The sequence below is a fragment of the Mustela erminea genome, chromosome 7, assembly GCF_009829155.1.
Source record: "Mustela erminea isolate mMusErm1 chromosome 7, mMusErm1.Pri, whole genome shotgun sequence".
NCBI classification, from domain to species: domain Eukaryota; kingdom Metazoa; phylum Chordata; class Mammalia; order Carnivora; family Mustelidae; genus Mustela; species Mustela erminea.
Genome location: NC_045620.1, coordinates 56,517,000 through 56,661,178, shown reverse-complemented (window position 1 = coordinate 56,661,178; position 144,179 = coordinate 56,517,000). Strand labels below are relative to the sequence as shown.

General features: G+C 40.6%; 1 protein-coding gene and 1 non-coding gene across 2 annotated transcripts; both read left to right on the top strand.

Moving 5' to 3' along the window:
- Positions 1 to 78,739: 78,739 nt before the first annotated feature.
- MRPS9 (mitochondrial ribosomal protein S9) lies at positions 78,740 to 143,727 on the top strand. The gene is made up of 11 exons (XM_032351697.1): positions 78,740 to 78,939; positions 90,115 to 90,294; positions 110,426 to 110,488; positions 110,574 to 110,604; positions 123,742 to 123,821; positions 132,230 to 132,315; positions 133,365 to 133,440; positions 135,904 to 136,069; positions 136,992 to 137,100; positions 140,669 to 140,838; positions 142,759 to 143,727. Exons 1-11 carry the CDS (start codon positions 78,805 to 78,807, stop codon positions 142,848 to 142,850), a joined length of 1,188 nt encoding a protein of 395 aa, XP_032207588.1. The 5' UTR covers positions 78,740 to 78,804; the 3' UTR covers positions 142,851 to 143,727.
- Positions 110,637 to 110,777, top strand: LOC116596620. Its single transcript, XR_004288208.1, has one exon. It is a non-coding gene; the product is annotated as a U4 spliceosomal RNA (small nuclear RNA).
- Positions 143,728 to 144,179: the final 452 nt, after the last annotated feature.

Below are 144,179 nucleotides of genomic sequence, written 5' to 3'. Positions count from 1 at the left end.
AAGACACCAAACACTGTGATGAGAGGACAGTAAGAGAGAGAAAGAGACAGGGAGCGAATTCTTCTAAAAAATACCGTGTTTGATTGTTTGTTTCTAAATCGAGATATAATATTTACTATAATTTAGGAACTGCGTCGTAAATATATTTTTTCCTTTTCAATTTTTATTTAGATTCTAGTTAATTAACACACTGTGCAATATTGGTTTTAGGAGCAGAATTCAGTGATTCATCATTTACATACAACACCCAGTGCTCATCAAAACAAGTGTCCTCTTTAATACCTATCGCCCACCTAGCCCATGCCCCACTCACCTCCCTCCATCAACCCTTAGTTTGTTCTCTCTTTGAGAGCCTCTTACAGTTTGTTTCCTTCTCTCTTTTTTCCCCATTTCCATATGTTCATGTCTTGTTTCTTAAATTCCATGTATGAGTGAAATCATATGGTATTTGTCTTTCTCTGACTGAATTATTTCCTTTAGCATAATAATATTCTCTAGCTCCATCCATGTCCCTACACATGGCAAGATTTCACTCTTTTGACCACTGAGTAATATTCCACTGTATATACATATACCACATCTTCTTTATCCATTCATCAGTTGATGAACATTTGAGTTCTTTCCATAGTTTGGCTTTGGTTGATAATGCCACTATAAACATCAGGGTGCATGCATCCCTTTGAATCTGTACTTTTGTTTTTGTGGGGTTTTTGGTGGGGTTTTTTTTGTTTTTTTTTTGTTTGTTTGTTTGTTTTTAGGTCTCATTTATTTATGACAGAGGAACAATGAAAGAGGGAACACAAGCACGGGGGAGATAGAGAAGAAGAAGCAGGCTCCCCATTGAGCAGGGAGCCAAATGTGGGACTCCATCCCAGGACACTGGGATCATGACCTAAGCCAAAGGCAGACACTTAACAACCAGGCATCCCTGTACTTTCGTATCTTTTGGGGGAATACTAGCAGTACAGTTGGTGTATCCTGAGGTTATTCCATTTTTAATTTTTTGAGGAAACTCCATATTGTTCTCCAGAGTGGCTGCACCAGTTTGCATTCCGACCAATAGTGTAAGAATGTTCCCCTGTCTCCACATCTTTGCCAACATCTGTTGTTTCCTGTGTTGTTAATTTTAGCCATTCTGACAGGTGTGAGGTGATATCTCATTGTAGATGTGATTTGCACCTCCCTGATGATGAGTGATTTTGAGCATTTTTTTCATGTGTCTGTTAGCCATCTGGATGTCTTCTTTGGAAAAATGACTAATCATGTCTTCTGTCCATTTATTAACTGGATTATTTGGTTTTGGGGTGTTGAGCTTGATAAGTTCTTTATAGAGCTTGGATACTAACTCTTTATCAGATATGTCATTTATCAGATTTGTCAAGATAGCGCAAAGATTTATTTATTTATTTATTTATTGCCAGATTTATCAGATTTGTCAAGATATTGCAAATATCAGGGCGCCCAGGTGGCTTAGTGGGTTAAATCTCTGCCTTCAGCTCAGGTCATGATCTCAGAGTCCTGGGATCGAGCCCCACATCAGGCTCTCTGCTCAGCAGGGAGCCTGCTTCCCCCTCTCTCTCTGTCTGCCTCTCTGCCTACTTGTAATCTCTGTGTGTCAAATAAATAAATAAATAAAATCTTTAAAAAAAGAAAAAAATATTGCAAATATCTTCTCCCTTTCAGTAGGCTGGTTACCTTTAGTTTTGTTGATTGTTTCCTTTGCTGTGTGGAAGCTTTTTATCTTGATGAAGTCCCAATAGTTCATTGAAAATACCATGTTTGGGGGGAAAATAAAGTTCCACAGGTCAAGTAGACAAGGAATCAAGGAAGGGAAAGAAAAAGCTAAGATTTACCAACTTTTGACATACCTGTGTTAAATGCCCAACTCCTGGCTTCAGCTTAGGTCACCACCCCAGGGTTATGAGATCTAGCCTCTTTTGGGCTCCATGCTTGGCATGGAGTCTGCTTGAGATTCTCATTCCCTCTGCCCCTCCCCCTGCTCTCTCTTTCTCTCTCTAAAAATAAAGTAAATCAGATCTTTAAAAAAAAAAAAAAAGATTTACCAACTTTCCCCACCCTACCCTATGGCAGAGCTTATTAATATTCACAACACACGTGGAAGTAGAAAAATGGAGAATTTGACATTATGATCCTCCTTTTAAAACCTATCCAGTGAGGGAAGTGCTGCCCAGAGAGATGAAGTAAGTTTCCCAGGGGCACCCCAGCTCACCAGTGTCCAGACTGATGTTCAACATCAGGTCTGACTGAGGCCAACTCATATGGACTATAATCCCCATATCAGAGTGTGTTGAGGTCAGTAATAGGGTGTGCGGTCCCCATGTATCCCCACTATGCCTTGAGGTGGGCCACAGTGTCTTTCATTTAAACCATTCTTGCCTCCCAGAATCCTGTGCAGCATCAGTTAATGTGAAAAGTGCATTTCCACTTTGGTGTCCATGTCTCTTACAGTGAAGTAAAATATATACTGCACACAGTAAAAATTCAAATGCTACAGAAACCTGTACAAGACAAAGAAGAGTATCAACAGTATTGTCTGTGCCCTTCCAGAAAAATGTCTTCAGCATATAACCAGGTCGATATTCAGTAAGAACTTTCTGCCATGATATCCTAACCCAAAGAAGTAAGGAATACGATGAGAATCGGAGGTAAAATTAACGTGAAGTAATCATTCATTTTTGTGTTTTTACTAATTTTTACATACAACTAATTAATGAACAGCTAAGGGCAACTCAAAATTCTTTTGGATCTGGCACGGAAAGCCTCCTTTTTGTAAATCTCCTCATCTTCACAATAGCATTATGACGTAGATATTAATATAGTTTTTTCCAATGGGACCCATGGAGACCTGGAAGAAGATAAGTCTCTGAAAGTCTTAGAGCACTGAGGGCTGAAGCCAGGAATTGCCCCCCTGGACAGTGCCATCTCCCATCTTGCATGGTCAAGCACGACAGATCACCTTTCATTCCAGAAAAGTCAGAAGCACCTTGGGTAACAGAAAATAAACAAAACACCTCTCAGAGGTCACCCGCCTGAATAAAATCCATTTTCTCATTTATTTTGGTATTTCTTCCAGTGACTTTTCTCCCTGCCCGCTGAATCTAGACATAGAAACCCCCTTCCCTGATTTGTGCGGACAATTCTACAACAGGAAAGGGATCTAGCCGCCGTTGCTTATCCTCTGAATGATGAACATGTCTGAAAGAACTGCCTTAGAAAATCCAGAAGTGGTTCTGTAACTAGGATAGAGGGGGGAATGGGTGAGGTCACTGCACCTGGAAGGTGGTTGCAGCCTTGGAGGCAGCTGGACACCAGTGCGAGAGCCTCTCCCGCAGCCCTGACAGCTGGCTGAACCTGCATCTTACCAAAAGGCAAGGGATGGGGGGTGCCTGGTGACACAGACATGAACCACTACTGGTGCTGGAGTGACACAGAAGTTCAGGACTGTCGTGAGGCTAGATTAAATACAATTGTATTGGGGGACCTTACAAGGAAAAGAGTGTTTGTCACATTGGAGCATTCCTGTATTTACCATGAGTCGCCCTTCAGGTAGTGAGGACAAAGCCAGAAAAATTGATTTACAAACTGCCATGCTAGGTCTAGATTTTGGGGTTTTAAAATTTTGTTTTTGTTTTAAATATTTCATTCATTTATTTGAGGGAGAGAGAGAGCACAGAGAGGGAGTACGAGAGGGAGAAGCAGACCCCCCACTGAGCAGGGAGCCCAGTGCAGGGCTCGATTCCAGAACCCAAGATCATGACCTGAGCCAAAGGCAGATGCTTAACTAACTGAGCCACCTAGGCGCCTAAAGATTTGTTTTTATTAACAATGAAGAAAGCAGGAATCCTTTTTTCCTTAAGACTTAATTTATTTGACCAAGAGATATACAGTGAGAGAGGAACACAAGCAGGGGGAGCTGGAGAGGGAGAAGCAGGCTTCCTTCTGAGCAGGGAGCCCAACTGGGGCTCAATCCCAGGATTCTGAGATCATGACCCAAGCTGAAGGCAGACGCTTAGGGACTGAGCCACCCAGGTGCTCCAGAAAGCAGGAATCTTAATGGCCTTCTTACATAAGAGTCTTAAGGATGTTATTATTTTATAAAGTCTTAAGGATGTTATTATTATTATAAAGGTGTTTAAAGAGGACTGGCAAAAAAAGCATGAGTTGCGAATCGCATTCTAAGAACACACTAAGCAATCCATATTCATATCACTATCACTCCTGAATGGGCTCAGATATAAATAGCAGCACAGATATTTAAGAGCTATCCTCCCTGGGGAAAAAAAAAGTAATTAATTGGTGTTATACACAAAGGGCTTCTCTGGGCTTTTTTTTGCTTTTTGTTGTTGTTGTTGTTGTTGTTGGTTTTTTGGGGTTTTGTTGGGTTGGTTTTTTTTTGTGTTTTTTTTTTTTTTGTAACCAGCACAGCTTTAATTACATGTAATTGTTCTCAAAATCAGGCTGCTCATAAGTTCTGCATTCTAGACAGTGATTATGCATCAATACACTAATCTATCACTTTCATTATTTTAGTCATTTGGGTGTGTAAATTTGTATTTAATTCAGACAACAAACTATGCAGTTCCCACTGTTCCTCTCTGTCAAAGTATGCCTTTTTAAGGCACAATTTGGCTGATTTAGATTTTCATTCATTCGCTTTTACTTAGGAAAATAATCGTACATTGTTTTTTTTTTCTTTTGCTGACTACTAGATAAATACAATGGTATCAGATGTACAAGGAGCTGGGTTTGTTACTAGTTCGTTGAGAATTTTACTAAGTATCCCTGCAGAACCGCATTTGCTACGACATTATAGTGAGTTGAAGCTTGCAGAAATTCCCCTGCAGAAATCTCTTAGTGGATTAATGGCAACCCATTCCTTACATCATTCAGACTTTGTAAGTTGCTTTCCTCCCAAGGCAGGCACTGAACTGTCTCCTGGATAACTAAATCTCAGCACTCTCTGAACTCTCCACTGGGCCTTTGTATATCTGAATGAATTTCAAAAATCAAACTCAAAAGTCATCCCAGGACATCTGATGGGAACACATTAGCTCTACCTCAACCTTGTGGATGACTCCACATTTTTTCCCCCTGATCTCTTATGCCCATAGGCAGAAATTCTTTATTTCCTGAATAAATGAATGAATAAATGAAATAAGTAAATTGAATGTCAGAAAAATGGTGATACCCTTTGTTTCTTTTCTGACTTCATTTTTCCTTTTTTTTTTTTTTTTTTTTTTTTTTTGGTGTGATAGTCCAATTCCTAGACAAGAAGACAAGAGAGTTTTAGTGGAAAAAAAATGGATTAAAAATCCTATCACTACTTATAAAAGAAAAGAATCAAGAGGTATCTTTGGTAAACACTGGTTGAATAACCTTCATAGGACAGCTCTGCTGAAGACGAACTATGTTCTACCCACCTCAAAACCTACTTAAAATTAGAAACACTAAAAGAAATCTGCATTTTAAAGCCCTCATTTTTGGGATGCCTGGGTGGCTCAGTTGGTTAAGCATCTTCCTTTGGCTATGGTCATGATCCCAGGTTCTCAGACTGAGTCCCACTTCAGGCTCCTTGCTCAACCAGGAGGCTGCTTCTCCCTCTGCCTGCCACTTCCCCTTCTTGTGCTGCCTCTCTGTCTCTCCAACAAATAAACAATTTTTTTATTTTTTAAAGGATTTTATATATTATTTATTTAAGAGAGAGAGAGAGCATGAGCAGGCAGAGGGAGAGGGAGAAGCAGACTCCCCACTAAGCAGGGAGCCCAATGTAGGGCTCGATTCCAGGATCCTGGGATCATGACCTGAGCAAAAGGCAAATGCTTAACCAACCGAGTCATCCAGGCACCCCAATAAATAAATCTTTTTTAAAAAATAAAATTACTCATTTTTTCATTACTTCTTCTTTATTAGGGTTTCTTATTAAATATGCACTTTGTAGAATTGAACTAGTCCAGAACTAATCCAGAACTAGAGCACAGTGTTTTTGCTCTACTCTATCTTTCTTCCCCAGGTGAAGTTTTTATTGAAGTCACAAGAATTCTCCCTTAAAAATTACCAGTAATTTGGCAATGTTTATCAAATGACTTCTGGGATTATTGACACTAGGTGAGAATGGGACTCATAATAAAAATTTTAAAAGGAAGATGATAATTCCTGTCCTCCTGAAGGATCTCGTAGTCCCAAAATAACTTGTGCACACGGGCACGTACGCATACACACGCACCTGTTCCAGATAAGTAGAAGAATACAGTAAGAACTGAAGAACTGATAACCGAAGAAGCAGGAGGATCTCCGAAAGCGGAAGGACCGGATTTACACCGGAGTTCATCTGGAGAGCTTCTTGAAAGACAGGGAAATAAGCGAGGACTTGTCATCGGGTGACGTCATCCCAAGTTCAATTAAACGGCTTTTATTTGACCAACGCTTCCCAGTACTCTACTAGAGTTTTTACTTGCATGAAAGCTTTAAAGAGTTAGTTTTGGAAGAGGTAAAAAGTGACTGGTTGGGGAGACTCCAGGATGACTGGCAGACACAAGAGAAAGTTTCCAGGCCAGAATGAGCAAGTCCAAGAGCAGAAGGATACCGAGGTTGGTGAAAACACCAAATTGCTTGTGTGGGACAATGGACCAACAAGGCAGGTAATTCCATAAAGATCACTGAGGGAGGAAGGGGGGCTTTTAAAGTCAGGTAAAATGGCTCCAACGGGCTGTGGGGACTTAAGGTCCTCACTGACACTTCCACGTTCTCGTCACACTCCCTTTATGGACCTTCTCACTGACATCTTGAAGCTGGCCGCCCAAGCCACAGAGTAGTAAAAATGACACATGCCATCATGATGGGTGTCCAACAACTGTCTCCAGGATCTTAGAGCATGTCTATTTCGTGGAAAATAAGCCTTTACCTGATATATATATAGACTAAAAACCCATGCACAGACTTAGATTTTGAATTCCGTTAGTGAGTTCTGTGTACTAAAACCGCAGTAATCTGGGGATGACCTTGCCTTTATGCACCTGAAGAACCACTGAGGGAAACAGGGCCCTGGCTGTATAAACTGGAGCCACTGACTCTGTGTCCTGTTACAGACACAAGCAGGAAGAGCTGAACACAATAGCTTTGGCAACTAATGGGCATTACACGCAACTTTGCTGTCACTCGTATTTGTATATATGGGGGAGTCGACAGACGTTTTTTCAGCTAAAGAGATGAACTTGCTCTTTACCAGGTGATTTGTACTACACGCAAAAAGAACTTTCGTGGCACATCAATTAACAAAGACCGTTAACCGCTGAGAGACTCATCCTTCAAGCCTCTCCAGGAGCAAAGACAAAAAGTTCTCAGCGGCTTGAACAACCCAGTGATCAACCCTTAACATAATAAATGCACTGCTATATATATTGTTTGTTTCCATTCCCGGAAACAGGAAATTAGGTGTCTTTTGGTAAAAGGGAAAGAATTATAGGGGCACCTGGTTGGTTTAGTCTGCAGAACACATGACTCTTGATCTCAGAGTTGTGATTTCGACCCCCATGTTGGATATAGAGATTACTTAAAGATAAACTCTAAAATTAAAAAAAATCTCATGTAAAGATTGGGGTGCTTTGGGTGGCTCAGTCAGTTAAGCATCTGCCTTTGGCTCAGATCATGATCTCCGGGTCCCGGGATCGAGCCCCCTGCTCGGCAGGGAGCTTGCTTCTCCCCCAACCCTCGATCATGGTTTCTTTTTTTTTTTTTTTCCCCTCTCTCAAATAAATAGATAAAATCTTTAAAAATATAAAATTAAAGAATTCTAAGCAAAAAGACAAGTAGATATTGTTAGAATTTTGAGAACCTAATTTACAAGTATCCCTAAAAATGTTTCAACTACACAACTCAGATAGCTATACTGATTTATATTGTATTCATGTAACGTTTTGCTGAAAGAGGTTATTTCCAACATTAGAAAACAACTCTGTGGCTGGAGAATTTTTCTTGGGGTTTCAAGGTAGGTCAGATAGTGCTTTAGCCATGAAACAAACGTGTCCTTCTGTGTTTGTCATGCAGAACGAAGAAACATGGCAACTCAAATATTTTCAAGGAGATGGGAGTTCTGCTCCTTCTGCCCGGTGGTGGAAGGTCTTAGCCTAATGGAATAAAAGGGTGACAAGGGCCTGAAATCCAAACTCAGGAGTTGCAGTTCCTGCTCTCAAGGGATTTCTAGAAGAAGGTTCGAGGGGACAGACAGTGCTGTCAAGGGGAGATTTCTTTCCCAAAACCGCTTCTTGCTTCCACCTTTTTTAAAGATTTTTATTTATTTATTTGTCAGAGAGAGAGAGCACAAGTGGTGGGGCGGGGGGGAGCAGCAGACAGAGGGAGAAGCAGGCTCCCCGCTGAACAGGGAGCCTGATGTGGGGCTCATCCCTGGGCTTCAGGATCATGACCTGAGCCGAAGGCAGACGTTTAATCAACTGAGCAACCCAGGCACCCCTAATAGACCGATTTTTACTGAGCAGTTGGGACAGTAAGAGCCCAGAGCAGGAATGAGAAAACTTCCGTCCTCACGTTCAGGGAGCTTACTGTCTTCTAGGTGACACGCAGGCCTGTGAAGAGATAATAAAACCATTTGCTAGGAAGTAAATTATTTCTATACGAGCAGGACAGGAGCCCTCAAAAAAGGGAGAGCTTTCTTCAGACAAGAGTGGCCAAGACACTTTGTAATGGGGCAGGATCCATTCCTTCAAGGTGAATATTATGGGAATGGAAGAGCCCAGGAAAAAGGGAGGAGTAGGTCTGTGACCCACTTGCAAGGGGGTAGTTCCTGTCTTCCACATATTCTTGTGTGTGTGAGACACGGGCTGAGGCCAGGCCACCACTCAGCCTGGGGAGGCCCATGTGAACAAGGGAGACTCCTTTATCTTTTGCCCCTGCTGATTCTTCTCCAAAATTACAAATCCCCGCCCTCCCACCCCGGCCACTGGCCAGTCAAATGATGCTCATGGACAGAAGAGAGGGCCAGGCCAGAACCAAGTTTTTGTACCTAATCTTCACCTGCCTTTTGTATAAACTCATTTGCAAATAGGCCTAACTTCAAAGATCACATCAGGTCGGCCCAGGACTTTTCTAGGGGCAGGGAGCCATTCATAGTATTATTATTATTTTTACATTTTAATCTCATTTTTCTATCTCTCCAGTAACATCTGGACGATCTTTCAATTCTTGTCTGGTGATAATGAAATCATTAAAAAATGTACCAGAACCCTTTTTGCTTATCTCTGTGCCATTTGGAACATATGGGAATAAATTAAACACCACTTGCTCATTGGTTTCCTTTCTTTTCTCTCTCCCTTTGTTTTTTTTTTTTTTTTAAACAAAACAAAACAAAAAAAAACTCTGAATTCAGTCACCAAAAGGGCTAGGCATCTGAGTTTAAGTATGGGTCTGGGAGGTATGTCTCCACATCCCCCACATGGCCTTGATCTAGACAGCAAGCCACAATCTACCCCCCACATTCTTGTGGCTTGAGTGACCTAGTGTCTGGGGCATTTCTTTGTTAAAGATTTTCTTTAGGTTTCAGGTTGATTCTATAGCAACAGGAGACACCCCAGTTTGGGCATTTCACAAATAGTTCCGAGATGACCATGGGGAATCCAGCTAGGCTACTGGGATGATTTGCTAAAATATCTTAGAGCCCTTGACATACATCAAAGAACATCTTCCCCTTTCTTGGAAACCATGTTGCCAGCCTTTTCCAGCCACAGGGCCATGTTTAGCAAGAAAAGAGGAACTCTGGCTTGTCCCAGGAGAGGCCTCCCAGGAAGAGAGGGGAAAGACTTTTGCAGAAGGAACTTGCTCTGAAGCATAAAAGGTTCAGCCTCCAGCCTATCGTTCAAAAAAGTTTGTAAAGCCTTTTTAAGGAAACAATTTAAACCCAGCTGCACTTATCGATCAGTGATTTGATTTTGCTTTGTTAGGAGGGATTTGTAATCTGCTTTTAAATGTTTTTTGTTCCTGGCCTTCATTGATAGCAAGTTCTGCCTGAGGCTACTTCTCAAAACTCTTCACCAGAGCTTTCAAGTCTCTGTGAATAAGTAGAATAATTTTAATCTGGACCTCCCCACACCCCCCATCCCCGCACCTTCCCCCTCTTGTCCACAGAAGGAAACACCAAGGACTTGGGAGAATTTTTCATCAAATTCTGCCAAACCTAAAACCTGTAAGAAGGAGCCATTTGTCTTTAAGAGAAAACGGAGAGCGAGGGAGCAAACTCTGTTTACGAAGTCAGGGAGAGTCGAGATTTCATTTTCTCAAGTACATTTCGTTAGGCTCCAAAAAACAGACAATTCCTAAAACCCAACCCCTGTTGGGTGCTGGCCACAATTAAAAAAATAAATTCCGAAAGGTAGTTGGATCCCAGCAGAACGTACTATCTTGGCAGTGCGTAGATTTTACAGAAACTTTTTTATTTACAGCTTTCGAAGGTTGTCATTGCGCCTTTAATGGCATCGCGAACTGTTAATTTCATGTTCCCTACACCCCTGTACCATAGCGGCGGATCTATTACTACAGCATGAACTGAAGAACCGAAACTGTGATCCTAAATTAACTAATCGCCTCCGATATTTCCCAAGCTTACGCAAACCAAACACACTTACAAGACCCCTATTCTTTGATTTTGTCAAGACGATGCACACACGTGTTCCTCTGCACGATGTCTGCGTATGCTGACACATGTATGATCTTTCCTGGTTTATTTAGCAAGAAACCAAATATGCGAGCAAAAGAGACTTTTCTTTCAAGTGGCGCCTTAATTGTCTTTCATGCATGTTCTACAGATCATTACTGAATGTTTACAGGTCCTGCATGGAATGACTTTACACCAAAGGAGAGGGTAACATATCTTCATTGTTTATAAAAATGACAGTTCCTAATGGACCATATTAGCTTTAACACAAACTATTAAATCCCCTTCATTAAATTTTTCTGTGTTCTGTTTCAGCATCTCGTTAGCTCTGGGAAGTAGGTGCAAACTCCGAAGGAAACGCAAGCACACATTGAGACGATTATAGATCATGGTTATTAGATAAGCCTCGGGAGGATGTTTTTCTTGGGCTGCTCTCAAGCATTTTGAAAGAGTCGTGTTCCAGGTTTGAGGTCCCATGTTTCTTCCTCTTAAACTATGAGCAGCTGTAGCACATGACCTACTTCTGTAGGGCCCTGTAATGATTTCCTTCCTTCGGAGGCTTCAGGAGTCCTCCTTCTGCCCTGTGAAAAAAGGGACAAATATTTTAATCCAAGCAAAATGCTGAAGCAGGTTTTGTTGGTTTCAGGGAAGAAACTCAATACAGCTCCAGCACTGAGTGTAGGCCTCAAATTGGAACCAGCTGGGCAGCAGAAGGGCTCCGAGACCTCTGGGGGAAGGCAGGGACGGCCTTGCCTAGGGCTGTGGCCCATACACCTGCAGAGATGGACTGCAACGTGGCAGGCGGCTGGGCTCAGCCGAGAATCGAAGCTGTCGCGAGGCACGGAAGCCTGCCCTGCCCGGTGCTGGTCGTTCCAAAGAGCAAGTAGGGACAGTGACAACTGCCCAGACCGCCCCCTTTTAAAGTAAATCTTCCTCGCGACGACAGCAATGCCTCATTGTTCTTTCAGAACGGAGTTGACGCAAATCAGACAGAAACACGCATTTCCTAACTATTTCTTTTTTGGCGTTCAGGGGGAGATAGTCTGCAGGAAACTATAGGTCTTGATGATATTTTGAGAGTTATCTTGAAAGCTGGGGGAATGAAAGGTGTTGAAAAAGCAGCGCATGCGTATTTTATATTCCTCATATTCTTTCCTCTTTTTTTTTTGTTTTCGTTTACAGTGTTGTTATTGTGGTTGGCCAGTTTTCCTTTTCAACTAAGCGAACTCACTTTTCCAGCATGCTCCCATATCTGAACATGGAAGATTCAGGGCAGCCCCTAGGAGATTACTTTAAATAAAGTATTTTTGAAAGTTTTGTGCTGCAAACACTCCATGGGCGAGAGATGAGAGTAACAACTCATTTTCAAACCAAAAGGACTGAGATCTTTGTTTAGTCGAAGACCAGAAATCCGATCATTTCATTTGAAAACCAGTTCTTAATATATTTTCGGGGACAGTGGGGGAGAACGGGACATGAAGAACAGGTCGAAATTGTACAAACTCGTCTGTTTAGTAAATATATCTTCCAAATACTGCTCGATGCGGAATACATCATTTTTCATCTAAGTTTTTAAATTACTTCGTGGAGTCAGAAGCCTAACAATTACAGTGCAGCCACTGTAGAATCCTAAGTAACAGGACCCAACAGGAGAGTGGGAACGAAAAGCAGCATCGGCACTCTGGGGGGGAAGATGGGGGGGTCCCAGGATGAGACAGTGAGAAAAGGTCAGCCAGTGGGAAAGATGGCAATGCAGGGAAGTCTAGAGAAGGTTGTTGAAATTTCGAGTTCAGTTAAATTCTCAGGAGTGTGAATTTATCCGGGTTCTTCTCACCAGTCTTTTTAAATGAGCCAATAGACCACACTTTTTGCTTAGCATTATTCAATGTATTGGCTGATGGAAATTATACAGTCAAGATGTAGATAATATACATGAGGTAGGAATTTTATGTGTTTTTAAAAGTAAGAATTGTCAGCCCGTATAAATAAATGTATATATATATGTGTGCACACACATATATTTATCTGTAACAGGAAATAAGCATTTCAAGAGAGTATTGGCTAGCCAGGCTCCCAGATCATCCCTCCTTTTTGCCCGTTCTCACAGAGAAAGGATGTGCACGGTGAACGCTCCCCCCGCCCCCACACACCGTGAAGGGTGGGAAGGGTGTACCTTGCTCAGTCACGAACGTGCACACTCATCACAAGCCGCGGGAGGAGAGCAGGAGGGCTGTATGCGCTGGGCTTACTGTTTTTCTGCCCTGTTCCCAATGTATATGCATGAATCTAAATTTTTAACCAAATCTTTGTTCCCTTTCCTCTTGAGGATGCTTCATGCTCCTACCTACGCACCCAGCTGCACCCAGAGAGCTCTTCCCCCTCCCACTGCGGCAGCCCGCAAGGCTGCTCAGCCACAGGGGAGACTTAATGAAGCAGACTGAGCGCTCTTCCTATCCAGCTTCCTGTGGAAAGCCAGTCAGCTGAGACCGGGAAAGGACCGCCACCACACGCCAGCAGCCCTGTGAAAATCAAACGGGGGCGCCCGGCATGGGGTCAGCTGGCCCTTTCAGGCTGTTACTTTGATACCTTTGATAGGGGCTTGGGTTTCTCTACAAAACACTGGCACCGACTCCCCCGCAAAGCTGGGACAGAACACCCATGGCCAGTATCTGGGCCAAGTGGGCCCAGCAACTCCGAAGGGTTGTGGATTTCTTAAAACTATTCATGCCTGGATTCAGGAAATTAGGGAAATCGACTACATGTCCATCATTAGTAGTTCTCAATCCTGGTATCATCAACTTAGCCTCCAAATTAAAGCCATGACCATAACAATCACAAGGCAACAAGGTCAATGCTCTGATGATTCTAGCCGAAAAACCTCATCTTTCTCTACAAGCGGGAACTAATTGATAGAAATAGAAGACAACACGCACATACGTTTGAGAGAAAAGCCCACCCTGTTCTCAGGAAGGGTGCACAGTAGGGAGCGGTCAATTTCAGGTTGATTTATGAACTTGGGAAAGTACTTCTGATTTAAAAAACAATAATATATTTTTTTTCCAAAATGGTCAGGGGGTGATGAAGACTGACTTCCCAGCCCTCCGCTGCCAAATCTTAACGGCCTGAAAACTTACAGAGATGCTTGATTAAAACTAGAATAAAAATCTCCAGTTGCCTTCAGCAAACCACAGCACCAGGGTGGGGAAAACAGTGCCAGGTTGCAGTTTAAGTATAGTTACTTGGCGCCTGCTGAAAGTACCGCTCCCTTCCTGTTTAATAATTAATTCGACTTTAAAGCCCCAAGGATCTGGACTCAGCACCAGCTTCACAAAGCAGTACAGAAACAAAATGCTTCCAGAGCTGGAGGGGGGACAGAGGAAGAAAGAATCTAACATTTCAAGAAACATCACCACATGGGGCCAGTGAAGGGGGCGGCAGGAGTGGGGAGTTTGGAGGTGGAAAGAACCAGGGTGGAGAAATTCGAAATAAAATAAATACACACAAAAGCAAGGTTATTCACGGCCACTGGCACCAGGACTGGAAGCGGCACAGTGAGCCAGAAGTCATCCATTCGGGAAGCAGGCTGGGTGCCCGCAGGCTAGTGGGGACCAAGAGGGTAATGGGCTCAGTCTCTGGAAAAGGAGAGACCCGGCCTCGTTCTTCATTAGTGGCCTCTGTTCATTAGTCAGAGCACCGCGCTGGAAATCCTACCGGGGGATGGCCAAGGAATGTACTGATGAGGGGGCAGCCAGGGAGGGAAATGAGGACACACACACACACAGGAAGGAAGAAAGGAAGAGGGGCAAGGGCTTGCTGAATGGTAGATGCTCTGTGCATTAAAAACAACACGGAAAACCAAGCAAGTGACCAGACTTAAATATTCGCTTACAGAAGTTAACACACAGTAATGGCACAAACGAGCCAGATATCCAGTGGGGTCCCTCACAGTATTGTGCCTTGCGGTGTTTAGACATCATTTGCTTTCTCTAAGCTGGTGAGTTCAGCATGGGGAGTTGGACCCCGTGGACGGCTCAGAACGGGCAGAAGCCACTAACAACTCGGGAAGTCCCTGCTGACACACAGGGATGAGGAAGAAAGTTTCCAGACCGCACGCACACCCACGTGCAAGCTCACGGTCCAGAATCCAACCACACGGATCGTTCTTTTGTACACCAGGAACTCGCAGCATCCCAAAGCATGGCAGAGAGGTGGTACGCGTCGGCAGTGAACAGATTAATTAAACGAAATGAAGACCCGGGTGGCCAAAGAAAAGAGGAAAGCTATTTAAACACCAAATTGTATTTACTTTCTGCTTATTATTATTGTAAGGAAGACATGGCGTAGAACACTCACACATCTCCTCTGAGACTGTAGTAGGGTATTTTGAAGAAGACAGTCACGTAATTAGATGGTTGAGTTGAACAAATAAGAACCTGAATATTTTCCCTAATCCTTAAAAAGGAAGGCTTTGAATATTCCACAATTGTCAAAACTACAAGGAGGATCTTTATATTTTACTTTACACATCAATTAGTTATAAAATGTTTAAATTACACCTCCCTCGTATCTGTTTCCTCCTACCTCAGACTGAAATCATTGCCTTGAAAAATGTAGCAACTCGCTTTGGAAAATAAGTCTTGTATTCCTCTCAATGGACTCCTCAAAACTGGGCCAGACTCATGTTTGAAACTAGTTTCCAGTTATTAAACAATTTCAGAACCAGAAGCTCAATACGTGTTCTCTATTTTTGAGTCTGTGAATGTCCAGTGGCTTTTTTTGATTTTCTAATTTCCAGTTCAGATTCAAGCTAAAGTCCCTATTTTCTAGGGATGCTCATGGTGGTTTGGACCAGCGAGGAACCTGACCTTGAGCAAAGCACCTCATCTTTCACTGCCTCAGTCTCTTGACCTGTAGAATGGGGCTAAACATCGTTCTTACCCCCCAGGGTTGTGAAAAGGAAATCAGTGGCTAATGCGCATGAAACAGGGCACACAGTGCTTGCTGTTCACAAAGTTCCCCTCAGATTCAAGGGCATCAAAGTGTATCCCTTCCTCGCTGGCCTGTGACCCCTTCCCTTAGCGAACCCTCCCAGGGTATGACTATTGACTCCACCTGCTATGTTCAGAGTCCCTGTGTGCTCCCTTTCACTTTACAAAATAGGTGAGTCTTAAAGAGTCATAAAATGAATTTCTATAGAGCCAGTCATATTTCTGATATACGAGGGTACCTTCCTAGAGAGCCTGCATGGTGAATCCTTTCTTTGACTTGCAAATCCCTTGGTGGTGAGAACGATTATCTATTAGCTTGTCTTTTTAAAGAATTTTGTCTCTTTCTTTTTCTTTTTAAATAAATCAGTTATTTTTATGAGGCAGTGTGTTGTGGAAAGACGCTGGGCTGAGACAAGCTCGCCTCAGGGTTGGTCCAGGCATAAGGGCATAAACTAGGCAAGTTACTAACTCAAATACAACCCGTGGCAGTTTTGACGCAGCTGAAGGAATTCCAACACTTCGTGTTTGCTGTGCAGAGTGAGCCCCAAAGGCACCGTGGGGAACCTTGACTCTGGGGTTGGGGCGGGGGGACAGGACTCCCGTGCTCGATCTGTCCAGACTGCTGTAACAGAGCCCTGAGTGAAATTAGAAGGGGCCAGAGGGTTTATAAGGCCCAGCCAGCCCCACTGTTGTCTGATTTCATGTGAATGATGGGTTCACTGGTGGTGTGGGCTGCGTCTGCAGTCACTGAGCCCACGCACACTCTCAGCAGGCTCTCGGTGTCAGTCATTACTATGGAGACAGGAGCTGTGTTTAACCGAAGAGTGTGTGACTAGAACTCGTATTACCAAGGTGAGATATTTTAGCCCCTGTACTAGTGTTCTAGGGCTTCCATCACGAAGCACCCCAGGCCAGGTGCCTTAAACACGAGAATTTTATTTTCCTACAAACCCGGAAGCTGGAAGTTCAAGATCAAAGTGTGGGCAGCATTGGTTTCTTCTGAGGCCTCTCTCCTCGGCTTGTGGATGGCCACCTTCTCCCTATGTCTTCACATGGTCTTCCTTCCTTCTGTGTGGGTCTGCATCCTAATCTCCTTCTCTTATACTAATCATATTAGTAGATTAGGGCCTACCCATATGACCTCATTTGAACTTAAACCCCTCTTTAAAGACCCCGTCTCCAAATATGGTCCTATCCCAAGACACTGGGGGTTAGAAATTCAGCATTTGAGGGGGTTGGGGTTAGGGGGTCAATTCAGCACAGATCAGCTGCCATTCCAATAAAAGCATTGTCCACATGAAACTTTGAAATTAACAGAGTGCTCAGATTTGTATCCACAGACAGATAAATGAAAGAGTGCGAACCAGCCTCCGTGCAAACTCTTTCCTGTCACACTGTCCTGAAGATGAACCACTGTGGGCTGTCTGACGTCTTGCCTGAAAAGAATAGGCTTCCACGGTCAGTAGCAAAGGTGAGGACTCAAGATAATACCGGCGGAGGGGATAAAGGCAGGATACTTGTTGAGTCAGCTCATGAAGCTTTGATAACACAAACCAACAGGAGTCTTGTGGAAGATTTCACGGGTTCATCCATGGGTTCATCCATGGGTTCATGCAGGCCAAGAAGGAAGCTGACAAGCTGCCTTGCTCTTTGGCTGGCTTGACCTATGTTTTGTTTTTTGTTTTTTCTGGAGAGAACTTTGAAAAGTCACTCAGTTTTTTGGTCTTGTTTTGTTGTCGTTCTTTTTTATAGAGAATTCCGGCCTCTCGATTTACGAAGCCACGGAAGAAGTGTTTTACAAACAGAATCTGAAATTTTGCCTCCCTAATTTCTGGCCCTTGGCTTCCCCTCATGTTCTCTCCTGGGCACAGCCCCTTAAAGCTCTCACCCACGCACGACCTGCCCTTTCACACCACGGCTGAGTGCGCCCCGTCACAGAGCAAGAGAGGACAGGGGCTTGTGATCTAACTAATTCCTCTTTCCAAATTTCCCTCAATAGGTTTCAGATGTCTACTCAGGTCCCTTTTACCTGTTTAGACTCTCATTTTGGGATTGGCTAACTATGTCGCTACAAGGAAGGTATTTGAGCAGCATCTAATTCTGTTACGTATTGGTCGCCACATTGCTCGAGCATGAAGCTTTCAAAGAAAATTAAAGTGAGAAAAAATAAGATCTGGTATTGGTTATTAACTCTGCCTCAGGGTGACTTCTCTTCAGGGACAATTAAATAGCAGCTCTGGGCTGTTAAGTTTACTGGCTTTCCTTGTAGGTGGCTCCTCTTCTTCAAGGACAACTTCAGCTCAGATCTGCTTTCATTGTACGTGATAAAGCTAGGGCGGCCGCTGCAAAACCGGAGTTTATTTGAAATTGTAGGTGTGACCACATGCATGCGCTCTGACCTTCCTTCTTTAAGAAACCAGTTTTGCATTACCAGGTAAATGCCCTTTCCTGGGGATTTTCATGGAACACTGGTGACATCCTGTGGTCAGTTTGGTTTAAGGCAACGACTATCTCGGGGAATGAAGGAGTATATGGCCCACCTAAATCCTAATATTTTGCAAAATCAAAAGGAAAAGAGAAAAGACATTTGTATTCTTCATCTTTTCTTTTCTTTTTTTCTTTCTTTTTCTTTTTCTTTTTTCTTTTTTCTTTTTTCTTTTTTCAGAGCAACGCAAGTTTCGAGAGAATGTGGACCAAGTAGGTTCTGGGAATGAGGGTTTTTGGTAAGGAGAGATGTTTCCTGGAAACAGAATGCAGCTTCATCAGAACGGGGGATGAGCACCGCAATGTCAGCCCTTGTTCCACGATCCTACCTGGTTCCCACCATCTGCTGTGATCAGTTCTCCGTACCTTGGCTCCTCTTCTAGTCCTTGCGGGAGACAGCTTTCTGCAAAAGAGCACACAGCGTGGCTTAAAGGGAAAACAGTGGGTATTTTGGCATTTTTACACCAGTGACAATAAATTGAAGCCATTTAGTTGTAAATGTGATATTACACTTGACGGTTTCCCCTGGCAAAGCACAGAGCGGCCCATATTGGAGAGAGGCAGAGCGATGGGACTGGGGGAGCAAAGGCAGTCGCCAGAGTAGCCTACCAAAGGGGCTCATAAAAGCATTTGTCAGTCGTTTAGAATCATAACTCAGCTCAACACTCCTGGTACCGGGAGCGACCGGCTGGGTTTAAGCTGCGGAGCGCGGGCAACGGAGTTTATGTTGTTCTTCTGTTTATTAAAAACGGATGGGAGCACTTGACAGAAAAATCAAACTTCTGGCCATGGCTCATTAATCCCTGTTGTATCTGTCAGGGGTGTGTGTGTGCGTGTGTGCAGTTCCAACAAGCCGCCAGGAGTAAAACCGCTCCTGAGCTTGGGTACGCTCTCTAATTTTGAGCAGAAAAAGAGATGCCAATCACCTTGAACGGGAGAAAATAGGAGGTTATTTTTAACCCACCAACTTTGGTGGACATTAAATATAAGTGAGTTGGCTTAAGAGAAAAATGATTACGGTAGATAATTTTATTGCCAATATTTATTGCTGAGCTTTCTCCAGGAGAGGCAAGAATGGAAAGACGAATGCAGAATAAAATCTAACGTTGTGGCTCTTTTCTCAAAAGCGCAGGTTGTGGAGAAAGATCCTTCGGGGGGAAATTTGCAGGCTCCTTCTGCCTGTATATATGGTCACCCAAGTACATTCGTCTATGAACTTACTGATCTGCAGGCATCAGCCTCCCCACTGGAAGTGGAGAATAGACTCTGGTCAATTCTGACTGTTTACGTCAACCCAAAAGAAAGAACCAGCAGCATTCCAGTCCATCTGTCGAGAACAGCGATTATGTATAAGAAAATGTATGTCTTGTGGCTTTCACTCTTCCTGATGCACCGTGAGATTGAGAAAGACCACAGGACCAGGGGAAATGCTGCTTTGCTTGCTGATGTGGGGCTCAGGCTCTGAGTCTTGCTTAAGCCCCAGCTCCCTTGGGTGTAAAGGTTTATCATAAGGACGACAATCAAGCATCCGCCCCAGAGGCTTTCCAAAGGAAAAATTAATGAGATCATGAGCGTGGGTCCCTTAAACGCAACACCTGGCTCTTGGAAGCACTCAGTAGAAGCTGCTCCAGCAATGATCAACAGCGACCCCATCGTCATTAGCATGGACGCCATTGTTTGTGTTCTGTGGCACCTTCCCCATGCCACGTTCCCAAGCAACATGGCAGGAGCAGGTGACGTGAAATCAGGGTGAGGTCGGAGAAGGGTCCTGCTAGGTCAACTTACTCCACTGGTAGGGATGATTGTGAAGCAAATAATTTTGAACTACAGTCTGAGTTAAGGGCTGTGACCTATATAGAAAAGTTATAAATGTAGTTTCTGCATTCAATAAACTTAAATCAAACCCATGTTCGTGGGTACAGGAAGTTTTCTTGGGCAGGCGATCTTAAGTCAATAGCTTTAAAGTAAAGGAGATGAAGCCCCTGAAGGAGGCCCAGGGCTAAGCAGAGCAAGAATTCCGGAGGGAGCAGGGGGTCAAACCTAGCACCTGCTACTCATTTGGGCTCACCCCCCTAGGAGCCAAGGACAGGCTGGAATCATGTACTCAAGGGTTTCCACCAGCGCCCCAGCACCTCTTTGTGTGTTCCTGGTCCTTTTTCAATTTGACTTTTGTTTAGAAGTGTACCTGGTGGGTCCCTCTCTTTGGCTCGTATTCTCTGCCAATAGGGAGGGAAACCAAATCTTCTGGGCAAGGAGTAAGTCTGTGATAGAGATCAGAAGCTCTAATAACACCTTTCATCATGGTACCTCCTTTGTCTATCACCTAAACACTAAGTAAGTCCTTCTTAAAACAGTTACTGAACACCCACGATGGTGAGTGAAAACCTTGGTGCCAGATCTGGGGGGAGTCGCCCAGAGGGCATGGCTCTCCTATCAGGGGACCCGCACACCAGGCAGGATGGAGCCTCCCATCCAGAGAAGAGTACAATGTAAACCAGTAAATGTTTGTGACTTACCTAAGCCAGCAAAAAGGGACAGAGCAGAGAGGGAAGGGAGCCTGTCTCCTGAAAGCCACCTGGACAGCCTTCTGGATTGAAAGACTGTGTTGGAGCCGGACCTCGAAGGGACGATTAGCATCAGAGTGGGGGATACAAGTCTCTACAGAAGGTGTTCCAAGGAGAGGGACCATCGTGACAGAAGTCTGGGGCCAAGACAGGAGTCCTTTATACAGGAAGGACCAAAGGAAACATGCAAAATATCCTTTGGAACTCTCTGCTTGGTAAGAACAAACAAATATATTTCAAGCAACGCTTTGCATGGGAAGCTTTATCCCACTAATCTCGTTGGAACCAGAAAATTCCACCCCAAGAGATGACTCAAGATTCAGGGATCTAATTAACCCTATGGTTTTTATTTATGTGATAACTCAAACCTGGCTGTCCCTTCCTTTCCCTCCTGGCCAGAACCTGCACCTCTGAGGCCCGTGGGCAGCAGGGTCATAAAAGAGCAACACGGCTATGAACCGTATTTTCAATTGTTATTAGCATTTCTTATTTGCCCACAGCCTGATTTCTTTTAGGCTTGACATAATTTGCATGATTGAGTTAATCCAAGTGTGAAATGCAGTAGGGGCCCGATTCAGTGGGTGGCTGGGAAGGCAGCATTATGAGGACGGAAACTCCTGAGCCCGGCCAGGCCTCCGCAGCTCCAGGTGCAAATGGACTACAATAGGGTCACTCGAACTTATCTGCAGGATGGAGAATGCTCCAGAAGGATAAACTGCGTGCGCTCGGCATCAGAAATGCATTGTTCAAGGCGCTCCTTCTCAAAATATTTTCCATGTGGGGCGCTGTATTTGGGCAAACAGATGCTCTCCACGTGGCATCAAAATCTCTGGCCTTCTTGTCAAAGGGACTTTTTCAGCACTTTATTTAATTTTTAGCCTTATATGTTTCCTTGATTTTACATTGACAGGCAAGGACTACAGATAGCTCCATCGACCCTTCACCTCCCCCGCCCCCCCCCCCCCCCCCCCCCCCCCCCCCCCCCCCCCCGCCATGTTGACATATTACAGAGTAAAAAAACTGTAGACTCCGTTCGGACCTCCCGGTTTCGCCATGAATGTCACTTTATGCCTTTTGTTTTTTTTGTTGTTGTTGTTGTTTTGTTTTTTTAAAGATTTTATTTATTTATTTGACAGACAGAGATCACAAGTAGGCAGAGAGGCAGGCAGAGAGAGAGAGAGGGAAGCAGGCTCCCTGCTGAGCAGAGAGCCCGATGCGGGACTCGATCCTAGGACCCTGAGATCATGACCTGAGCCGAAGGCAGCGGCTTAACCCACTGAGCCACCCAGGCGCCCACTTTATGCCTTTTGAACGAGATGTGTCATCCCTCACGGATCTGGGTGATTTTTCGCCATCAGAGAAAGAGATTCTTGATTCCATTTTGCAAACGGATGGTCCTGCTTGAGCTTTGGGCCAACCAGGAGACAAAGCGCACTTCCCACAAAGCTGAGCTGATCATTGGAGTGTCCTACGTCCTTCCTGGAATCTGGGAGGAGGACAGGTTTCTGCTCAGCCATTCCTAGGGCTTTGAGGCTGCCGAAAGCCAGCTCCAAGGAGCAGCTGTTAATTCGATGGCAATCAATCGATTCTGGTTACGGAATATTGGTGCTTTACAGAGATCTTCAGACCCCAAGGGAAAAATCTCAAAGCATATGGCACAGGGACACTGAAAGAGTGGGGCATTTGGTGGGGTCTTACCAACCAGTGGTTCTTGCCTTTTCCCTTTTTCCTGCAAACCCCTTTAACAGTAGTATCTAATCCCTTACATCCTGGACTTATTTTTCCAAATAATCTCACTGTTTTGTGATTTTTCCATTACCAATGTTTTATATCAGTCTTCTCCTCAGGGTCGTATTTTATTATCTTTACTTCTTATTACCTATGAAAAAGATTAAATTTAAGTTTATCAAGATGCGGATAGCATAAGGATGTTTCACTTTGAAATACCAGTTTGAGAACTGATTGATGAATTAATTTGGTCGATGAATCAATTTTCAAATGATGTATTTTCCCAACCTTGGAGACTTGAATGTATATTAAAATGCAGGTTGAAATTTAACAACACATTATGGTGTCAGATGGACTAAAACTCTATCCCATGGCCCAATAGTTAGAAATCCTGCATATTGCTCTTCAAAAATTTACTGGCTCATGTTTATCACTTTCACTTTTTTCCCATCCATGGCAAGGTAAGAGAGAACATCTCACACTAATATTTGTCAAGCTTTGCAAACAACACATTGACTATATAAATACTTTCACATTTTTAATTCCCAGTAAATTAAAAGCCAAATGGGATATATTTTCTCTTTTTAACATTGAATTTTGAAGAGTTAGTGACATAGTTGTGTGCAATCTGAGATATTCTATAGGTCGTGTCAAGAGAATTTGCAGACTCATTGCCATTTTATGCTTATTAGTAACTATTTTGTAATGTCAATGTCTGTTACACTTCTCTTTCCACTCAAATGGCCCAATGTAAGTTTAAACAACATAATGTATGACTAAGAACAAAAATTAAATCTGTGCAGTGGTGAAAACCATCCCAGAGTAGGATGTGTCTAGGTGGATGATGTATCCATTGGGTCAATTGCATGTTCATGAGATCCCCAGTTTTCCCAGGCAGGCTCAAAGTGTCAAACCAGAAAAACCCTCCAGGAGTTATTTCTTCTATTTAATCCATAGAACAATCTGACATTCTGGGACAACTGTCCATCTATCTCATCCCTCAGTTGCAGAAAGATCCATGAATGGGGACCTGTGGACATCTGGGGACAGGGAAGGGAGGAATATGTGGAGCTCAATCTGGTAGCAAAGGCTTAAATACCTGTGTAACACTAGACAATAATGAAATTGTCCATTGTCATAAACAGAATGCTATAAGAAGTGGGGTTATAGAGTTTGGCACTTTGATATTATTTCCATTTTTATTTTATCAACAGAAAACCCCAGATACCAGTTCTGTTACTGTCTTTCTCCAAAATACAAGCCAGTATTTGAATCTCTAGGTTTTGCTACAATCAAACTATTAAAACTTCCTGCATAAAACTTCACAAAAGCATGTGATACAACTTTTAGCAAAATATACAATTTTTCTTTTTTTCTTTTTTTTTAAGATTTTATCTATTTATTTGACAGAGAGAAACACAGCAAGAGAGGGAACACAAGTGGGGGTAATGGGAGAGGATGAAGCAGGCTTCCCGCCAAGCAGGGAGCCCAATGCGTGGCTCAATCCCAGAATCCTGGATCATGACCTGAGCCGAAGGCAGACGCTTAATGACTGAGCCACCCAGGAGCCCCACAACTTCTCTTATGTTACAGGATTTAACCTGCAGTCTCTGGTAAGGAATTGTAAATGGGGAAACATTTGATTTGGGACAAATTATAAAAGACATTTTTATATTTTCTACTCTCTAATCCTCAATAGCTACGTGACTTTGGCAAACTCAGGCCTGATCGTCAATTGCCATCTGATATTTGAGTTGAGACCCGGCTACCGGTAGGAAGACAAATCACGGGCGTGTCTCAGGAGAGACCAGTGGAATTGGAACTTCCCAGAACTACCCTGGACCCTTCTATGCCCTCCTCACCCACTCATTGTTTGGGTTTGGGACCGTAGGTTTTAAGAGGGCTCAGCCCTTGCCTTTGCTCACTACTCTATGGCCAGTGATTAGTATTTAACTGGAACAGAGGACAGACTCGGTAAATATTTATTTCATAAATGAGTAAATCTACACATGAAAGGAAGGGTAAAAATGATGAAATCTACATGTCAAGCCAGTCGGTCACACCAAGAAGAAACTATTCGAAGGGCTTCACCCTTTCAAGGCGAGTCAATTCATAAATTCAGATCTGCAAATGCTATTAAGAAAAGCACAAACCTGCAGTACACCTGCCTTGTGGACAGTGGATAAGAGCAGATTTGTAGGAGAATGCTGTCTTCTCTTTTTATACATTTCACTTTTATTATGGAAATATTTAAACATACACAGAAGTAGAAAAAATAATGGGATGAGCCCCCAATCTACACATGACCCAGCCCCAATGCTTGTTTACATAAGACCATCTGTTCTCCACTCACTCACCAACCCCCGACCTGTACTGGATTATTTGAAAACAAATCCCAGACATTGTATAATTTCATCCATACATGGTTCAGAATCTGTACCCATTACTATTATTATATGCAACAGAATTAATAAAAATTCCGTTATACCATGAAATTCTCAACCATCATTAAGATTTTCCACATGGTCTCATAATTTTTATTAAAACTTGATGTATGTAATGTTATAAAATGTTTAGAATCGTTGAGTCACTATATTGTTGGGGCACCCAGGTGGCTCAGTTGGTTAAGCATCTGCCTTTGGCTCAGGTCATGATCAGGGGGTCCTGGGTTTGAGCCCCCCCATCGGGATCCCTGCTTGGCAGCGAGTCTGCTTCTCCCTCTCTCTCTGTCCATCCCCCCATTTCTCGTGCTCTCTCTCTTTCTCTCTCAAATAAATGAAAAGCTTTAAGAAAAAAAAAAACACTATGTTCATTGTGCTTGAATTTAAAAAGGAAAAAATAAAACATTAAGCTTAAAAAAAACTTTGTTTAAATTAGGATTGAACAAGATCCCATCAGCGTTTAGCTGATAAGTCTCCTAAATTTCTTTTAATCTATAAGTTCCCCCCTTCCTCTTTTTCCTTTTTCTTACCATTTATCTGTTGAAGACAGCAGGTTGTTTATTTGTAAAGTTTCCCACATGTGGGGTTTCATTGCATTCCCATAGTATCTTTAACGTATTCTTCTTCTGTCTCCTGTATTTCCCATAAACTGGTGGGTAGAATCAGACGCTTGACGAGACTCGGATTTACATTGTGTACCTCTTAATATATCACATCAGGAGGTGATGCTATCCAGCTGCCTCTCTTTTTCATGATATTAAGAATGATTAATAGGTTCAGGCATTATGAAACTGACCAGCCCATTGTTAGGTTTGTCACTAGCTGCTCACCTAGTGGCTTAGTCACCCCTAGTGATTATTAGCTAAATGCGTTCTTTTATTTGGGGTTTTTAAGTAGTGGTATTTTATTTTCTACCATTTCTTTAAAAAAAAAAACACGTTTTTAAAAGATTTTATCTATTTATTTTTTTATTTGAGAGAAAGAGCATGCGAGCAGAAGCAGGGGTGGAGGGGGAAGGAGAGGGACATGTGGATCCCCTGCTGAGCACAGAGCCCAATGCAGGACTCAAACTCAGAACACTGAGATCATGACCTGAGCTGAAATCAAGAGTCAGATGCTCAACTGACTGAGCCACCCAGGTCTCCCTGTGAAAACACATTTCTTAAAAGCAAGGTACTATTCTATGGACATCTATGTCTCATACATAACATGGGAACAATAAGATGCACTTTACCTACCTCACGGTGATGCCATTGGGTAGCCACATGAAGCATTTGGTAAACTGAAGCCACTCTACAAATGTGTGGTAGACATCATCGTTGATCCTTCAAGAGCCTTTGTGCTTTAGAGGAAGTGCAGACAAGTCGTGCTGGTCACGGACTTGGAATGGGCTTGTGCCTCCATCCTAATGGATGAGCCCTGAGGAGAAGCTTCCCAAGAAGCTCCTGGGGAGAGGTTTTTCTTCTCAGATGGAACCACAGGACACTGTTTCTCCAGGAATGTCACCCGGAGTGGCTGCTGGTACTTGCTACCAGCCTTGCTACCCCCACTGAGGAGAGATAGTGAGCACCTAGATCCTCGGTGACATCATTAATTTGCTGAATCAATTATATCAGCTCTGCAGCGCATCTGCAGAATGTCCTCATGAGACATATCGTATGGATGTTGACAGCTAATTTGAGTTGGGGTTTCCATTGCAATGACACTCACCCTAACTAGGAAAGGAGGTCAGGAGTGATCACGGTGATGATGATGAATCTCGCATTATAAAAAATCACCGAGCAGAAGGCAGTATTGGAGGTGTTGAATAGAATTTGACCATGTAAAATTCAATGTGAGCCGACACCTACTGTGTATATACTCCATACAAAGCCTTGGACAGAATGCTGATCTAATTTGACAGAGAGATTTCAAGAAATGATCTACACATAATTTCTTATGAGTGAGCAGAGACACGATCTGTTGCTCCTTTTACACTTCCTGTCTGAGCCCCTCTTCTCCCGCTTCCTGGGAAGGTGAGTTCTTTGCTGCCAGCAGCACGCCAGAGCTCAGCTCAGTGGAAAGGAACCACAGGCCAGAAAAGGACAACCTCTTCCTGCCTCTGCGTCTTCACATTCTCTTATCTGGACCTCTGCTGGAGGTTGGCACACCCTGACTCCCTCACCTTCAACCGGACTCCCCAGGGCCTCTGCGCTGACTTCCAGGAGACACTTTGGCGCTCTTAGATGAGATCAAAGACTCCGTGGTGAGCGTTCATCAAAAGATAATCCTCAATCTTTCTCTCACAAGCATCATCTGGGACATGGTTCTGCAGGCAACTGAGTTTTCTAAGGTCTGGTTCTAAGGGTCCGAGTCCCCTCTTCCTAACCTACATCAGGCAATCTCTTCAGGTGGCCCAGAGCCACCGGTGATTTCAGGGATTATTTTCATTTGTACTGTGGGTACCATTCTTCCGCTCGTTCCCTCACTCAGCAGATATTTATGGTTTGCTAGGTACTGGAACTGTACTTGTTTATAAGAATAAATAAAGCAACAGTATGTGCCCCAAAGAGCTCCAGCTCAGTTTGGGAAATGGAAAAGTCAACAACTGTCTGGAACACAGCGTTCTCAGGACCCAGAAAGCCTGGGAACAAAGAGCCATGGGAAGACAGGAAAGGGAGCGACTGATTCTGCTATGGTGGGGACCGGGATAGGGAGTCAGAAGAGGCTCTCAGAAGTGATGACATTTTATTTGAGTTTTGAAAGATGCATGGGATTTTACCAGGCGAAGAAAGGAGACAAGGACAAGGACCAAGAGAATGGTGTGAACCAAGGCATAAAGATTCGCCTCAGCCAACGCATCCCTAGTCCTTGTCTTACGTAATCTCTGAACATCGGAGCCCTTGGGCCGGAGTTTTCGTCTCTCCTGGATCGTATGTTCTCATCAGTAGGCTCATCTGATCTCATGCATTTCAACCTCTGTGCTGGTATCTCTGGAACTCCTCTGTGCTCCTGCTCATTAGTCAACCGTGGCCTTGACATTTCCCTCCAAATAACCGCAAGCTTTCAAAGGTCACCCCACCCAAAGAAATCAGAGAGGCTTCTCTCACTTCCGTCCCAGCCACCCTCGCCCAGCCAATCTACCAGTAGGTCCTGCTGGCTCAACTCTCAAAGTACACCTTAAATCCACTCCTTCCTCCCCATCTCCACTGTCACTCTAAGCCACCTTTGTGTCCTGTCTGGACCGTTGGAACAGTCTGACAACTGGCTTCTCCAATTCTATTCTATTCTCCACTTGGCCTTCAGGCTGAAGTTATTAAAATATAATTATTTTACTCCCCAGCTTAAAATCCTTTAATCATTTCTCATGGCACTTAAAATAAAACCCTGCCCTCTCCAGCCTGCCTTACGAGGGCTGCAGCATCTGGACCCTGCCCGTCTCCACCAGTGCCTAGAACCTCCAGGATTCTTTCAGCTTTGGGGTCTCCTTCTTCCTTAGCTGTACGTGGCTGATTCCCTCTTGCCCCTTGTGTGTTAACTGAAATGTTTCCTTTTCAGAAGGACTTTCCTTGACTACCTTGCCTAAAATAACACCCTCTCTGCTTCCTCTCCATACTATCCCCTTGTTGATTTCCTTCTTGGAACTCACCACAACACAAGCAGTGTGTGGATTTTTGTTGTTGTTGTTGTTAATTTTTTTAAAAAGGTTTTATTTATTTAATAAATAACGGAGAGAGAAAGAGAGGGCAGAGGGAGAGAAGCAAACCCCCCACGGAGCAGAAATCCCCCACATGGGGCTCGATCCCAGGACCCTGAGATCATGACCCGAGCTGAAGGCAGATGCTTAACCGACTGAGCGCCCTAAGGATTTTTAACTTAACACTTATCCTGTGTCTCCCTCACTGGAGGGCAAGCTCCCCAAGGGTGGAAACCGTGGCTGTCTCGTGCTCTATCTTCTTCCTAGGGCCTGGCCCAGTGCCTGGCACAGGACAGACTATACAGAGATGCTCCTTTGTGAGAGAATAAGTGAATGAATAATGGTTTTCTCTCTCCAGGCTGGCTCTATGCCTTCCAGGAGCATTCTCCTGGAAACTCGATCCTGTATCAGGTTCTATGCCGACTGATCAAGGAGGAACGGCATTCCTTCCAGTTTGCAGACAGGGGGCTGACATCACACATCACATTTGGAGCTCAAAACTTCTCCCTGAGTCCCCTTTATTGCCAAATGAGAGAAGACCCAGTGCTGGCAGGGTGCCGATGGGGTGCTGATGGCAGGGGGCGGCGGTGGACGTTCTCCTGGGTTTGGTTTGGTTTGTTGTTGTTTTGTTGTTGTTTTGTTTTGTTTTGTTTTTAATGTAAGTCAAACTTCTCCCCCAAACCTGCTTCTACTTCTCTCACCCTTGTCCACGATGGCTCACAGCCAGGACTGACCTACTTCCTCCCTCATACTTCGGATGCGTTAGATCGAAGAGAAGTGCTTTTGACGGGAGAGGTTGAAGGAGCTGGTGAACTGCCTGCCTACCGAGTCAAGTCACACCAGGTGGTTGGACCCTTCTGACTCCTGCCCTTTCCCTGACCCTGCTCAGTAGGAAAGGAAGGCAAAAATAAAGATGAAACATGAGCAGTTAGAGCAGGAGAGTGAATATTAATATAATTATTTGTTCCCCTAGCAAGACCGAAGAACAGCCTTCTGCAGTTTCCATTTACACTCCCCCATTTTTTTTTCAAATTTACTTTTAATTTTCGACATGATCCTAATGAGTTGAAAAGAGAGAGAGATCTGTTTGGGAAATATGTAATTAAATACAGGATTTAATCTAACCATTAGCTGATATTCTCCTTTCTCAATTTATGTTGATTACAATCCACTTACTGTATGTGTGTGCAGTGTAATTTATGACGGTTCAACCTTTCCTGGATATATATTATATGCTGGGTAATAAGCATATGAGCCACAAGGGATCCAAAGATGAATTAGACACCCTCTCTGTCTTGAAGGAAGTTCAGAGGGCAGGCAAACATGTAAACAACTAATTAAAACAGTGTGATGTTTGCAATGGCAGGGTGTAGGCAAAAGAGAGAAGGGGGCGTGTATGTTGCACACAAGAGAGAGAGAAACAACTTGCGGCCACAGGTCAGACCGTGGCTGTTTGTTAACGTGGCCAGGAATCCTGAAACTTCTTTTAGGGAGAGATGGTACCTGCATCCCCTGCCCTTGAACCTGGGCTCTGGAACTGTGGGACTGATACAGAAGGAACCCCCCAATGGAGACAACACGTGGTGTACCCTCAGACTTCATGAAGAGAGAGGAAAATAAAGAGAGATGCTGGCCAGCCCCCCACCTCTCTGTCCCTACCTCCTGGGGTCCCAACCACGGTCTGACTCGGTTCCACCAGGAAGTTGTCCTGCTGGTCTAGCTGGAGTTTCTTTGCCACCGCAGTCAGTAAGTGGCTGGGGCTGTGGTCATCTGAAAACTTGACATGAACACCAGGGTGGCTGGCCTTTCCCCCTCTCTCGATAGTCTCTCCGCCTTTCCCTTTGCCTTCTTCATGCGGTGGTGGTATCCAGTGGTAGTTGGACTTTTGACGTGGGCAGTTATCTTCCCCCAGAATGGGTGTTCCAAAAGAATGAGGGAGAAGCTGCAAGGCAACTGTGACCTAGCCTTCCAAGGCTTGCTCTCAGCCCAGACTTGGCACCAAAGGGACTGCAAAAGGGTGATATGGCTGACTGTCGGCAACATCTCTGAAGATCAGATGGGAGCCTAGATATTACTTTACAGAGAACTGGGAGTCATTGCAGGTTTGAAGCAGAAGAAGGATCTGATTTGAGTTTTGTTTAAAACACTGATTCTGGGGGCACCTGGGTGGCTCAGTGGGTTAAAGCCTCTGCCTTCAGCTCAGGTCGTGATCCCAGGGTCCTGGGATCGAGCCCCGCATTGGGCTCTCTGCTCAGCGGGGAGCCTGCTTCCTTTTCTCTCTCTGCCTGCCTCTCTGCCTACTTGTGATCTCTCTCTGTCAAATAAATAAATAAAATCTTAAAAAAAAAAAAAAACACTGATTCTGGGCCTCTGGGGGCAGATGAAATGTGTGGGTGGCACAGTCCATTGAGTGTCAGACTCTTGGTTTCAGCTTGGGTCCTGATCTCAGGGTTGTGAGATTAAGCCCCGAGTTGGGCTCTGCTCTTAGGACAGAGCTGGCTTCAGATGCTCTCTTCTTCTCCCTCTGCCCCTCCCCCCACTTGCACACATCCTGCCTGCCCCCCCTTCAAATAAATAAATAAATCTTCAAAACAAACAAACAAACAAAGCACTGATTTGGGGACCCATGGACTAGATCAGGAGGAAATGGCTTGTTTCTCTTCTGGGTGAGACGCCATGGCTGGGGGACCTCTGAAATGCCTCGAGAAAGTACAGACCTGGCTGGAGATCCTGTGGTCCCCACAGCAGAAAGCCTCGGCCCAGATAAATTGGGCTGTCAGAGCCACCAGACAGAGAAGCTTCAGGATGATTGAATTCTCTCTGCCACGTTGCAATGTAACTTCCTCAAGTCCCAGAGGAAGCCAAGAAATGAATGACGGATAGAAACAAAATGGGATGTGGAACCAGCGGCATAAAGTGTAAGAGGCATGTCTTGGTTTATCTTTGTGGCTAGCTAGTGTGAACACCATAATTATGGGGGCCTGGGCTGGGGGTGGGGGAGCTAAGCTAAACACTGAAAGCAAAGGGTAATTGTGGCTCTTATCAAATACGGCGAGAGTACTGCCATCCTCACACCAACCTGGTCGGTATTGCCTTGGAGGAGCAGATGCTTGGGAAGGAGAGAGGCTGCCAACAACGCCGTACCTGCACTGGATGCCAAGCTTTACAGATATTATCTTATTTAATTTTCAGACAGTCAGTCAAGGCAGAAATCATCATTGTGTTTTTGGAGATGAGGAAGCCGGAACATAACTCAGCAAAGATCACTAAGTCTTAAAAAGGCTGGAGACAAACATAGAAACCGTGGCTTTCTGACCCCACCTCCGTGCTATGGATTGTGTGTTTTTTTAATAAGCTTCTCTTTAGCATTTTGTTGCCAGAGTATCTAATGTCTATAAATGAAGAAGAAAAGTACTTTACTGTTAACCATAGTTCCCTGAGTTCCAGATGTAAATCTGGCCACACATATAGTAAGAGGGTAATCTGGGGCTTTGGGCTGCAGTCACTGAAACCCAGAGCCGAAAATTGTTTTATATTATCAGTGCCCTCTAGGAAAAGAAATCTCTGTATTCTACTATTCAAGAATTCTCAGCAGTGCCCAGCTGGAAGAATCGGCAGGTGTTTCTACGGCTTCCGGTTCTATCATTTCTATAATGTTCCTATGGAATGGACCTTTTCAGCCTGTTAGATGAAAACTGAAGCTTGGCAGGACGCAGAGGTTCTCAGCCAGCAGTGACCGCACCAAGCTGCACAGTCTCCATCATCACAGATCCGTGCAGGTCACGTCTCGGTGACACCAAGTCTTGATCCATGTAGTCTCAGGATTCAGAAGAAGGTCGACCTGTCAAAGCCCCACAGAAAGCAGTCAGTGCGTCATGAGAACTTATGTGTCCTTCAACGTCCAGCCAGGAGAGAAAACTACATCTGAGACCATGTGACGTTAGCAGAGATCATTTAACAGAAAGAAGCGTTAGCTGGATATCGAGAGTGGCAAAGGCAAAAAGGAAACACTAAGATAGGACAGCGGTAGCCACTGCAGGTTGTAGTCCCCTCCCCCCAGGGCTAGGGGTTGAGATGATTTAAACCTAGAGGCTCCAAGAAGAGGCTGTGCAGAGCTGGAACCTGGTGGTCTGAGAAGGTGCTGGCACTGTCCATGGACGGGGAGGTGAAGCTGGTCCTGGGGGCATGAGCCCCGCCAGAGGTGATTGAGCTGTTGCTATGTGAACGAACATTAGTGTGAGCAGAGAGGTGAGCCTCGGCGAGGCGCCACGGTTGGTGGATCTGGAGGCAAAGGCCAAAGAACCAAGAACCCTCTATATCTCCAAAGCTCCCCCTCTTCGAGCGCCCCCTGTTGGCAAAGTCTATCCGGGAAGCTGCGGGCGGAGCAATAGAGTGCGAGTTCCAGCCCCAGTTCCTAAAATATTACGCAAGTGGGTTTGCAGAAGTGGGCCAAGACACAATAGCTTAACACTTGGTACATTTAGTGAGACTTTGAAAATACAGTTGACCCCAGGACCCTAACCCCCCACCCCCCGAAATCACAGCCCTAAAAGACACGCATTTGGGAAACTGTTTTGAATTTAACCACTTGATTTTTACATTAAGCGATTGCCTTGGTACTGGAAGGGGGAAAAAAAGTGTTACATTATTATTGGAAACCCTGCATTGAAGTAATGCAAATCTGTCTTCAAGTTCATTTAACAAAGTGACATTTAAATTACTAAGAAGAATGGAATAAACTCTATGTTATTTGCACTCTCCCAATACACTGGGATGAAATTGTCCTGGGATCAGCAACTGATTAAGCTGATTATATACCTCATACATGTAGGATGTGGTTTTCAACCGGCCACAATCAAAATATAATTTACTTCTGTTAGTATAATAATGTAGATGCTATAAAAGGCATCTTTTGGTAAGTGGTTTTCATTTACATTTCTCCTACTATTAGCAGGGTATTTTCACAGCCTTGCTCTCACGTTTCCCTGCTTCAATTCCAGATTCTTACTGGGGAATCTTTTGGCCCTCCCTGGGTCAATACGGTAAGGGATCCCGATGGGTACGGGGTGGGGCCATGACCTGAGAAACACACACACACACACACACACACACACACACAGGCCAGCCTGGCAAGCCGTGATCAAAGGTGGGTAGCTTCCGAAAAGGTGTTGATGGCAAAGGTGTAGACCAGCAGAGCAGCTCAAACAGCTCCCAGCTGAAATGGATCCACCACCCACAGCCATTCCCTGGGAGCATGTGTTCTAAAGGGAACATGGGCACAAGGGCAGGGTTGCCTATGCACAGTGGCTCGTCAAGAAAGAAGTCAACCGTACTGACTCACTCACCAGCCAGATGCCTGGACCCGAGCTTGCTGACTCTCCTCCACTCAACATGTCCACGATGGGTGTCTACCCACCTCCTCAGATCGCGGGAGAGCTGCAGGACGTGCTAAAAGTGTGGACAGCTCATCTCATGTGTTTCTGGTCGGTCATGCGGGAACACACGCGAGCCATCTGTCTGTGTCCACTGCCACGACCCAGTCCGTGTGTCTTGGGTCTTGCCTATTGCGTCATCATCCTGTCCTCGCCCCCTTCCAGTTATTCTCCATAACTCGGCCGGAGCGAGCTTTGGAAAGCTCTGGCTGGACCGTGCCCTTCTCTCATTTAAAAGCTTTCAGAAGTTTCCATGTCTTTGAGACTGAAATAAATTTTTTTTTAGTAGAACTTCCAAGGCCCTGCATGATCTCATCACTGCTAAACCTGATGACTTTATTTGGTGTAGTTCTCTTCCCAGCTCAGTCAGCTCTGGTTGTGTGTCGGTTGCTCCCCCCGGATTTCCTGCTTTCCAAAATGTTCTTTCTTCCATGTTTTGTGCATATGACTCTTACACTTTCTTCATCCCTGAGCTCAGAAGTCACTTCCTCAGAAAAGCTTCCCTCGTTCCACCTTTTACCCAATTTAGGGAAGATCTCCCATATTGTTCCTTTTCTTCCGGATTGTAATTATAACTCGTAATCCAAAGGCATTTATCTACTGACTAGCCTGTTTCCCATGAGATGGCAAGTCCCAGAAGGTCAAGACCTTGTCTTTTTCTTTCTTATTTTTTAGATTTTATTTCTGTATTTGAGTGAGAGAGAGGACAAGCATGGGGAGAAGCAGATGGAGAGGAAAAAGCAGGCTCCTCGCTCAGGGAGCCCGATGAGGGCCTCAATCCTAGGACCCTGGGATCATGACCTGAGTCGAAGGCAGCTGCTCCACTGACTGAACCACCCAGGTGCCCCTCTTTTTCTTTTCTTTTTTTTTTTTAAGATTTTATTTATTTATTTGACACAGAGAGAGATTACAAATAGGCAGAGAGGCAGGCAGAGAGAGAGGGGGAAACAGGCCCCCCACTGAGCAGAGAGCCCTACAGGACACTTGATCCCAGGACCCTGAGATCATGACCTGAGCTGAAGGTATAACCCTCTGAGCCACCCAGGCTCCCCACCTTTAAATTTTATTTAAATAAGATTATTTAAATAATTTTAAATTAATTATTGTATTCCTGGAGCCTAACCCAAGGGCCCGACATGCAACAGGTGCTCGATAAATACCTACTGAACAAATTATTGGTGTAATGACAATACAACTTGACTTAGCAGCCCTCAAAAGTTTTGCCATCCTCTGCTGTGGAGAAGGCCAAGTTTATCCTTTTGGCCCCATGCTGTTGGTATCTTTTCAAGCCACTTGCCCTCTGGGCCTTCCCTATGCCTTCCCTCCCCTCCCTGGCTGCCAGTTGCTAACATCCAAAGTCATACTAATTTATTCTCTGCCTCAGGTACACTTTGCACTTAAGCGGACCCCACACAAAGCATCCGATTTGCCTTTCCACATTAAAAAATTGCTAAAGGAGGGAAGCTTGTGTGGCTCAGTCGGTTGAGGTTGAGCGGTTGAGCATCTGCCTTCAGCTCAGGTCATGATCCCACTGGCCCCCTGGGTGAGCAGGCTCCTTGCTCAGCAGGGAGTCTGCTTCTCCTTTTGCCCCTGCCCACTGCTCCTACACTCCGGCGTGTGCTCTCTCTCCCCAAAATAAATAGGTAACATCTTTTAAAAAAAAAAAAAAATTGATGAAGGTTTTCTTCCAAGTTTACTCTTACTCTTTACTCTTACTCTTCTGGCCTCTCTCCATTACCATCTCTGGAAGAGCCCCCACACTGAGAATTTGTCCTCTAGACCAGGCTCCTCTAACACTGTTTCTATAAGTAAAGGGGTAATGGGGTATTGTTTGTACTTTTTTTTTTTTTTTAAGATCTTTCCCTTTTTTAATCCCCAGGGCAACCTCTTTAACTCATGCAAAAATTTTACTTCCCATTACACATATGTGTTAATGGATGGCGTCTAAACCCAGTCAGCTAGACGCTGGTCAGAGGAAAGGGATTTTTGTCTCTGAACTGAGAAAAGCTTAGCCACTTGAAGTTGGATCCTGGTTCACTCATTCAAGGTGCCAGGCACGATGCTGATAAACCCCACAGACCTGACCACTGCCTGATCCCATCTACCATGTTCCAGTGAATGATGGGATAAGGAGAGAAGCTTCCCTCTCCTGAGGACTTGGCAAAAATGAAAATTCTGATTTTTTTTAGCAAGGAATTGATCTCACAGTGAGAATTCCCTAAAACATACCAAAATATTTAAAAATTAAGGGCCCCAGGCTTTATGTCAGGAATATTTTACTTCTTATTTCCAAATATTCTAGTTAATATCGATGCTGTGGAGAATATTTGACCCTGGATAAGGAGATTTACAGTTCCATGAATACACATTTAAAAAAGTCCAAAAATACCCAAGAGAGACTCTAGTACTTTAACAATGACAGCAATGTCTCTGGTTCTGAAGGTGGGTGGCAGGATGACTTCACCTCCAGAAAGAAGAGGTTAAGGTCATGAGAGGAGGGTTTTATAAATTAGTAGACAAGGCAGAATTAACGCTTCAGTATCATCTGACACTAAACGAGTGATCATTGCTTCAGCGAGAATCAGACAGGCTCTCCTCTGCTGACCCCAAGCAGGTTGCAAATGGAATGCGATCCTGGCCTCGCAAGGACATGAGCAAGCAAGTCCCTCCGGGAGAGAGCTGCCGGCTGATGGCTCTGCCTCCCGATCCCAAGCACCAAGGAGATGGCACCGGCATCCGTCATACCTAAAAACAGAAGAAGGATACGCCATCACGAAGCCACTATAAAATAGAAACATTTGGTGCAGCGACTTAAAAAAAGCCAGGGAGTTTTCACTGCTACCGAATGTAAGCAGTTTGGCTTTCTTTTTTAAGCTGAAATACTTAAAAACAGAGAAATCCGAATGGGATAATCATAGTTGGAGCTTCCATAAGCGCCTTCCCCACCCCGGCCAAGGCTTTTTGCTTTCTTTTCTCTATTCTGAGCTCTGTGTCGGAAAGAGGAGCCAAGAGAAAACCAGTGATCTTTCCCTGGTCATTGGTTCTAGGCTGAACCCGGGGCTTGTCATCTTTAAGCAAACACACTACTACTGCACCTACAATCCCCAGTTCCGTGGCATTCCGGGAGGAGAAAGGGGGCCTTTCACATCTGAGCCCAGGAGAGGCCTGAGTGGTGCATGGAGGCTGGTTAATTCCACATTGTGCAATTTAAAAGCATTTTTTTAGAGATGTTTTATTAGGAGGATTCTTGATCTAAAGAGGTACTTCAGGAAGTAATCAGCTGGAATACTACCAGATTGAGATAATAGCTACTTCTCAGTCTATATAAACTTAAATAATATCCACATCTTGGCCTAAGCACAGGAGAATGAAGCATTTCAGAACAGACTGATGGGGAAGGGCTTTTTACAGCTAAAAATCCACAAGACTCACAGAGCGGGGGAGAACACATACCGATCAAGCAGATGAGATAAGAGGCAAATTTTATCGACATCAGTTTATTTCTTATTACTCAGTAAATGAGAGAGAGAAAAGGAGGGTAAGCAAAAGGAAATGAGAGAAAAAAACAAATGGGATATAAAAGAACCAGCCCCAGTCTCGAATATAAAGCCTGTCTTCATCATTCCAAAACTTCAAGTTAGTTTAGATAATTTACTCAGTTTTAAAAAGCTATTTTTTTTAAAGATTTTATTTATTCATTTGAAAGTGTGCGAACAAGGGGGAGAGGAGCAGAGGGGGAGCGAGACAGAAACCCAAATGGACTCCCCGCTGAGCACAGAGTCTGGGCTCCATCTCAGGACCCTGAGATCAGGACTGGAGCTGAAATCAAGAGTCAGATGCTTAACGGACTGAACTACCCAGGCACCCCTGAAGAGTCATTTAAAAATACTTTCGTTGGTGTGTTTCCTTTACTGACGATTTCATTTTCTACCCATTTCTAAAATAGGCCAAAATACGGAGACCTGGAAGTTGGGCTCTTAGGATGTTTCATCAATCATGTAAAGCTGGCCCTTTGGGGTCAGCCCAGACCACTTTCGTGAAGCCATAGAGGGGATCTGTGGATCAGTGTGGACAGGGTATCACCTTGCAAAGGCGTTTCCAGCAGAAGCCTTTGATCACTGTTTCCCAGAGTATGTGTTGAGTACACTTGACATTACATTGTAAATTTCTTTCTCAGATTTTAAAGTATTTTTACCTTTCTTAACATCGGTTTGTAAAACACGACAGCATTCTTACAAAAGAGCTGTAATTTTTCTTCTTCATATTTTGCAGCCTGAAAACTGAAGAGTGATGGGAGTTCCTTGGAATTCCAGAGCAAATTATGGACCAAGGCAGAAGGGGATCAACCCAAACCAAACACACACAAATTCCTTTCCCCCAGTGCACCTTACCTTCCACACTAAACGCATCATTGAAATTCCCTTCTGAACTGAAGCTAACATAAAATGAAGAATTCTACGCTTAGGGAGAGCTTTGAAAAATTAAGACACATTTCTTACTAGATTTAAAAACGTCCTAAAATTTTTGCACAGAATTGTGAGAAATGTTTTCGCTCGTTTTTCATTCACTGAGTAATAAAAGTAGAAGAAAGACAAATTGATCTAATCAAGCCATAAACTCAAAAATAAGACTTATCCTGCCTTTCAGGATCTATAGACATCCTGCCTGTGCCTCTTTAATTACCCTTCAGCACCTAGATGAGCAGGGTTTAGTGCAAGTAACTACCTCTCTTTCTGATGAAAATGATGTTTACTTTACATTTTGAGCTGTAGCGTAATATGTCAGTTGTATTTACGGCAACAATCCTTCTAAAGATTTTGACTTACATTTTCCTAGACTTGGAAACGTTTTCAAGAGCATAGTTAGGCATTTATCTCTCATTTGCATGAGGAGGGGCTATCAGTTCAGTCAAAGGAAACAGACTTTCATTCACTAATCCATTCATTCATGTATTAGAGCAATGTCTACTATGCTTGCTAGCGACTAAGGCTACGGCAGTAGGGAGAAAAAAATCAGTACACTCATCAGTGCCCTACATTCTAGATGGGGAGATGGGCAATGAATCAAGCAAATAAATATATAATAAGAAGATGATGGGGGTGCCTGGGTGGCTCAGTGGGTTAAATGTCCAACACTTGCTTTCAGCTCAGGTCATGATCTCAGGGTTGTGAGACAGAACCCGTTGTCAGGCTCAGCCCGGGGCATGGAACCTGCTTGATAGTCTCTCTCTCTCTCTCTCAAAAAAAAAGAAAAAAAAAAAAAGATGATGATGAGTGTTCTGAAGAAAAATGAAGAGGAAAAGGAGGATAGAGGCTCAGGGCTGCAATTTAAATAATGTGGGCAAGGACGAGTCATTGAGAAGGGGACATTTGAAATTACTCTTGGGAGTATCATAGAAGTAACTGTGGCAAGGCGTGAGTATCTGGGGCGTGAGGGACCCAGGATCGGGGAGGAGCTAGGGACAGGGCCCTCCATGGAAGCATGTTCGGCATATTTGTAAAACAGCAAAAAAAGAGTGGGCATAGTGGCTCAGTTGGTTAAGCGACTGCCTTTGGCTCAGGTCATGATCCTGGAGTCTGGGGATTGAGTCCCACATTGGGCTCCCTGTTCAGCAGGGAGCCTGCTTCTCCCACTGACCTCTCTCCTCTCATGCTCTCTCTCTCTCTCAAATTAAAAAAAAAAAAACCTTTAAAAAAGAGTGGGCATGGCTAGAGCAGGTGAGTAAGGGGACCCTAGTGGGGGAGGTGAATTAGAAAGCAAAGTGCAGGCTGGTGGGGGTAGGGAGTGGGGCAGGCAGATCCCACGGGACGGTTGTAGACATTGTAAAGACTTCCCTTTTACTCTGAATGGAATGGGAGCCATTGGAAAGTTTTGAGTGGGGAATGACAGGGTCCCATTGACATTTCAAGACAACAGAAATAGAAGTAAGAAGGTCATTCAGGAGGCTCATGCAACAATCTAGATGAATAGTTTCAGCCAATTTGTGGGCAGTGGAGGTAGGAGACATGAGTCAACGCTACCTTTTCAAGGTAGAGGCAACAGGATTTCTGACACTGAATATCAGCTGTGAGACAGGAAGTCAGGAGTGTCTGCAGGTGTCTGGGAAGAGTGACTGAGCAGCAGGGCTGGGGGAGGGGCTAAGGTCATCCCACTCTGAGGAATGGTAAATTAGAGATGTCTACCAGACCCCAAGTAAGGGGCCACGCAAGGCAGTGGGAATTGCCAGGGGTGTTCTGAACTGAATATTCAAGTTTGAAATTTGAAGCCATGAAACTGCACGAGATTATCAAGGGAGGTGAGTGAAGCTGGAAAGGCATGCAGGTCTCAGGGCTGTGCTCTGAGCACTCCAGAAGCAGAGAGATGAGGAAGAATGGGCAAGAGGAGGGGGGAAACCAGGAGCTTGCTGTAAGCTGGGAGCCAAATGAAGGATGGGCCAACCAGCTGTGCCAGGTGCCGTGACATGTCACCACTGAGAGTCAGTAATGCATTTAGCGAACTGGAAATCAGCATGGGCCTTGCCAGTAGAATGAGTTTAAGACGGGATGGAAGGAGAGCCTTCGGCAAATGATCCAGTGAAAGAGAGCAGAAAAATGGCACAGTGGCTCATAGGGAAGTGGGACCAAGGCAGGGGACGGTATGTGTCACACTGCCTACGTGAGGTCTCTGTGAGAGCTTCCCGTAGATTTCGGTATATTTCAACATGGGTGGAACCAAGGAGCTAATGTGCTAATAACATTTTTAAAATATAGACTTTATTTTTTTATTTTTTTAAAGATTTTATTTATTTATTTCACAGACAGAGATCACAAGTAGGCAGAGAGGCAGGCAGAGAGAGAGGGGGAAGCAGGCTCCCCGCTGAGCAGAGAGCCCCATGCGGGACTCGAACCCAGCTCCCTGAGATAATGACCAGAGCCGAAGGCAGAGGCTTTAACCCACTGAGCCACCCAGGCGCCCCTAGATTTTATTTTTTAGAGCAGTTTTTGGTTCACAAAGAGATCGAGCAGGAAGTACAGAGAGTTTCCACACCTCCCTGCCCCCACACGACTCAGAACGTCCCCACTATTAACATCCCACGCCCTGTGGTACATTTGTTACAATCAAGTCACCAAACTGACACATTATACCCCAAATCCCTAGTTGGGGGTTTGCTCTTTTGCCCTTTTGTGGGTTTTTCACAAATGTACCAACAGTCGAGGTAATTTAAAATAAATGCATGTGGCAATGACTTTTTTACTGTGGTAAGAAAACTTAACCCAAAATCTGTCCTCTTAAATTTACAAGTGCACAGTACAGTTTTGTTGTAGAATGTTGTAGAGTAGAGCTCTCAAACTTCTTCATCTTGCATCACTGAAACATGATACCCCTTATACAACAACCCCCCATTCCCTCTTCCCCTCAGCCACGACAATCACCTTTTTAATCTGTTGCTGGGAGTTCGGCTATTATCAAAAAACAAAAGATAACGAATGTTGACGAGGATATGGAGAAATTGGAATCCTCATACACTGTAGGTGGGAGTGTAAAAGAGTGCAGCCTCTGTGGAAAACGGTATGGAGGATTCCTTCCAAAAATAGAACTTCCATAGGCTCTGGTAATCCCACTTTTGGGTTTATAGTCTCCCTAATCAAAATCAGGATCTCTAAAAAGGAGCCCTCCTACGTCCATTGCAGCAAGCCAAGATGTGGAAAAAACCCAAATGTCCATCAATGGGTGAATGGATAGAGCCAATGTTGTATAAACAAGCAGTAGAATACTATTTAGCCTTTAAAAAGAAGGAAATCTTGCCATTTGCAACAATGCAGACAAACCTTGAGGGCACTATGCTAAGTAAAATAAGCCAGGTACAAAAAGACAAATACTGCATAATTCCACTGACAGGTTTCTAAAGTTATAATAGTCAGAGTATCATTTTTAAATAATTAAAAGCATTTTAAAATAATTCAGGATAATTTAATAATAATTATTATTATTTATTGTTAATAATAATATTAAACATTATTTAAAGATATTATTATCAATAATTATTATATTATTATAATAATATAATCTTATATTATTATAAGATTATTAAAAGATAATAATAATATTATTATTTAAAATCATAACGTTTTAGGGACGCCTGGGTGGCTTAGTCGGTTAAGCATCCAACTCTTGGTTTCGTCACGTGGTGACCTCAGGGTTGTGGGATCGAGCTCCAAGTGGGCTCTGAGCTCAGTGTGGAGTCTGCTTTTCCCTCTCCCTCTGCGCCTTCCCCCACTGGTTGTTTTTTTCTCTCTGAAATGAATAAATTATTTTTTTTAATTTTTAAAAATAAAAGATCAAATAGTAACATTTTAGAAAGTGGTCATTTTATCATACACTGTTCTGTGGGCTCATCAGGATAAATATCACCGACTAGAGTTTATAATTTCAAAAACGAAAGTACAAGTGTCCTGCCCTCAAACCCCTCAATTTCTGAACACCATATACTGAGCAGACAACGCAGTTCACCATGCTCTGTCCCCACAGAACCCACTTAGGTGTCGAACTGCTGTACAGTGCTTCTGGCTAAGTGGTTATCAGGAATACTAATGAGCCTAACAGAATATAAGCACTAGTTCAATGTATAAATAAAATGTTTTACATAGAAAAAGAAAATTCTAGAGTACACAACTTAAAGATGAACTATACACATACATACAGGCATATTCTGGGCGAAGTACAATTATAATTATATCCACTATTTATGACACACTGACATACTATGTGCTAAGAAATTTACATTCCTTAGTGCTAATTATCAGCAACCACTTGCATCATTGCGGCTATCGTCCCAGTGACACAGATGTGAGGCTGAAGTTCAAGGAGCTAGAAAGTGGCTGTGGTGCATTCTGGATCAAATTGTTAGTGTCTGACAGCAAAGCCCTTGTTTTTTCCCTCACACCCTGGTATCTCACCTAAAAAACAAACAAACAAACAAACAAACAAACAAAAACAGAAATAAGTAGCTTTCTATTTGTGACACAAAAATTCTCCTGGGAAAAATGAGAATTGCACATTTAAGAATAAAATATACTTAAAGGCAAATGGACAAGGGGAATTCAGCAGTCTGCAGTGCCGAATGCATTCTCTTCTTTCTGGAAAATACAAGACAACTCAAAGGAGGCCCTGGACACAGTGGTTCACAAGAGGAGATGTCCACATACTTTATGAACTCAGCCAGTACGATGGTAGGTATTTGAACAGTTTCATGCTAAGATTACTCTAAAGTGTGACGATGCCGGAGCCAAAGGAGCAAAGTATACCTTTGCTATATATATATTTTTTAATGCTTTGCATGATTCTGCCATTTACCCAGAGAAACAAACATCGATAATGTTCAGCAGTGTACCAAAAATCTAAACAGAATGGGTCAAGTTTCCACCGTCATATTACACCACATCATACTGCCACTTCAGCAATAATGTCAGTCATTACGTACCGGCTAAGGGCCTAAATCCTGGTTCACATCTATAATTTAAATACATATCATACTAAATAGTGTCATTGTGCAAAGCCACGAGGTATTCAGTGGTCGGTGGTTTTTCCCCTTCCTGAGACACAAAGAAGCTTATTCTGTCTCCAGAATGCAGGTGTAATGTTGGAAAGTGTCTTGAACATTCCACTCATGCATTTGCCTGGGAAAATAACTGATTTTTTTAAGTTGTAAAAATATACGGGCTTTTCCATCTGAGTTGGTGGATGGAAATGGGTAGAAATGTTTCATTTCCAGCTGATACGTTTATGTTATTGAAACCTTGAAAACAGTTCAAAATCAACAACCCTAAATAGTTAGGCTAATAGGCCAAAATGTTTGTCATACTTATTGTTTTGCCTTGAACCTTCACTCATACACAGGAAAATTAGATTAAGACCATTTCAGTACACTTGCAACTTGTCTTTTCAAAAACTTATTTGCCATGGATGCAAGGAAAAAGCAAATGTCTTCTTAAACCCAAGCACAATAAATTTGTGGCGACCAAAGAATTTCAAAAACACATGGATGGGAGATGGTAATTGTGCAGCAAATGCCTCCTCTCCCTGCACTCAGTGTCAGACAAATGGAAAATAGTATATAGCATCTGCATACGGTATCAGTGGTTGAACTTGAATTTCATTACAAAATGGCCTTGGTCACAGCTTGGGCTATTTACAGAAAGCCTATTTCAGTTCTCCTGGGCCCAAATTAAACAGTCCTAGAATGCGGTACTTATAAAAGGAATCAAAGGGTGTATTTATTTGATACTATGCACCAAAAAAAGAAGACATAAATTGCATTAATCTCTCACCTTCCTATTCTCACTTCCTTGGTCCAAAGCAGCACTGCCTTTGTGATCTGGGCACTCTTACTCAGGAGGATTCTAAGTGGGCAGAGAAGTAATTTAACAACCTGTCTTATAGTCTGGCTTGGCTCTTCCTGGTTCCCTATTTTCTGTCTCTTGGCTTAGTCTCTTGGGGAAGATGAGAAGAAGGCATTTAGGTTAAAGCTTTACTGAACGTAGTCATAATTTGCAACTGTGCTCTTTGAGACCTGAAGTGCGTCTCTCCAGCTCTTCAATTCTGACTGTTTGGGACCAGGTCTGAACAACAGAATGCAGGGAAGTGAGGTTGTGTGCGTTCCAAGCCCAGCCGTCAAGAGATCTTGCTGCTGATTCTGTTGCTGCAGGGAACGCCTTCTTTTTTCTTTCTTTCCTTCTTTTTTTTTTTTTTTTTTTTTAGATTTTATTTATTTATTTATTTGACCGAAAGAGACAGCCAGAAAGGGAACACAAGCAGGGGGAGTGGGAGAGGGAGAAGCAGGCTCCCCACTGAGCAGAAAGCCCAATGTGGGATTCAATCCCAGGACCACAGGATCATGACTCGAGCCAAAGGCAGACGCTCAGTGACTGAGCCACCCAGACGCCCTGCTGGGAACCCTTTGGCCACCATGTGCATAAGCCCAGCCTGGCCTGCTGGACAATGAAACAGCATCTGGAGCTGGCCTCACAGCTGTTCCAGACTTCCAGCTGAGGCTCCGAACACAGGAGTGTGTCTTGCCAAGAAAAGTCAAGCTGGGAACAGACCAGAGAGGCACCCAGTGAGCTCAGCCCAAACTGCCCAAGTTTGGGGTGGTTTGTTACACAGCAGTCGATAGCTGTTACAAGCCCTACAGGCTATCACAGCCCTCTCAACCGGGATTCCCTTTCCTTAATCCTTTCTACTGAAGGGAGGTTGTTTCTAACAGATCTTAATCTGCCAAGGGTGATTATATCAACAACTACTTTATCTGTCTTAAAAAGATAAGCTTCATTGTGAAAATCAAAAGGTTTCTCTAGATAAGGTATGCTGGTCAACAAAGAAATTAACTCTAGTCTATTATACAAATTAAGTTGCAAGAAAAGCATTCCCCTGGGTTGAAAGAACTATAGCTTAAAAGGCCCCAGTGACAAGAATCTCCAAAGAATTAACAGAAATGCCCCCAAAATTAAAACTAAACTTGATAACTTCCAGGATCAGAGGGCAGCATACTGTCCTAGGAAAGTCGCAGTCCGATGCTTCTACTCACTTACCACTCTTCTGCTTCCTCTTCCCTCTGCTTTGATGGGCAAATGGGGAGCAGAGCCAGGGAAGGGAGAGGGGGCCACACTCCGTTTCCTTGGGCCTCCTACAGAAGACACCAGTTGGGTAGGGGAGAAGTTTGCAGCTAAGTCAAATTTAAAGTCTCGATTATTGCAGATAGAGTGGTACGTCTGAGGATCTAATCCTTACCATGAAGCTAGAAGCTCCCCGTAGAAGGCCAGAATTTGCATAGGTGATAACCAAGAACTGCTGTGATACTACATTCAGAAGGGAATTGGTGTGCTAACCACTTTGACTCACCTTTCCTTTTGGTGTTGTAAAAAGACAGTTTGAAAAGAATCAGAAAATCACTTGGCCTAGAGATAGCAAATTAGTTCTAAGCTTAATAGTTTCTAAAATGTCCCTAGGAGTGGTGCACCTGGCCATCTTGGGTGAAGGAGCATGGGACTTTTTATCACGGGATCATGAGTTCCAGCCCCATGGTGGGTATAGAGGTTACTTAAAATGAATAAATAAAAACTTTTAAAAAGCATTCCTGGGAGACACATGTCTCCATATATCGCATCAGTCCTATATGTTGGAAATTAGGCAAGAAGAGGAAGGAGAAAGTAGTGTGGATGCCCCCTGCGTTCTACTAGTGGCAATAGTCATGGGCTAGTATTAGTAATGTAACTTACAAGATACACTAGTCTTCACTTAGCAGCAAATTCAGTTCTTTATTTAAAAAAAAAAAAAAAAAGATATGAATGGACCTGAATGTAAAATATAAAACTTTGGAAAAAAAAATAACACAGGGCAAAGTCTTCAAGTTCTTACACTGGACACCAAAGTTTGTGGTGTGACCTATAAAAGGAAAATGTAACAGATTAGAACTCAACAGAATTAAAAACATTTGCTCTGTGAAAGGTCCCATTAAGAGTATGAAAAGATGGGGGCACCTGGGTGTGCCAGTTAAAGCCTCCAAATCTTGGTTTCAGCTCAGGTCATGATCTCAGGGTCGTGGGATAAAGCCCCGTGTCGGGGCTCCCAGATCAGGCGAGTCTGCTTGTCCCTCTCTTACTCTGCCCATCCACCCCACTTGTGTTCTCTCTCTCTCTCTCAAGTAAATAAATCTTTTTTTTAAAGAATATGAAAAGACAAACTGCTAACAAGAGAAAATAATTTGAAAACCACAAATTCAACAAAAGACTTATATCTAAACTATGTAAGGAAGTCCCAGAGCTCATCATAAAAAAAAATTCTTGTTAGAAAGTAGGCAAACTACATGAACATTTTACTGAAGAGGATACACAGATGGCAAATAAGCACAGAGAAAACTGTTCAATTTCATTAGTCATCAGGAAAATGTAGTTTAAAATCACCACAAAATAGCATTACACACCATTAGTTGTTTAAAGCAACAATAAAAACATAATGTTGCTCTGCCTACTTGTGATCTCTCTCTCTCTCTCTGTCAAATAAATAAATAAAATCTTTAAAAAAAAAAAACATAATGTTGACACCAAATGCTGGTGAAGATGTAGAGAAGCTGGATCACTCAGGCCTCGTTGGTGGTAATGTAAAATGGTACCACAGCTCGAGAAAACAATTTGGTGATTTTTAGTAAAACTCACCCTGTAACTATCATACAACCAGTAATGACATTCTTGATATTTATCCCAGAGAGATAAAAACTGATGAACACACAAAAACCTGCACATAAATGTTCGTAGCTGTTTTGTTCACAATACCTTAAAACTGGAATCAAACCAGATGACGGTCAATAAGCAAACGGTAAACCACCTGTAGTATGTCCAGACCTTGGTATACTATTCAGCGATAACAAGGAGAAAACTTTTGACCCACACAACAACTTGCATAAATCTCCAGGGATTCATGCTCACACACACACACACACACACACACATCACTCAAAATCTTCTCACCATTCTCTTTATATAACATTCTTTAAAAAATGTAACTATAGAGACAAACTAGATTGACCATTGCCAGAGGTTAAGGGGTGGTAGTTGTGAGTAGAAAGCAGGAGAGAGCCTCTGCGGTTATGGAACACTTGTGTGTCTTGACTGTCGCAGTGAGAACCTGAATTTACACAGAACATACACTTGGACGTTACACACTCCCCTACCCCTCTGTCTCTCTCCCTCCAAGATCCCTGTCCCTCAAAATGCATGTAGAACTCGTAAAATTTGGGAAGATCTGTGGATTGTCGATTTCCTGGTGTGACATTATTCTATAGTTGTGTAAGATGTTACCATTGAGAGGAACTAGGGAAGGGTACCTGAAACCTGCAAGAAGGTTTTCTGCAACTGGAGCTATTTTGACTCTTCTAACATTTAATTATATCTTAAATTTTGGCCGCTCTATAGTGATTTCAAAATAAAATTCTAAAATTTTGTGGGGTTTTTTTGTCGTTATTGTTGTTGTTTTTAGAGAGGGAGGAAGCAGAGAGCGAGCGAGTGAGAGGCAGAGAGAGAATCCCAAGCAGATTCCAATCCCCAACATGGAGCCAAACTCAGGGCTCAATTTCACAACCCTGAAATCACGACCTGAGCCGAAATCAAGAGTCAGACACTTAACTGGTCAGAGCCACCCAGGCACCCCTCAAAATAAAAATTTCCAACAAAACTAACAAAGAAGATTGCAGGATGGGTAATGAGCACAGGCAGTAAGAGCCAAGATGAGGTCTCGTCAAGGCCAGGCACAGGTTTCCAAATCCTGGTCATTAAGTCAGGATGGGTCCCCCAGAGAAGACGCTGAGTGGGGGTGGCTCACAGAAGCCTTCACCTGGTTAGATGTGTGCCTCCCATTCTCCAATTCCCCAACAGGGGTTGTTCATCACTCAGTAAGCGATGTCAACAAGGCCCTGGTGCTAGTGCTGGTACGTAGACCCAGGCTCAATTCTATTTATCTTGGATCTCATACAGGTATCCTCTTGACGGATTCCTACATGTATTGGAAAGGGCGTTCAATCAACACCGCTGGCATCCCTAGGGGAAGCTAGCGGAAAGGCCACACAATTCACTGGTCCCCATCCTTCCACCATTGCAACGCCACGCAGTGACATTTACAGATAGCTGCCAAACACTCAGAACTGGGCCATGCAGCGAATTCAATCTGAACTCTGGAATATAAATGAGAATGAGATTCTAGCAAAATAAAAATGACCGATGCCTGGGGCTTAGGGAAATCTACACATCCTGTTAACTGCTAGGAACCAAGTCTTAGATGGACTCTTTCTCATTCTAGTCCAGTGTGTATGTGAGCACGTGTGCGTCCGTGTGTGTGTGTGTGTGTGTGTGTCTGTCTGTCTGTACATACTTTTTTTATTGCTCATTAGGGGATACAGAGCATAATTCTCAAAATACAGAAGGAAAACCTATTTCTGAAAACGACTGTAGAAAGCAGAAGATAGTTTAAGTAACAATTATGCATCTTATCAGGGTGAGAAAAGACAACTATGTTCTCAGTGATGAAAGAAAAAATAAATCAAAATAAAATGCTATCCACAAAGCTGGGAGAGATCAAGATTTGTTTAAGGAACTTAAAGAGCCAATAGCACATTTATGACTTCAAGTTCTTAAATGGTGAAGCAAAGGGGTGCCTGGGTGGCTCAGCCTGTTAAGCATCTGTCTTTGGGTCATGTCATGATCTCAGGGTCCTGGGATCGAGTACCGCATTGGATTCTCTGCTCCACGGAGAGCCTGCTTCTCACTCTCCCTGCTTGTTCTCTCTCTCTCTCTCTCTGCCAAATAAATAAATAATCTTTAAAAAAAAATAAGATAAATAGTGGGGAAAAGAGGATTACCCTTCCCCATCCTCAAAAATCATGCTGGAGCACGGGGGAAAAAAAAAAGTACCAATGAGAATATTCAAAGAACGAAAAACAGAAGAAAAATCCGTTTCCACTGAAATGAGGACACCTCTGTAACCCTGAACCATAGCAGTGAGGAAGGGCTGGCAAAGGTGGGGAAGGTGAAACAAAAGTGGGAGGTGTCCAGAGATCCCCAGTGACCCAGGCCTATCGTGAAGCCGCTCTCAGCTTCCCACTCATCCCGTGGGGCTGGCACATTTCTCCTGCTGGAGTCTGCCACTAGGGGCGCGCTAGAAAAGGAACAGAAAGAGGAAAGGGTCTGTCCAGGGCTGGGGTTCATCCCAGTAGTGGCCGTTGGGTCCACAAAGAGTTGATTTCAGTCTCCAGATTTTTCTGCGTTCTAGAACATCATCTTATCCCCTCTGAAATAGCAACCAACTGGCTGACCTCCGTCTGAGCGGTCTGTTTCCCCCGCCCACCAAGCTCCTACGCTGTGATGACCCCAGGCTCTCTCCTGACTTCCTCCTGTGCTGAGAGTGGTAGGTGCCTCCTGCAGTTCCTATTGCTTTGTTAAGTCGGTGTCCCTTTTCTCACTTTCCATCTTCCAGTATCTGTTTAATCAAGCTCAAATACTAAACTCACTCTGCTGAAATAACTGGTGGAATTCCGTTTTCCCCACTGAATCCTGATTGAAATAAAAGCGCCATCCTCAGAAGTAAGTAACACACTCAGAGGGGCAAATGTAATCATTCTTGAGAGCTAGTTGTTGCGATGTCCCTGGCCTTGGTTTGATTGGAAGCTTTGAGAAGCAGGAAGAGTGATGCTGGATAAACCATCACATAGATCACTGCTGTAGGAATTCTTGCCAGCCTGGAACATGACCCTGCCTGCTGTCTGACATGCACTTCCCATAGATAACTGGTCTGGGAAGAACTCATCTCATTTAAAGGTGAGCAACAACCCAAAATGAACTCGCCCTAAGTTATATGCAGACCCATACCATGTTCTGCATGAGAAAACAATAGCATAAGAATAAATAACCAAAATTCTAAGAAAGATATCAGCATATATAGTCAAGCAGTAAATTTTACAATGATATAAAATAACTAAATAAGATTTATTTTTTGGATTGATAAGATGCTTCAGCATTAAAAAATTTAAAATGTGGGGCCCCTGGGTGTCTCAGTTGGTTAAGCATCTGGACTCTTGATTTCTGTTCAGGTTATGATCTCAGGGTCATGAGATCGAGCCCCACATCTGTTCTATGCTGGGCGTGGAGACTGCTTAAGATTCTCTCTCTCCCTCTGCCCACCCCCCCAATTTTCACACTCTCTTTCTGTCTCTCTTTCTCTCTAAAAAAAGTAAAATGTTACATTAATAAAACAAAAATAAAAGCCAAATAACTGGTAGTGATTTTTATAGGTACAAAATATGAATAAAATCCTATATCCATTATAAAAAGATGTAACAAAAAAAATTTAAATACTATTTAAAGATATGATTGTCTACTTAGACCAAAACCACCTGAAGTGAATATAATGTTACATGTCAATTGTATCTCATAAAAAATAAGCATTTTCAAGTTAATATCATTTTTTCTAATTAGCCATAAGTAGTTAGAAATGAATTGAAAACAAAATCCCATTTGCAAAAATGACAACTAAAAAAAATTCAATAAGAAAAAAAATATATATATGAACCTGTAAAAAAAAAGAAAAACTACACAGCTTTATTGATAAACATGAAATAAGGCCCCCACCGAATGGGAAAACCCAGTACTTTTAGATAGGAAGACTCAAATAACATAAAGATGTCAATCTTCCCAATGCCATATATAAGCATCATGCTTTTTCTATCAAAATACCAAAGGAATTTTTGAAGGAACTTAATAAATTGATCTAAAATTTCATTTGGATCAGTAATTCCATAAGAATTGCAAAGAAATGTTTGAAAAACTGAATAATGAGTAGAGATGTGTCTTATCAAATATGAAAATGTCCTCAGAAACTATTACAATTAAAGTAGCATGTTACTATGTCAGTAATAGACAAATAGTTTATCATATCATAATGTAATTCAGAAATACATATCCATTCGATATATGAAATATGTGACATTTTAAATCAGTAGGTAAAGAAGGAATTATTCAATATGTGGGTATGAAACCACTGAATATCCATTTTAAGTAAATTAAACTTAGATTCCTGCATTGTGAGATACATATATCTCTATGTACATATGTGTATTTATCTGTGATGGTTTACAAAATTATTAGAGAAAATTTTAAAGAAAGGTTTTATTAAAAACCTTTATGGGAAAATGACCTTCTACATAAAATCCAGAAGCCAGAGAAAATTGAACATAATTTTTAGATTTTCTTTTTTTTTTTTTTTTAAAGATTTTATTTATTTATTTGACAGACAGAGATCACAAGTAGGCAGAGAGGCAGGCAGAGAGAGAGAGAGAGAGAGAGGGAAACAGGCTTCCTGCGGAGCAGGGAGCCCGATGCGGGGCTCGATCCCAGGACCCTGAGATCATGACCTGAGCCGAAGGCAGCAGCCCAAACCACTGAGCCACCCAGGCGCCCCTAATTTTTAGATTTTCCCGCTAAAATTTAAATTTGCTCTATGTCGAAAAAATACCATAGACAAAGTGAAAAGACAAAATGGATTAAGAGAGAGTGTTTACAACTCAGAGAACAGAGAAGCAGGGCGCTGCGTTCCACCTTCAGTCTGAGAGCTTTGGTGACTCGTGAGCCTAATCAGCAATTTTCAGCAGCTCAGCAGACAGGGGTGGAAGAAAAGGTCCAAAGTGGGGGCTAAATAGGAGCCTAACTCCTACCCCGCCAACCTGAAACATGAAAGGGTGACACCATCACAGCAGAGTTAAACTAGAAATAACACTTCCCCTATACATCGGACTGGAAAGACATGGCCAATCTCAAAAGTGGTTGTTGAGCAGCAAAACTATTACCCACCCTTAAGGCAATGAATGAAAAAGCCTGAATTTATCTTCACTAGGCCTTTCAAAAAACCTCAAGTCAAGAATTTAATCTAGAATGGTCTGCTAGTGTCCCCAGAAATCTAGCAAAAGCAAACACAAATCCTTTCTTCATAAATGCCCCTTTGTCCCAGGTCCCCAGAATTCCTCTCCCCCTTCCAAAAATAAATAAATAAATAAGCAAAAAGAAACAAACAAGGATAATGAGTAGCTTTCTGTCAAAACCAAACCAAGCCACGAAAGCACAAGCATCATGAGAGAGAGAACCAACCAGAGCTAGAAGAGCCTGACCTAGCTCAGCCTGACCTAAGCCTCACCTGACTTCAGATGAGTTCTTCTCAAAACACAGTCCCTAGACTAAGCAGCATCAACATCTCCTGGAAGCTCTTGGAAACAGAAATTCTTGGATTCTGCCCCAGACCTGCTAATCACAAACTCCAGGGGTGAGGCCCAGCCACGTGTGATTGAACAAGTTCTCAGTTCATCCTGATATACGTTCAAGTTTAGGAACCATTGCTTGAAATATCAAATTTAGGTGCGCTTGGGTGGCTCAATCGGTTGAGCATCTGCCTTGGGCTCAGGTCATGATCCTGGAGTCTCAGGATCAAGGCCCACATCGGGCTCCCTTGCTCAGAGGAGAGCCTGCTTCTCCCTCTGTTCCTCACTCTACTTGCAGGCTCTACCTCAAATAAATAAAAAAACAAATGTTAAATTTAAAGATCCAGTGTGTGGTGCAAGTGTGTTTGATGTGTTGCTCAAGAAAGAGTTGGAAATATGACAGAAGAGCAAACAATTCTGAATAAATTCAACCAGGGCTTTCAGAAGGGAAGAACACAGTAAGCAGTATTTAAATTTCAACTGATCCAGGGGCACCTGGGTGGCTCAGTGGGTTAAAGCCTCTGCTTTCGGCTCAGGTCATGATCTCAGGGTCTTGGTATCAAGCCCCACATCGGGCTCTCTGCTCAGCAGGGAGCCTGCTTCCTCCTCTCTCTCTGCCTACTTGTGATCTCTCTCTGTCAAATAAATAAATAAAATCTTAAAAAATAAATAAATAAAATAAAATTCAACTGATCCAGTTAGCAGCGGGCCAGCTCTCTTTCTCTCCTTCTCAAATAAATAAAATCCTTTAAAAATAAATAAATAAAAGATTTTACTTATTTATTTGAGAGAAAGAGACAGCATGTATGTGCAGGGAGAAGGACAGAGAGAGGAGAAGCAGACTCCCCACTGAGCAGGGAGCCCAATGTGGGGCTCCATCCCAGGGCTCCAAAATCATGACCCAAAATCATGAGCCAAAGGAAGACACTTAACTGACTAAGCCACCCAGCTGCCCTGAAATGTCAAATTTCAATCAGGCTTCAAGGAAAAAGGCAGACTAAGTAAGAGTCTCGGCACTATCCTACAAGAGAATTCAAGACATTTATTGTCTAATAAATTGCAGAGTGTGAATTAAAAGTTGCTCATGGCAAGCAATTGGTACCAACAGTAGGTACAAACAGCATTAGTCTATAACATGCAGGTTTTAGAAATTATATAGTTAAAACTAACATCTAACTGTAATGGGGATAAAAACTCTTGGAAAGCTAAAAACAAAATACTATCTCCTGGACATGATAAAAAATATCTAACATAAGGGGTGCTTGGCTGGCTCTGTCAGAAGAACGTGCGACTCTTGATCTTGGAGGGCATGAGTTTGAACCCCACATTGGGTGCAGAGATTACTAAAAAATAAGTAAATAAAACTTTTTATGAAAAAGACTACCGAACTTAATGGCCAATACCATACTTTCACATTATCATTATTAAAGAAAGAAGAAGAGAAAGATGGCTGCTATTTACAGATTACTCCCTTTGGAAAAGAAAACACACTAAACTTTCTTGTCTTTGAGATTCTCAATTTTACTGTACTCTACTCGGAGGTAGAATTGATTTTATTACCTAGCCTGTGAACTTTTCCAACCTGCAGTCTTTCATTATTCCTTTCCTCCTAGAAAATGGAATATTAAATTCTATTTAATAAGAGGCAGTTATTTTAAAAAAGAAACCAAGTGGAAATAATAATTGAAAACTGTAATTGCCGAAATCAAGAATTGAATGGGTAGAGTGAAAGTCAGCATGGATTCCACCGAAAGCAGATTTTTATGAGCGAAAGATCAGGTCGAGGAACCCTCCCAGCAGAAAGTATTAATTCTACCTCTGAAATGAATTTTAAAACAAAAGAAAGGAAGTAGTAAAGAGTCGATGTGCTGGTAACAGGAGTACCGAAAGGACCAGGGGAAACACAGAGGGGAAGAATTTGAAAAAGAAAATTATGACTAAAAATTCTCAGGTCTTTACAGAGAAAAAGCAAATCACATACAAAGGGCCAAAGTATATCAGATTTTCAATATCGCTGGCACCAAGAACATAGGGATAGCGTATTAAGGATGCTCAAAGAGGATAGCTAGCCAGGCCTGCATTTCTTCCTGACTCTTGAGAGGCAGGTGGAGAGGAAAAGGGGAAGGATGTGGACGAAGAAGACGGTGGGGGAGAGTGCGTTGGTCTAGGCTGGGAGGATGCAGTGAAAGCAGCCCAGAGAAATGTACCACTTGGTTAAACAGCCAAAGACTATTTAAGGACAACAGTTGTGAAGAACTCTGTGAGCCGCGGTTCAGAAATTTACAGTAAAATATTTTCTTCTGCGAGTGCTTTCTGTGAGTGAGCGAGTGTGTGTGTGTGTGTATACACGCATGTGCATGAAATGAACTCACGGAAGCAGTTGGATGTTCCATCTGGGTTGATGTGTAGCAGGTAAGACAGCCTCACTGAAATGAGGAGCTTGGAGACAAACGTGACCAAAGGGAAGTAAGCTCTCAGGAATTTCTAGAAATCTTGGAAAGCAGGGAGGGTAGGACATCCACAAAGCTTTGAGTCAGCCACGCTGGGAGAGCCAGGGTCTGGAAGACTTCCTTCCTGCTGACATCTGGGGGTCTGGCCCTTCTGCTTCCAGAACACAAAGGTGCTCTCCAGAGTCGTTCCTGCACCTTGGGTGCTCTCTGCCTGAGTCCCCGACAACAGTCTTCCAGACCTTTGGGTTCTCAAAACGTCCTGGGTTCAGTCCCCTGTACTCAGCCTGTCTGCTTTATTAACTCACCTTTCCTTCTTTCCGTTTGTCCAAACAGCATTTTCCAAAGTGCCCTGAGGGCGCCTCTTTACCTTCTCCAGCTCAGGGTTCCATGAGGTCACCCCTGCCCCACCCCCAGCCCCGGAAGGCAAGGCTCCCAGAGTTCCATTGTAGGTGTACGTGAGTCATCTTGAACTTGAGGGGCCTGAACAGCTGCAAGTTCATCACCCGTTGGGAAACACTTTGTTTAATATCCACTTCATTTCAAACTTTCCAAACTTTTCCTGTAAAGTTTAGGAACTATTTTAGATTTCACAGGCCATATGGCCTCCGTAGCAACCGTGCCATTCTGCCATTTTGCACGAAAGCAGCCCTAGACGATATGTAAACAAATAGTTATGGCTGGGTGCCAATGACATTTTATTTACAAAAACAGCCAGTGGGAAGGAGCTGGCCCACAGGCTGGGGTTTGATGTAAGCAAGCACTTGCCAAAATGAACACCAGGTCTGGATAAATGGCTGGATCCGGGTAATTTTGGCCCGATCTCCTTGTGGGTGTCCAGTCCCTCGCCCCAGGTTTTTATGGATTTCAAGATTTCTCAAGGTGAATTTTAGTTCTAGACTTTGGCTTTGCCTGGGTTTCCTCTGTTCTGTACTTGGTCTGCCCTGGTTTATGTACATAAGGCATTCATTGATTTGTGTATTTATTAAACTATTCTCACTATATTTTTGTGATCATTTTTGTATTTTGTATTTTGTGTATCATTTTGTATTTTGTATATATTTTGTATTTTGTATATCATTTTGCTAGGGCTATCCCAACAAAATACCTAACACTGGGTGGCTTAACAACAGAAATTTATTTTCTCAAAATTCTAGAGGCTGGAAGTCCAAGATCAAGGTGCCAGCAGGGTTCATTTCTTCTGAGGCCTCTCTCTTTGGCCTGTGGTTGGCCATCTTCTCCCTGTGTCTTCACATGGCCTTCCCTCTGTGTGTGTCTGTGTCCTGATCTCTTCTTTTTAGAAGGACACCGGCTATACTGGACTAGAGCCCACCCTAATGACCCCATTTTAATTTACCTTTTCAAAGATCCTGATTCAGATACAGTCACATTATGAGGAAATGGAGAGTTAGAACATCAAACCCCCTACAATAGAAATTTAGGGATAACACAATTCAGCCCACATTTATGAGAATATAAATTCTATAAAGCGTTGTGATTATAAAAGGGGGTCTTCATATGCATTACACAGCAAAGTTATTAAATTGTGTGTTAACCATTCCTATTGTTAAAACCTTGTCATAAGGTTTTTATTTATTTAAATTCAAGTTAGTCGGGGCACCTGAGTGGCTCAGTCCGTTAATGTCTGCCTTTGGCTCATGGCATGATCCCAGGGTCCTAGGATTGAGCCCTGCATAGGGCTGCCTGCTCCATGGGGAGCCTGCTTCTCCCTCTCCCACTTGCCCTGCTTGTGTTCGTTCTCTCGCTGTGTCACTCTCTGTCAAATGAATAAATAAAATCTTTTTAAAATAAATCAATAGATAAATAAATAAATAAATAAATAAATAAATAAGTAGATTCCAGTTAGTCAACATTCAGTGTAAGATTAGTTTCAGGTGTACGATGTAGTGATTCAACACTTCCATATAATACAAGTGCCCTCCTTAATCCTCATCACCTATTTAACCCATCCCCCACACACCTCCCCTCTGGTAACCACCAGTTTGTTCTCGTGTAATAAAGAGTCTGTTTTGTGGTTTGTCTCTCTCTTTTATTCCTTCACTTATTTTGTTTTGTAGCTTAAGTTCCACATAGGAGTGAAATCATATAGTATTTGTCTCTGTTTGACTTATTTCACTTAGCATAATACTCTCTAGCTCCATCCACGTCATTGCAAGAGGCAAGATTTCATTATTTTTCATGACTGAGTAATATATATCCGCATATGTATTTTTTTAGACACATCTATTCAGCTTCATGATCAGATTGTTGTATTTAGCAATCAATAGCATGGATGGAAAAAGAAAAAAATCTAACCTTAAAACCCATTGTTGGAATGCATTACGCTTCCCACAGAACAGAAACTAAAATAACTTGTACAATTAGTCACAAATCCAGTTCTCAAGTTTTTTGCCAGAGCAGGTGAGTATTGTCTGAAACCTGGCTTCTTTGTGGCAGCAACGCCCTGCCCCCACTTGCTTGACAGAGTTCACAAATCTGTCATAACCGATGACTTTCCCATCCCTTTTCTGGCTCTCTTGTCTTACTAAGCTTTGGTTCCTGGCAGTGATTAAAACTGCCTACCACTGCCATCACTATTGCTACTGCTGAGACCACCACAGCCATCTTGGTTTCGTGGTTTGGCAAAAAGTACTGGCCTCCACCACCATAAGGGTCAGAGCTTCTACCTCCCAAATTTCCTCCTTTCATAGGTCCAAAATTTGAGCATTGACTGTTGTAATTGCCAGAATCATTGAAGCTCCTGCCACCTCCATAGCTGACTCCATCACTATCAAATCCCCACTGCCACCATATCCACCACCACCTCGACTGCCACCAAAACCACCTTGCCCACTGAAGTCTTCTCCATGGCCAATGTTGTCATTCCCACCAAATCCACCTCCACAACCACCACCAGAGTTTCCGGAACCACTCTGACCTCTTTGGCTGGAGGAAGCCCTAGCCATCTCTTCCTAAGATACGGCTTTCCTTACGTCATAGTCGTGGCTATTCACAGTATGGGCTTTTTGAATGACAATCTTGTCTACAGAGTCATGGTCATCAAATTTTAAAAAAGCAAACCTCTCTTCTTGCCACTGTCTTGGTCAGTCATGATTTTAGTCACTTTGATTTTCACATACTACTCAAAATAATCTCTTAGATGATGTCCTCCAGTGTCTTCTTTAAGTTCACCAACAAAAATCTTTTTCAATGAAGTGGGCACCATGTCTTTGAGAATCTTCTCTTGAGACCACCCTCTTTGGTTCCACAAGTCTTCCATTCCCCTTTGTGTGACCTTGCATTCGTGGCTGCATCCACCTTCTCTATGGTGGCATACATGACAAACCCAAAGCCTCTGGAACATTTGGTGTTTGGATCTCTCATGACCATGACAGTCCATGAGCATCCCCCACTGCTCAGAATGACTCCTCAGACTTCCTTTGGTTGTTTCAAAACTAAACCTCCAATGAATAGCTTCCGCACCTGTTCAGGCTCTTTGAGAGACTGACTTCGACATGATGGTGGTGGAACTGGGGAGACTTTAACAATTCTTACCTGGTGGTGTCCACAGGCAGAAAGGACCACATCTTCTTTATCCATTCATCTGTCAATGGACACTGGGGCTGCTTCCATATTTGGCTGTTGTAAATAATGCTGCTATAAACATAGGGGCACATGTATCCATTTGAATTAATATTTTTGTATTTTTTTAAAGATTTCATTTATTTATTCGAGAGAGAGAGCGAACGAGCACAGGGAGAAGCAGAGGGAGGGGGACAAGCAGACGCCATGCTGAGTGCAGAGCCCAACTTGGGGCTCAATCTCAGGACCCTGAGATCATGACCTGAGCCAAAACCAAGAGTTGGACATTTAAGTGACTAAGCCACACAGGTACCCCGAATTAGTATGTTTGCCTTCTTTAGGTAAATATCTAGTAAGACTACATTGTAATGTTGTTCTATGTTTAACTTTTTGAGGAAACTCCATGCTCTTTTCCACAGTGGCTGTACCAGTTAGCATTCCCACCAACATTTTTTACTGTTGGTAAAAAATTCTACCTTTTTTTTTTTTACCCAAAAAAGGGTAAAAGCCTTTTTTTTTTTAAAGATTTTATTTATTTATTTGAGAGAGAATGAGTGAGAGAGAACAGGAGAGAGGAGAAGGTTAGAGAGAGAAGCAGACTCCCCAAGGAGCTGGGAGCCAGATGCGGGACTCGATCCTGGAAGTCCAGGATCATGACCTGAGCCACAGGCAGCTGCTCAACCAACTGAGCCACCCAGACACCCCCGGTAAAAGGCTTTTTTGAACCACTCTGAATTTTAATCAGTTTTTGTTCCCCAAGAGGTGTCCAGATTTTCACCATCCAACTAGCATTCCTTTTTTTTTTTTTTTTTTTTTTTGCCTCTCCTTCCCAAATCCTTACCTCCTTCTGAGGTCAACCACATGGCAATCTATCAATCATGCCTATGCAATGAAGACCCAAGAAAGACCCTGGTCACTGAAGCTCAAGTGGGTGTCCTAGAATTCATTGGACCTAGAATAACCAAAATGATATTGGAAAAGATGAGCAAAGATAAAGGACTTAAATTACCTGGGCTTTTAAAAATTAATTAATTAATTATGTTGAGAGAGAGAGAGAAAGAGTGTGCCAGCAAGGACAGGCAGAGGGAGAAGGAGAGAGAATCGCAAGCAGTCTCAGTGTAGAGCCTGTTGTGAGGCTCAAATCTCAGGACCTTAAGATCATGACTTGGGCCCAAATCAAGAGTCTGATGCCCAAACAAATGAGCCACCCAAGTGCCTCTTAAATTATCTGTTTTTAATCTTTATAATAAAGTCACAGTAAAAAATAGTGTGGTATTGGTGTTTAGACAAATAGATCAATGCAATAGAGGTTCTAGAAATAGAATTATACATATATGGTAAATTTATTTTCAACAAAAGTGCCAAGGCAATTCATCAACAAAAGGATAATCTTTTCACCAAATGGTGCTGGAATAATGGGATAACCATGGGCAGAAAATAGCCTCAATCTTTATGTCATACCATGTAAAGATATTAACTTGAAATCATATATCTACACATAAGAGCAAAAACTAAAATACAACCAGAATAAAAAAAAATAAGAGAAGACCTAGTGACCTTGGGTTCAACAAAGAGGTCTTAAATATGACACTAAACACATGAATTATAAAAGGAAAAATCAAATCAGTTGAACTTCATTGACATGAAAAGCTTTTGTTCTTCTAAAGGCAATATTAAGGGGCTCCTGGGTGGCTCAGTCGGTTAAGTGTCTGCCTTCTGCTCAGCTCATGATCTCAGGGTCCTGGGATCGAGCCCCGCATTGGGCTCTCTGATCAGCAGAGAGCCTGCTTCCTCCTCTTTCTGCCTGCCTCTCTGCCTACTTGTGATCTCTCTCTGTCAAATAAACAAATAAAAGCTTTAAAAAAATTTTTAAAAGGCAATATTAAGAAAATGAAAAGGCAAGCCACATACTGGAAGAAGTTATTTGCAAAAAATATATCTGACAAAAGATAAAGGATAAAGAACTCATAATTCAAGAATAAGGCAAGCAATTTTTTAAATGGGCAAAGATATGAACAGAAGAGGATATACAGGTGGCCAATAAGCACGTGAAAAGATGCTTTGTATTATTAGTTACTAGAGAACTTCAAATGAAAACCATGAGACATAACTTCATACCCACCACATTGCTAGCCATAAAAAGACTGACTACACCAAGTGTTGGAAAGGATCCAGAGCAACACTCACTTCCTTAAAAAGTTAAACATTTGGAAGCATATGTCTGCACAAGAACTTGCATTGTATTTATGACTGACATATATATGTGTATTTATAAATATATAAATATATATGTATGTTTATTTATATGTATGTATATTTATAGATATATAAATACACAAACATGTATTTGTAAACTGTATATATATATATATATATATATATATATATATATATATATATATGAACCCAAGTGCCCATTAACATTAAGCAAATGGATAAACCAGTTTTGATTAACCTCTACCAAGGAATATTGCTCAAAAATAAAAACAAATGAGCTATTGATACAGAAGTATGTGGATGAACGTTTAAAGAGCTGAGTTAAAGCAATCAGAGTTCTCTCTCTGAAAAATAAGTATATACTGCATAATTCCATTTACAAAAAATTCTAGAAAATTCTAACTCAACTCTAGTAACAGAAAGCAACTCAGTGGTCACCTGGGACTGGGGTTGAATGGAGGGATGACAAAGGGGCACAAAGAAACTTCTGGGCATGTAGATCTGTTCATTATTATGACTGTGAGGAGATTTCACAGAGGTACATATCTAATAATTTATCAAGTGGTACACTTTATAGAAGTGCAATCTGCATGTGTCAATTACACCTCAATGAAGCTGTAAAAAATTATTAGTCCTTCATATCTGGTAAAAAAATTAAAATAAATACAGGCATCATTGACAAAGATAAAAAAGATGATATCTCATCATGGTGAGTGAGTGATGAAGAAGCCAGTTCTGTCTCTAAAAACTCCTGGCCATGGTGAGAGAGCCATTCACGGTCTCTAAGAATGAACCCAGAACCAAATCAGTTGTATTAGAGAAGAGAGGAGATGGGGTTGAGGAGGGGAAGGCACACTAGTCCAGGAAAGAGGGACGAGCTCAGGGAAGAAGCCAACAATCCAAAGGAACCCTGAAGAAGTCATACTGAGTGAGGAGGAAGGAATGGATGCCAGAGAGACTGGACAGTCCAAACAAATGCACAGACTTGGGTGTGCTTTGGGGCCGGGCTCCCAAGTAGCATCACCTCTTCTGGTAGCATGTTTTCTATATGGATATTCAGATCTGTAGTCATACTACCAATCAGAGAAAATAGCGTCTTTCCTAACGTGAGCCCATTTGCGCATCCTCGTTCTCTGGAAGACTCCAGCCCTTTGATAAGCATTTCATTGTTTATGTAGCAAGCACTGTGATATCTACTTACATGTCCATAGGACCCCAGTGCCTGGGGAAGTTCTTTTTAAACGGAAGGTCCTTTCAAGACAGTTAAGAAAGACTAGTGCTCCTTTGGCTTCCGAAGGTACACTTGTAGCATCCTGGAAGTGCTCAAAGACTTTTCATATAAAGTTTATTTTCTCAGTCATGTAAGAATCACATGTTAAAATAAAATACCTACGATATACAGGAAGAAGGGGAAAACTCCCACGGTCATGTCACACTAACCATCTGTTGTTAACATTTTGACATTTCCTTTGAGGATTTTTTTTTTTAAGATTTTATGTATTTATTTGAGAGACAGTGAGAGCATGCACAGGAGTTGGGGGCAGGACAGAGGGAGAGGAAGAAGCAGGCTCCTCACAGAGCATGAAGCCGGACGTGGGGCTCACCCCAGGACCTGGAGATCATGACCTGAACCCAAGGCAGATGCTCAACCCACTGAGCCACTCAGGCACCCCTATTTGGAGGCTTTTAAGGCACTTTTTAACACAGAGGTGACAAAGATATACATGTTGTTGTTTCTTGCAAAGGGCATTTTTTTGGTCCATAAAGGTAATTAATTAGCTGGGTGTATTTCTACTTTATATCTGGGAATTACATCTGCTCAAGTACAAGAAATTTATCCATTATTTACATTATTAAGCAATGGCCTGCCACTCTTACACGATGCTTGTCGGTTTCATAAAGGACAAAATCAGTTACAGACGGCATTCACCAATAACACATTCAATACTATTCAATAGTAACTATATTAATGTGCTCCTTTTTAAATCAGCTAATGGAAAGTTAAGTGTTAGCAGGGCCTGTTCCCAGATTGAACAAGAGTCATCAGCTTCCTGGTAGTCAACTTTTGGGTTGGAGAGGGTTTTCAATGGAAATGTGTGCATCTGATGAATGCTAATTACATGCTTCCAAATCTTCTTTAGCCAATCCGTTTGCAGCTGTTATCCAAGTTATTTTATAAACGTCTGAAACAGCTGTCAACATTCTGAGGGGGAAGCTCTTCAATCAATGAATTGACAGAAATGCAATACTTAGATTTTTCTGAGCAGAAGGCACGAGAACATAATATACATCTATTTAGTGATGTAGCCAACAATGAAAGGCAACGATTGATACCGCCATTGTGTTTTAAAGTGTTGAAGAAAATTTTCATGCTCATGGGCATGGAAAGTACATCGTAAGAGTGCCCTAGTTGGGGGGAGACCCACAAAGTCAAATGGGATGTTTGAGTGTCCTAAGGATACAAACAATGCAATCTTATTTCCTATCAATAAGAACGCTTCTAGTGGTGTATAGCAACATTGTAAATCATATTTTAATTAAAATTTTAGTACTTGTTGATGTTATTTGTTTATTGTCTCAATAAAACATTTTTAACAGATGACATCTGGACATTTTGCTTAATTTCTCTTTTTTTCTTTCTCTATAAAATTCTTTAGTAAATCTAATTGTCGAGAAATGCATCAGACTGACAGCTCTGGAAAATGAAGCCTTTTACTCAGGCTCAGAATCTGTGTATTGAAAAAAGAACTACCTCCATGCTGCTGTTGGCCTCAATTCCTTACTGAGACTTGAAGGCTCAGGTCCCTTTTAACCTTCAGGTTGCATTCACTTCTTTGCTAAGGTTACAGTCTTCAGGGTGAAAATGAGCATCTCTTACAGAAATGCTTATGTGTCAGAAAGAAGATTGAAGCCCACTATGCCTTTTTACCTGCAACTGGTCCAAAATGATTCTTGAGCTCTTCTGACCTCTTTAAAAGTAACCCAATGTTTTCTTTGCATGAGTGGAAGAGAAATCCTGTCTGCCCTGACTTTTCATGGAGCTATGTCCCTGCATGGGCATGTCATGATTTTTCATGCCAGTAACTAAAGAACATAATTAGGATGTGTAAGTTTGCCAAAGTCAGCCCAGTTAAATCATGCTGGCACAATACAGATCCTCATCTCTGCAAATTTGATACTAATGATCACATATATGAAAATATTTCGCTATTGGTGCGGTTTCCTAATAGATGAAAATATCAGCAGTTGTGGCATGATAGCCTGGGGCAGTTTTTTGAAAACACACAAAATAATGTTTTAAACTTTCAAAAGTTTAAACATAGAAAGTCCTTTTCATTGACCCTAAAATTTCTTCAAGCTTTGCAGAATAAGTTGGTTCGTTTGTTTCCAATCTGTTTCTCTTACCTTCTCTTTCCTCTCTTAACTAACCTACTTCTAGGGTTAGTTACCAGGGAACCACGGGAAGCAGATATCGAGACAAAGATAAGCATGCAAATAGTTTATTTCTGGAAGTGCTCCCCGGAGAAACTAATGAGGTATGAGGGAAGCAAGACAGGGAAAGGGAAAAAGCAAGCGAGGGTATGATCTCATGCAAAGTTCACTGAAGAGAGGAACTAGCCTGACCTGTCAGGGAAACTGGGTTACAAGTTTTGCCTCAGTTTATCCCAACTGCAGGCAAGAAAGCCTGGGCTTTCATTGTCTGCACCAGTCAGCCATGGGCTAGGTGCTTCCCGGAGGAGGCAAGACCTCCCAGGCATTTCCTGCTTTCCGTACTTGTGCCTAAAGTGACTTCAGCCGACCGTGGGCAGACCTCCAAAGAAAGGTGCAGGTGTGGACAGTTAAAAGCAAAAGCATACAAAAGCCAAAGGAGGGGTGTAGAAGAATAAAAGAGATCCAACTGAATCTGGCTGAGCCCCAGCTATGTCCAATACACAGAGGAACATTAGACAATATCCCGGAATTGTAAAATGAGGGCAGTGCTCATTCAGAAATCATAAGTTTTGTCCTGGAAGAGTACAAAGATGCCTGAGGGGTCATATTTTGAGTGGCATGCTCATTGCCACAAGAGAAAGCATAGAGCAGAGATTCCCATGCTTGTTAGAATCACCCGGGAGCTTTTAGAACTCCCAAAGACCAGGACATACCCCGGACCATTCAATCACAATCTCTGGGCCTAGGGCCAGATGGCAGTGTTTTTTCAACATGCAGGCAATGTAAAGAACCTTTGGCATAGAATATGGTCTCAATATCGATGGTGCTTGCAAACGGATATCTATTGCCCTTCCTAATATGGCTTTTGTTCATAGTCTATAAAAAAACAAGCAAACAAACAAAAATCTACTCCTTAATATGATACCATTTTAATGGGAAAATGTCTTGCTTTGGGCAAAAATATCAGACTATCTCCCTATTAATATGTTATTTGGTATTTATTTAAACATTATTTAATTGGTGCAGAGACAAGCTAGTCAGAGTTTTGCAGAAATCTGCAAGGAAACATTTCATTGTCTTAAAAATACTAAACAAAGAGAACTATTTTAAGAAATAATAAGAAAGCCACCTTGTATCTTATAAAAATGAAGGGAGGATTCTGGGAAGATGGCAGAGCGGGGAGCACCAGGAATCTGTCTCCCCACCTAGACAGTAATTGCACTGGCAGATTCTGTCTGCTATAACTATTTTGGAACTCTGGAGTCTATTGAAGGCTTGCTACTTCCAGGGGAAGTAAATTTTCTGGATGGTAAATTGCACTTAATTTCAGTCAATTTCATTGTAGCAACTACCCATCTCCCATCCTCTGGCCCTACAATAGACAGCTGTGCACATGTTTCAAGAGCAGCTTGCATACAGCTTGAGGGAGCCAGGGTGGATAATAAGGACTCTGCCTCCAAATATCCGGGATCTGTGCTCTGATCACTGATTGCTGTTTCTGATCACAGAAGAACAGGCGCAGAGTGCAGACACAGAGAGGCATTGTTGCCTTCCTCCCTTCACTGTTACAAACCTCTTCTCTTCAGATTGAAATGACTGTCGGAGGATTTAAAGGGCCAAGGTCTTTTAAAATTTTCTTTTGTCCCCCCACCCCACACCTCATTTCCTCTTTTGGGAGCCAGATAGTTAAGCTCTAGGATATTTAAAAGCAACCACATATATAGTGGGGAATTTCGAAAGTCATGCGTGCTCAGGAAAAAGAGCAGGCTCAGAAAAAACTTGAGAAGACCTTTAGTTTATACCTCAGGCTGATCCCCAGGACAGAGCAGCCTACAACAATCAAAAAAGAAAGACAAAAACCCAAATCAGCAAACCTTGGGAAAAGGGAGAATCTGTTTTCCAGAGTTACCTCATTATTTTATTCAAACAGAGCAGCCTACAACAATCAAAAACTAAAGACAAAACCCAAATCAGCAAACCCTGGGAAAAGGGAGAATCTGCTTTCCAGAGTTACTTCATTATTTTATTCAAATGCCCAGTTTTCAATAAAACAAAACGACAAGGCATTCAATGAAATAGAAAAGTGTGGCTCGTTTCAAGGGGGTGGGGGGTGGGGAAACAACAGAAACTCTCCCCAAGAAAGACCATATGATGGACCTACTAGACAAAGACTCTAAAACATCTGTTTTAAAGATGCTTAAAGAGCTAAAGGCAGACATGGAGAAAATAAAGAAAATGATGTATAAACAAAACAAAAATAACAGAAAAGAGATTTGAAAACCTAAAAAAAGAAAGGAACAGAAATTCTGCAACTGAAAAGTAATAGAACTGACATGAAAAATTCACTAGAGGGATTCAGAGGCAGATTTGAGCAGGCAGAAGAAAGACTCAGTGAGCGTAGGTATGAAAAAATGGAAAATATCAAGTCTGAGAGAAGAAAAAAAAGATTGAAGAAAAGTGAACAGAGACTGAGGGACTGGTGGGACACCATAACCCAACCAGCATACACATAATGGGCATCTCAAAAGAGAGAAGAGAGACAAAGGGGAAGAGAGATTATTTAAAGAAATAATGGGCCCCAACTCCCCAAATGTAATGAAAGACATGGTTATAAATGAGAAACTCAATGAAATCCATGCAGAATAAATCTGAAGGAACCACACCAAGACACATTATAATCAAAGTGTTGAAAGTCAAAGATGAGGAAAGAATCTTGACAACAGCAAGACGAGTGGCTCTTAACAAACACGAATCCTCAATGGAATCATCAGCAGACTTGGTTCAGAAACTTTGGAACCGGAGGCAGTGGGCTGATATATTCAAGCTGCTAAGACGGCTGAGGACATCATGCTAAGTGAGATAAGCAGGTCACCAAAAGGCATATAGGTTCCTTAAGTCATCAAATTCACAAGGTAAGGACAGAAAAGAGAATAGTGGTTGTCAGGGTTTGGGAAGGGGGGAATGTTTTCTCTAGGTTTGCAAGATGAAAAGAGTTCTGGAGATGGATGGTGGTGATGGTCTAACAACAGCTCAGATGTGCTCAATGCCATTGAACCTACACTTTAAATAGTTAAGACGATAAATATTACATTATGTGTATGTTACCACAATGAGAAAAAAGAGGGATATTAATATCAAGTTATGAGAGAAAAGGTTTATGTGGAAAGGATTATAAGTCAAAGGAGGAAAATGGCCAGGAAAAGAGAAAGGTGGCGGGGGGGGGATACCTCAGCCAATTGATTTTCTAAATTCTTACTTACTCAGTCTAACTTAATATGAACTTGAAGAATAAGCTTGAACTCCTGGCCAAGGAAGTAGTCATGAAACCTGGATACCAATATTTAGGGCAAGTTAGTGTTTGCAGTCATGAAATTATATAAAAAATCATTGTAGTATTTTTTTCACATTGTTCAGGGTATTTTGATTGTGTGTGTGTGTGTGTGTGTGTGTGTGTGTGTGTGAAGAAATTGAGAACATCTAAGAAATTTAAGAAATTCCATTTTCACAACCAATCCACCTAGATAATGTTTTATTTTTCCTTTGAAGTATTTTATTTTCATAGGGTTAATAGGTTTTTTTTCTTTCTAAAGATCAAATAACACTTTCCCAATGTTAATATGTGCTTTTGACACTTAAAATATGCAAGCTAGGGTATCCAAACTTGACAGTTCTTGGTATGCTTAAACTCTAATTAGATTGCTGTGAGAATCAAATGAGGTAAAATACAAAAAAACCCCTTTGAAAAGTATAAGTTATTGAATAAAGTGTACATTTTGGTCTAGATATGGTTATAAATCTAGTTTTGGAGAAAGACAAATCTTAGTGGAAATTTGTAAAATAAAACATGGAGTTGTGTATAATGAGCAATCCATTTGCTTTAATTAATTCCTAAAGGTGCTGAACTTTGGGTACCTCAATTAAATAATCATTACAATAACTCATTTATGGAGATATGTACACACTGGGTCTGCACGCAGAAGATAATGGAGATGTCTGGACAGAAAATGAAACATCAGTGAAATTTTTTAGGAAATAAACCAGGGTTTTAATATAAGTAAAAAAATAAGTAAAAAAAAAAAAAAACAAACAAACCCTCAAGTATTATGAATATGAAACAAAAGAGAGAAGCATTTACCAAGAAAACGGCAGTTCTCTTTGTTATCCTTCACCCCAAATCACAGGGACAGTCACATGGAGGACATGCTGTTTGCGAAACAGATCTGAGGATCATTATTTTCTAACTCATCATGTTGCCCTCGTCTTGCTTCGAGGTCTAAGATGCCACTTTCTAAGGTTAGAAGGAAGGCATTCTCTGAGGGGTAAAAATCATCAATGGTCCCTTTCTGTAATAAAAGTAGAAATGGATCCAATGGGCAGCCACACTGTTACTGTAGTGGCCAGTACACTTACACTGAGCTACCCAGGCATCAACATAAACGTAGCTGACAGTATACAGAGAAGGTGGACTCGAAAGTGCTCACAAATTCTCAATTTTAGACCTCCTTAAGAAAAGGAAATCAAATGACAGAATTATCAGAGCTATCTAACTGACATCTAACAAAAATTAGAAAATAATCTGTATATGACCCTAGACTCCTGAAGGATGGCGGCAGTACGAAAAAAGCTATTTTATGTTTCATGTAATCATTCATTTAACCAACAAGCGTTTATTGATTGCCTTGTATTGTGCCAGGCACAGCCCAGCTGGGGATATAATATGAACAAAACACACATGGACCCTGTGCTCGAGGGATTTGAAAAGGACTTCAGATTCATCTCATGTAAGCATCTACTAGAGGCTTAAGCCCCCTTTGTGATATCCCTATTAAGTGGTTGTTGCAAAAACCGCGTATTAGCTTGCTCAACAGCCCTTCCAATTTCCTTCCTTTCACCAACCTGTATATTCCAGATCCCCGGTACTGTGTGAAACACGGTTAGGAGTGAGCAGAGCAATTACAAAATTACTTTTTCCCTGTACTGTTAAAGCAGGGAAGTTAAAGACTCCCTTGCAGCTTGAGTTCCAGGGATGCCTTCGTTTCCGCTGATCAGAGGTATCCATGTGAGACTGGAATTTGTAACTGGTTTAAGTGGGAGAAGATGAGCAGAGTGTGAGGCATATCCAGTTGGCTGGTGCACGTAATAGCTATGTGGTCCTCAGGGAGATGTTCCTCAAAGTGCAGCTGCGGCTTGATCCACCCGCCCTTTCAATGAGTTTTTGAATACCTGAGTAAATCCCTTTCTGCTGAAACCAGTTAAGAGTGGATACCAGTGCCTGAAAGTGAAACTGACACAATGTAATTAACCCAAGCTTGTACCTTCTGTCAGGAAGGATTCCTCCTAGCTGCTAGGAAGCTGCAAATCTACAATGAAATCTACAATGTGTGTGTGTGTGTGTGTGTGCGCGCTTGTGGACACACAATAGAAGATCAAAACTAAAATCTTGTTTCTTTTCTTACATTCTCTCTTTCCAACAACAGGCCAAATGTATTTTAGAAACTTTGGGAAGTCCTGCTACCTCATAGTATCAATTCTATCTTCTCTGGCATAACTGTACAAGTCGTTGAATTCTTAAACTGATGTCTTGATTCTGCTTGCATAAAGAAATACATTTCGCTGATTGGATAAGAAGTTCTAAGAAACATGAATATTTGACAAGTGTGAGCCTTGAGGTCAGCAACCTATGTCTAAAAAGTGCCAGATGTATATATAAGATGACAGGAAATCACAGACTTACCACAGAGGCATAAACATTTGTAAGTTTCAAAGGTCATTAAGAATGTAATTCTAAAAGCTTGGTTTTGAAAATGGATATGCTTATTTCAGGAATCTGTATTTCCCTGGATAAAACTGTTACTTTGAGTCTAAAGTCAAAATAACACCACGCAGGTGTTTACAATCTAATCACAGCAAACTATTCATAAAGAGATGAGATAGTTTAATCAGACAGTAGGCTGTGATATGTTTCTGGAAATTGGACACAACTTCAGATTTCAGATATGATACTTGATTTTTGAAAACACTTGGAAAATGGGCCAGCAATGTGTCTTCAGTGGAATTTGGAGAAAGGACATGCAAATGTTTAAGTGTCATTTAAGGATAGTGAAGAATAATTTTTAATCGCCTGATCTGATAAATTGAGATAGAAAATCCTACTTGGTAGGTATTATAAAATGGGGTAGGTTAAATGCTTTCGGAGAGGGTTTGAAAGTGATTCTGCAATATGGTAAAGAAATGAGTTAGAAAGTTTTCTTATTTTGATTTACAGCTCTATAAAAGATTTGGGAAATAAAGCCATCTTGATCCATTTGGCAAGAAGTAATGTTTTCCTTCTCAAACTCCCAAATTACTTTGCGGTTCTTTCGTGACCATATCACAGTCTTTCTCGAATGATATTTGTGTAAATATCTTTTTCTGCCTATAAGTTTATAAGCTCCTGAAAGACAGGTATCATATTAATACTCAGATGGTTTCTATCACGGAGCATTGCAAAGTAGGTATCAATACATATTGGGTGATAAAGACACAGTTTTTGTATAGACTGAATTCTCACTTCAATTCCTAAAGTAATAACTTTCCACTTTTCAGCTGGGTGGCGAAGTCAGCAGAGTTCCTAGGCGGATTTATCTATGTCTCCAGATTATGAAATAACCAGTTCCTTGGTTGGCCCTTCTGGTCAAATCCTTTGAGCCCTAGAGCCCCAGCATTCCTAGTTATCTTTGAGTCGGCAAAATCTGAATAGTGCTGGGGTTCATGTTTATATCAGGAAACATTTTTCAAGTTCATGTGTGTTGCAGCCACAGTGGGCAGTACAGAAAGCAAGATAGAATATGAGCATATGTGGGAACAGCCTGAAGTGGGGCTCCAAGAGTGGAGGGGACAGGGTGAATGGAGGGTATGGAGGGTATGTGGTCAACCCGAAGTTTGCACATTTGAACTGAACACACACACACACACACACACACACACCACTGTGCAAACAAAAGAAAATGTATCTGAAGAGCGACGTAGACAGATGTATTCTCATGCCCTTACACAGGACATCTCCTGTGAGATGGGTGAGAAGCGTGAGAGCAACAGACAGAATTAAGCAGGGTTGGATGCTAACCCAAGAGGACAAATGAAATGGGTCCCTGAAGAGATGAACAGCAAGCAGATAGAACATATAAAGGGGAGAGTTAGGGTTCTCAAGACACGCTGGTTAACTAACTCACAATTCTCCTGGGACAGGACATTATATGGAAGTGTGGTTAGGCATGAATCTTCTGGTACCATGTTGCTCGGCTCCAGACCTCCTTAGCTGTAAGACCCTACACAAATTACTTAACACAGCCATGCTTCAACTTCCTTATGTCTAATATGAGGATAATAATAGTAGCTCCCTCCTAAGGATGTTGCTACGATCCAATGAGGCAAAACTTAGAATAGCCCTCAGTGACTGCCATGTAATATTACACAATGCTCTTTCTATTAATATTTTGTGTGTGCTCACTTGCATACGATGTATAATTTATACAGCTCTCTTCCATGTTTCTTGGAATTGCGTCTCATGGTCCATCGAAATGCAGGCGCTTTCTCAGAAATGCTGGCAATATGTTGCTCTTACCTTCACTTCCTCAAAAGCATAAGAATGAAGAATATACTTCAGAACGTCTCTTTTTTTTTTCAGGCCCAGATGACAATCTTCTACTTATTTACATTTTCAGGCTGCATCAACTTCTTCCCCACAATCCACTTTTAAAATCGACTCCCTGCTGTGTAAAGTGGCACCTCCTCTCTTTGTCCTAAAATAGTCTCTTTATGTCTTGGGAAGTTTATTTTGGCTCTAGTGTTCTGGCATTTGATTATTAAGTCTATATTTATTTTAGCCAGGCCCTCACTGATTTTATTGGTTCCAATTATATTCCTTCCTAACCGTTTTTTGTTTTGTTTTGTTCTGAAATCCCAGTATCTTGACTATATTCAGTCTATAAGCTTGGCTGTTTAGCTCCCGTTTTCTAGACCTTCTTTACTTCTCTTCAGGGCTCATCACAAGGGAGTCCTGTACCGAGTCAAATCCATGCGAAGGGAGGGCATGGATGAAAGAAATACCCAGAACGTCGTAGAACATTTTGTACATGCTACTATTCCTAACATGGAAACCACTTCTAATTCCACCACCCAGAGTATCTACTTCTACTGGCTACTTGCACTTAAAAAAAAAGTCTTAATCTATGCAAAATAATTACAAATATGGTCAAGAAGACACTGGCCCTAAGCACATTGCCGTGAAACTATGGAGGTTGGAAATCATTTTCAATGCACAGCAAATGGTGTGATCGATCCACCTTTATGCTCCATGTAAATTTGTTTTATTTTTGATAACGAAGCCTGGAGAAATGATTCTTGAAACATCATAACAGCCTTGACTGACAGCTCCCTAAGTGCTGTGTCTTTTATAGCAAGCATAATTGACAGCTCGTGGGTAAAGAGCATATGTGGATGGATTGCGTCCACATTGAACGCAGTGGGGGAAAACACCAAAGAAGATATTTGTTCTCTTTGTTATTAATTAAAATGCAATTAATATTGTAAAGTATATGCATTTGGGGAGAATAGATTTACTTGCAGGCTGAGATGGATTCAGTTTTTAAACTGTTATAGAAGCTTCATATATAGCAATTAGGTACTAAAATTACCTCTCATAAATATTTTTACACTTCAGTGAAATTTGCATTACTCATTTCCTTATTCCATGTGTACCGCGTATTTAGCTGGTCTAGATAATAAAAACTTTTTAAGTTGTAGATTTAAATTTCACTGAAGATGTGTGGGCACCTGCCTGGGTAGGTTAAGTTGGAAGTCTGGCCCCATTAAAAACATGAATCCTGCAATGTCACTTCTGGACATGTACCTAAAAGGACTGAAAGCTGGGATTCAAATAGACACTTGTGCACAAGTGTTCATAGCACCATTATTCACAATAGCCAGAAGGTGGAAACAACTCACGTGTCCCATGATGGATGGACAGATAGACCAAATGTGGAACCTATGTACAATGGAATACTATTGATCGTTAAAAAGGAATGAAAATCCTAAGACATGCTACCACATGGGTGAAACTTGGAAATGGTATGCTAAGTAAAATAAGGCAGGCCCAAACGGACAAATTCTGTGTGATATCACTTAGCTGTGGTACTTAAAATAGTCAAATACATGAAGACAGAAAGTGAGAGGAGGGTGATTACCAGGGAGTGGGAAGAGGGAGACTGGGAGGTGTCTGATGGGGACAGAGTTTCAGTTTGGGAAGATTGACACATTCTGGAGACGGATGGTGGTGCTGATTGCCCAACACTGTAACTGTATTTAATGCCACTGAACTGTATACACTCAGAATTGTTAAAATGGTAAACTTTATATTATGTATTTTTTAACCACACATGCACACAATAGGCACATAGGAATCTGCAGGGTCAGACCAGATGGCCGGGATGAAAGGACACTGACACCAGATGAAATGTAATGGAATCTATTCTCGACAAGAACTGTGAATGATTTGGAAGGCTTTATGCTGGGTCTCACTTCGAGATGTAGTAGGTCTGGACTGGGACTGAAGAATTTGCATTTCTAAGGAATTCCCAGGTGTGTTTGTTATTTATTGCTGCATGACAAATTACCCCATATCATAGTGGCTTCTTTTAAGAACGTACATATATTTTTGCATAATTTCTATGGCCCAGAGTCTAAGATTGGTGTCTCTGGCTCAGGATCTCTAATGAGGTGGTAATCAAACTGTTGGTTGGGGACTGAAGTCATATGAAGACTTGGCTGGAGGACCCAGTTTTAGGATGGCTCACTCCCACCTCTCTTAGCAAGAGACTTTTGTGCCTCCCTAGGCAGATCTCTCCGGATGGCTGTCTCACCACACAGCATCTAAATTCTCCCCAGAGTGGGTGCTTCAAGAGACAGAGAGCAAGCAGGAAGCCAGCTTTTGTGACTAGTATCCAAAGTCTATCCTTCAGAGATAGGTCATTAAATCCAGCTCATATATTAAAGGAAGGACTTCACCTTTTAAAAGGAGGCATACCGGGGCACCTGGGTGGCTCAGTCAGTTAAGCGTCTACCTTTGGCTTGGATCATGATCCCGGGGTCCTGGGATCGAGTCCTGCATCAGGCTCCCTGCTCAGTGGGGACTCTGTTTCTCCCTCTGCCCCTCCTCTCACTCATACTCCCTCTTGTGCATGCCTTCTCTCTCAAATAAATAAAATCTTCTCTTAAAAAAAAAAAAAAGGAGGAGTACCAAAAATTGTAGACATTTTAAAAAAACAATACACTGGGTATATTCCTGGGGCTGCTGTAAGAAAGTGCTATAAAATTGGTGCCTTAAGCAACAGAAATTTATTATTTCACAATTCTGGAGGCTGGAAGTCTGAGACTTCCTAAAATATTACCATATTGGATTAAGACCCACGGCAATGACCTCTTTTTTACCTGGTTACTTCTGGAACAACTCTTATTTCCAAAAAAGTTCATGTTATGAGGTACTGGGTGTTAGGACTTCATCATCTTCTGAATTGGACGCAATTTAATATACAATGTAATTAGGAATGCTGAGGTTCCTGCTCTGAGGACCATACTTTTGAGAACCACTGATCTCATCCACCCCTCGGTTACACTAATGAGGAACGTAGGTTTTCCATAAGCTAAACGAACCACCAAGTGTCAAAGAGTTTGTGGCAGAGTTCAGACAATAACACATATTTCTTAATCCAAATTCAGTGCACTTTCCATGAACCATGGAGTGTTTGTTCATCTTTGACCTGAAGTTCTCTGAAGAGCTCAGTTATCTGTGGACCCATGAAGACTTTGTGCTTTTTTTAGGCTAAGTTTTTTCACACTGATTCACGAAACTCTAGTTCCAGGAATCTTTTAAAGGTGTGTGTCTGTGTGTGTGTGTGTGCGCGCACGTGTGTGTGCGTGTGTGTGTGTGTGTGTGTGTACGATTTTTCTGGAAATGACATCATTCATCATTAAGCAATGATGAATTAATAAGCAATCATTAAGCTCTACACAGGGAGGGGGAAGAAAGAGATGAAGAAGGGATACTGAAGAAGAGAAGAGTAAGGAAATGGGATATGAGAAACACAGGAAAAAGAAATAACAATTGGTACCAATTTACACTCCCGCCATAGCCTGCCACATCTCCTGGTGTGAGTCACGGCAGGAGGTGAGATGAAATCAGCTCTACCTGTTATGTGTATCTATATTTTTAGAAATTCAAGGATAAAATGAACACCTGTATGTCCACCAGTCATCTAAAGACAAAGAACATTAGCAGGAACACTGACACTTCTGTGTGCCCTGCTCACGGCACCCTCTCCCTCCTTCCTGGGTTATTTACTATTTCCAAGTGGGTGTTGATCATGCTCTTGCTTTTCTTTATGGTTTTATGACAGATAGGGATAGACCCTTAAACAATATCTCGCTTCATTTTACGTGGTTTTGAACTTTATGTAAATGGAATCAGACTAGGTAAGCATATGTGACTTTTTTTTTCTCTACCTGATGAAACCCATCCATATTGTGTGGTTGTGGTTCATTCATTGTCATTGACATCCATCCATCCTCTGATCAATAAATGGTTACTTTTGCTGTTACAAAAAAAACCCCAGAAAAGAATGTTATGAATATTCTTATGTTTATGCACTGATGTGTGTCTGCTCCTTGCTGACTTAGCCACAGAGACTACACCAGGTGGAGTTGCCTGAGATCATGTGAATCTTCCCAAAGCTATGTCTCCCAGAGCAGGGATAAGGAAGTTCATTTTATTAGGGTTTGGGATGGATATTTAGAGGGGAAGATTTCATCGTCACTTGCAATGGTCAGGCATAGAGTTACACATTCCCACTCAGAAAACATGTCTATACATATGTTGTATGTTATGCTAATGAGGCTATGTTCCTCTCAGCGTGGGGATTTTAACGTTATAATGAAACTCAGATACTTCATGATTCATCTGCCCAGGTGTCTGTTCTGGGGGGAGGGTCGTATTCAAAGGGTTTTTTTGTTTGTTTTTTGTTTTTTTTTCTTGCTCCAGCCATTTGTTATCGCCCTCGACCTGCAAGGACGACAAGACGCCCCAGTTTAGATGCATCTTCTCTCTCTTTATTTCCGCAAGTCTACACACTTATATACGTTTACATGACCAATCAGTGAGCAGGGTATAGGAGGGAGCGAATCAGGCTGTGCACCTAAAGGAACAACTTCGCTAGCAACCAATGCTGTTTACTTCCTCTTTGGGCATTCCGCTTAGTCTCACGAGGCAATCCTAACCTGGCAACTAGCCAGGCGCCATCTTTTAATGGCGGAGGCCGCCCTGGCCAGGGGCCTGCCTCTGACAATTTGTTATTTTCTAAAAGATAAAAATTTACAGTTAATCAGAGCTTCTAGAAGTTTCTTGAGTTCAGTGGTCTCGCTGATGACATAGATACATGTCTTCTGGTATACTGCCCAAGAATTTATGATAATACAGGCTATATACCTAAGACTGCAATTGATGGATTGTAGGGTATACTCCTTTTAACATCATTGATTGATTGGTTGATTTCAGGAGGTCTGTACTCCCACCAGAAGCATCTACAAGTTATTGCTACCTCACATCTCAGCAGCACTTGTTAGTTCATTTTGACTATAAGCTGACTTTAGAACCAAACCCTCACATTAGATGTGATTCCACCATATTGGACCTTGGGGACTTATGAGCCTTGTGCCTAGGATGCCTGATGCCACTGACATAAGAGGTGTTCAGAAAATGAGAGGAAACTTAAATGAATCTAAGTTTTAGCTGTGTGGTAAAACTACAATTTTTTTTTTTTTACATATTTTAAAAGTTTACCAGCACATTCCTGATTCCAGTCTTTTCTTCTGACTCCAAATTATGTACCTAATGTCAACCTATAATGGTATATTTGTTCCAAACTCAAAGGCTACATGGGAAATTTCATGCAGCAGTCCAAGTGTTGCCCCTAGAGGCAGGAAATGTATTACATTCACTTTACTGTAATCTAATGAAATATTGTAACATGGATTTTAGAAGAAAAAAAAAAAGAAGAAAAGAAAAAAAGCCCTACAATCCCTCACCTTAATTTCCGAACTTACTTAGTTCTTATATGTTCCAGAATGTCATTATTAAAATGAAATAGTAAAAATTCTGCTTCCACATATTTATTTGTTTTCTATTTAACTAAATACCCACAACTAAGTTAAAAACCTTTTTGTGACAATGTGTGGGAACTGCTGTCTAAAGGCACCTATTTGAATGAGCTATGAAGTTTTGGTTCCCAAATTTGTGAACCTCCGTCAATTTCTGATGAAAGTTTTACTAGTCTAAAAGGTAGTAACAGAACAAGAGTGAGTTTTCAATACAGCAAAATACATTCCATTTAAAAGAACAGTTTTTTTTTTTCTGGGATTATGTCATTTCTACCTTTTAATGACTAAATGTGTTTTAAGAAATGATGGTATATGTATTTTCTTGACAACTTTGTGTGTTTGTGTTTTAATTTTACTGATCCTTCCATTCTAAGTGTTTGGAAATCCTTTCAGAGCGGCTTACTGCATCATTTAAAAATGTATTTTGTAGAAAACACCTTGCGAGTTACTCTCAAGGGCCCACAAGTCTCCGGAAGCAAGTTATACTCATTTTTATTCCATGACGGTGCATTTAATTCTGATTGGGTTTCAAGTGAGGCTTAGTGCTGACACTGTGGGGAGAGGCGCGTAAACATGGCTAAGGCTGTTTCGTCCTCATCTGTGAATGGTTTAGCCTGCGCGTTATACAGTTCAACAATAGAAGTGTGAGCGCCATGGAAAGTAGAGTGGTTTGGCAGTTGCTGGAGGCAGGTGGAGACCCTGGACCCTGAAAACGTGGACAGGTAGAGAGAAGGGGAAACCCATGGTAGAAAGACATATAAAACAGCCAAGGCTTGGAGTTCATTCTTGCGTGAGCAAGAACAAGAGCCTCTGCTTTGGCGCTAGTTCTGCCGCTCGAGGAGAGCCGGCTCGAGGTGCAGCCCCAGACAGGGAAGGAAGGGCTGGTTGAAGAGCCACATGAAAGTCGTACCGAGACATAAAACACCAGAGAATTCAGCAGCTGCGGGAGAGGAAAGTGGCCAAGCGCTTCAGTTTAGGACTACGACGAGCAAGGGGGTGGAGTCGGACACGCCCCGAGGGCTCACACACCCAACCAGCGACGAGCCGCTCCGCCCTGCAGAACACGCCCCCTGTTTCTTCCCGACAGCCCCCGGAACCCAGCTCCCACCCGCGCCTGCGCAGGCTTTATCAAGTCCTGCCCCTTTGCCCGGCCGCCGGGCTCTCTGGTAGCCAATATGGCGACTCCCTGTGTGTTCTGCGGCGCAGCAGCTTTCTACCGGCTCTTTCTCGGAGGTAGGGTTAGCCTCACCCGGAGACAAGGCGTTTGGAAAGCCGCGGCTGCTGAGTTGCAGACAGATACTGGAATCCAGGTAAGGGAGAAGCACTGGTCCGTGTAGCTCAAAGATGTGGATACCGGCCGCAACCTTCCTCTGGCGTCTCACGTGCCCTCAGACGGGGACTTAGGGGTCTGGGGTATTTAGTTGAGGTCTGAGGTTGAGAGAGGAGAAATGGGTATTGGTTTGCAGCGGCCAGTCCAGGTTGTTTCTGGTTTTCGTAGGGTGCAGTGAGGAAGTTGTCTGCAGACAGAACTAGAGCCACCCCTCTTCCTTGAGTTGGCTGCCAAGCTAAGGGGAGTCCATGCCTTAGGTGTGGTGGGTCGGGTCCTTCCGGCTTGCCTGCGGTCCAGTGTGAAGGAGGGCCGCGCCAGGGGAGGTAAATGAGAACTGGACTTCTGCAGTAGGCTGGAAGACTTACTGGAGAAAGTCACAGTGGATGAGATGGACAGTGACTTTAAAAGTGCCTTGCATCTGTGCAGTTTCTGTTTTCTTAATTTTCCCCCAAAATCTTGTCTCTGGAGAGATGGAGACCAGAACTTTCACATTTCCTTTACTCCTGAGAGCAGTGAGAAGCCAAGATTTTAGCTTCACGGAACTCAGTTGGGTGATGGTGCCATTTGCTGACATGGGATCTCAAAAGAAGGGAAAAGTTTTGAGAGGGAAGAAAATGAGTTAAGTTTCGGATGTAATTATGTTTATTATACAGTTTTAATTGGGATGTCCAAGAGGAGATTTCCAGTAGGCCCAAAGATTGACAGGTTTATAGTTCAAGGAGAGATCTGATTTACAAAGCCTCCGTTAACTTGTAGATAGTAATCAAGGCCTTGGAAGTGAATTCAAACACCTAGTGAACGTGTCCTGAATTGTTATAAATGGAGGGACAGGTCCTGAAGGACAGCAGTCAAGAAAGAAGAACATCCTAAAGATTGAGAATGAACTGCTAAAGAAGTAGGGTGGAGACCAGACAGTGTGATGTCCTGGAAAACAGGCGAATGTTTTAAGTAGGGAAAGTGATAAACAAGTACCAAATATTGTAAAGAAGTCAAATATTATATAAAAACTATTGAAAAAAGGAATGCTTTTTAAAATTATCTTTCTTTTATATTTTAATCAAATTTTTTAATCTTTCTTTTATATTTTAATCTAAATCAACCAGTCCATCTATTCATTTATCCATCACTTATTTTTTAATACTTTTTAAAAAGATTTTATTATTTGAAAGAGAGAGAGCATGAGCATGGGAAGACACAGAGGCAGAGGGAGAAGCAGAAGCAGACTCCCTGCTCAGTCGTGGAGCCTTACTTGGGCCTCCAGCCCAGGATCTGAGATCATGACCTGGGCCAAAAAAGAGTTGGATGCTTAACCGACTGAGCCACCCGGGCACCTCTTAATACTCTGTTGTTGGAAAATATGTTGAAACTTTCATCTTTTCATGCATCTCTTTTGAGTATGTTTTCCCTGCATATGCTTAGTTAGCTATAAAAGGGGCTGTAGCATATAGAATGTTTTCATTGCTGACACTTTATGTATGTATGTGTGGGGTGGGAGGGGTGCTAACTTTCTTTCCCTCCCTCAGACTCCAGAATCTGTGTATCCTCTGTCTTTCTCTATGATCCTTTTTATCATATGCATACATATGTGTTAGTGGTAATGGTTGATGGCCGTTTATTTTGTTAACGTTTTCTTACCATTAATATGTTAACATTCTGTAATAATTCTTAGGTACTATTCCTTTTATTTGTGTAGAAGAGCATTCCAGTTGGGAGTTTATTGTTGCAAAGTATGTGTACATCTTACATTTGAATAGATATTTCCACAGCTTTCCAGGAAGGCAGTAGCAATCCACACTCCCATCACTGATATATGAGCATGCCCCCTTTTCTACTGGCATTAGCTGTTTTTTTCAGTAAGATGGGTGAACAGCGATTTCTCCTTGCTACTTTAATTTTCATCTCCTTGACTAAAATAAAGCTCTTTTCCCCCTCCATATGGTAAATGTTTACTGAGCACTTTACTTGAGCCAGCCACTGTGAAGTAAACAAATCATTATCAAATAATATATTACCAGACAGTTTTGACCCTTAGCACTCTCCAGGGATGATCCTGAAACTGCCGAATCCCCAAATTCCTTTGTAGTGTCACAGCTTATATTTTACCACAAGAAGCGCATCTCACGTATAACTAAAGGACTTAACTGACCCCACTCAGACCCTTACTATTACCATATATGTGATTAAAGATATTCATAAAAGTTTTTTTTTTTTGGTCTGTCTTAAATATTAATACTCCTTCACTTCTGTATCTAACATTAATAGTTATATTTTTCTTGGGCTACCTGGGTGGCTCTGTCGGTTGGACATCCAACTTGATTTGGGCTTAGGTCAAGATCTCAGGGTCATGGATCAAACCGGGGGGCTGGGGATAGAGCCTGTTTAGGGTTCTCTCTCCCTCTCTCGCTCTGCCCCCCACACCTGCGCACACACAAACATGCTCTCTTTCTCACTCAGGAAAAGAAAAATATAGTTACATTTTTCTTAGGGGCCATATTTCTAAAAGGATGGAATAATAATAACAAATACATCTCATAGGGTATTTTTGCATTTTTTTATATGTATAAGTGTGTCCTAGGTGGTGATCTAAATAGTAGTTATTACTATGGTTCACAGTCAAAAAAGTGAGAAACACTGATGCCATCTGGAAAAAGAAACAAGTTCCATTAAACTATGACTCCTGTGTGCTTAGTTGGGACCCTAACTAGCAGACTTCCTCTTGTGTACCCATCTTATATACATGCTTTGTATTAATGCCACTACAATTACAAATATCTAAGTGAACCAAATTCGGGATGGAGGAGGGAATCTTATTTGTGAATGGTGAAACTTCAGGTTATAAACCCCTGAATATTGGGGACCTACACACAGTTTACCATAAAGGTTTGCAGAGGTAAGTACAGAAGAGCACAGAAGTGCAGTACCTAGTGCAAATGGGTTGAAATGGGTAGAGTGATGGGCAGCTTCTCAAAGGAGATGATACAGTCTTCAGGAGCAGTTAGGAGCTCCATGAAAAAAGAGGTGTTCTGTTCTATGATGATGTTAATAGGTACGGAACAGACAGAGACCTACAGTCAGTGGATCTAGCAGCAACAACTAATTGGTTATAGTAGTTATAATTGGTGTAATAATTGGTGCAAGAATGGTGAGAGATAAGAAACTTTGGCAGGGCCCAGATTATGATCTGTTTTGCTATACTAAGGTACTTGGGCTTTTTGTTTTGTTTTGTTTTTTGTCTTAAACTAGTGAGAGCCGCACTGGCATTATAAGCAGTTGACAGTCATGATGTCCTACAAAGGCTACCCATGGATTCCCAAATCCTCTATCAATATAATGTAAAAATGTTAACTTAGCTTTCTGAAATATTTATGACTTTTTAAAAAAGATTTGTTTATTTTACATACAGAGAGTGTGTGTGAGCACAGGGGAGGTAGGTCAGAGGAAGAGGAAGAGAGAGAATCCTCAAGTAGATTCCCCACCCCCCCGCTGAGCACGGAGCCCAACTTGGGGCTCCATCTCAGGACCCTGAGTTCATAACCTGAGCGAAACCAAGAGTGGTATGCTTAACTGACCAAGCCACCCAGGTGCCCTTGATTTTTTTTTTTTTTTTTTAAGATTTATTTTTAAGTAATCTCTGCACCCAGCGTGGGACTTGGATTTACATCCCAGACATCAAGAGTTGCATGCTGTTGACTGAGCCAGCTAGGCACCCCTTTGACTTTTATAATAAGGAAAACCAGTAGACCAGTTTCCTATTTTGAAAGCCAGTTATCAATGATACATCCTTTTAATTTTATTTTCTACCAAACACTTAGTGCTTTAACTTTCCGTGTTCACTGGGTCAATACCCGCCCCCCTTGTTGAATCGGACTGTCTGCCAAGGAATGACCAATAACATTTGGTGGCTTAGCCCTTGTGTATTTTGATTTTATTGTAAAAACATTGTTCTTGTCTTAAGTATCTGTTTCCTTCTTTCATCTTATGGGTGCCTAGAGATTATAATGTCCTGTATTTATCATAGCATACGGCTGGTTTATGATAGGGTCTTAATAAAGTTTACTGATAAATTGCTTAAAAACTCTTTGAAATTAAAAATTGACTTCCATTTGTATCAAATGCTGTCTGCAGCTCGGTAAATTGGTTATGTTTTCCCCTAGGTAACTTTTGAATTTTTTAAAAATCCCATTTTATTAGCGATGGAATTTAAAACCCCTTTGATGGGATAAGGGTTTTTTTTTTTTTTTTTTTTTTGAGATCTCATCCTGTCCTTTTAAGGATAGAGTTAATGTACTAAATCTACTTTTATTATGCTTCATTGTTGTAAGTAGGATGATGAATTAGTTACTTATTGCTGCCTAACAAGTTACCCCCAAATTCTGCACCTTATAAACAGCACACATATGTTATTTCATGGTTTCTATGGGTCAGGATTGCAGGCACAGCTTTGCCGGGCCTTCCTTCTGGGTCACCCATAACGTAGCATTCCACGTGTTGGCTGTGGCTCTGATTGTCTCGGGGCTGGAGGGTGGAAATCTTCCTCCCAGTTTGTTCATTGTGGGTGTTAGTGGGATTCATATCCTGCAGGCTGTTGGATGGGCTGTTGGCTGGAGGCCACCCTCAGTTCTTGTCACGTGGGTCTCTGTAGTACAGCATACCACATCTGGCTTCCATCAGGTTGATCAGGACAGGAAAGAAAAAGAGGGAGCGCAGTCTTTGTTACATAATCTTAAAGGTGACATTCTGTCACTTTAGTAATATTCTGGTCATTAGAAAGAGGTTACTCAAGCAAGTTACAGAAGACCACGCTCAAGGGGAGGAGATTGAACAACAGAAAGAATACCAGTGGTTGGGGGGACACCTGGGTGGGTCAGTGGGTTAAGCCTTTGCCATCGGCTCAGGTCATGGTCTTGGGGTGCTGGGATCGAGCCCCATGTTGGGCATTCCACTCGGCAGGGGGCCTCTCTCTCTTTCTCTCCCTCCTCTGCCTGCTTGTGATCTCTGTCAAATAAATAAATAAAATCTTTAATTTAAAAAAAAAAAAGAATACCAATGGTAGAATTACTGGGAGCCGTTGAAAGCTGTTTGCAACTATGAAAGACCCACATTTACTTCTTTTTTATGAAATAAGTGTCTTGTGTATTTAGGTCTTTCCCCTAGCTGTAAACCTCTTGAGATAAATAGCATAACTTTTGTATCCCTATTCTGATGCGTAGTACGGTGCCCATAGATACCTCCTAGATGCTCACTCATTTCCTGAATTTGAACTTGGGAAGGGTTCTTACATATAGGGATATGTGCATGTGTACATGTGCATATACACATGTGTATACATGTGAACACCTGCCACACTTCTTTTTGCCAGATAGATTGGTAACTTAAGTAAGAAAACTGCAATTTGACCATACTTCATATTTCCTTCTCTCGGTATGGCAGTGTTCTCATTTTAACACCAACTCGGTTCTGCTTGACAGTTATTTCTGTTAAAATTCTGTAGATAGCCTGGCCCATTGTAGTTGCCCAAATTTGTCAAATGAACTTGTAAAATAGTTTACTTTTTAGAATTTTATTATGAAAAATAAAGCATGTTCTGTCAGGCATTTATAAAAATAGAATACTATAATGAACCCTGTGTATAAGTCAGCCGACTTCAATAACTGTTTTCCAATCCTGTTTCATCTGTCTCCCTTTTTTTCCTGTGAGCTTTTATATAAATCTCACAGTTCCCCATACACACACACACGAATGTGCATCTCTAACAGGCAGTTTTTAAAAGGGGGGAAAAAAAACCCATCATGGGGGAACCTGGGTGGCTCAGTTGGTTAAGCATCTGCCTTCACTTGGGTCCTGATCTCAGGGTCCTGAGATCGAGTCCCTGCATCCAGCTCCCTGCTCAGTGGGGAGTCTGCTTCTCTTTCTCTGCTCTTACCTTTCACTCATGCTATCTCTCTCAAATAAATAAATAAATCTTAAACAACAACAACAACAACACATAGCTTCCATGCCACTATGCAAATATCTGACAAAATGAACAATAATTTTAATATCATCTATTACCTGTTCCATGTTCAAATTTCTCTGGTTGTCCCAGCAATAATTTTTTATAGTTGGTTTGTTTAAAGTACAATTCAAGCAAAGCCCCTATATTTCATTTGATTGGGAAGTATGTTGAGGCTCTAAGTTTTAAAAGTTTGTGGAAAGAATATAAATGGTGAAATTTTGCTCAAGTAGTGTAGTAGATTTCCTTGTTCGTTTAACCTGGTGTCCATTTCCCTTTCACCAGGCACTCCTGTTTTCTCAGGAGGAATGAGTTCCTCCCCATTAGATACAGTGGGGAAGAACTGTAATCTGGGGCATCTGACCCAAGGTAGCCTCATTAGATAGCCCCGCGGGTGAGATCCTGAGCAAAGAGCTAAGCAAAGTTGGAATAGCATTTTATCTTAATGGCCACAGACTTCTTGAATATGTTGTGTATCATTAGAGTTCCTGATTTTAGCTGCCTGCTTCAAGTATAGTCCTGGGCGCCTCTTAGTCTTCTAAGAAATGTCTCCTTTCCTTAAGCAAAGTCATTTTCTTTTGCTTGCATCTAGAGAATGCTAGTTGATAAAAATATAAACTCATTCAAAAAGGTTACTATCCTTTCTCTCTTGATGTCCTTATATTGTTTCTATCCATGTTTTCTCTAATCTGACTTTAGTCTTTACTTTTCATTTTTATTCCTCAAAGTATTTTTTCTTTTGCCATTTCTTTTCAAATTAGCAGCAGTTCTTCTTTGTTCCATTTTTATCCAATTGAACAAAAAGGAAACTCCTTAATACTCGTAATATCATTAAAGTAGTGTGTGGCACTGGCATTTGGCCAAATTTGGGACATCACTGCTCTGTCAGGATGTGTCTGCTTCTTTGGCAACCTGCTTGATTGAAATTATAGTTGTCTGACCCACTGATTATCTTAAAAAAGAAACAAATCTGTCAAGTTGTATCTATACCAGTCCCTAAAAGCAAAGTGTGAGAAAAATTCACTGTTACAGCTTTTCAGTTGGAAGTAGAACCTGTAGAAAATTTTGTTGGGGATTTGTACTCAATCAGCAAAGCATGTTCTCTCCAGGAATTCTGGCTGTTCCTTGCTAAAGACCTAGTTGATTCACATTTAACCTCATCTTACTTAATGGATTGTACTAATGAATAATGGACTCTTTTGAATGTAAATATTTTTGTGTGAATCATTGCTGGAATAATTTAGAACATTTATAAATCTATTCAGTAATCTGGCATTGATGCTGTGATGGCTTTATAATAAATAGGAATTTCCAGAGTGTCATATTCTCTGGCAATGTACGCAAATGTCTTTGAAAAGATCCTAAAGAGATTTTATGAAAAATAGCAAAGTGGGGGCTTTAAAAAAAAAAAAAAAACTCTTTCTGAAGTGAACAACAATAAAAAAATTTAGTTTTTTAAGCCTCATTTATATTAGAACTAAGAAAACCACCACATGTCACAAAGTCTGAAGAATATAGATACAAGATAATTTTAAATCAAGTGAAGAAAATGAATCCTCAAGGCAATAATCAACTCTCTTGCTTGAGGTGATATTAAAGTGTTATTGGAACAAAAGAAAAGGAACAGTGTGGGAAAGAGAGATGAAGAAAACACAAAGGAAATTTACTGAACAAAATGGAAGAATTATTTTACTATAACTAACTGTCAGGGACATTCTTAAAAGGTTGGGTGAGGGAGAGCCGTATGAAATAGGCTATAAGACAAGATACAATTAAAGAAACGGTTAAGGAAAGATTTTTGGAGATAGACCAGTGACATTCAGAGTGACTGCAGAATTAACACTGCAGAAAACAGAAAACCCAAGGAGTAAAGGTTTAACAGTCATACAGGATGCAGAACAAAGGGATAAGAAGTAAGACTGAGAGAAGCTGATATGGTTGGAGGACAGAAAAACAGATAATTCCTATGGTCGAAGAAGTAAACAATAAGTGAGAATTCAATGAGAATTACTTTCTGAAGTTGATAGGAGAAATAATTTAAACACTTTCTTAAGAGACTTATAGGTGATCACTATTAAAATCAAAGTAGGCTATTTGGTATTTAAATTGCTGGATCAAAAGACAAATATAAAAAACTATAGACCATCTAGCAAAAGAAAGAAAACAGGAATGAAAACATAAAAACGATAAAGACAAAATAAGATGAAAAAATGAGACAGTATCTATTGTCCATTTAAATAGGATATTCTCATGTATTAAAAAAGTCAGATTGACTCAAAACCTGAAGTGATTTAAAATTTAAATGAAAAATATGGGTAGTGATATTCCAGGAAAAGGCAAAGAGAAGTTTGAAAGGGTTGCAATATTGTGATTCGGCAATTAAATTCAAGGTAAAAGTATTGCCTGAGAATGGAATACTTTATAATTTGAAGGTACAATTTGCTTTATGATAGAACTCTTCTGAATTAATTAGTACATTGAATGTACCACTGAAACATACAAAGGAAATATATAGGAAACAGGAAGATAATTAATAAAATATTATAGCTATTCTATGAATATAGATTCAATAACTGTTTTTTTGGTATTATTCTCCTGGCCCACATCCAGTATAAAGGGGTGCTTAAGATTTTTTCTTATTTTCTTCCTTTAATTGTTCTGTCTTCTTTACAACCATTGTATCATCATCGCTCTTTGAATATGGAGTATTCAGTCCATCAAACCTCTCCCCCCACTTAACTCTGCAGACCCATCTCTTGTCCTGTTTCATAAAAATAATGGCCATAATACATAAGTAATCTTGTGCTTTCCCTCACAAACTGTGTTGTTTCTTTGCCTAGTAAAATAGATGTTTCTTACTCTTAACACTAATGCCTGCCATTTCCCCTACTTAGATGGTGTCACATCATGTCCCGTGCTGATTATTAACAAGACGGCATCTCCAGCTCCAGTCTCTCCTGTATACTCACCCACAGAGCCATCTGCTTTGAGGACACTTATATCTCCCAAGATGCCCATCAAGCATCTCAAACTTTTCATGCCCCAAATTGAACTCATCACTTCCCTCCTAATCTTACTCTTCCTTTAGAACTCACTACTTTCGTGAGGGGAAGTCTCCCGTATTCACTGGGAGACTCATTTCTCCTGAGGGCTGTGGTTGGTGATTGGTAAAAAGTGTAGTAGGCTCACCTGTATTATGAATGGATTCTTTTAGTTGTGGACAAAAATATTTTTGTCATATGACTTACAAAACCAGCCTCGTAATCATCCTTTTGGCAGGGGAACATTGGGGACAGCGGCTTTCTCCTCCAAATCCGCAGCTTTGCCATGATTCTTGGGGCAGACAGGCATTTTCTCTTCACTTTGAACACGGGAAGCAACATCTTCCCATGTTCAAAGAAAACATGAAATCATTTTAAAAAAAACAAAACCAGAAGCAAACCCTGGAAAAAGTAAAAATAGAGTAAGATGGCAAAACTCATAATGAGGATTGGTGCTGTTCGCACTGGCAGTGGGGAAAGATAGCAGGGGTGTACAAAGACGCTGTAATAGGGCAGGCTCGCTGTATGTAAGCAAGTTTGAGTCGTGTTTTACTAATTGATAGCGACACTGTATATTTATAAAGCATCTTAAGATTCTCAATTAATGGAATACCTGGATGGCTCAGTCAGTTAAGCATCTGCCTTTAGTTCAGATTATCATTGCAGGGTCCTGGGTTCAAGTCCTACATCAGGCTCCTTGCTAGGAGGGGAGCCTGCTTCTCCCTCTGACCCTCCCCCTGCTCGTGCTCCCTCTCTCTCTCTCTCAGATAAATAAATATAATCTTAAAAAAAGAAGATTCTTAATTAATAATATAAAGAGAGAAAGTTCTTTGTGCTACCCTGAGGAAAAATAAACTAGATGGTTTCATGGAATTTTAAATGGCCCTATCTTATTTAAGAGTAACAAGAAATCATTTTATCACTGTTTAGATTTGTGAGCATTTAAGAACATAATTTTTACTATTAATAGGGTATTATAATATTTGTCCTGTATTTTTTTCTTTTTCTTCTGCTTCTTATTGTTACTGTGGTGACAAATTATTATAGTTACTTAAATCTCTGGTTCTCAAAGGGTCAGGGAATGGATGAGGCAGGGATGGTGTTGGTGATGGTATGTGCCAGAGAAAATTTATGTTAATAAAAAGAAAAGTGAAGGAGTTACTAAGAATTATAGTTCTTAAGGTCTGAATTGCTTAAGAGTGTTTAAAATTGTTGAGGCTGGGATGAAAGTAGAGAACCACAGATTAAGATTTTGAGAAAAGCCAGGACCAGAAATATCTGTTCTATTTATATCCAGCCACTGAATGTGGCTGAACAGTCATTTGAAAACATTTTTCTGGTTCTTTAGCACCCTTTATTGTAGGTGAACTGTTAATGCCTTGAGGGGAAATTCCTAGTGCTACAGCATAAAAGGATCAACAGCAGCAATTGTGATATCATTACTGATAGTTTAAAAGGATGGGAAAGCCCTTATTTCTGTAAGTTAGTGTATTGAACCAAGTTAATGATAAATCTTGTCAGTGCTTAGTGAAGCAGTTTCTTCCCTGTATCAACTTAAAGGACCACAGAATAGTCTCAAGCTAAGCTAAACTATTATTTTGAGGCCCTGAAACATGGGCCATGTTTATACTTTACAACAAGGTGACTTCCAGTAGCCAAAGTGTGCTGTCCCCCAGTACATGCTTCTTCCTTCTCTTGTCTTCTGCCTGCTCAGTTCTGTCTGCATGTGCATTTGCCTCTTTTTGAGGGAGTGTCATTTTACTTTTCATTGTCTGTGTTTCAAATATCACAACTAGTTGACATTGGCCAAGTGCTATCAAATGTGGATGTTTGTAGTAGATAAGGAGGTAGCATATCACTTACATATTTGGGCTTTTGGGGGGTTTAATGTGTTGCAATGCCAGTAAACTGTAAGCAGAGGCTTTTAAAAGCAAGCTTTTATAAGTGGAGTACAATTTCCAGTGGCTTTCTTAACAATCCTTTTTACCTGTTTCCAGACTCTTGCCAACTGAGTACTATCATAAAGAGAACTGTTTGAACATCCTTTTTCATTTAGAGGTGGTAGCCTAAAGATAATCTTTAATTTAAAATCTTTTCTCTTTTTGTTTATATTTTTTGCTAGATATTAAGGCTAAGGCACACCACAGGTGTAACAACAAAGAAAAATGTTGCAGCCTTAAGACGTGAAACTTACACAGTGGATTTTATTAAAAAGCAAATTGAAGAGTTCAACATAGGAAAGAGACATTTAGCCAACATGATGGGAGAAGATCCAGAAACTTTCACGCAAGAGGACATTGACGTAAGTGCAGTTGTCGGTTGGGAAGGTAATTGCTGTAGAGTTTCTTTATGATTTATTTATTTTAGAGGGAACGAGAGAGCATGCTAGTGGGGAGGGGCAGAGAGTGAGGGAAAGTTTAAGCGGACTCTGCTGGGCTCGGAGCCTGAGGCAGGGCTCGATCTCATGACCCTGAGATCACGACCTGAGACAAAACCAAGAGTTTTGTCTTAACCGACTGTGGTACCCCAGGTGCCCCTAGCTCTGTGTTAGTTTTCATCAAACTGTCAGAATAAGGACAACTACCACTATGCATTGCAAGTTGGAACCAAGGTTTCAAAGAGAGATGCTACTTTGTATTTTAAGCATTATGAATCATAGCAAGTTTTAGATTTTAATCAGAAATGGATAATTTTCTTGATTCAAGGTCTTAGGAGCCACTGTGAATGCTCATACACAATTTGGAAACATTTATCCTATTGTGGAGTCTTAAACTCCGCTTTCTTACAAAATGGTAAAACAGATGGTGATGAAAATATAGTGAAGTTTATAGAAATCCCATAAGTAAACCTGAGTTGAGTGTTTTTTATTATCTTAACTAAAATATTTGAATTTTCAAAGTCAGGGCATGTTCTAAATGATTTGAGAATTAAAGTTAGAACTCTGTTATTATTCCACTCTTGAGTTGTTCTAACCATGATAAAAGTAGTAATAATAAATAATACTTTTATCTTTAAAAAAAAAAAAAAACTTTTTGTCAAACATCCCAACATACCTAGCAAAGATACTTAAATTTAACCACTTTGAAGTTTGTTGTAACTTTTTACAATTTTATTTTGAATTCCAGTGTAGTTAATGTGCAATGTTGTATTAGTTTCAGGTATACCATATAGTGGTTCCACACTTGCCACACATCACCCAGTGCTCATCACAAGTGACCTCCTTAATCTCCATCACCTAGTTCACCCAGCCCCTTCACCCCCTCCCCTCCGATAACCATCAGTTTGTTCTGTATAGTTTAGAGTCTACTTCTTGGTTTGTCTCTCTCTTTCTCTCTCTCTCTCTCTCTCTTTTTTCCTTTGCTCATGTTTTGTGGGGGTTTTTTTGTTTTTTGTTTTTTTGGTTTCCTAAATTCCACATGAGTGAAATCAGATCATATTTGTTTTTCTCTGACTTCTTTCACTCAGCATTACACTCTACCTCCATCCATGTCATTGCAAATGGCAAGATTTCATTCTTTTTTATGACTGAATAATATTCCAGTGTGGAGAGAGAGAGGTTTGTGTGTGTGTGTGTGTGCGTGTGCGCATGCACAACATTTGGACTGCTTCTGTGATTTGGCTATTTTAAGTAATACTGTTATAAACATAGGGATGTATGTATCCCTTTGAATTAGTGTTTTTGGTTTTTGGTTTTCTGTTTTTTGTTTGGTAAATACTCAGTAGTGTGATTGCTGGATCATGGGGTTGTTCTATTTTTAACTTTTTAAGGGACCTCCATACTGTTTTCACAGTGGCTACCCAGTTTGCATTCCCACCAGCAGGGCACGAGAGTGCCTTTTTCTCAGCATCCTTGTCAACACCTATTGTTTCTTGTGTTGTTGATTTTAGCCATTCAGACAGGTGTGAGGTGACATCTCATTGTAGTTTTGATTTGCATTTCCTTGATAAGGAGTAATGTTGGAGCATCTCTTCATGTGTCTATTGGCCATCTGGATGTCTTATTTCGAAGAATGTCTGTTCATGTCTTCTGCCTATTATTAATTGGATTATTTGCTTTTTGGGTGTTGAGTTGTGTGTGATCTTTATATGTAATATATATATGAGATATAAAGAACGTACTTTTGTGTTTATATATATACTCCCCCCCCACACACACTCTAATCCTTTATCAGATATGTCATTTACAAATACCTTCTCCCATTCTGTAGGTTGCTTTTTGGTTTTGCTGATTGTTTGCTTCTATGTACCGAAGTTTTTTATTTTGATGTAGAGCCATTAATTTAATTTTGCTTTGTTTCCTTTGCCTCAGGAAACATATCTAGAAAAATGGTGCTATGGCCGATGTCAGAGAAATTACTGCCTGTGCTCTCCTAGGATTTTTATGGTTTCAGTTCTCACATTTAGGTCTTTAATCCATTTTGAATATATTTTTGTGTATGGTGAAAGAAGGCAATCCAGTTTTATTCTTTTGCATGTGGCTGTCCAGTTTTCCTAACACCATTTGTTTAAGATGCTGTCTTTTTCCCATGGGATACTCTTTCCTGTTTTGTTGAAGATTAATTGATCATGTAACCGTGGGTTTATTTCTGGGTTTTCTGTTCTATTCCATTGATTTCTATTCCATTCCATCTGTGTGTCTGTTTTTGTGCCAGTATCATACTGTTTTGATTACTACAGTTTTGTAATATAATTTGAAGTCTGGACTTGTGATACCCCCAGCTTTGTTTTTCTTTTTCAAAATTTCTTTGGCTATGCAGGGTCTTTTGTGGCTCCATATAAATTTTAGGATTTTTTTGTTCTAGTTCTGTGAAAAATGCTATTGGTACTTTGATAGGGACTATGTTAAATGCGTAGATTGCTTTGGGTATTATAGACATTTTAGCAGTGTTTGTTATTCTAGTCCATGAGCATGGAGTGTCTTTCCATTTCTTGGTGTCATCTTCAATTTATCAGTGTTCATCAGTGTTTTGTAATTTTCAGGGTATAGGTCTTTCACCTCTTCGGTTAGGTTTATTCCTTGGTATCATATAATTTTTGGTGCAGTTGTACATGGGGTTGTTTTCATAATTTTTCTTTTTTCTGCTTTATTTTCAGCATATGGAAATGCAACAGATTTCTACACATTTGTATCCTGTAACTTGACTGAATTCATTTCTCAGTCCTTGTAGTTTTTTGGTGGAGTCTTTAGGGTTTTCCATATGTAGTATTATATCATCTACAAATAGTGAAAGTTTTACTATTTCCTTACAGATGCCTTTTTTCTTTCTGTTGTCTAATTGCTGAAGCTACAACTTCCAGTACGATATTGAATGAAAGTGGTGAGAGTCGACATTCTTGTCTTGCTCCTGACCTTAGGGGAAAAGCTCTCAGTTCTTCCCTGATGAGTATAATGATATCTGTAGGTTTTCATTTATGGCCTTTATTATGTTGAGGTATATTCTTTCTAAACCTGCCTTATTAAGGACTTTTATTATGACTGGATGTTGTGCTTTGTTACTTTTTCTTCATCTATTGAGATGGTCATATGGCTTTTATCCTTTCTTTTATTGATGTGATGTATCATGTTGTTTGATTGTGAATATTGAACACCCTTGCATCTGGGAATAAATCCATCACTTAATTGTGGTGAATGATTTTTTTAATGCATTGTTGGATTTGGTTTGATTGTATTTTTTTTTTAAATTTTATTTATTTATTAGACAGAGAGAAATCACAAGTAGACGGAGAGGCAGGCAGAGAGAGAGAGAGAGAGGGAAGCAAGCTCTCCGCTGAGCAGAGAGCCCGATGCGGGACTTGATCCCAGGACCCTGAGATCATGACCTGAGCTGAAGGCAGAGGCTTTAACCCACTGAGCCACCCAGGTGCCCCTGATTGTATTTTTTTTTTTTTAAGATTTTATTTGACAGACAGATTTTTAAGATTTTATTTGACAGACAGAGATCACAAGTAAGCAGAGAGGCAGGCAGTGAGAGAGGAGGAAGCAGGCTCACCGCTGAGCAGAGAGCCCAGTGGCGGGCTAGATCCCAGGACCCTGGGATCATGACCTGAGCCAAAGGCACAGGCTTTAACCCACTGAGCCGCCCAGGTGCCCTGGTTTGATAGTATTTGTTGTGATTTTTGCATCTGATACTGATCTATAGTTTTCTTATATGTGTCTCTGTCTCATTTTAATATCTGGGTAATACTTGGCCTCGTTCAATAGAGTTGGTAGGTGTTTTCCTCTATTTTAGAAGAGTTTGCGAATAGTTGGTATTAATTCTCTAAACGTTTGGTTGAAATCATTTGGCCCTGGGATTTTTGGGGGTAGTTTTTTTTATATTACTGTTTGCATTTAAAACTGGTCCGTTGTCCTCTTCCTGTGACTTGTGTGTCCCTGAGTAACTGTTTTGAGCAAGAGGCTTCTACTACCCAACTGAGTTTACTACATTTTTGGGTGTACATGGAGCATATTTAGCTCATTGAAAGAAATAGAATTGTTCAATGGTTTTGTAATTCTGTCTGAGAAGATAACCATTTTCATAACATATTAAAAACTGTTTGGTTAGTTCAGTGCTTGGATCTTTAATCAGAATTATTTGTTTGGGCTGTTAAAAATATTTTCAAGATGATTTAACTTCCAGGTAGTCGACAAGGCCTATAATTTAATTCATTTACCTTGTTGAAAGCCTAGGCTCACTGTATAATTTTCACATTGGTAATTTAGGTGCCATTGTATTACTATTACCTTTACTATTACTATTACTATTAAATGCTGTAAGTAAAATCTACCATAATTTGAATCCTTCACTCCTTCTCTGATTGCCTTCGTCACACAAATCTTCCATCCCACCTAAGACTGTGTGTTGAGAACAATAGGAAGTACTGTTGAACATACTGGTTTATCATGGAGTGATTGACACTGGAGGTGGTGTCATACACACAGGTTGAGATCTTGTCTCACCCAGCCTAAATGCCTATGAGGAAGTGTTAGCCCCTTTCCTTGACACCAGTGACGTAATTCTGCTGTGTTAGTAATTGATCTGCCTCACTTAAGTCTCACATTTTATATCAATGAACTCTTTGGGCATTTTATTAAATTTAGTGGACTCTCTTTGGCGTCTAAGTAGATGTAAAAGCAAAAGAGGACAGTGACAGCCAACTGTTACTAAAGTGTTAAAATTACATACCCATTGTGGTTCCTGGTTTTGTGTCTTTTCAAAGCTCTTACCTTTGTTTGAGATTTGGCTATTGGTGTAACCTGAAAAAGAGTATATAGCTAATGAGTCTTAGGTAGTGTTCTCATACTAACAAAATGCTTAGTTATTTCCAAAGACAAAACCAAATAATTTGATATCCAAAACCAGGAAAATATAGCTAATGAGTCTCAGGTAGTGTTCTCATATTAACAGAATGCTTAGTTATTTCCAAAGACAAAACCAAATAATTTGATATCCAAAACCAGGAAAATATTTTAAGCTTCCAGATAATTTTTGGAAGAACGTCATGATTGCTTTTCTATATTTAGAGCTTGTAATTCTTTCGTAATGTGTTTGGCTTTTAATACATAATTTAAAACCAGGTACAGTAATTTTTCTCTTACTTTATGTGTGATCAGAAAATTAGATATTCCACACAAGTGAAGTTTCCAGAAAAGGGAAACCTATTTTTAATTGTTACTTGTAATGAAAAGTATCACCACTTATTGAAAACCTCCTATATACATTCAAGATGCTATCTGGGAACCTGGTTTACATTACCAGATTTAGTCTTTAGAAAAACATTATGGGGTTGGTATTTATTGTTATAAATAGGAATCCAGAGCTATACAAGGTCTTCCTATATGCCAAGTCTGTTTTTCCACACTTTCAACGATTAATTTTTTGGGTAATGTTTTCTAAAATAGGGTTCTCCCCCAACCTTGTTAGTAGAGTACAGTGAGTATAATTTAACCTTACAGTGCCTCAGGATTTTCCTTTTAGTGTGGTTGTTAAGCTGATACCCTGGCTGGGGCTCGTAGTTTCTGTTTGTCCCTGTACTGACTGATTCCTGACATATCCTTTCCTGTCAGGATGTCTGTGCGTGTGTCTGCCTCTGGCAGCTCTCGCCTTCCAGGCTTCTAGCATAACTAAACTTTAGGCCCTGTGAATTAAAATGTAAGAGCCCTTGGACTTGGCGTCAGGACCTGTGTGCCCTTCCTACTAAGTAAAATCATGAATTTAGGTCATCTATTTTAGCTCTTCATGGGCTTTTTTTTTTTTTTTTTTTTTTTTTGGTGGATTTCTAGGTTTAGAACTTTATTCCAGAAGGTTGAAATTGAATAGAAATCTGGCCCCTGGCTTTACTGAGTCCAGCATATAGAACATGTGAAAATTACACCCGGCTAATCTTACATGTTAGTGTTCTTTCAATTACAAAGGCTTTTAAAAAGAGTACAAATGTTGAGTTGGTAAAATAGAAAGGATATGACATAAAATTTTGTGAATAAAAATAATTGTAATTTTTAATATTTACTTAAAAGTTAACATTATTTAGAGGTTTATTATTAAAGCTCCAGCATTGTGTATCTGCTAGAATTGTTTCTACAAAATTACTTTTTTATATTTAATGTTCAGTCTTGGTATTGCATTTATATGAAAAGTTATTTTTGGTTTGTGAAACAATGAATTAACTGGAAAGAAATTAGTCATGGGCAAGTACAGATTTTCCCCATTTCAAGATAGTTTCATCTTTGCCTAATATTTTAAGTTCTTTTGAAAAGAAACCACCTATTGCAATTTCCCACTGAACCACTATGATGCCCCTGATCACCTGTGGGAGATATGGCCGAAGGAAAGCGGATACCCCCTTGTTGGCAGTGAGTAGTATATACGGTGACACACATATACAGGTGTCCGTGTATACAATATACTCCCATTGCTGCAAGTGCTGACATGCATGCCGTTTTGAAAATGTATCTTAATGCCGTGGTTCTCAACTCCCATTCCTCAGCCTTTCACAGGTTGCTGCCAAGTGTTGATCAGTGTGTAAAAAATATTTTTGACTCTCACCCTATAGTTACCATGAAGAGAACTGAACCATCAGATTGAACATTGCACCAGAGTGGATTCTGTAACTCAGCTCAAAGTGGTTACAGTCTGGCCAAGGGAAGACTCTGCATGTTTGAAGACTGTAAAGAAATCAGCCCCAGAGCCTATAACAGAGGCAGGGCTGCAGCGATTTCCCTCAGTGACCCAAAGGGAAAGCCTTGTCCGGTGACCCTGTAACATGTTATTAAGCCGGAGCAGACACTGGGTGACAGCAATTTCAAAATCTGCTGTCAGCGTAGAAGAAAGTTGAGAACCACTGCTGTTTGCATTTTCCTTTTTGAATGAAGTGATAGCAGTTACCAATTTTAAGTTGGAGACATCTCACTTGCATTAAGTTTTATGGATACAAAATTGCACTTGCATTTACTAATGTCTTTATTTGGGAATTAAAGTTGAGTTCTCCATAACTATAGAATTTCAGGAAAAAAGCCAGCAAATTGATATATAACACTGCTGAAGTCTACCAATTACTTTTTAATTGGTATTATAGACCTCATTCTGAAACCAGAATGTTTTATTCTCCTAAGTGTGAATATGCTGTATGAAGTTTCTCTAATTGATTTGCTGTGCCCATTCCATTTGATGTATCATTTTTCACAATATTTCATAATTTGTGCTCACTTCTAATGAACAGAGTCGTTAGGACAGGCATGTCTAAGTGCAACTGACAGCTAACATTAGGTGCCAGATGCAGTTTATAAAGCTATGTAGAACTGTAGAGAACAGTTTAAATAAATTAGCACCTGTACATTAGTCTCACTTGCTGGTAATTTATAAGCGAATCAGTAGAGATGACATTTAGGTAAGTCATTGATCAAGTTAACAGCTGCAGACCCACTGCCCAGCTGGGATACCTAATTAATAGAGATTGCATTCCTGACCCAGTGCTCCTCCTGGGTTGAGCCTGCAATCCTTTTATACTTTGATTTAAGCCTAAGAATGTAGTTAAATACTTTGCCTTCATTTTAGGGAACCCATGAATCCCCTGTATTCTAGTTAAAAATCTGAAAATGTAGGAATCATATACACAAAGGAGAATTGCCATAGTCCATGATTTATTTGGATTAATTTTTTTTTAATTTATATTCTTTATTTTTGTCAGCATTTTTTTGTTTTGGATCCAGGCAAGCAGTACTATGGTCTAACAAATTTTTTAAGTTTCCTATACGTACCGTTAAATGTATACTCCACTTTTTTATTTCCAAAGGAAGTATGGCTTTTTTTGTTTGTTCGTTATTGTGACAACAAATAACAACCGTTGAACCCTACTTCAAATATGAAACGACTTTTTCAAGTGTGACATAAGTTTAAAATACCTAAGAACTTAGCCACGTTGAATTCCATACAAATTTCAGAACTTAATATAGGAAATACTAAGCTAGAACTTATTATAGGAAAATGTTCTTTTTTCTCTCTCTCTCTCTCTCCCTCTGGCTCAGAGTTTCTTCTCACTGAACTTCAGACTGAAAGAGTAAGTCATCAACAGCTTCAAAATCAGAGTAAGGCAATGATTTGGTGTTTGCATACCAGTGTTAAACTACAGTCTACATCTGGAATCTGGTTCCTAGTCTGAGAAAATGTTCTTTTGAAACACAAATGCTAACCTAAAACATGTAACAACATTAGGTTAGTAATACTGTTTCCAAGCTTCTTGAGGAGTTGAGTCCCAACTGATAGAGAACAGTTTAAATAAATTAGCACCTGTACATGAACAGCGCAGGGGTTAGGGGTGCTGACCCCCTTTAAAGTCAAAATCCACATGTAACTTTTGACTCCCAACACTTAACTACTTACTAAAAGGCTACTGTTACCTGGAAGCCTTACCGATAACATAAGCAGTTGATAACACGTATTTTGCATGTGAGGTCTTTTACATACTGTATAATCACAGTAAAGCAAGCTAGAGAAAAAAATGTTACTAAGAAAATCATAAGGAAAATACATTTACAGTACTGTGCTGTTTATCAAAAAAAATCAACACAAAAACATCTATGAATAAATTTGATGTTTAAAATTTCTAAAAAAAAAAAAAAATCAGCACATACATGAACCCTCAGAAGTTCAAACTGTTGTTCATGGGACAAATGCATCGATTTTTGTCTTTTGTCTTTGTGGAAGAACTGGGTGCTTCTCAGTTTACATAACCAGATAATTAGGAAATTTGTTAGTTCTTTTGTTGAAAAACATAGTCTAAACGGGCAGAACCACAATTCACATGTGAAATGCCCAGTTTCCTCTAATTTTAAGATACTTGAAGACCTAGGTAGGCCATGTCTTGCTGGTGCGTCTCTAGCACCTGCTAAGTGCCCAATGCACCTGGGAATTCGAGAACATTATAGTTGATAGATGGGTTAACATTAGCAGAGAGTCAAGTATTTCTCTCGTCACCTTCCTCCTCTGATTTTCTGGTTGACTTAATTTCACCTTATCAAAATATTTAAATTCTGCACTTTTACCATCCTAATACAGATATTTTTGAATTATATCAGGAAAATTGCTTAAAAATGACAAGTATTTTAACACTTTCTTTGCCTGCCTTTCTTTTTTTTGTTTTGTTTTGTTTTGTTTTCTGGTACTTCTGAACCTTTCCCAACTAAATTTTTACCTTAATTAAAAATTTTATGGGAAAAGCCCTTATGCCGCTAACCACTTTTGTTACTTACTTTTTATTATAATTCTCTTCTTTGAAATACCATCTACAGCTTTATGTTGAACTGGGAATAGTATTTTCCTGTTGGGTATTTTGGAAAGCCCCAAAGACTCAAGACATCAGCCTTTGAAATGTTTTTCCAGTTTGGGCCAGAGGCTGTCAGTTGTAAGGAGTGAGGATATTGTCTACCACCTACAAGGAAAGCTTGAGGAAGTCTCTTGAGCCTGTGGCTTTTAATAGAAAGCAACTGAGGAAGCCAAAGGGGCAAATTTAGTGGGGTATGGAGGGAGGTGGAGGGTTAAATGCCATATTTGGAAGGGCTTGCACAAATGCCTTTCTACTAAAATAAGGTGTGAAGTCACTAGAGCCTAACAGACTACTTTATGGTGTGGGATGTGCCGGCCACTGAGCTAAGCTCTTCTCGCCTGACCTTGAATTAAAACCGAGTAATCCTGGTCAGGAAAGGCATAATCTTATCATTGGGGCTCCTAGAGTAAGAAGATGGTGTGAAAGGCAGGAAGCAGTAAGGCTGTTGTGCTACCTGGTGGGTCTTGCTCCCACTGCAGAGACCAGTGCCCTCATAGCTAATGCAGAGCTTCTAGTAGTTAACAGGAGATGCCGAACTTTAGTGAGGCCATGCCGGTGAGGTTGGTTCTGGAACAGCAGACTGTAGCACACATGTTCTCATACTTGGCAGATGTGCAGAAAATGTCCAGAAGCCGTGTCCCTACTAGCACCAGGCTTTGGAGAGAAAGTTGACACGTGCTTTCCTCCCCTCACCATTCCTGCCTCTGACATGGTGGTGGGGACAGTTACTGTGGACCTGGACTGAAGGCCCTGCAGAGTCTGGCTTGGAGTGTCCCCTGGAGGGCATGTTGCAGACAAGGCTCTGTCCTCATGGGCTCTGGAGGATACCTTGTTCCTTCAGGTAGGCGTTCCGAGGCTTTAAGAAAGAAGTGGATGCTTGTCATTTTTGTTGTTAGTTTGGTTGGTTTTTTTGGTTTGTTTTTTGACAGTTTGGTTTTGTTTTGTTTCTGCTTTTTCTAGGAGAAAGGAGATGCACAACAAGCGGGAATTTTCAGTGTTGGTCACAACTGGATATTTATGTCTTTTTCTTTCCCATAGCAAGTTAAGATTAATATGGAAGGTGGGAGGAGGACAGTGGGAGCTGTCCTGAATCAATAAACATTGCAAGAAGACTCATTGGGTATCTGGAGTCTTTTGTGATGTTACTTTCATTTTGTCCCATATGAGTACTTGTATGTATAGTATACCTATATTTTCCTGCAACTTCCTGTATGTAAATGTTTCTACTTCCTACCCCCAGCTCTGAAATCCAGGCTGAAATGAGGTATAAAATCCAAGTGCTCTTGCCTTAGACACAGGAAGTTGAAGTCATTCTGGTTAGTAGAATAGAGCCTCAGTAGTTCCAAGAGAGAAGTCAGGAAATTCAGCTTTCTACGTGGTTTCCATAATACTGAGTTCTCCATTCAAACCCTCAGGGAATCAAATCACAAATCTGAAGTATTAAAATGCTCTCACTTCATAAAGAGAAAAAAAGGGATGGCTATCATGACCAGATTCATTCTAGAAATCTTCTATTCAAAGACAATTTGGTTGTTAATATTCTCTGTTATGAATGTGGGTATTTGTTGGGTAGAGCAGTAAAATTAAATCACAGATCTTATAACTTTGTACCAATTTAATGGAGTTTGAAAACCTTGCTGAGATACACAGTAGTAACATCAGTGCAAGACTGTCATGCTGCATGAGGGCTTGGTTAAAATAGTCTAGAGCTGTGTGGTTGCCACTAGCTGTGTGGAATTGTTTGAAGTTAGTTAATACTAACTAACATTAACATTTAGTTCCTTAGTCTAATTCCTTAGTTGCACTCGCCATATGTCAAATGCACAGTAACCACATGGGCTACATATCATATCAGCCCACAGATTATCGGACATTTCCTTTGTTGGAGAAAGTTCTTCTGGACTGTTTAACCAGAGGATTGCTCCGTGATCTCCCCATAAGTAAGAATTTGTATTTTTTTGCCTTGTGTTATTTGAAAGAAAGGAAATACTTTGGAAGTAAAAGTAATATTTTGCAGTTTCATTTTTATATTGTTTTTCAATGACATGATTCCAAATATCCAAAGAATTGGTTTTGAAAACAGTTCAAAAATACACTGTAAGAATAAATAGAAATTTAGAAATGTAGGAAATGGTTGCTTTTACCTGACTGAAACAACAGGTTTACTAAAACAATTTCAGTTGTTTGGTTATTCAATTATAAACGAGCAAAAGCTTCATGACTTATATGTGTGTGTATATATGTATATATGTCCATGTATACATACATACGTATATGTATTTATGTATGTATATTACATGGGAGTAGGAACCAAAATTGAAAAACTGAAATAGTCTAAGCCAATAGCGATAGCCATAAACACTAATTTGTATGCTTTTTCTTATAAAAATTTCAGTCATACAGAAAAGAAGAAATAATTGTATAATGCATACCATGTGACCATCACCTAGTTTAAATAACATTTTGCCATATTTGCTCCCCCTGTATATTTTGTGGCTAAACTGTTTTTTTTCCTTTCTTCCTTTCTTCCTTCCTTTCTTCTTCTTTTTTTTTTTTTTTTTTTTTTTTTGTTTCTTAGTTTCTTTTCTTCTTTCCTTCCTTCTTTCTTTCTTAGAACATGGGGAGGGTATGGTGGTGGGACCAGAGGGAGAGGTAGAAGCAGACTCCCCACTGAGCAGGAAGCCTGACCTGGGACTTGATACTAGGACCCAGAGGTCATGACCTGAGTCTAACCGACTGAGTCTCCCAGGTGCCGCTGAACTATTTTCTTTTAAAGTCAGTTACAAACGTTATGATACTTTACCCCTACATACTTGAGTATACATCTCCAAAAAGTTGGGATATTTTCCTATATAACCACAATACCATTATCACATTTAACAAAATTAATTTTAATATAGTCTGAGCATGGGACTCAGTATGGCTGAGTATATGACCGAGTATGGGATCATTTGTATATTAATCTGTATTTAAATTTCCCTAATTGTCTATAAAGTGTTACATAGTCTAGTTGATTCACTCAAGGACTGTGTAGTCAGTTTGCTTCTTTATTTACCCTTTGCGTACTGTTTTCCCCTGCTACCTATTGTCTTGCTTTCTGTGGTTTCTATTACCCATCCAGAAGCAGATGATCTGCCTTCTGTCATATCAGAAGATCACTAGTAGTCTAACGTTACATCACAGTGCCTCCATCATTCACTTCACATTATCTCATCACATACGCATTTTAGCATCTCATACCATCACAAGAAGATGTTAGTACAGTACAATAAAGTATTTTGAAAAAGAGACCACATTCACATAACTCTATTACAGTATATTGTTATTTGTTAACCTCTTACTGTATCGAATTTATAAATTAACCTTTATCATAGACATGTATGTATAGGGAAAAGCATAGTATATATAGGGTTCAGTACTGTCTGCGGCTTTAGGCAGCTGCTGAGGGTCTTGGAACGTATCATCCGCAAGTAAGGGGGACTATGATACCTGCCGATGTTCTCCCTCTGGGGTGGGCAACGGTGATTAAGAAACCAAGGTCCTTTGCCTTCGAGAGCACCTTCTACATATGACCAAGGTAAAATCCAAAGAACTGGTAACAGGGCCTGGGAGAAAGAACTTTGAGGAGGCAAAAGTAAGTTATTTGAGGAGCAGCTATGAATGTGCTTTTAGGATACTTCAGTGGAGCAATCCTAAAGACAACTGACAGTTGGGAGTGGTTTGGAAACTAAAGAAATAGATTTAGCCTCTCTGCATGAATTTGCTTGACAGAAGGAGAATCAGAGATGGAGCTCTGAGGGAACTAGCTTTTAAGCGAGGAGCAGAGCTGTTTTTACAAGAGACCATGGAAGAACTTGGAGAGAGGTAGGAGGAGAACATGGCTGTGAGTGGGAAAACAGCAACCTTCTGTGGTAGAGACCTGGCTGTAGGTCATGAGGTTCCAGAGGAAGGCTTGGTGAGCCCAAGCAATCGCAGGGTCAGAATTTGGGCTGAAGAGTAAGGTCGTTGAGAAAGTGGTTGTGTGCTTCTAAGGATAGAAATGGGAATTGAGGGGGGTTTATTGGCCTGGGTGACACTGGGAGTCTTGTGTAGGTGGCTCACACCCAGGGCAGGAATTGATATGTAAATGAAAGGAGGTGAGCATCAGCCTTTGTGATTGCTGCAAGAAGTGTGGAAGTTCAAGCCAGGAGGAAGGATGAGGAGAAAATAACAGACTGGCCAGTGATCTTCTCAAGTCTCTAGAGAGACGTGAGAGCTCTGTCCATTGTGACTGACGTCATAGGGAAGGAGACAAATGTGGAGAGCACTCCCACAGGTGTAAACAAAGAAGGGAAATGACAGAGCCCTTGGGGAGTCAGGGGAGGTCGCTCTGGAGGGCTGGCAAGCTAGGTCTCAAAAGAGAAGCAGGAAAATGTTAGATGGAACAATGGTATTCCAGGCAGAGAAAACAGTATGTAAAAGACCTGACTTGGCAAGGGACAAGTGACTGCTAAGAAGTCAGATGAAAAGTATTGCTGAAAAAAGCTCGTGACCACTTCCCTTGGTTCCATCTGTGTAACCTAGAAATAGCTGCAGCACAGGTCCTGTAAAATATCCTTTTACTAAGCCATGTTATTCCATGTGTACTGTGACAGTGACCCCCGTAATTGAAATTATGTATGCATCTGTCTCTGCTGCTAGAATGTGGTCAGGAACTACAGCTTCCTAAACTCACAGAGTCCCTGTAACTTACGTACAATGAGTATTTGTTGAATAAAATTGGTCGAGGTAAAACTGATTCACAGTAAATGGTCAATTTATTTTCCTTTGAGCATAGTTAGGCTATTCTCCTAATTTTACCTCTAACTAGGTGAATGTCCTTGATGCCAGTGGAGAAGTAAATCCGTTTTCTGAGAGACCTAGGTTGGCTCCCTGACCTCGGCGGGGAAGAGCACATTCAGATACTAAATTTCAGGAGGTCCAGGTTCTTATCTTTGCCACTTTAAGTCTTAATACAAAATAATGTGGAAAGTGTTTCACATAGAACATTTTCGTATAGCTAACATTTGTCTAGTGCCTGTGGGGTGCTGTGCTTTTGCAAATACCTTATTTCATCCCCACAACAACTAGATAAAGCCGATGTTCTCACAAGTTAAAATCACTGGGAATGGTGTTCCTGGAGAATATTTTTATGGTTATAGGACGTAGTAAAGGTCTTATGTTACTTAGATATTTAGCACTCTCTGTTGTGAATTCTGAAGTGCAGCGAGAGTAAGGGTTTTTACTCTGTTACAGCACATGGTGCTCTGCTCCAAACATTGCAGCTTCATGCACACACTCAAAATTCTCTTCTTCCTATAAACTTTTTTTTTTTTTTAAACGGTATTCACCTACTTGAGTTTTAACAACTGCAGTCCCAGAAAGCCAACAAAATTATTTTTTCATAAAATCCAGGTAGTCCTTTGTTAGCCTCAGAATTTGTAAGAAATCTCTTCAGAGTGCCCGTAGTAGGTAAATGGAAGTGCGCCTTAGGTGGTGGTCACACTCTCCCTTGCATGCTGGATGGATGACGAAATGTACATTCCTACTGTGCCTTTCCTGTTTTGTATCTTCTGTTTGGTTAAAAAGTAACCAGTTTATGACTAATATATCATAACTCCCCTGGAATTAGAAAACCTATTCCTCATAATTTGGTGAAAAAGATGTAATACGGATTTGGAGGGATAACTCTTTTATGTTCTGTATCTTCATTCATTCCTTTTTCTGCCATCCTTTGTTTTTTCTTATTTTTACTGAGCCTGTGATTTTGCTGTTTATCTAACATGGTGTCTTACTCTATGGACCTTTTCCACAGTACTTAGTACAAAACCTAATGTAATTTGGTACAAATATAATATAGTTGGTACAGTATAGCAGAGCACCTTGTACATGCCCTGTCAGTAATTAGTAATAGAGTATATAATATAGTATAATATAGTTAATACAATACAGTGTAGTTGGTTGTGTTATTATTTTCACCTACAGTACCTGGGTGACTTAGTTGGTTAAGCATCTGACTCTTGGTTTTGGCTCAGGTCATGATCTCAGGGTCATGAGATTGAGCCCTGTGTCGTGCTCATGGTCAGCGCCAAGTCTGCTTCCTCTCCCTCTGCTCCTGCCCACCCCCTCTGCATTGCACATTCTTTCTAAAATAAATAAAATCAACATTATCATCTAATATAATGAGGAATTATGAATTAATAAATACGTGTTTTTTCTTAGCTGAGGTTTTTGGGTTTTTGTTGTTGTTGTTGTTGTTTTTAAGGCAGTGCTACTTTTTCTGATCCTTCTAGGAAATTTCAGAATATTTCTACCAAAATCTTTACTAACTTTTTTTTAAGTCAATACAGAGATTGCCTGTAAGACCTAGACACCCTTTGCAGTCAGTGCCTTATTTTCAAGTTCTATTGATTAACTTCCTCGTGACTTGTGTATGTCTTAGTTTTCATGAGAAATCTCCTGTGGGTTGAAATTCTTTACATTTTCATTGCTTTCTTGAACTCTTTCATTGTTCATGTAGTACTAGTAATTTTTATATTTGAAAATGATACCAGTGACAGCTTGAACCTCATTCAAAAGTTGGTTGGACTTTAAGCCGTGTAATCCTGGCATGCTTACCCCGGGCTGCAGAGTTGTACATCAGTCTTCCATGCTGTTATTCTCACCCAGGCCTTGAGTCAGTAGCCCCTTGGCTAAGATGTCTGACCAGCCTTGGGAGTGCCATGGCTGATTGTAGGAACCAGGCCTGAAGGCTAGCTGGGCTACTACAGGTGCTGTAGGCTCATGGTGGCCCTGCGGAGACAGGTTAGACTGGGAAAGATCCGATGGACTTACTTTTTAATTTTTAACATTTCTCATCTTTTTATTTTCAAATTTTTCAAATTTCCAGAAAACCTGAATATTCGGTGAATACAAAGACACTTGCACATACAAACCTTTCACATAGATTTGACAGTTAACATTTTGCCACATTCCCTTTCTCTCTGTATATATAAAACTTATTTGGAGTGAGTTGAAAATGCAGTATCATTACACCTAACTCCTAAATGTATCCGCATTTACTTTAGCCCTACATACATGCATCCTTCATACCATTTTTCCATGGTAACCATGTTTATATCTAGTACAATTAACAATAAATCTGTAACACTCTATAATCTATAGTTTATACTTAAATTTCGTCAGTTTTCCCTAAAATGTCTTTATACCTAGCTAGTTTTGTAGAATCCAGACCACTTGTCTTACACGGATGTCTACATTCTGGCTTTCTGTTTGCTCCTGGTGATTAGATTTAGAATGTATAAAGGGTAATACTTGTGTGATATTGTATACTTCTTGTTCCCTCACACCAGGAGGTATATAATGAGTTTGTCCCACTATTGATTGTACATCTGACCCCTTGGTTAATGTGGTGACCACCGACCTCTTTATTGTAAAAGTGATTTTTTTCCCTTCATAACTAAGTCATCTGTAGGGTGATTATTTGAAGTCCATTTGAATATTCTAGGCCCCAGTAACCTTTTAGCCAATGACTTTATCATCCACTGGTGATCCTTGGCTGAAATTGAAGATTACTTTGGAGGTTATAAAACGGTGATTTTCTACATCTTTCATTTCCTTCTACTTTTATTAACTGGTATTGTTTCATAAAGAGGCCTTCCTTTTCTTCTTGCTTCCTACCTCAGAACTCTGGAGAGAGAGAGAGGGAGAGAGAGAGAGAGAGAGAGAGAGAGAGTGTGTGTGTGTGTGTGTGTGTGTGTGTGTAGAGGCACACTCTTCAACATGTATGTATTGAGTATGGTACCAGGCATTGTCATTGTTCTTTTTGATGTTCACATTGTCGCAAGTGTGGTCAGTGGAAGCTTCTTGAAGCTGGTTTCTCTGTCCTTTCGAGCACTTCCTTGTTTTCTGGCACAGGAAGGTGTCTCAGGCTTATTCTTTACTTTCCCTGCCTTAAGCCTAGGATTAATCCTTTTCCAGAGATGCTCTATTCTTTATACTAGGAAACTGTATTTAGAAGCCAAGATTTGGTTGCTAGAGTCCACTCCTTGATTCTAGAGTTTCATTAAGCCTGTGCTCTTTGAGGGGACAGAACTAAAAAGTAATCTCTTTTAAATATTATAGGAATAATCCAGGAAATAATATTTTTTAAAGATCCCAAGTATGTTTTGGTTTGTCTAATTCAAACTTAACATTACATTTCTTTTATGTTTGTATCTTCTCTCCTGAGTAACATCTTGGTCACCATAAAATTGATACCTTTATTTACTTTATGCTAGAACAGACACAAAATGTTTCAGAATTTTAATATTAATATTACTAACAATAAGCCTTCTGAGTAAAGTTGAAGAATTCTTTTGCTGTTGTGGTGTTTTGTTGTTGTTGTTTTTGTCATTAGAAATTAGGTTTGTATAGGGCACCTGGGTGGCTCAGTTGTTAAGCCTCTGCCTTCAGCTCAGCCTATGATCCCAGGGTTCTGGGATCCAGCCTCACATCGGGCTCCCTACTCAGTGGGGAGCCTGCTTCTCCCTCTCCCCACTCCCCCTGCTTGTGTTCTCTCTCTCTCTCTCTCTATCAAATAAATAAAATCTTTAAAAAAGAAAGAAATGAGGTTTGTTTATTTTGTTTATATTAAGTTTTAGAGTTTCTTTTGAAAATGTTGGTCTTTAATACATACAGCATATTTGTGCTTCCAAGTTCAGCTGAATAAAGGCATCCCCAGGAAAGCCTTACTCATCCCCGTAGCCCTCACCCTACTGCCGCCTACTCCTTAATAAATGATCATTTTTATTTGTTTACACTGTACCGTTCCTTGTGGAATGAAACCTATGTATATTTTCCCCATTCCTATATGTATTTTCTTATTTTTTTTTCTTGTACCAAAGGTCACACTCTAAGCACATTTCCCTTGTGTCTTGCTTTTATCAATCCTTTTTTATGCTAGAGTGCTTGGTGGCATGGACATGCCATCATTTATGCAGCCAACCTTGGAGTGGGGGTTCTAATATTTTGCGGTTGTAAATCAGCGAATAACCTGTGATGGTGTTGGTTTTGCCTGTGGAGGTGTAGCTTATATAGAGGAATTCGCCATGTTTTCTCCTCATACTTGTTTGATTTTCTGTGTTCGACCGTCTGACCCATCTGCGGCTTATCCTTGTATATGGTGTCGGGTTTGCATCCACTTTTATCTTTTTCCAAATGGCAATCAGTTGTCTCAACATCACTTATTAAAAAGTCCACCTTTTCTCCCTCAGAGAAGGAAAGGCAGAGTCGTCCCTGGCTTTAAAAAAGAAAAAAAAAAATGTTCACAAAATTAGCACTGTGCTGTGTGATCGAAGGGTTTCTTAAGTGTCCTTTTTATTGCCGGAAGCCCAAATGGGAGAATGAAGCTTGACTCAGAGACACAGATGGGCTCCCTAAGATAACTGAATTGATAAGCCCCAGGTTACAGACCCCTGACTTTCGGGGGTGGAATCCGGTCTTAGCACTTTGCGTGGGAGGGCACAGAGGCCCATCCTGAGAACAGCTTCTCCACAGAGCAGCACTGTGTCTGCGTGAGCTGCCAGTTCATTTACAGTTCAGATGCAGTGCTAATAAGATCCAAGACCACAGACTTCTCATCTGATACCATTCGAGAGAAAGGAAAACGTGTGTGCTTTGCTTTTGATTGTGAGGAGTGGTGTTGGCGAAGACACTGGCATGGCTTACACAGTTGTTCTCAAGTTGGTGGCAGTCCTGGGAGGTGGAGGGCTTTTGGAAATGTGTGCGGGCAAGATTTGTCACAGGTGCTAGGGTTATTACCAGCAGAGATGGTGGAGAAGGGCCAGGGCTGTTAAGTGACCTACAGGACAGGGAAGGGCAAGGCTGCCTACTACGGAGTTGTCACACTCAGAATGCCAATAGTGTCCCCATTGAGAGACAGACATTTCAGAGAACCCGGTTGGGAAAATGTAGTATAAAAAACCTCTCAAAACTTCCTAGGAAGAGTTCAGAGAGCATCTAAAAACACTGGGGCTGTCGCGGTGGGTGAGGCTTGGAGCCTGCTCTTCTCAGTATTCGGTCTCTGATATTCGCACTGCTAACTTGGAGTCCAAAGTGGGGCTCCTGAGCACATTACCACAGAGGTTGTAGAGGGGCACCTCTCGTTTGCTTTTGAAAGAGGGATTTGGGGACGCCTGGGTGGCTCAGTCCGTTAAGCCACTGCCTTCGGCTCGGGTCATGGTTCCAGGGTCCTGGGATTGAGCCCCGCATTGGGCTCCTTGCTTGGCAGGGAGCCTGCTTCTCTCTCTGCCTCTGCCTGCTTATGCTCGCTCCCTCGTGCTCTCTCTCTCTCTGACAAATAAATAAATAAAAATCTTGAAAAATAATAATAAAAAACAAAAGAGGGATTCGTGGGAGCACATGCATGTTTGAAACTGACACTTGAAAATTGTTAATAACCAGTTTAATAGTGACAAATAATTTTTCTCTGGGGGATGTGTATGTGGTCATTTTTTTCTCCTGTTTAAAAGATTATGAGATCTCTGGCATGTACTAAGCACTCAGAAAGTATTAGTCATAACATTAACTTGTGTTTATAACAGTTGTTAATTAACCTTTGTGTATATTTTCAGAGAGCTATTGCTTACCTTTTTCCGAGTGGTTTGTTTGAGAAGCAAGCCAGGCCAATAATGAAGGTAATTCTCTTCACTAATATTTTAAAAATTTCACTTAGGTCTGTAATATGTTACAGTAATTAATGCACTGTAATTTATTTTACAGCATCCTGAACAGATTTTTCCAAAACAAAGAGGTAAGTAAGTTTGCTCCTAATGAATGAGCAGTAGCTTTGCACAGTGGCAGTATTGTAGCCAATGAGGTTTATCTGAGGCGCGATTATTGCTGATTATTGCTAACTGAAGAATGAATGAGCAGTGCTTCCTTCACTGCAATGTCAGGTTACGTATCAGCAGCCACCCACATATGGTGGGGACATGCCCCTGTGTCATGGCAGTTGTGAGGCTGGTCAGCAATATTTTATAACTAACAATAAATGACTAGAATTTACAAATTATTTCTTTTTAATTAAATGATATTACAATTAGATCAGGTTAGAGTTTATGCCTATATTAGTGTTACACTCATTTATCTGCATTCTAAGATGCCGTTTTGAGGAAGAGTTTGGTATAGATCTGCTGGAGACTAATTCACCTTTATTCAAAAATGGAAAATTTTTGTTCATTTTGGAAGCATATTTTCACTGAGTATAGACCCTCCCACCCCCCATCCCCCCCACTGCCACCCTCCCCCCTTTCCTTTATTGATATAATTCCATTGTCTTTTGTCTTTCATTGTTTCTGATAAGCAGTTAGCCATCATCCTGTCTGGCCTTCTCTTTTCTCTGATTTCTTCTAAGATTTTCTCTTTATCTCTTAACTGTGTAAAATTAAATTTTGAAGAAAACATACATCAGGCTTTAAGGTTGCCAGGAAATAATAATTACTGTTTTCCAATTTACATTAAAAGAAAGCCTGTTAGCCAGTGTTGACTGGTGGTAATTATCGGTTAATTTAAAAAGCTAAAGCTAGGGTGGCTCAGTGGGTTAAGCCTTGGACTCTTGATCTTAGCTCAGGTCTTGATCTCAGGGTCATGAGTTCAAGCCCTACACTGGGCTCCATGCTGGGCATTGAGCCTAATTTAAAAAACAACAACAAAAAATTTTAAGTACTAAAGCTAGAAATTACTTCTTTAAAACACTCAGTATAAATTTATACTTATTCATCAGTCTTTTGCTATAATAACTCTAGATGGTTTTTTTTCTTTCAGTAGGTATCTATTTCTCCCCATTCCTTTTGCATAACCCTGCTGTCACTGACACATTATCAAAGTTTTTTAGTTTTGGTTTCCTCACAGTGGAACAAAGAACTTAAATTTCTAAGAAATCTAAATGCAGAATATTTCTGTATTTCTACAGATTTTTCCTCTAACCACAATGAAGTGGAACAGACTTTTTTTTTAGTAGCTTGCCTTTCAGTTTTTCTGAAGCATTCAATTTCGTTTTCACAGCACCAAAAATTGTCTTTTCTATTTCTACTCATATATCATCTGCTTATATAGTACTTAATTCACGTAATTACAGAAATAAATACAATTGTAATAAACAGATTTGGGAATGGACGCAGCTGACTCTTCCAAAGCATTTAACTCTGCAGCAAAGATGTGTAGATTTCATAGAGAAGAGCCTGGTAGCCACAAATTCTTACTGTACAGGCTGCATTACTCAGTCTCTTTTAGAGCTGATTCAGTAGAGATTGGTAAGAGAGCAGATATTTCAATAAAAAAAATGTATTTGTTTTGCACTTATATATCTGCTAATTCTTAACCTGTGTTCAGAGCTAGGCACTCTTTTTTTTTCCCTTAAGATTTTATTTATTTATTTGAGGGAGAGTGAGCAAGAGAGAGAGAGCGTGAGCAGGGGCAGAGGGAAAAGCAGACCCCCTGCCAAGAAGGGAGCCCGATGTGGGGCTCGATTCCAGGACCCTGGGACCATGACCCGAGCTGAAGGCAGAAACTTAACTGACTGAAAGCCACCCAGAGGCACCCAGAGCTAGACGTTCTTTCATTCTACTTCTCTACTTCGCTCTTTGAAATGATAACTTTTATTTTGAATCTTGTTTAAAAAATTAGGGGCCCTTTTATAAATGAATTGTCTTTCATATTTCTTCATTTCTCTGACATAGTTGATTATAAACTATAACATCATTTCAACTGAGAGCTCTTGGGGAGATAATAAACGAAGGCTGTGTTACAAGTGCACATCCGTTTTAAAGGTGCAGTTCAAGTTTATCGAAGTAGAACTGTATATACAGGACATAGAAACTTAATGGCTTTTTCTGTAAATGTGGTAACTGATTTTTTTTTTTCTTATTTTTAGTAGCTTCTCTATATATCAGCCTCACAGGCTCCTCACTTACATGTCCTGTCTCTTTGTCTCTTTGCATCTCTTGTATATCTGTGCCTTTAAAACTGTTCTTTCAAATCATACCAGCTTCTCAGTATTAGAAATTTGTCATTACTATCAGCTAGAATGTAACAACTGAAACTTCCAGACATCCCTGAAAAATGCTTCTGTTATTTTGTCAGTATTGGTGGGGTTTTATTACATACTGCAGTTAACTGTATTTAGACAGAATTCCTTTAGAATTAGCAAAATATATTTTGCCACCTACCTACCAATTTTGCTATACTTTGTAAACATAAGACAGACTAATTTTTATGTTAAAAAATCAGCAAAATTTAGATTTGAATAGATTATGATGCTTGTAAAGTGCCATCACTTCCTTTATTAAAAGATGGAAGCTTCCAGATTGAGTTAACATAAAAATCTTGCTCTACTGTTTAAGGCAAGTGATAAAAATGTCAGAAAAACAAAGATATATGCCAGATTGATGACAGACGCAAGGAATAGCACCTAACACGAGATGAAATGGAATTCAGGGGGGTCGAGGAGTGGTTCGATGAGACAAGAATGTTAATTGATATTGATAGAATCTAATATCCTTTAAGTGGATTTGACGACCATGAACCTTTTTGTACCATGCATTTAGCATTGAAATGTTCATAGCAAAAGCTGTTAAATAAGGCTCTAAAGAATTCGAGTAACACAGCATGATTTTATAGCTTACATATACAGGTACAAAAATATATTTTTTTGTATAGATGCTAATGGAATATTAATAGAATTATGATGTAAGAGGTCATAGAGAATATCTAACAAGTTCCAAAAAAGTAGAAATTATATAGGTTAGATCCTCTGACTTCAGATCACTAGAACCATAAAACTGTTGGATTAAAGAGGAAACCAGAATTGAAATTACAGATTATTTAGAAATGTAGAAAGATGAGAACAGTTCATATCAAACCCTATGGGATATAGGCAGGTATTATGCAGAGGCAAACATAGTTAATAGACATTAACAGAGACTGGAAATAAATGAACTCAGTATTCATTTCAAGAAAGTAGGAAAGGAACGAAATTGATGAATGAAGAAATTTTAAAGATGAGGTAGGATAAATGAAGCCAACTAGTTCTTTGAAAAAGCCAGTGAAATTGATCAACATCTGGCAAGTCTGGTCAAGGAAAAAAGAAAACATAAATGGGCAATATTAATCATTTTCAATAATATTCAGAAGATATTTTTATTTATTTATTTTTACTAATTTTTAAAGGTTTTATTTATTTATTTGACAGAGAAAGACTCAACGAGAGAGGGAACATAAGCAGGGGGAGTGGGAGAGGGAGAAACAGGCTTCCCGCTGAGCAGGGAGCCCGATGTGGGGCTCAGTCCCAGGACCCCGGGATCATGACCTGAGCCGAAGGCAGATGCCCAATGACTGAGCCATCCAGGCATCCCTTCAGAGGATATTTTTGAAGTAAAGATTGTTGTGGGTAGCTTTATTCTAATTAATTTGAAAAATATCCTAATTAATAACTAGTATTTATTGAAACTTCGAGTGGGCCAGGCGCAGTTCTGAGTGCTTTGTATTTGCTCATAATCTTCACAACAGTTTTATTAAGTAGATACTGTTACGTGCCCCATTTTACAGATAAAGGAATTAAAACCTGGAGAGTAATCTACCAAAAACACAGCTGGGAAGTGGCTGAGGCAGAAGGGGTAGAGTTAAGACGGTGAAGGAGTAGTGGGACCCTAAGCTTGCATCATCCTTCAAACAGCTAGATAAATAGCAGATTATTCTGAACACCCAAGAAGTCAGTCTGAGAGAACAGAACTGCAGGTCTACAAGGAAGTGGCTGAAGCAAGATATAGGTAGGCCCTAACAATCTCAACTGCAAAGCACTGCCACACTTCCCTGATTCTCAAACAGGTAGTAATAATCTTAGGGAGAATACTGGTTAGACTAAAAGCTGGGAAAGTCAGAGGTGATCAGAGATCTAATCAGAGAGGCACCAGGCCCAAGGGTTCTGTAAGTGAGTTCTCTCATACTTGAGAAAGCTTGAACTTTTACGTTATGTGAACTGTTGCAGAGCAGAAAGATAACAAAACCTTCAGGTTCACTTTAAAGGCTCAGACAATTACTAGATCTGGATATGAATTGCATAAAAACTTGTAGTCTGTTCTCACTAAATAAAATGATAGCAAACGAAATAAAGAAATATAAATATAAATAAATATATATTATTAATTAATAAATGATATATATTATATAAATATATATATTTAATATAAATATTTATATTTATTTATATAATATATAAATACATAATATGTAAATGTATAAGTATTATATAAATATATAAATATATTTATATATTATGTATAATATATTTATAATATATGAATATTATATAAATAAATATATTATTTCTGTTTATTTAAATTATACTAATATAATTATAATATAAAATATAATTGTTTATAAATAAATAAATATAAATATAAATAAAATATTAAGAGAAAATACCAGAAGACCTTTTTACTCCCAGAAATATTAGGATGGTTTAACATTAGGAATTTATTAATGAGTTGCTTGAGTCAGGAAGTAAATATTTTCATAGATGAAGAAAAGGTCATTAAACAAAATTCAGCATTTTTTGATGAAACTCTTAAACTAGAACTAAAAAGAAACTTTATTAGCTTGAGAAAAACTATCATGAGAAACAAACACATTAAATTAAAAAGCATGGCACTGGAATTACTTTATCTTATGTCCAGGAATAAGATAAGTATGCCTGCACTTGCCTGTGGTATTCGGTATTATTTTGAAAGGCTTAACCAGTGTGATTAAAAAAGGCACAGAGGTTAGGAATAAGTCAGTTATTATTCATAGATGTTAAGATTGCCCACCTAGAAAAAACAGACCACAAACTAAAAACCATATTAGAATTACAGTAGAATATCCTTATTTGGATATCTGAATATTGAAAATATTTAAACTATGTGAGTTGTAATTTTTTTTTAATGATACTCTTTTTTTTTAAAGAGTTTTATTTTAGATAGGGCACACATGAAAGAGAGCGGGCACTTGCAGGGAGTGGGGGAGAGCAACAAAGGGGGATGGGAGAGGGAAGAGGGGAAAGACTCAAGTAGACTCTATGCTGAGTCTAACTTGGGGCTCTGTCTCAGAACCCTGAGATCATGACCTGAGCCGAAATCAAGAGTTGGACGCTTAACCGATTGAGCCACCCAGGTGCCCCTTAAGTGGTACTCTTATAAAAACATGCCACAGTATAGGTGAAGGGCAAAGTGCTAATTGTACAGAGATGATATGAGCATCCTGCCGGTTGACAACATGGTGGCCAAACCCACACAAATCAGTATGGAATGGCGTGGAATGATGATTTAAGTAACACAGTGGTCACATTGGTAACAAATAAATTGTGATTTTTCTCACCTATATTTTGGTGGACAGGAGCTGTTTCAGAAACATTGAATTCCAGCTTTACAAATACATATCTACATATGCACATAGAAAAATAGGTATCTGGGTGTATTCTATTTTTTCAACATTTCTTTGTATACACTTCTTCTTCATCTGTGTTCTAATTTTACATCTATAATTAAATTATTAAACTCCTTCTGTTAAAGTTTCCCTTGTCATCTCTTGGTTGAATGGAGTTCATCTTCTAGTAGATTCTTCAAAGAGAGGTCATAGATTACAAAATTTCTTGAGCACTGACGTGTTTAAAATTATTTTCCTATATCCTTGATACTTGAAGAACGGCTAGGCTAGAGGGAAAAATCTTTGGTTCACACTTTCTTGAGTTTCTTAGAAGTGCTGCGCTATTGTTGTCCTGCTTTGTCTGTTGTTCTTGAGAAGTCTCAGATCAGTCCAGCTATTCTTTCCTTATAAGTCATTTAATCTTTTTTCCTGGTGGTCCTAAGGATTCTTTACCTTTGTTTAGTAGCTTTGTGGAAGTATGACATTGAGTTGATTATGAAAAGTTAGCTTATTGTGCTGGCAGTGAGCTTTTTCGGTATTGTAGATTCAAGTTCTTTATATCCAGGAAGGTTTTTTTAATAGTTTTAAATATTAGTTCTGTTTCACTTTGTTTTGCCCCTTGGGACTCCAGTTATGTAAATGTTATTCCTTCTTTGGTTGTTTTCTAGTCTGTCTTTCTGACTCATCTTCATTTTTCCTTTGTCTCATTTTCATTTTCTTGATGGTCTTTGTAGTTTTTCCTCCAGTGTCCTTTATTATGTTTTCAATCTATTTCTTCTTCTAATCTATTTCTTCTTTTAATCTATTTCTTCTATATAAGTCAGTCTACATTTCTGATGATTTTAACTTTTTTCCTAATTCTTCTCTGAGTTTAATCAAGTTTCATTACTTTCAGTTTTTTTGTCCATTATGGGCTCATATTTTGAAGATTTGATGCAGAGTATCCTCCAGTAAACCCAAATGCTTGTTTGAAAATATTTAATTCAGTTTGGAGTGTTGCATTTCACTTTCCTTCTGTTTTGTCGTTGATTTTACTAAGGATGATTTTCTTCAGCTGAGCATTTGGATTATTCTCATTTTCTGTTTTATTTTTGTAGCAGTCTTTAAAAAAATAAATGGGACAAGGCATCCACATTTCTGTGGACAGAAGTGTCCCCCACCCCCCCCCTTTTTTTTTTTAAAGATTTACCTATTTTAGAGAGAGAATGAGCACAGGTGGGAGGGGTAAGGAGAGAGAGAGAGAGAGCATCTCAAGCAGACTCTGCACTGAGACTAGAGCCCAACACAGGGCTTAATCCCGTGACCCCAAGGCAGTGACCTGAGCTGAAACCAAGAGCTGGGCACCCAACCAGCTGTGCCACACAGGTGCCCCAGAAGTGTCCTATTTCTTAATCCACTCAATGGAATGTAAAAAAAAGAAAAAAATAGAGTGTATCCAGAACATGACAGAATTGGGTCAAGACTTAAAAGTTCATTATGATTTTGGAATTAAGAAGTTCACACTCTAGAACAGAATTAAAGTTGTTAGTTGAAGGATAAACATACAATTATCAAATAATGGATAATATTATGTCCTTAAGTCACAAAAAAATGAAAAGGACAAAGATCGGTAAATTACCTATTTTAAAATTCAAAACTTCTCTTTGGAAAAAAGGCAGTATAAATTTAAAAAGCAAGCATCGGGGGTACCTGGATGGCTCAGTCAGTTAAGCATTCAACAAAGTAAGCAAAGGGGAAAATAGTCAATTCATAAGTGAGAATACAAGTAACCAGTAAACATAAGAATTATCAGATCAGAAACAGTGTTTTATAAAACAACGATAGATCATTATCACTTACCAGATTACAAATTGTAAATAGTATGTGTTAGCAAAGAATTAGAAACAGTCTAAATGTTCACTAAATAGGGTAGCTAACTAAATGTCGGAGAATCTACTGTGGAGTAATGTGCTGATAATCAAGAGAGAGCTAGTTCCAGGGGTTTTGAGTGGCTCAGTCTCTGTTAAGCAGCCAGCTCTTGATTTTGGCTTGGTCATGATCTCAGGGTTGTGCGGTCGAGCCTTGTATCAGGCTCCGCACAGATATTGGAGCCTACTTAAAATTTTCTCTCCCTCTCCCTCTACCCCTACTCCTCGCTCCTCACTCACGCGTTTCTGCTCGTTCTCTCCCACTCCCTCTCTTTTACTCCCCAAATTGAAAGAGAAAAAGGCAGCTCCAGTTGCATTAGTACAAATGAGACACACTGTTGGGTGAGAAAAGGAAGTGAAAATGGTGTAGTGTTGTCTTAATCCATTCAGGTTACTATACACTGGGTGGCTTACAAACCAAAGAAATGTATTTCTCCTAGTTCTGGAGGCTGGAAGTCCAAAATCAAGAAATCTATTCACTTCAAGAGCCTGCTTCCTGGTTCATGGACAGCTGTCTTTCCCTGTGTTCTTACATGGCAAGGGGGCCTAGGATCTCTGGGATTCCTTCTGTGACTGCACTCATCCTATTTATGATGGCTTTGCCCGTATGACCTGATCGCTTTCCAGAGGCCCCATACCAAAATACCAGCACATGGAGGATTAGGCTCCAACATGAATTTTGGGGGCAGGGGAAGACAAATAGTCTGTAAGAAGTATATAATGTAAATACAGCTTAATACCATTTGTGTTTTTAAAAAACATGCAGACAGTCCTCTGTATATCAGTAGGTAGGTAGACATAGGTAAATAAATTGAAAGAGTCTAAAACAATCAATTTCAGCCTTGTCTGTGGCAAGGGAATTCTGGTATTTAATCTTTATAAAAACAATGGACAAAAGAAGTATTCAGAGGGAAATTGATAGCATTGTGAAAGTGTATAATAGAAAAGAAGATCTAAAAATCACTTGTCTAAGCTTCCATCTTAGGAAGCTAGACAAAGAAGAGCAAATTAAATCTGAAGTAAGCAGAAGAAAAAATGATAAAAATCATAGCAGAAGTCAGTGAAGTTGAAAACAAGAAATCAGTGAAGAAAATCAACAAAAACCGGTTCTTTGATAATAGATTTTATACGTCAGTTTTATTTTATCAATAAAATCGATGAGCCTCTAGTCAGGCTAGCTGAAAGAAGGGAGCATGGACACAGATGATTAGTACTGGAAATGAAAGAAAGGATAGTGCTACAGATCAGGGACATTAAAAAGACAATCAAGGAATACCATGAACAGCTCTATGCCTCCAGATGTGATGACCTACAAGAAATGGACCAATTCCTTGTAGGTTAGATACAATCTGCCAGAACTTACACCAGAAGTAGACAATTTGAATAAGCCTATATCAGTTAAAGAAATTGAATCAGTAATTAATAACCCAGAAGACTGAGGTTTGGCTATGGCTTTTTATGTACAACACCAAAGGAGAAGCTGGATTTCATTAAAATTCACATTTTCTGCTGTGAGGAAGACCCTGTCCAGAGAATGAAAAGACAAGCCACAGATTGTAGAAATATTTGGAAAAGATGTATTTGATAAAGAACTGTTAACCAAAATATACAAGGAATTTAATCTTAAACTCAACAGTAAGAAAACCAATGACCCAATTTAAGAATTGGTCAAAGTTCTTAATAACACAGAAGGTATATACATGGTAAACATGAAAAGATGCTTCACCTCAGGGAAATGCCAATTAAAGCAACAGTGAGATACCACTACAGGCCTTTTAGAATGGCCAAAGTCCAAAACACTGACACCACCAAATTGTGCCAAGGATGATGAGCAACAGGAGCTCTCATTCATCACTGATGGAGATGCAGAAATGGTACAGCCACTTTGAAAGAAAGTTCGGCAGTTTCTTACAAAACTAAACATACTCTTCCCATACGATCCAGCATTTGTGTTCCTTGGTGTTTGTCCAAAGTGGTTAAACACTTAGGTCCACCCAGAAACCTGTAGATAGGTGTATAGCAGCTTGATTCATAATTGCCAAAACTTGAAAGTAACCAAGATGTCCTTCTGCATTTGAATGGGTAATGAAACTGTGGTACGTAGAGATGATGGGATATTATTCAGCACTAAAAAGAAGGGTGCTGTCAAGCCATGAGAAGACATGGAGGAAACTTAAATGCAAATGTCCGAGGGAAAGAAGCCAATCTGAAAAGGCTACCTACTATATTCTACATATATGACATTCTAGAAAAGGCTAAATTACAGAAACAGTGGAAAGGTCAGTGGTTGCCAGTGGTTAAGGGGAGTAGGTGGAGCACAGAGGATCCTTAGGGCACTGAAACCACTCTGTATGATACTATAGTACTGGATCCAAAGTCACCAAGTGTACAGGAGTGAACCCTGTTAACTGTGGACTTAGGGTGATAATAATTCTCCAGAGAGAGTAGATTCATCACTTGTAACAAAGGTACCACACTGTCAGGGGATGTTTTATGATGGAGGTGGCTATGCATATTTGGGGGCAAAGACGGTATATGGGAAATCTCTACCTTCCTCTCAACTTTGCTGTGAACTGCTCTTAAAAAAAAGAAAAAAAGCGTTGAAAAAATAGTGAAAGAAGGACATATCGCTTAAAATTAATTTTATAGAAAACATAGTTAAATGAAGGGACTACATATCAAGAACATTACAAACTAAAATACAGGTAAAACTTAGAAAAATATGCATGAGTTTTTATGTAGAAAATTAGGAAAATTATTATGTAGAAAATTAATAAAATTATAAACCTCATAGGTGAAAGTCTGAATAGCTAGAAAAAAGATTTCATGTTCTGTAAGGAAAGATACTGAAAAGTTACTTCCTTAAAAATTAAGAAATGTAGTATAGTTTTGTTTTGTTTTTAAGATTTTATTATTTATTTGACACAGAGAGAGAAACACACGGCCAGAGAAGGAACACAAGCAGGGGGAGTGGGAGAGGGAGAACAGGCTTCCCAGAGCAGGGATCCCGATGTGGGGCTCGATCGCAGGATCCTGGGATCATGACCCGAACCGAAGGCAAATGAATAACAACTGAGCAACACAGGAGCCCCCGAACGTAATATAATTTTAATCAAAGTCCCAGTAGGACTTTTGGGAGATATTTATAAGCTTAATTTGAAAGGGTAAATGTGTAAGAAGCAGAGAGAACTTTTTAAAAAGAAGTAAGGGTAATGTAGGAACCTTACCCTATCAGCTATCAAATGCAGGAAAAGCTTATTTTAGTCCAAGGGTGGTGGTGTTGCAGTGTCCTGACAGACCAGTGGACCAGATTAGAGTATTCAGCATCAGCATGTTTGTTAATGTCATTTTTTGTGAATTCTAAGAGAGTTTTTCAGTTTTAACATTTTTGACCACAGGATTAATTTTACAATTAACGTAAACCATGATGTTCAGCATTTTCTCCTTCCTTCTTTGTATAAGACACATGATGGGGCATCTTAAAATCTGTGACATCTTGGGTTGAATGAAATATTATGAAATCAAGTATATACACACGGACCTCTATATACTCACACACAAAATGAGGCCCACTCAAAAACCCCTCCCAAGTTTTACAGTAGAGTCTTATGTGCAGCGATGATATTTGTCTTTCTTAGGCACTTTCTGACTCCTTTAACACTACATACAATGCAAATGGATTGCATAGTGAAGTTACAACTATTGGAAAATATGCAGGATTTCATGAAGTCTGAGAATGATGTTGGAGAAGTATTTAATTTATCCACTGCCTTTGGCATATAAGAATCTAGTTTTCTTTTTCAAGCTAAAATCCCTGTCAAGACTTTTCTTCAGAATTTATTATGAAATTTTGGTCTTTGTTTTAAATATATTCACTTAAAGTGGCCTGTGTGTAATGTCAGTTACCCTCAGAAGCAGAAATATCCTACTTATTGTACAGGTGGTATTTCAACACAAGAGCGTAGTGGGGCATCTGGATGGGAACAGTCAGTTAAGCGTTTGACTCTTGGTCTTGGCTCAGTTCTTGATCTCGAGGTCATGAGATCGAGCCCCACTTTGGGCTCCGTTCTCAGAATGGAGTGTACTTAAGATTCACTCTTCTCCCTTTGCCTCTCCCCCCTGCTCGTGCTTGCTTGAGTGCACTCTCTTTCTCTCTAAAATTAATCTTAAAAACTACAACAACAACAACAAAAAACCTTGACTCAGCGGGAGAGTGTAGTATCAAAAAACTGATGGGACAAAGACTCTCTTTGCTGCACAAGGGGATAACTTGGATTCTGCCTGATGAACATAGATTTCAAATAGATGAAATTTCTGAGCACGAAAAAAAAATAAAAATTCCAGAAGAAAATATAGGAAAATAGTTTTTAGAAATCCCAAAGTCTTAAAGCATGCTCTCTCCATAGAAGTGATATTGTCCCTGAGGGGACATAAATGGATTCATAGGAGGTGAGTAAAGGCTGAACTGCTAGAATATTTATGACCCTCCAAAGGACCTCTGTATACATCAACAGATCTATGGTATATTTGTGATATTGAAGTTTCATGGGGAGGGAGGCAATTAAGGAAAAAGATGTCTAGCAAGGCTCCTTAGTAGGGGTGATAGTGAGAAATAGCATATATTTTAAACTTCTTGACTATGAAAGACACTGGAAACCAAAGTAAAAGGTGGGTGACAAAGGATTTCAACACATTAAGGCTGTCTGTGTTTGTCTCACATACCCTCCCCATGGGGGGGAAAAAAAAAAAGATAAAGGACCTCATTCCTTTAAAAAAAAAAAAAATGCTTTCTCTAAAAAAAAAATTTTTTTTTAAGAAGTGAGTGTTAGATTGGGAGAAAAGAGTTTTCAACTTCTGTAATTGACAGAGGAGTGTACCTTTAACATATTGAAGGTCCCACAAATGGTTAACCAAGAAACAACAGTAGAAATAAGGGCAAAGGATGTGGAGTCAGGTTTGGTTTATTTACTACAGTGAGTCCATTCCTCAGTTTGTTTGGTGTTTATTAGATGTGAATGACCATCTGTATTTCAAAAGGAATTACACATAACACCTTGTGGGGGCCCTTCTGTTTTAGACATTTGAGTTCTAAGAGGTGTGTTACCACAGAGTTGGATCAAATAATGTGGCATGGAAAAATCCATTTATTTTTTTCTTTGTTATTTTATGCCTTTTCCTCATTTCCTGAATGTATGCTATGACATCATTGACTTTATCAGCGTCCCTTTTTAAGAATATGGAGTGTGTTGTATTTTTAGCCAAACCTAAATTCTTTGTTCTAACAAGATGATTTTTTGCTATTTTATGTGTGTTTATTTAAAACAAGTTCTAGAAATTCTCATGATGAACTGCACAGGAATATTTTATTAGTTATGAACAGTTTTATGTTAATGAGTGTGAAATATTAAATATCCTAAATAGTTTCCAACACGTTAAACATGCTGAACCAAATACTAAAATTCCAAATATTAACGCTGTTTTGTCATTAAAAGTTAATCAGAATTGTAGACATGTCTCCTAACTTCAGTTAAATATACCTATCAATTTTTATTTTTGCTTATTTTCATTTCGCTTTTTATTAGCGATCCAGTGGGGAGAAGATGGCCGTCCATTTCATTTTCTCTTTTATACCGGCAAACAGTCGTATTATTCATTAATGCATGTAAGTATATTACATCGATGATTAATAATATGAACTGTAAGCTTAAGTGACTGTAGCAGAGATCTTGCTCGGCTTCAGGATTTACCTAGTATGTTTCAGACTGAGCAAAATTAAGATCTCTAGAGGTAAGGCAGTATGTCGAAAGACTTTATATCTTACTAACTCATTTTTGCTAAAGGTAAATAAACACCATAGAATTTATATCTGAATGTCTGGTTTTAAAATGCTGGTATTTAAAATTGAGATCATTTTTGGAGGTCGGTGCTCCGCTCAGTCATAAGGCACGCACGTGCGTGGAGGGTAAGGCTGCTGTCAGGGGCTGTAAGGCGTTTGCCATGGGCAAATTGTTGTCTGTACTTTTTGTTTATCCTATACAGTTTTTGCCTTTCAGAAGCGAATGCAGCGTTATGAGTCTAGAATTTGTGCCCTCCAAAGACCTAAGAAATGGTTTTATTACACGTTGACTTGCAACTGCGTTTGAGTGTACCGGGAGCAGCTTTTTCTCGTTGTTGTTTCAGTGCTCTGAGTGTCTGATAGCATGCAAATTTGGGGGTTCCCTAGGGTATTACGAATAAAATGGCTAGCTGCTAATACCCAGTTTTGGACAACAGAACCTATCTTGCTTTAAGAACACGGTGTCAAGTTTTATTTTCTTCATTATACGGTTTTTAAAAAATTGCAAAAACATGCACCGGGCTTCCCCGGCCTCAGTCAGCTTTCAGGTTGCTTGAATCCCAGGCACACATTCACTCGGCTTTTTTAGAACTCTGGTGTTTATTTGTGCTCCACAAACCCAAAGGACAAAATCCCCACTTGTCAGGTACATTTATTTCTTGGGGAAAAAAAAGAAAACCTTCTTTTCGCTTTTTGTTGACCTTGGGCAAATGAGCTTCTTGCCCTGGCAGAAATGAAATGAATGATAAATGTAGAGTGTGTCTTTGCTGACTAATGGAGCTGCGGCTGGCTCTCCGCCGAGCCTCCCCCGCAGCCGGAGGCTGCCCGAGGACCCCTGCTGTTCATTTAAATAGGTATGTCAAATCTGCCTCCAAACGCCGCTGGTTTGATCTGTGGTAATATTTGTGAAGGTTCCATATGGACTTGAGCCCCCTGCAGTGCTAAGAAATAATGTACAACGCTTCATGGTGCAGACGCAAATTTTCTCTGAAAAGGGATGCAATGCTGCGTTTTAGCTGTCGGAGGGGATGATGGAGCTGACGCGCTAGGCCTGTCAACTTGTTACACGGATGGGTTGCACGCAGCGAAGCTGTGGAAAATCTGTGCCTTTTAACTTTTCTACTTAATCACGGTTGTAGCATTGCCTTTAGACTGTATGCTACATTAATTCTCTTCCTGCCTTCTGCCTTTCATCCCGAGTTTCACGGAAAAAAGTAAAGTATGCAGGTCTTGTAGGGGAGCCTTATCAAACAGCTGTCAGCTGACAAGCCATTTGCATTTGTTTGGGCTGAAACTGAGCAACCCAAGGGCAAGATATTTTGTTGCATTCCATCATAATGAAGAAATTACACATTGTAGAAGGGTCCTAACATCGGTTTGGGTTGGTTTCTGTGTTTTAGGAAGGTACTGCTCAAGAAAACGGTCGGTTTCACTACCGTAGTCTGACTGAAGATGTCAAATTACAACTGATTAATAAAGGGTTTTCTTTTGTTGTTGTTGTTTTGTTCTGAGTAATACAGTTTCTGTTACATAGATCTGAGTTCTTCAGGCTTTTCTGTTCTAGTTCAACTCTGTAGTTTAGGTGTGTTCATTGTGTCGGGTGTTTTGACTCCCCAGGCATTGTGGGGCTTAACATTTGCTGTAGTGCTCATCGGAACAGTTTGCATGTATGAATGACAGATTGTTTGGTTTGACCTGAGTGTTTTAATTCAAATCATTAATAAAATCTTGTTTCTAAATCAACTTTTTATGGAATCTTAAAGTAAATGTATGCGTGGAAAAAAAGGACAAATGCTTTCCTAAATCTGCGCCTATCAGCTTCCTGTATGGCGGATGCTCTTAACAGCTGTGGTCGTGCCAGCCTCGTTTCCTAGATGGTGCAGGTTGATCACCCTCCTAGAGACCCTCTGCTACTCTGAAGCACTGTGACTAAATATCCACTGGTCACTTTACAGAAGTGGTTTTGTAGGGAAGTCAGGCATCGGGTATAAAGAAAAAAGGATAAAATTTGAAACTGCTTCCTGTGTTGGCTCACTCCTTTGTTCTGCCTCCTCTTGGGGTGGGGAGGGCAGTTCAGATGCCGTTCGATTCTGTGGGAGAGTAATCCCACTGCAACAAGGAGTCGACCCCCAAAGACTGTGGCAGGCCTTAAACACTTGGAAGTGTATCTTTGCCATTGCCATTTCTTTTGATACAGGTTCTTACCATGTGACACCGTAAAAAGACCCTAAGGCAAACTAGGTTTTCTGATTAGCTAACTGTAATTTTGTGAGGCATGGCAGTCGTGGGCCAAGCTTTTTGACAAACAAACAAACAAAAAACCTCATGGGTCTCAAATATGTGTGCAGTTCTGGCCAGGAGACCTTTCTGACATCAGTTAACCTTTTTGTCTTCTGTAATAATGCCAGTTCCTCTTTTTGGCATTTAGTCACTGTTGGTGTAGTAGGCTTATGTATTACCTCACAGCAACTAATACAAGAGAGTCCCTGTGTGGCTTATAGTTAAGGATAACCTCCAGTGCTTTAGTGAACACTGTTTCCAATTGGCCTGTCATCAGTCCATCCGGTCTTTGTGGAGAAGCAGGGAGGTTTTTGAGGGAAGATGAGGACGAGAAGAAAGAAGCAATTTATTGTTCCTGCCCAGATGTGAAGCGTGATAGGAAAGCGTGAAGTGGAGTGGAGGAAACGTGCTGATCCGTAGCGGTCTCAGCTTTTGTAAATGTGTTACTTTCCAAAGGTTGTTGCCCCCTTCCTTGGGATTGCCTTTCTCCTATGGATATAATATATGTCTTCAGGTTCCTGGGAAAGTCAGTATAAACCCACTTATTTTACACTGTAGTGGATGTGGGATACATATGTAATGTAAAAAGTATAGGACTGAACAAACAAGTAGTGTCTTAAGGAGTAAAAAATAGTTTAAGTAAAAAGAAGTAAGAGACTTAAGGAGTTTCTCAGGTCCTTGAGTACTGAAAAGGGAGCTCCACGCTTGATGGCATTGGCTCATCTGTCTTTTCTCACCGGAAATGGATGGCTTTCCATTTCCTTAATGGCCATATGATGAGTAGAACTTGTATACTTCTCAGACATGATTTAGAGTTTGAGTTTAGGGTTTCAGGAGCAGAAGGAATGAACAGAGGGAGAAGAAGAGAAGTTTCCTGCAACAACTGAGCCGAAGTGTAAAGGAAAGGGAAAACTTTTTAAAGAGGATAAAGGTATGTGTGCACTAAAGAAAGTGCTATGCCATGGCGCAGCTGAGCTGTGAATAGCCTTGGTCTAGATGAGGGAGAAAGCCATGTGTGCACAGTCAAGGGACAGGGTGGAAGGGTGGTCTGTCTGCCCTTGGGGCCTGCCAGTCTGGCGGGGGCAGGGGGGTGGCTCCCCTTGCCCACAGCAGCTGGAGCCTTTCCCGGCTGGCCACGCTAGTGATAAAGAAGGTTTTACCCATGAGCAAGACATTTACAACCTGGACAGCCATGGTTGAGTTTGGGTAAGGCCTTTACTTGTAGGAAAAATGTTAATTCAGGTTTACTCATTAATATATACACATTCTTGAAAAATTTTAAATTCACTCACTATAAGCAAATTGAAAATTATTTAAAATTCATTACGGGAAGGGATTATTTGACTCTAAAGTGGAAACCTTTTATAAAATATGATTCATTTAGTCTGGGCTTGCCTACTGCAGCCTTTCCCAAAGTTTGCTAAGAAACACAGGTAATAAAATATTCTTCATGAAAAAGGTTCTGCCATGAAGTGAGTTTGGCAGTGCTGCCCCTTGAGTCCTGGGAAACTCCACCAGGAGCTACGGGATAGCATGATAAAGTCTGGCAGTAAAGAAGCCTGTTGCGGTAACCCGCTGCTGCTCAAACATTGGGTCACGGAACCTTTGCTGCCCGGAGCCCCTATTAATGTTCCATGAGACCAGTGCTTGGAAAAGGCCGTACAGACATTGAAGAAACCAGTTATCAAATACCTTGGGCATTTGCTGACATTTCACACAAACTCCCTCACCCCAATTTCTGTGATACAGTTGTGCATCTCTTTTTGATGCAGTTTTTACTGCACCAGGAGTTGAGCTTAAATCTATAAGCCTCATTTATATTTTAGGATTCACTTTATAGTAAACAGTGGAATATTTTCAAAGGATTTCTGTAAATTGAAGGAATTACATGGCCACAGATGAAATCTGTTCCCAAAAAAGTTGGAAGTTAAGGAATAAATAGATCATTATATATTATTTAAACTACTCTGCTGAAGTGAAAAGAAAAAGGTTAAAATTTGAAAGAAAACCAAGTAATTCTAATCCTGATAACTTATGCCTAAATGGGATTCATTTGCCTTTTGAAAGAAGCCTGGCTTATTTAGAAATTATCTGGTTTATTTTAAATGACTTAAGTAACCGTCTGTGTTCATAAAGCAGGAGAACAACAGCCCTAGAAGTGACTTCACTATGTGAAGATCCCAGACTTCAAGAAACAAAAGTCCTGGGACTTAGTGCCACAGAACTCTTACATAGTTTGCATCATCTTTGTAACCTTGTGGTGAATATTTAAAATCTCTGATTTCGTGCCCTTATCTTTTAAAAAGGGAGTTAAAACAGTGATCCTTCTCTAAATGAGGTATTATGAAATAACTCCTTAAAACTGTGCAGAGTGCTGATTTTTAAAAAGCTGCAGGGTGGTGCTGACATATTTCTGCCTGCTCTGTTAAGGCTATATATGCAGTGTATTGTATTCACAAAGTGATAGCAAAGGGTGTGTGATATGTCACTTGAAACATTAGATAAATAGCAGTAACTGTGATAAATGAATTCCGTATTATGTTTATTTCATTTTATTTCATTTATATGCCAGTAGCCAAAAATTGGGATGATTGCTACTTAGGAAATCTGATTTTCTGTGATTTTTTTTTTTTTTTTTAACAAACGCATATTTTAAGTCCATTACTTTCCTCTTACTTAACTAGTATCTAAGAGGATAGTTACTGTCAGTTCACTGTTGTATGTTTTGGGTATCATTTGGGTATCATAGACTTTTATACCACCCCCACAAGAAATTTTATTTGTTTACCCTTCCTAAAATTGGAATTTCTACATGATTAACATAGCCAAAACAGATTTGAGAAGGATACTAAAAAATCATATTGCTCATGCTCTTGGAAGGATTTCGTTTAAGCATCCCTTTTCTGCAACCTGAGCATCTGGTATTTTCAAATTAGGCACCTTCTAAATTTGACTCATACATTATGGAAATCTGATGACATGAGGGGTGGATAGGCTTGCTTTGATTTTATGAAATATTAATCATAGCTGTGATTAATGATTCAGCATTTCACATCTGGGTTATTCCTGTCATATTTGAAAATTATACTATTAAATACTGTATATAAACTTAGTATGGGTGGGGTCACGCTAATTCTCTAGTGTCCTTTAAAAATTAAGTGGAAACTTAACAATATACCAGAAGCTACCAGTGATAATCTGTGATGCTGACAGTTCCTGACATATTTTATACCCTCTGGGATTTTTTGATGCAGGTTAGTACACATCTCTTCAGGGAGCTAAAGCTATAGACTCTACTTTCCAGAGAGCTGTTGTCTCTAACAGATAGAATCTCTAGAGTGGTCTTATTATATAGAAGAGAAAGAATAAATAGAAATGGTCCACCAGTAAAAGTGTTTCCATTGTTAGACTCTTGAATGCCATCCCTCCCCCCTGCTGTCATTTCTTGACCATTACCATGGGTCAGGCACTGAGCTAAATATTGATGCATGTTTTCCTATTTAAAGAAATGTATGGGGTGCCTTAATGAGAATTATGTAGTTCGATGGATTACAGCCATCAAAGTGTAAGCATCTGCTGTAAATGAATTTACCATGTTTGAAATTTGACATGTACTGGTTTTGGGTGGTTTTCTCATAGTACACATTTTTACTGATTATCTCACTTGCACTATTTACAAATGATTATGGAGCTAAATATAACCATGGAAGGTAATGGCACAGTGGGAAAAAAAAAAATGTGAAGAAGAGCATGGACTTAAAGTTGGTCCAGAGTCATTGGAAAATGATGATTACTTTAGCAGTCCACAAGTGACTCAAAATTTGATGATGAGGCAGGTTCGTTATTATTACTGTTTTCATAGTTGCCGTAGTTATTCCAGAAATTAACAGCCTTACAAACCAGAGAAGGCATCTTATTACTGTTGGTGGTGTTCTCTAGGATTTGGTTTGTTTGTTTGTTTGTTTGTTTGGCTGGCTGGATTTGAAAGATACTACATCTCTGGCTTCCGTACCCTCAGAACGTCCAGATTCGAGCGGACCAGAGAGACCTGTTTTGTTCCCCAGATCCCCAAGGTGTAGCAGTGTGGCTGGGCCCGGCCTGCCAACAGCCTGGGGCCAGGTGTACAGAGAGATGCAGTGTGCGTGGAGTCTGTCTACTTCTTGTGGGTTCTTGTTTCTTCCTTTATTTTACCTGGTCAGAGCATTTGAGAATTCCTTTCTAGAAACAGGTGTACAGAAATTTTTTCGATACAGTATCCAGTTGGGGTCACAACCCAGTACCTTAGCTTTCTAAAATGAGTTATAAGTCAAATGAGACTTACCAGTTCTTGGGAGATAAATTACACAACCAGTCAAATGAGGCTTGCCAATTCTTTGGAGATAAATTGTAGAGTTTTAAGTTGAGTAGCAGGTATACATATTACATGTGGATGGTTCACATTCATTTTTGCTTTCTTGGGGGTAGACTGTTGTAGTTCTGTTGCCACAGGCAATGGATTTGTACTATGGATATAGCTGTAGAGACTGTTACACTTAATAATGAACAAGAGAATAGAATTAACTGAATTTTTCCCTTTGTTATGTTATGTTGTACTAGGCTCCTGGTACGTCTAGTGTTTAGATCCAAAAGTCAGTGTATGTAACTTGGAGTCATTAAAACAGATCAGTGGGCCCACCCCAGAGGTTCCTCATCTGAAAGTCTGGGTTGGGGCCTGAGAAATTACGGTTCTAACCAGTTCTACTCTTGTGCTGCTGCTGCTTCCCTGGGAACTGACCTTTGCAGTTACCGAACTGGTGACGGTTTCACTTTGTTTGAGATCCCCATGTACGCAGTTAATGTACGCATGCTCGTACAGACAGAGACCTGTGCAAAGAGACACTTTCCATTTTTTTAGAGCAAACTTCTTGAGCAACCTTGTGAATTTTACGGCAGCTTAATCAGAGCCCACAAGAAGTTGCCCTTCCAAAATCTGCAATTACTAAGACTGGGATATGGATTGACATGTCTACAGTAACAGGTTGTATCTTCATTATTGGACAGTAGCTGGTGATATTGGAAGGTGACATGATCAGCAAGGGTAAAAATGTCATTTATATCATCTCTGGCTCATCCTTTGAAAATGTTTACTCATTAGGTATCAGTGTGGTAGATTATGTTAAATCGTAAGTGAATACACACATACTGCATGTGAGTCCTCAGTGAACACTTGTTCAGTCAAAAAACTGGGAGACAACTTGCATGATTCTACTTTTATAAACTGATTTCCTGGAAAATATTTTATTGATACTGTTCATTGCCAGATTATTGCATTTTACAAGTTCTAACAAAATGGCAGTTTTCCCCTGTTTATATTACAAGTTAACAAGTGACATACATTTACAAGACTTTGTTGAGAAGTAAATTAATGGAAAGAAATCAAATAATAAAACAAATATAATAGAAAACTTTTTAAGATATAGACTAACATGGTGAGGACTTAAATATTATATAAATACTGAATATTAGATAAGTAGTTCAGCTGTAAATACCGTAACTTTGCTGGTTAATTCCCTGAATTTAAAGTGCATATTGCTGTATAAATTTAACAGGATAATTTTTTGTCCTGTTTGTGGAACTTAAAGAAAAATAGTTTGTAGCTTTCTTTTGTGCTTACCAACTTCACTGGAGTTTTTTTTTAATAGAGTTCTTTATAGAGTAAATATCTTACAGAATTATTTAAAAATCAGTTAATGTATGCTATTGTGTATTATACTAAATTCTCATTGAAATTACACCACTGTTCTTTAGTTTGAGAAACAGTATAATTAAAAAGTACTTTCAGTATTATTTGCTGTGCAGCCAGATTCTGTGAGGAGGTCCCTTCTGAACTGAGGAATGCTCACAGGGAAAATATGAAGTAGAAGTCATAATGTACCAGAGCTCTTATTTTAGCGCATGTATTTTATTTGCCACAGGAAGCATATGGAAAGCTACTAGAAGCAGAAAAACGTCAGAGTCAGTTGCAAGCCAAAGGTCTATTTTCAGAAAAAACTGAAACCAAGTAAGTTCTTCTCTTGCATTAGAATACATGAAAATTTTGAATGAAAAACATGCCACTTGTCATTGGTGATATTTAGTATTTAGGCATACGTAAAGCTTACAAGTGTGTTCCTGTTTCAGCATTAATCATTAAACTTAGGGGTCAAAATAACAGGTGAGTTTTTGGGAGGAAGTAGATGTTACTGCTGTTATTTTTATCTTCATTCCAGATGTATGTATTAAATGGCACTTACATTTGAAGATGAGGTCTTCGGAGTTTTTGTTTATATAGCTGTGTATTTACTAAAATGCCAAAAACAAGGCCTATAAATGTTAAGATTTGGACTTCCATTGGACAGACAGGGATAGGATAGATCTGTCAGCTGGGTGATTTTGGGCTGCTGCTTCACTTACTACTTCTTTTTTTTCTTAGATTTTATTTATTTGGCAGAGAGAGATCACAAGTAGGCAGAGAGGCGAGCAGAGAGAGAGAGGGAGGAGGAAATAGGCTCCCTGCCTAGCAGAGAGCCTGATGCGGGACTTGATCCCAGGACCCTGAGATCATGACCTGAGCCGAAGACAGAGGCTTAACCCACTGAGCCACCCAGGCAGCCCCCACTTACTACTTCTTATGCAGAAGACACAAGTCTTCGAGAATCCCTTTTCAAAATTGTACACACGACCGCTAGCTCTTTACTTGGACTTGATGATTACTTTATTCCACAGGCAGGCCAACTCTGTGTCCATTGCTTCTCCTTTGAGGTAAATAGTGAAAAATAAGTGCAGTGTTAATTTTTAAGAAACCTGGTATCTTGGTGTATCAGATGAGTTCCACAAGAGCATGTTTAAGTCCTCCAGCAAAACATTTGCTAGACTGGGTGTCTTTTTTAAAGTAGAGTGAGGGAATGAAATAACACTTCTCAAAAATAGTTCACTTGGGTGAAATTTTAATGCTCTGGAATACAAAAATTTGTTTCCCAATCAAGAATTGCTACTACATGTGGGATCTTTTGTGATAGAACTCTAATTGCATGGTTAATTTAAAAGAGAATATATGTGATATTTTAACAGAGACCTGATTGGCAGCAGATGGCTGATTAAGGAGGAACTAGAAGAAATGTTAGTGGAAAAACTATCAGATCAAGATGTGAGTAATTAATCTTTTAAATTTAAGGGGACCTTGTACAGTAAGAATGTAGACAATTGCTGTATTTAGGATCTCACAGCAATGTTTCTCAGGGGCAGGTGTTCGTTAAGACAGTTCCCTTTCTGAAACATATTTATAGTCACTTTCTGCCATGGGGCCTTATTGCGGTCAGGAAGGTGACATGCCTGCTGTCCAGATCCTCCTATCCACAAGTGCCCTTGCAGTCCTCTGCCAGCGGTTCTTGGGAAGCGTGGCAGGTGTCATTTTTCATCTCCTTCAGTAAAGCAGAGAGCTAATTTTACAAGCTAATAATGACAAGTGTAAGGAGTTATCACAGGTTAAGTAGAAAAAGAAGGGAGCACATGGTTGCCTTTGTGCAGTTTGCCGCTCTCTGGCCTATTTGTGTGTAGTTTCTAAAAGGGCGGTATTTTTCATCTTGGAATCTGCGAAACCACCTATGTCAGAATCACTTAAATGCAGCCAGAAAACTGATTAGAAAATGCAGTTTCCTAAGATTCAGCCCTCGCTCAGAATTTCCAGGGGTGTCACCCAGGAATTCATATTTTTAACCAGCTCCCCAGGTGAGTCTTCTACCCTATAAAGTTTGGGCTTTAGGTTTTAATTGGAGTGCTCTTTTGCTAAGTGCTCTAATATGTGCCAGTATTATCTGAGGAAATTTGATGGTTTTAAATATGTGGATGTGCTAAATTTAGATTATTTGTAGAATATTTGAGTGTAAGTTTCACAAATTGTTCCAAGAAGGGTTTTTCCTTCCATGGCACTGGCTAACATTGTTAGTACCTTGCCACCCATGTTGATTCTAAGTCATGTATTTAAATTGCTCTTTTTCTCGTTTAACATATTGGAGAAATTAATGATTTGGAAATGTTGCAATTTGCTTAACAAGGTGTCAGGCATTTGTTGAGTGGTAGATCTGGAGTTAATTTCTAATATCCTAACTGCCAAGTCACTATTGCTGCATTTGGATCTAACTGAAAAATCTCTCTTTGCTTCTTCATTTAGTGTATCATTTCATTGTTTCCTGTGTTTTTTGGTTGCTTTGATTTTTTTTTTTTAAATAATGCAAGTTTGGCTTTTGTTTCTTGGTTCTGTTTTTCCATTTTGAAAACATCCCAAGGACTTTTTTCAGAGGTGTGCAACTGGGAAGACAAAACAAATATATGCATTTTCTGTATATACACGTAATGATATGTATATATCTCTTATGCATAGACAGTAGATGCGTAGATGATAGTCTGCTATACTTTTGGGGTACTGGATAGCAGAAGAAATCCTGAAGCTGCTGGCTGGTATCAAGATGAGGAAGGTAGGGACTTCTTCCCCCAGCGCGTTAGAAAGGCCGTGCCAGACTTGTAGCTACCCCTCTGTATGCTCATGGTCAGTGTGCAGTAGAATTGAGAGAACCGCTGAGAGCAGAGGGCACAGGCCTGGAAATGGAGGGAAAGAACAGAGCTGTGTCAGTCCAGGAACCGCAGGTGGCGAAGTCTGTCACCCTTACCTAGAAAATTCCCCTCTTTTTTATTGTGACAGCACGGGAAGCAGTAATTGAAGCAATCTTTTTAAACTTACTGTTGAGATTTCTCCATGTTTCAGGTTATTAATGGCAGATGTTCATGATAAAGTCAGAGGCGACAGGCATATGATTTTTAGGGTTGACAGAAACACAAATAAGGTTATCAAAAATTGGGTCTTACACTCCACATTAACTAAGGATCTCGAGTATTAGTTGTCTCCTTCTGCATAAACACTTTAGAATGATTACTCTGGCGTCTAATTTTAAGGGGTTAATACCAAGTTGTTTACTTTCTAATCACATGTTCGAGAACTATTAAAAAAAACGCACAGAGTAGCAGCGATAATTTATTTCAAGAGGTTGCCCTTTAAGTCAAGTATCTCTTGAATTTTTAAATAGCTTGATTGTTCGGTTTTAAAGGAAATCATAAACATTAAAGTAACACAGCTTGAACAGCTAAAGATATATTTGCCAAATGTATTATGAAATATAATTTAAGAGGTGCATTTTCTCGAAATCAGACTCTCCCCATTTTACTATACATAACTTAACTGGAAATTATTTTTAAACCTCCTCTTGATCCGGCTAATAAAAGAGTAGAAATTACACTCGAAGATCATCTAAATATTTTTTGAAAATGAATTTAAACCTCAATTTCATGTAATTATAATACAGAGAAACTGATTTTTCTTTGCTTGGTAAGTCTCTTGTTTCTCAAAAGAAAAGATTGGGCACTGAGGGCTACACAGGGGAGGCGCGGCGTCTGCATGCTGTGTTTTAAAAGCAGCATGAAGGTGCAGGAGTGTCATCCTGTCAAAATTCATCAGGAAAAGCAACATTGGAAAGATCAGGTATACAAAAATAGAAAAAATTTAGCAAATGCAATTACACTTGCATCTTCTAATGAATTTTGATTTTATTGTCTGCAGTATGCACAGTTCATTCGGCTGCTAGAAAGGTTATTGACACTGCACTGTGGTGCCGAAGAAGAATTTGTACAGAGATTCCGTAGGAGTGTAACTATTCAATCAAAAAAACACCTGATTGAACCTGTGCAGTATGACGAGCAAGGAATGGCCTTCAGCACCAGCGAAGGTAATGACATTCTGTGGGGAGAAAATAAATTTCGTGAAAACTGAGAAACGACAATTATTTTTACTTGCTATCACTCCCTGGTATTCAGTTGATTCATTTGGTTCTTTTGGTTTTTTGTTTTTGCTTTTTTGCTACTGCTACATTGGATATTCTAATTCTTAAGACTGTTGAAGTTTCAAAAATCTGAACCTTCTCATGTCCCAAGAAAAAATGTGGATGCGTACCTACCCCATCATGTTAACACTTTTTATTTTTACAGATTTATGTGAAATCTTTTTATTTTCACATTTTCAACTACCAGAAACAAAAACTGTTTGTAGTAAAGGTTTCCCCTGTAAAATGCTCAGATACCAAAACTATGAAACCTGAAAACTTGAGGCCATCAACCTCGCATGTTCCTTGGAGCCACGCAGACATTCATTCTGACACAGCTCTTAAGGCCTGACCTAGTAAATAATAAACCTTCAACTCTTCCTTTGGCACTTCAAAGAAATGGGACCTTTGCTGGGGATTCTTTTCATTTCTACCAGTTATATTGTATCATACTACTCATATTTTGTTTAAGTTCTATGATTAGATATATCCTTATTATCAAAGAAGACCACTGTAAATTGGTTGTTTTTCTAAAGTAAGGTTAATAAATATGAATTACTTCATCACTTGTTGAAACTAATTTTAAATGATTGTGGTATTCCTAAAATAGAGTTGAGGAACAAAATTACCCCATAGTAAGCTCTATTAGATTGATTATGGTGTAGTTTGCCTGTTTTATTTTTGTTTGACTTGTAATTCTCGTAGAACTTTCCTACATATAGTGTAATAGTATATTGTCCTTCTGGGGAAGAAAATCTAATGTCATTTTACCTATCTCAGAACATCCGCCTTGAAGATTTTTACTAATAGAAATTTTCTGTTTACAAAGGTAAAAGAAAGAGCGCAAAAGCAGAAGCAGTTGTTTATGAGCGTGGAAGTGGAAGAATAAAAGTAAATGGAATTGATTACCTGCTTTACTTTCCAGTGACACAAGACAGGTTTGTTTCTCGTTTTGCGTTTGCGTTTTGTCTTTATATGTATTAAAAAGGCTTGTGATTTTCTGATTATATATTTCTGAATGATGTAATTAATTTAAATCAAACTAGCTAGAGGGAAGCTGTCACTATCTTTTTTATGCCATTTACCAGATTTTGAAAAGGCCTCTGTAGAATTCCTCATTAATTGAATCTTCCTGTCTCCATCAGATCCTACTGGAAGTTGAGTATTTTAGATGTATCTTTTTGTCTGAAATGCAGACTGAGCCAAAATGAGAGAAGAATCGAGTCCCACCTTCTGTTTCCCTAGCTGGAGGGCATATGCGCACAAAGCAACACAAACCAACCTTGGCCCTTAACAGCATAAATACCAGAAAAAATCTGCTTTATCACTCTGAATTTTTTTCCTACTCAGAGGAAACTGATTACATATTGAGCAAGCAAAGAAACCTGACGTTGATGTGTTAAAATAAGAGCTCATCAGGCTTTGCTTTAGTTCCCGGTGCCAAATATGGCAGTTTTATTTTTTGAGCTTTGTATCCCGTGGAGAAATAGACATTAATCATAAATAAGTATTACAATTCATGTCCTCTAAATATGCTCATCTTCGATCTCTGTGAATCACTATCTAAAGGCCTCTTTTGGAGACGGTTATTATTTTTCTAGTAGTTACTGTCATTATCCACAAGTAACACAAGTTCTGCATGATTAGGCCCACCTCCATAATCTTCCCGTTTCCTGAATGTGTAGTGCACTATTTAGGGTGAAAAGGGGCAAAAGCTCTGCTGATCTCAGTGCTTATGTAAGGAAAAGAGGATGCTGTTAATGTCGTGGAAGTTTCTGGACTGAATAATGACTTTGGGAAATGTATGTTTATTTCATTGGTATGTGTGTCTGCGTCGAGGAGTAACCCACTCTAACTCCATTCAAATGAAGTAGACTAATTCTTCCATCCGTCTCACAGAGAGAGGGGTAGAGGAAGCTCTTCTTTCCCTTAAAAGCCAGAGAGAGGCCCGGAACGTCAGCACAGAAAACTGCTTGGGGAAATGGCATTTGACCAGTTAGTTTGCTTTCAGATATAACTCCTGATGATTTAACCATAAATCTCATTTATGGCTTGATCTCATCATTCAGTGGTATCCTTAGAACGTATTTTCCAATTTGAATTCAGCAGGCATTTATTAAGGACTGTTGGTGTATACCATCTTGTGAAGTTGTGAAGACAGAGCTATTTATGATATTATATCATTCATCAAGAGACTTCCTCTCTGACTGGGAAGCCTAAGTCAAGAGTCTTGACAGAAATGGGCACCAGGACCGTCTCATCATGTTTAAGTGGTTGTAGGGATTGGGCATGGCTATCAAGTGATCTCGCTTCTAGTTCTGTCTTCTAGCGTAGGAGAGTTGGACTTGATCTCTCCAGTGCTCACCTGTAAGTCAGCTGGATGACTAGCTAGCTGTCTTTGCAGAGTCCTTTCTTCAGGCTCTTTGCACAAATAGATCATTGGGAATGAACGTTGACTGTGTTGCCTTCCCAGTGTTATCAGAAAATTCTTGTTCATTCATTCCTTCCTTCACTTATACAACAGACATTTATTCCACAGTGCCCAGTACTGTGGAATACAAAGATTAATAACCCTTCTGATTTGGAAAGGCCTTTGCTCTGTCAGCCAACCACTAACGCAACTCTTGATCATCTGTCCCAAAGAAATTATGTTCCTCACACAGCACTAGCCATGTAATAAGGGAGATAAGGTTAGCATTCTCAGCAATTGAAGAAAAATCAAAAAGATCATGCATTTGTACATATGCTGAATTATAAGCTTTTGAATTGGTGCCATAAGGAGTTCTGTTCCGAGTGGATAGAAATGAGATTGTTTTATATTTTTTTTCAAAATAACTTTGAGTAGATAATAAAGAGCAAAATAGATCTGATTCTTTAAAGTTAGGATTCCATTGGAGACGCCCGAGAGCAGAGGAAGACTGTTTTTGCACAGATTTGTTTGCAGTCCAGATTAGTTAAATCAATAGCTATATACAATCATCTTCAATTGTTATCCTTTGGATCACACTTACATATAAATTTTCTTCCTCAGTGTGCACCGACTTCCCAACTGTCCAGACCCTTCTGGGTGGTCTGTCTTACCTTGACCCCTGGCTCAGTCACTCTAGTGTATCTGGAGTAGATTAGAGAATGTGTTTTTTCTGAATTTGTCACTATTTCTTTATATAAGCATTTGTTAGGGAATCTTAGAATTTTAGGAATTAACACAGATAAGTTTTTAAGCTCCCAAACAAGTGGGTGACCAGAACTGCTCAGTAATGTCACTTATATCACTAACCATTTACTTGTGTTAGACAACCCAGAAACCCCCACACACTCGTCCACATGGCAATCTCATAGATTCTGTCTTGGCCTGTCTTGCCCTGCTGGAAAAGTGGAATGGTGGAATTACTTTATCAGTCTCTAAATTTTCTTTAGTTATTGTGATTTTATGGTTATTAGAACAGTTCTGTTTTTTATAAAATTCCTATTTTTTATTTGGTTTGCTTTATTAAAAAAAAAAAACAGTGTGGATTTATGTAGTTTCGAGCCCGTGTTTGTTGTCATTTCATCCCTGTTAAAACAGCATCCCTGTTGCAGATTCTCATTAACCGTGGAAGGTTCTTGTTCAGAGAGAAGGTTCTGTCCATCCATAGCTTGAGGAGTAACACTTGAATGTCCTTTCCGTATCTTTCAGCATCACTGTGGTATAATAAGCTTTTTTATTCAGGGCCTAGAAAGCTACACTGTCAGAAAAAGCAAGTCCGTGCACAACAAATTGGCTTTTCCTAAATCTTCATTAGAGATATTAGGGCAAAATAGCAAGATCAACGTACGTGACAGAGACAGTGGTGACTGGACCAGGGACATAGATAGTGTTCAACAGACACTTGCTGGTTGAGCAAGAGAAGGTCTGGGGCCACGTTCTCTCTGAATTCCACTGTCCACTCCTGGGGTGCCTGCAGGGCCCAGCCAGGCATGGACTGCCGAGGGCAGCGGACTGGCTGGCACTGTGTCGCCTGGCCCTGCCACTTCAGGAACCAGTCATAGGAAGAGGTGTTTTGGGGGTGGGGAGGGGGAGGAGTTGAATGTGGTTCTAATAACTACACAAAGCACGTCAGGATGTGTCCTACATCACACAGGTATGTAATGGGACAGTTGGTTTAGTGACTGTAACTGGCATTCGATAACTTATCACCGAATCCAGGGAGATGCCGCTGATTAGTGGAATTTCCCAGCTCTGAGACTTCTTTACAAGGTTATTTTCAAGCTTCGCATGGTTCTCATGAGAGAAAAGGGTTCAACTGTGAGAGGGTGTGTATTGCTCTATCCAGGAAGAAGACGACGACATGTGGCTATCTGCAGAGCTTTCTCGACGTCAGAAACACCAGGAGGTGTTCCTATTAGGGGTGACTGAAGCAGGCACACCGGTGTGCCTGATACGCTTTCTGTGAATGTTGACAGTGCGAGTAGCGGAGAACACAACTATCTCGATAGTGAGCTGCCTTTGCTTGCGATGTGTTCCAGAGAACAGTTGATGTTCCCCTTCCACTTCCTCGATCGACTTGGAAAACACGACACGACCTGCACGGTCTCGGGCGGTGGGCGGTCATCCCAGGCTGGAGCCATACGTCTGGCGGTGGCCAGAGCCTTGTGTAGTTTTGTCACCGAGGAAGAGGTCGAGTGGATGAGACAAGGTAGGAGCTGCGGAGAGGAGGGTTGTCTCCACCCTGTCTGGGAGTGCTCGCTGGTTCCCGCGCCAGTTCCCCGAAATCAGAAAAGATTCCATTAACTACACGGGCCTGCCCTTGGCTGGCTTCCCTTCTCTATGCTCCAGAGCCGTACCCGCGCTTTTCCATGCTGGGTTCTGTGAGGGGAATTTGAATTAGGAAAAGAAACAGATCCCTCCCAACATCAGGGAAGCTTTCCTTTGGCCTCCACGGCCTAGCCACTGAGCCAGGGTCCGAGCGCCGCTCTGTGGTGATGGATAACAGACGGGTCAGTGACTGTTTTTGTTTCATCACAGGACTTGTGTTAGATGTGATGATGAAGCCCATACTGTAGCTTTCCAACATTTTTGGAGATTTCCTTTTTTCCACTGTGATATGACTGAGTACTGGGTGACTCTGTCACCTCGCCACAAGTACAAGCGTCCGCGGCACGGGAAAGGACAGGCCATCAGTTCGCTCGTTAGGGCGCTGCTTTCAACACTTCTGATGCAGCCTGTCTTCGGACCATTGGCCAACGGGAGAGAACACTGGGCGCACTACTAACCAGCTGTGTGGCCCGGGCGAGTCACCGAGCCACTGGGCCATGCAGCGCCTCTCTGGGCAAGGAAGAAGGCCGGTCTCCTCCCACGTGAGCCGCTGCACTGCAGAGGCGCCACTTCCAGCTTAGGCTGCTTGACTCCTGAAGTGTCTAAAAACCCATTCGCTTATAAACAATTCGCTGTTTTGTAGGGTTCATGTCTGGTCATTCTAGTAACTTGTAGGACCTTATTTCATAATTCTGCCAGGTTGACCTAGTGGGCATACTGAAAAGTAATAAAGCATTATTACTTACAATTCAGACTAGAATTTAGACAGGTCTTGTCTGCATTTTGTCCAAAATATTTATTCTATGCCCTTTTAAAGACAAGTAAATGCAAAAACTTAGGGGTATATAACAAGTGGTTGAAGTTTGCCTTTGCTTTCCTCCCATTCAGATACTCCTAATAAGATACCCACAGCTTGTCTACAGGGAGAAGACGTGCTTAGTGTAAAGAGTAAAAAAGACAAGGAAAACTATGGTCTGTTTACATATTTATCAATGCATCGTAAGAGCTTTCTCATCACTGCTATTCTTGAAATCTGTGGTTCTGGCCACCTCAGGGGCATGTTACTCGGGGCGTCTGCTGAGAGAAACTCATCACTTGCCTAGAAATCATATTCACTCTTTGTGGTTAGGAGAGTGAACGCGTCTAGAAGTTTGTTAAGTCATACTGTATATGTATGTTTGTATATTCATGTTCTTAAGTCTACAGTGTCCATCTACTTCCTCTTACTTTGCTGTATAGTGTCTTTTTCTGCTTCTGGTTTGTGTTAGAACTTTCACATCAGTAATAATAAGCAGGCAGTATCAGTGCAGTCATAGTGAATGGTGACCGTGCACCCAAGAGCAGACTTCTCTTTAGTCGAACGGCTTTAAAAACCTACAAGGAGGGCGCCTGGGTGGCTCAGTGGGTTAAGCCGCTGCCTTCGGCTCAGGTCATGATCTCAGGGTCCTGGGATCGAGTCCCGCATCGGGCTCTCTGCTCAGCAGGGAGCCTGCTTCCTCCTCTCTCTCTGCCTGCCTCTCTGCCTACTTGTGTTCTCTGTCAAATAAATAAATAAAATCTTTAAAAAAAAAAAAAAAAAAAAAACCCTACAAGGAGCCATAGGCCTCCTAGGAGAAGAACAGACTCAAATGATGTAGCTGGTGTTGGTCTCCGAAATGGGGGAACCATCCTAAAAGAGTGAGAGCAAACTGCTGTCCTGATGCTTACACCGAGCTGGTAAATTATTACAGGTCTGCTTGCTTTCCTGCTAGGCAGCGTGCATTTTCCATGGTTCATAAAGACTTCTCTTTCTCCACCGCAGCTGGACTGCTGACTGCCGATCCACGTGTCCGAGAACGGAAGAAGCCAGGCCAAGAGGGAGCCCGCAGAAAGTTTACCTGGAAGAAGCGCTAAGTGTTCTTTCACGGGCAAGGAGAGGAAACGCCGTGTATATGTGCCTGGCATGCGGCAGACATACAATAAATATTTGCTGGCCGGTATGAGGGCAACGCTGTCAGGCATTTGAGTTGGGAGAGGATTTATTTTTAAATGCTATTTTGTAAAGGTTACCTTATAAACATAATTTTTAAAAAATATTTAACTTCATTCTGCTGCTTTATTTTTAAACTTTCTCAGAAGGTAGTTTTTTAGAAGCATGATTCATAGAATCTTGGCATATTAGATCTGAAAGGAACATTCAACAGCATATAGTCAACTGAGTAACCTCAGTTTGCGGATGAGAAGGCCCAGCCTCCAAAACGAAGGGACCTGAGAGCTACATTGCTAACTTAATGAAAGAACTCATTTCTCCTGATTCTCTTGTTTTCCCCTACAGCCATTGTTACAACATGAGAGGTGAGAATGCTTGTTGAGAATGAGGTCGGTTGTGGGAGTCTGTCAGGAGCCAGAAAGGGCTGAACTGCCGAGTGTCCCAAGGAGCAGCCTCAGACAACAGGCCCCGGCAGCCACTACTCTACTGTTTGTAGGAGTTCGGCTCTGAGAGGCTACATAGAAGCAATACCGTGTGGTATTGTCTACTCCAGCTTACTTCCCCAAACATAGTGCCCTCCAGGTTGGGTACAGGCTTTCAGCTAGATGATGACTTAGTTCTGAGGATCTAAGGTGGTGATTATGGTGTGTGATTCTGTATTCTATAGTGGAAATTTGCCTAGTAGATCTGAAGCACTGTCACCAAAAAAAAAAAAAAAAAAAAAAAAAGTGTTGGGGGGTAATTAGGAGGTGATGGGTGGGTTAATTAACTGGATGGTAGGAACCTTTCACAACCCATGGATACATACAAGTAGTCCCCCCCCACCCCATCCACAGGTATACATCCCAAGGCCCCCAGTGGACTCCTGAAACCACAGATAGTACTGAACCTGATATAGGACAGGTTTTCTTCTTCTATCCATGAATATCTATGATAAAGTTTAATTTATATATAAGGCATAGTAAGAAATTAACAACAATAATTAGTAATCAAATAGAACAGTTGTAACAGTATACTGTAATAAAAGTTATGTGAATGTGGTAGCTCTCAGAATACCCTGTTGTCCTGTACTCACCCTCCTCATGGTGGTGTGAGATGGTGAACTGCCCACAGGGAGGAGGTGAGGTAAGGGGAAGGACGTGAGCACTGGGGCACAGCGTTAGGCCCCTTCCAACCCTCTGACGATCCAGCAGGAGGAGCAGTATTTGCTTGCAGACTCTGGTTGACCTTGGGTATCTGAAAGTACAGATGGG

Bases quoted from the DNA above. Each gene is read 5' to 3' on its own strand.
- MRPS9 (XM_032351697.1), top strand. From the start codon at position 78,805: ATGGCGACTCCCTGTGTGTTCTGCGGCGCAGCAGCTTTCTACCGGCTC. The intron at 132,316-133,364 runs GTAAGTTCTTCT...ATATTTTAACAG, and splicing joins TCAGAAAAAACTGAAACCAA to AGACCTGATTGGCAGCAGAT. The intron at 137,101-140,668 runs GTTTGTTTCTCG...GATGTGTTCCAG, and splicing joins TTTCCAGTGACACAAGACAG to AGAACAGTTGATGTTCCCCT.